Raw genomic sequence first — 144,179 nt, forward strand, 5'->3', positions numbered from 1 at the left:
CAGCCAAAAAAAACCCCACACACACAAAAACGTGTCAAACTCAGGGAAAAAACGCCACTGGGCGGCTCGGGATCGCAACTGTGACTGAAAACGTGCCTCCTGCAACAACTTAAACTGAATTAACTCAAACTTTACCGCCCAACATCCACATTGCCCCAAACAATAAGCGCCCCCCCCCCCTTTTTTTTTTTTGTCTCCTGAGCGGCGCACTAGTCCGCGGTGCCTCCTTAACTGAGTGCTGGCACTTCAGAGAGGGGAGTGCAGAGGAGAGGGTCAGAAAGATTGGTGGGTGGGGATATAACCCTTTTGGGAGAGAGAGAGAAAAAAAACTAAAAAAAAAAGAAAAAAAAAAAAGAAAAATCACGTGTTTGGAGATCAAAGTAGATCCGCTTTGTAGAGGGGGGAGGAGGAGGAGGAGGGGGTGAGAAAGAAAGAGGGAGAGAGAGGGAGGGAGGGAGAAAGAGAGAGAGAGAGAGAGAGAGAGAGAGGGAGCGTTTGCAGGCAGTGTAATTGACAAGGCTTGCAGTGGTGAAATAAACACGCTTCAGCCCAGGCTCAGCTTTTATTGCACGATTCTGACTCTTTTTTTGTTTTGACGCATCGCCCGATCGCAGACCTGATTTCAATTACCTTCACCCGATCAATTAATCCGTGTGAAATTATGTCCCGATCGGCGCAGATCCAGCCGGCAAGATGATGATTTTACCACGGAGAGGCTCAGATCGTGTACCCGACACGGTGGTCCTGGTGATCCTCGCGGTTGCCGCTTCTCTTGGTACCGTTTTCGCAAAGGATACCGCCTTTGTGGAAGTGGTTCTGTTCGAGTCCAGTCCCAATGGAGATTATACTACTTACACGACTGGCTTGCAAGGACGCTTCTCCAAAGCAGGAGCCACTATCAGCGCGGAGGGGGAGATCGTTCAAGTACGTGTAAAGTGTCTCTTTTTCCTTCCCCGTGACAAGCGGCAGCGGCGCCGAGCAGCACTACCGGGGGCGCGGGGTGTAATTTTACCAAGCTGCCCTTCTTAAAACTTTTTCCACAGGGGGCTGGAGAGGGGGTTGACATGAGTTGTATATGGTGTATGTGTGTGTGTGTGTGTGTGTGTGTGCAAGGCAGCGTGAGGATGGTACCGAGAGCTTGCGAGCATATGCGGTCACAAGATGGCTCCTATCTTGTGGAATTCATTCACAGAGAAAACATGCTCTTGCAGGTTATTTTGTTGATGTCTGGAGCTCCTCTCGCAGTGAATGTGCCCCCTCGCCACCCCTTCACCACCCTCTCCTCCTCCTCCTCCTCTCCCCCCAACACGTTTGGTCACCGTGTTCCTCCTAAAGTTGCAAAATCTCTCCGCCGGTTCCACTAAAAAAAAAAAAAGAAAAAAAAGTTTGCAAACTTTCACCGAGCAGGTTTTTTTTTTTTTTTTTTTTTTTTTAGGCATTTCACAAGAGCAGCAAGCCTGCGAGGGGACTGTCTGTGCTCTGTGCTGACCGCTTTTCTGTCTCAGCTGTGTGTTTTGTGCTCACATGTCCGCTCCTAAGCGCGAAAAGTGAGTGTAAATAGTGGAATATGTTTGTTTTTATTGGCCGGACCGACGCGTAAACTAAACCCCGCACGTCCCGCCGCTTGTAGCCTCTGTTACTCTGTTACTATGTCGCCGTCATCAACGCATGTTTTTCTTTTTTTTGTTGTTTCTTCTGGGTCTGGCCACACTTGTGACTATTTTAAGGCTTTTTTGGGGGGAAAACACAAAGAAGACTTGAGTAATCACAGAAGAAGCCTTCATGTTCACACGGCTTATTTCCCAAGTGCACTTGGCTGCAGCTGGTTATGTTTGGATCAACCATCCAACTTTGATCGAGTGGAATTCACTAAAATATGAAGCCCTCCTCCGAAAGCCAAGTGTCCATTTGAAGACTTATCATCCTCGCTTCATCTACTTGTTAGTTAAGAGTTTGAGGTCCAGTCATGCGCCAAAAGATGTAGTGTTTCTGGCTTCGTGTTTAACATCCCCTGTGTTGTTGGCGTGCGTGATGGAGGGGGCCAACAGCTCTTCCAAGCTCCTTGTGAATGATTGGAAGCCACTCGAATGTGATGCAGTTGCTTTATGGCCTGTGAAGTTTGATTCGGAGGCATCTCTGGAATCCAAACTAAGTGTAATGCACATTAGAGGTGCACTGTGTACTTTTGGACTCTTCGCTGATTCAATTTAACGCCGAATCAACAAGACGACCTTACAGGGATTTTCATACCATCTTACTTTGTTTATATGTGGCGGACCCTGTCACCTTTCTAGCTTCAAGCAGTGTTCTCTTTATCTTATTATTCACTCATGGAAAAAAATGATATATCTGAGTTTGTATTTTACTGCAAATGTTAAGTTTCTGCGTGGGAATTACTGTCCAGAACTACATAGTGTCCCTTTAAGTTAGTTTGTGGTGGTGTGGTTGGATGGGTCGAGTCCATTGTGATGGTTTGAATATTGCTTCATTCATTAAGGTTTTTTCCGATGTTAAGTTAAACAATGCCGGGAGATAAAAAAGCCACCGAACAATGCACAGCGGAGATGATGTTTGAGTTTTTGTTTTAATTTGTCGTGGTAAACGCCGGTGTCTGCTGAAGTGTGACATCAGACTGAAGGAACTGTTGAGCTCCATGAGATCATTGGTCTGTGGTGGGAGGCCAGGTTTCAATGCAGCATCAGGAGAGGGAGGCAGAGATGGTTGAGTGGCAGGGGGTGTGTTCAAATGCAGCAAATACACATTTGAGTTTAATCAAGTTCACCATGCGTTTAGTGTGTACAGATCGGCTGCATCACATGAAAACCCTCAGCCATTCATTTGCACGTTTGTCTTCCTGTTATTGTGCGCTCGCACTGCATCAACACATCAAGTAACATCCACCCTCCCTCCATCCCTTGCCACTCTGCACCAATGTCTGTATCAGCTACACAACAGCATCTTTTCAGTGCATGTATGCATTTTTGTTTTCCTCAAAATAACATTGAAAGAAAGATGATATGTGGGGATCAAAGTAGGGGATACTCAGCATAAAAATGGCCAGTTTATACACAGTGATGGCCATTTGGCGCCACTCGGTAACCACACTGCAACGTCGGACCTCAGCTTTACATTGCTAACCACATCTATTTAGGTTTGTTTTCTTTGCTAACATAGCTTCTGACCACTTAGAGGCAGCTTATATTTTGTTAGGCTATAATGAGGGGCAGTCTGTCCAGCTCGGCGCAGTCTTGAATTTCTTACAGCATATAGTCCACCAAAGATTTATGAAAGTCGAACGTGACAATGGATGACAGCCATACAACCGGAAGAGTATAATTTTAACATGGTATCAAATTCTGCACTTGCACATTCTATACTTGTGAAATAACATTGCAGCAACGTGTTGGTAAATTGCTGCGGTGTTGTAACGGATATAGCCTTACACTGGAATTGGGGTGAAGACAAAATATTTAGGTTGTGCATTCAGTTGTCCGCAGTGACCTCTGCAGCCTTCGCTCTTGTCTACTTTTTGCTTTTAATGTTTGAGCTGTCCTGTGTTCAGTGAAATAGAGCGCTTGATTTGGTCTGCCTGAGGTTGATGGGGCCTTGCCGTCCACTCCTCTGCTGTTTGAACAGAGCCCAGAGGGGTTTGCGCTACCTTGTGTGTGTGTTCACTGATGGCCAGACCACAGCAGGTATGGGTTCAAATACAGGGGAAAGGGGGGACTTGGCAACTTTCCTGAGCAAAAACCCAACCACGATCACCGCTCATGCACTCCCAACTCCCTAAAGCTAACACCCGCTCAGCTCTGCCTGAAGAGTGCGAAAAGTGGCAAACGCTGCCAGGGCCAAAAATAATAAATTAAGTTAATTTGCTTCTCGCTCTACACTGAGGGGGGAAACATGACGATGCAGATCTGGCCACTGTGCCAAACCCCAGGCTTCTCATGCCAGTTCCCTGATTGCTACACTTCAACTCTGTAATAGCAACATAATCCATGTATCCTTAAATCATTCTGTCAAGACATGAGACTATGTATGTGTCAACAGACATTTCCCTAAGATGACTTTAAGAGCGTATCTACAGCGGTGGCTCTTAACCCTGATTCTTGGCTACAACACTGCTGCGAGGTTGTCCACCCTGCCAGGTAGTTAATTGTATTCCCCTCTTGTTCCAGATTTAGATACTTCCTGATTAAACTGCTTCAATGAAAATGGCCTGGTAAGATGAAAACCTAGCAGCGCTTTGGGCCCAGAGAAATTGATTATGAGGAGAAACACTGATTGAGAGGACTTGGACCACTCAGTGCCTTGTCTTCTTAGAACAGAGCTCCAGACCAACGTTTCACATTGGGTGCACTGGTGCACCCAGTAGTACATTTTGATTTAATTTCTTAACACAAAATGTAAAGTTGCAAATGTATGTTTTTCTTAATTTCCTTGTCAAATATTGACGCACAGGGATGCTGGCCGACCCGTCCTACAATCCCAAAGCGTCAGTATTTAACAGGTTGGGAATGAGACTCAAAAAAGGAACTTCTCTGATAAATGGGACCTTTTTTAAATTGCATGCAACAAGAAATTGCAATAATGTAAATTGCCATCAATATTTGCAATTGTAATAAACTGCTAAATTTCAGCACACTGCTGCGTGGTTGGGTGCGCTTTTATGATTTATGGGTCATGTGCGACCAAAACATTTGCACCCTGCAGCCCTGTAGAAGTTCAGATCGTCTTGTGTCACCTTTCCACTTACAAGCAACAGTTTTGTCTTGAGTCCGTTAAGATGGGCACAGGTGGTGTGACCACATCATCCCCCAGTTGAGTCCCCTAGGTGACACGTAGTCTGGCAGGGGTTGATAAAGCCGGCTGATGCTGATGTAATCTTATTTCTGGAATGGCCTTGCAATGCAGGATGCTCAGTCTGACTTGCTGGCCACCATGTTTTTCACATTCACTTCATTGTTGACAGCGCACCCACAGCTTTCCCGATTAGAACGCGTTTGATGAGAAGGGAAACACCATCTGCTGCTCATCATTCACTATTGTCTCCCTGACGCCAAATCGTCTTTCCTGTTGCGAGATGTGCTGCGATGCACTGCATGAGCGCACATCTGCCTCTGATTTCCAGCCGGGCCCGTGCTGTCAGCATGTGAGTGAGGAGCCGAGGCAGGGACGTGGCAGGGGCACCGAGAGGACCAGATGGAACTCGCAGTGTCGTCGGCCAGAACCGGAGGAATTGATGTGGCTTTTGCCTACTTCCTCTCAGAAGGGACACAGAGACAGGGACATCCCCTGAATCCAGCATCAGGAAGAAGAGGCTATAGTTTCCCAACACCCATGAGCTGTTTCACCTTTGAACTTCATCTCCATGCACATGAAGTGCCAGGAACTATAGCTGGGAGACTTCATGATGTGGTTCTTTGAAAGTGGCAGTTTTTTCTGACTGGATGTGCAGGGGGAAAGTGGCGGTTTTGAGCTAAGACAACGATGAGCTTAAATACTGGAGCTCCTACCTTGGAGCTGGCAAGAGTTGTGTCGCGCTGCATTTAGACTATAATGAGAGCTTTAGTGGTTTAAGGCATCCAGCGCGCTTTCTCACCACAGGCTGGAAACCCCAAGAGGCCATAATGGGCCGGTCCCAGACGGGAGGTGCCAGGGACCGGGCCACTCCCAGCGCCAAAGCAACAGTAGCAGTACACAAACGCTGGTTTAAAAGGTTAAAAGTGCTGCTCCCTACTTTTTTCCATTTATTGGCTTGGCGGTCGCAGCTGTATTTTAAGTGCTATCGTCTCTTAACCGCCACCCTATTTCACTTTCATGTCCCAGCCAAAGTAATTTGAGGCTGCGTTTCTCCCCTTTTCGGAATAGAACAGACTAAACTGTTTTTCTCTTTCTCTTGCTTAACACCCCCCTCCCACACACACACTCTCACCCCCCACCACCAGTCTGCTCTTTTTGATGCAGCCAAATTTTGTCATGCATCCTCTATTGAATGTGAATGACTTCAATTGAGTGTTGCACCTATTTCTCAACAAGCGTGGACTTATCAATACTATTGAAGTGCCCTGGTGGACTCGGACCATGAGCCGCAACATCCCTCTCTTGTTTCTTGTAATGTTGTTGTCATCTTGCTAATTAAGGCACAAAACACCCCAGAAATTCTTTCAGTTAATGATAAAACTTAGAAATAGTCAAAAAATTGATGGTGGCTTATTTCGTACGCCCAGAATCTAAGGTGACATCTTCGAATTGCTTCATTTGTCTGAAGAGCTGATATGTGCAAATACTTGCATTTGAGAAGCAGGAACCAGCCAACATCTAGAGTCTTTTTCTTGCCTAATTACATGAAATGATCGTAAAATTAACTGACATAAATTGACCAATTAGTCGGATATCACAGTCTTGCAGTAAATATGCAGAGTCCTGAGAAGGAAAACACTTGAAAATCTATTTTTAGGATTTAAACTGCGAGCACTGACTGCCTGCAGTGATCATTCAGGTGTCTCAATCTTAAAACCTGTTGGATCGCCTGGTATGTGTCCAACCCTCTTTTAATTGGCCACACTTACTCCCAAACCAGCAACCCGTGTTTTCCTCTCCTGCGCATGTCTCTTTTCCTCTGTCTCCTCCTCTGTCTCTCTCTCTGAGCTCCTCATTCCCACTCACTGCACAACTCCACCTGGAACAAGTGCATGTTGGTACTGGTGGCCCCAGTAGCTATGTTAGTTTCCACTGGGCTGAGTGGCTGAGCCGATCTTTGATGTTCCACTCCAAGAGAGATTAGCAGTCAGCGCTGGTGCTCGCTACTGATGTCTCTCCAGCATCCAGGCCTCTCCCAGGGGAACCCTATTCCCCCGTGTCCCTCTCGTCTGATCTGCTATTGATCATGTGTCTGAGTTCATTTGTAGGAACGTCTTGTGTTTGTCCTCTGTTTTACACTCCAATGATGAGGAAATGTTAATTCAGCTTTGCCCCAAGGGTGTGATTTTATCTTTTATTTTTCTGTGAAGGGTGCTGGGAAGTGCACCACAACAGACTGCCATACTTTCTCACGTGAAAAAGTGACTTTTCATACCACCTTTCTTCAGTCGGGTTATTTTTGAAACACACTTGTAACGAGTCAAAGATGAAAAAGAGTCCGGAGTGGACTTTTGTTTTTGTTTTTTGCTTTTGACTAGCCCCTGGTGTGTCCGACTGCGTTTGATGAAACGGCGCTGAAAGGCCCAGTCCATCCCCTCAGCCCATATTTTTATCCACTGACACAGAGGGTCTGCAAAACAAAGGCTAAGGGGTCGAGGGTTATGAAATGACAATGCTCACAGTGGCTCATCCAGGCAGAGGCATGCTTTGTTGTCGGCCAGGAATGTGCTGACTAACCGTGGAAGGCCACAACGCCAGCCTCTCCTTTTGTTGTACTTTTTTTGCCAATAGACTAGGAAGGTAGCTGCGCAGGGAGTCCTTTTCATTCTGACCACTACACTCCATCTGCTTCCTTCTCCTCCTACCTCTCACTATACTTGGATCCTTGTGCCCTCTGTTCTCCTACTACTCGCAATTGTTTTCATGAAAGGAGAGGTCTTATCAAAGATATGTCCCACTCACCCAAGTTCAAGAAGACAGGGTTCAAAGTCCTTTCCTTTGTGTACATCATTACATAAGAATCAGCCTCACATGCCTAAAAAAACATAATGTTACTTTTAATGTAAGAAAGTCCTTCCCTCTGTCATTTTGATTCATACTAATGTTTTAGCCCTAGAAGCAATTTCTGTGGTTATTATTCCGGGAAGCCATTACTGGTTTTGCGCACATGATCACCCTCACGCTAATGCATCATATTAATGTTGTGAGGGGTTCTCCTGACAGGCCCTCTGTCAGAAACCCTGCCATTTTTCATTTCCCCTTCTTTTGTTTCCTTTAATGGATTCCAACACAGCCGTGGCAAAGGTCATTTATAGGGGTGCCAGATGGGGACAAATCCGTTTCAGGTGGAGGCGCCGACTCCATCATGTTCACCTCTGCTGTATCCCTCTCATCCTGCAATGCTTTCTAAAGGCTGCTTGTGTGTGATTGTGTGTAGGTAGTTGTTCCAGTAATGAGGAAGATCCAGGCTCTAACACAATGGGGCCAGAGGTATGATGGATTGTGCTTGCTTGGTCAGATGAGAACAAGCTGGGTTATCTCCACATATCTTTTTTTTTTTTGTCTGGTGGAGTGCTGCATGTCTTCAAGCGCCGCAGTGAAGATGTATCGCCACATCTTCCCACCTCCTCCTCCTCTTCCTGCTGCTAAAGATGCGCCCTAGATTTCTCAAATGAAAAATTGGCTTTCTTTTTGTGTCGTCCCTGTATCATGGGTATACTGAAGATGTTGAGGACACAGGATTTTCTATTTTTGGTTTGCTTTGTTTTTCGCCAAAAGACTTCTCTCAAAGTTAAATATATATTTTTGAAGGATAGCTTTTATTGTGCAGTGCAGGTGCGCCTAAAGCTACGAGCAGTCGGTGCTTCTATAGCTGTAAGAAAAAGACATTCGCCAGCGCATTCAGTCCCTAAGAGTCAGGTGTAACTTTTCCTTTCTACAAATACAGTACCTTCACTAACATGCCAATAAAAGCTCTATGGTACAGCCTCGGGCTTTGATAAAGCCTCCATAACTCCTCCTGTCCTTCCCCTTGACCCCCGTCGGCAGCTCAGGCCATGCTGCGTCCCTCTCCAGCCCCTGGACCCTGATCAGGGAGGGGCCTGCAGGGCTGGGTGAATAGCTGCTGGGAGTCGTGCTGCGGGTGTAAACCACATGAATGTGCCGCCTGAGCAGATAGGATCAGGCGAGGCGGGGAGGCCTGGGAGGCCGCGACGCTCGGCGCAGCTCCACGCGCTAACATCAAAGGCAGTGCTGAAGGGGGTGGTGGTGGAGGGGAGGAGGGAAGAAGAGAGAGCGCGAGGGCTGGGCCAAACTCTTCAAAGGCCTCTCTGAGTAATGCCGGCCCTGATATGCGGCGCTGCAAAACTGAATGATGATGTAATTGCAGGCCTTCGAGCTAAATCCGCTCCCATACAAATAAAGGTGGAGGTGTTCCCTTGCACAAGCACGGTGAGAAAAATACTTTGTGCTAGGTTGAAACTAGAAAGTTTGGAACACCTTGCAGGGGAAGGTGTTAGGTCACTTCCTGACGCAATGCTAATGTAAGGATCCCGCTGCAAAAAGTTGTATTTACATTTTTGATGGAGGACTTGGAACGGGAAAAGAGTTTTTATCTGATTTGAGCAGATAGGTTAATCCGCTGGGCGTTTCTAAAGTACACAACAGGTGGAACAGAGTAGACTCTGTTCTTTGTAAAGTTTATACAGCGCCTGTGTGTGTGTGTGTGTGTGTGTGTGTGTGTGTGTGTGTGTGTGTGTGTGTGTGTGTGTGTGTGTGTGTGTGTGTGTGTGTGTGTGTGTGTGTGTGTGTGTGTGTGTGTGTGTGTGTTGAAGAGTGTGCACATGCGCTTCCCTTGTAATGTGTGTTAAACCAAGCATGGCCACAGATTCTTTCAAAATGTCCCCACGATCATCTGGCTGATAACTCATTGACAGCTCCCATGACAGTTTAGAAGCACACGCCGCAGGAAAGTATCTCCCTCGTCGAGAGCGCACGGCAGTAATTCACTGTTGTTGACTGGTTTGCCAAAGGTTATTTGCATGCCTCTGAGTGAAGCTCTCATCTCCTCGCCCTTGTTTTGTGATTGTATGCGCCTTTGATGTTAAATTAGCAGTAAACAGCTGCACTTTTATTTATTTGGAGTTCATAAGGAGGTCAGCCTTTTAACTTCTGCATCCTGGGTCAGACTCGGATTGCTGCACAAAGGCTTTGTTGGTGGTTGTAAAGAAAAAATCTCTGCGCTTCGAGTCTGTGCAGTTTAGCAATTCATGACTCTCACGGGAGCACCCATCTAATTACTATACTTGAATTACTGAATACTGAATTTAATGATGAATTCCAAAGATATTTACGTTTATAACAAGCTGATTCTGTCCTCATTGTCATTTCTGCTTGATTAATTAACACTTTAGCAATTAAAGACATCAGAAGAAGTTGTGCCCCTTTTTGACAACTAATCGATTAAAGGTGCAATATGTAAGACTTGGCTGTCAAATTCATACTCAAATAGAGGGGAAGCATATCACCAGATTACCGCTAACTACTGCTAACCGAAGCTGCCCTTAGCTCGTTAGTTCAGTTAGTCGTGCAGCTAGCATTTTGGACTGGGAGCTTGGTGACCAGAGTGTTAGTGTTTTAACAGCTAGCGCAGGAAGCTAGCTGGTTAGCACGCCAACTTGAATAGATTAATTTGCAACACAGTACACATAGATATCAGAAGGACTGTTGATCTTTTTCAACTACAATTCTTACATATTGCCCCTTTTATGATCCAGTGGCATCAGCACTATGTCCATGACTGTACAAGCAACATTCTACAGATCGTTGGCGTTAATTTGAATTGTTTCAATTCATCATTAATCCAGGTAATTGATTGAAATCGGAAAGTTTAGTCAATTTGATCTGCAGTTCTGAATTTCCTTCCAACCAGATGTGCTTCGAGTACGGCAGCTGTTAAATCGCTCATTTACGCCGTTAAAACACTGGAACCTGCTCCTGCGGCAGAGCATCATCAGAGGATGATTTACAGAGCATTGTGACCAAAATAAATCTTCATATAGGCTAATCTCATCCACACTCTTGCTGTATATCAGTGAAATAAGCAGGCAGGTCCTCTGTGAGTTAACAATCGCGTTGCCTCTATTTCAGTGTCAGTTTGCAGGTGCATTGCGCCATCAAGTGCTGCCGTTATGTCAGAACTGCAATTGAACTTCATGCTGTGGGTGAAGTAAGGATGTACAGGCCTTCCAGCCATAAAACACTGTGGGATATTGCACAAAAGAGCATGTAAAACTACTGAAGGAAGGGTGATTCATAATGTAATTTGTAAATGAAGGACCATTAGAGCATCGATGTTAGATTTTCCTTTTAGATGTTAATGTGGACATGTTTACATCATGTTATACAATAGGGAAATGTGATATGGGATTAAGTTTTGCAGATACTATAAATGACTCAAAATGTATCTGTAGAAAGAGCAATGGTATTTTGATTTATCAACATCTTCGATGAATGAGATAGAAAGGTGCCAATAGTGGAGAGATGTCCAGACAATATCTTGAAGTACCATTAGGCAAATGGATGTGACATTTTCTCGTCATGCAAATTGTACGCACACTATTGCTGTCCTGGTACCCCGCCCACCCCCACCTTCCAAACTCCCCCCGGCTCAACATGAACCTGAGTGTGTATGAAAAGGTCAGGACAATTACTCCTGGCCAGCTGTGTCCATTTCAGTCTCCTTGCAACCCATCTGTTCACCCCTCATTGCCCCTGCATGTTGCTGTCAGGGAAAAAAATGTCAAGTTTTTTGGGTTTTTTTCTCTGCGTACAAAACTTACACAGGTCACTAATATGAGGGGTGAATTTGAGGAACTGATCAAATTGTTTTTTGTGTAGTGAGATGGAGCACGTCGTTATTTGTGTCACTGCACTTTCTCAATCTCACCCCCTCTCCTTGATTGATCCAGATTCATCCCGCTGTCATATGTTACTGTAAAAGCTGCACTTTTCATTTTTTCGTACCAATTTTAAAAGAGGCGCCGAGCAGATCTCGGCTATTCTCTGCTTGACATTGTGTGTGCAGTTTGTCCAAACACACTTGGCTCGCTAATGATAACTTGTCCTCAGACATGTCAAGGAATCTAGTTTCTCAGAATGCTGTTTTGAGTGATAGGACAGATCGAGTGGGAGAAGATGGGAATGACGGAAAAAGACGGGCCAATACAGCCCTTTGCTATTCCGTCTGCATCCCACAGGCATGTGACAAAGTCAAATTGTCACCCCTGGGGTGACATGCATCCCGCAGGCATTTCGAAGTAAACACATCCCAGAGATGTGGCTCTTGAGATTTGGACAGCGGCCTCACCAGTCGGTTAGAAGCATCATTCTCTGTCTTATAACAGATGCAGGAGGATCTGAAATTCGTATATTGTGGATTATATTTTATGCACTACATAGAGCTCAAATCTAAATTTACTTCAAGGAATGGATAAGAATTTTGAGAAATACTCCAATTTGCTGTGTTGCCAAATGTTCAATGAGAAGACTGATACCACTCATATCTGTCATATCTGTAAATATGAAGCTACAGCCAGACTCTTAGCTTAGCTTAGCTTAGCATAAAGACTGGAAACAAGGTGCAGTTCTGGCTCCCTAGCCACAATACCTCAAATTGTCGTATTTATATTGTGGAGTTTGTTGTGTGTGTGTGTGTGTGTGTGTGTGTGTTTGTGTGTGAAGATAAAGCGTGTTGATGAGCTTTTGAATGCTGATAGGTGTCAGTTGGTTTGGACTGGATGTCAGCAGAAGCATTCACAGTAACCATTGTAGAGCAGATAAACTAGCATGCAGAAACTCAAACTTCATCCACAGACATTGCAGGACAGGACAGTAGTGTCAGGCACATTTTTCCATTAAGGTACAGTGGTACTTTCAGCATATCAATAATTTCAATCCGATCCGACAAAACATGATGATTTTATCAAATCTCAGAGGAGCGGTGTAAAATTTAAAAAGTCTGAATCCACTCCTAATCAAAACCCATCTTCAGGAAACTGAAAAATGAGTCAGTCCATTTACTCAAATGGCTTCCAGTAAAAATCTGCAATAGATCTGCTCAGGAAGGCTTTTATGTGAATTTCACAGTAATGGCTTCACACTCCACTGAGCTCTTCTATAGCACTGCTACTAAATGCTAACAACAGGTCAGGGCCAATTTTACAGTAAGTAAGCTCGCCTCTTCAGACCACTTCTAAAATTTGGTGATTTGATTTTACACCAGACCATCCTTGTGCCCAGCTTTAAGCCATTTCCTATTGGCAACCACATGTAGCATATTTGGGTCAGCTTTTCTGCAGCATTGCCTCAAGCTAAGCTCACGGACAGAGGATTTGGTAAGCTACTGATGCATACATTCGTCATAATTATTGTTTTGCAAAAGCTGGAGTTAGAAGCGCCCGGGCAACGGGAAAGCTTCAGAATTCAAATTAGAGTGTGGGATTGCGCTTTAAAGTTGTGGCTGTTTTCTGTTTTCGGTTATTGCATCCTTGAAAACTCTGCCGTTTTGCACTCTTACCCCGTGTTGGTTGATCCTGGCTGCTCGTGTATTAAAAGCTGGAGTTGGCATGGTGCATTTTGTTCTCTGAGGAGTTGAGGTGGCATGGGAGACAGGTGAGGAAAACCCCCGGGTATACACAGTGTTCTCTTCACAAACAAGAAAACAAAGCATTGCAGCACACCTTAAAGCAATTTCCCTTATAATTGCATCATAATGAAGCACAAAGCAGTGAATGCAAGTACATTTCTTTGTCAGATCATTCCTTCCCTCCCTTTCATCAGTTCTATCTGCCCTCTTTCTCTCTCCCTGTCTTCTCTCACTCTGCTAAGCATGGGAGGGGGAGGGGGTATAAATGTGAGACCACACATGCTGTGTCAATGTTTGCTAGAATAATTAGAGACAATGTGGGCCAATAACGGGAGGAGTGCAGTAACCTGAACTCACTTTGTTCTGCCCCGGCAGCAACACAAAAGCCATTCACAGATGCACAGATCCGCGGACTCGGAGCAGGAGCAACTGCACTTTTAGCCGGCGCGGTGCGCGGCGCCGAGGATCTGCAGGAAAATGGATTGGTTTCTATGGAACATGAACAGCGCGCTCTCACTACGCCGCTTTGTGCTAGCTCAAAGTGATGCTGATGTCACGCTAAAGGCCTTTTAAGCACTGCCTGCACATCCCTGCCACCACCCCAAAAAAAAACACCCCTACCCCCTTGTCACCCTCCCCAGTCGACCAACACATGGCCCTGGCTTAGAGGGTCCTCTTTAACTAGAGGATATCCGGCCGCTCGGTATGCAAAGAGCCTGTGGATTCCTGACGCGAGTGCTAGAGCTGGATCAGAGGTGACTTTCAGTGTAGTCAGACAACTGTTGGATTAGCGGGACACTTTACGTTGACTCCGCGCCAATGGGAGGGAGCCTAGCCAGGAGCAGGGCGTACTTGGTCAAATGCAGGCTAATAGATTCTTTTGAGCTATATATATATATATATTAGTTTACATTTAAAGCATGCCAGTGCTGCTTGGATCTAGCATGACTTCCAGTAAGCACAGCGGATTTGAAATCTTTAAAAAGAGCAGTTCTTTCCAAGAGATTATGAGAAATACGGAAGACCTAAGAGAGCGCCAGATTTTTTTTTTCTACCTCTGCTTGAGACTGAACTATTGTCTTCAGGCATGGGAGGGACAGAAATGCAACTATATGCCTAAAATCCCCAAACAATGCGTGCTAAGTGTCTCCTAAGTCGCTGGTGTTTCCCTGGCTGCATCAGAGTGACCTGCTGCTGCGCTCACACCCCAGGGTGGACCAACTGGTTTGTCCCCTCCGGTGTCCATCTTGAAAGGGGACACCGCTATGGGATGCATACATCCCCTGGAGGTCGCCGGTGTCATCGTGGCACCTGTCCCCTCCACTCTCAGCCCCGTGTCAACAGCTCAGATTTATTTACATTCATTCTTGTTTTCCAGAGAACTGGAGTGTAAACAGCAGAGGATCAGTTTGTGTCTCTTATGGAACATTTTTCTGCACGAAATGTAAAATACACAAGTGCTTTCTACAGATAACAGCAATGTTATTGTACAGTTATAACCTCGCTAGAACTCTTTCTCATGCCCTATTTATGGTTAATCATCTGCGAATTTGATTCGATTTGATTGCTGATTGGGTTTCGACATATATTGTATAGAAAAACTTGCCCTTTAACTCTTTGGCTGTTCATATTTAGGATTGTTCAGTTTTTTTTGCCAGAACCTCCTCTCTCGCTCTCTTTTTTTAGCCTGGGGATACACAACAGCTTACGTTTTTCTCTTCCACCCAGCGTTCTCCTTTAATCATTTTCAGATTCTTTCTCATTCTCTTCTCTCACCGCTTCCTCTCTCGTCTCCTCCTTCTCGTTCCCTTCCACTGGGCTCATGTTCTGTTCTGTTCTCCTGGCGGCAATGTGTTCCTCATCACAGCTTGTGTTTCCTCTTATCTACAGTTCTTTTATCAGTGGCCGCCACACATGCCCGAGAGAAGGGGCGGTGGGGCAGCTGATGCTATCAGCAGGTGGAGATTTCACCACCGGGTTCAGGGGCCCAGTGTGGCCAGAGGAGGGCCAGACCGGAAGGGTCTGACATGGGAACGTGCAATGTGAACTCCGAACAATGTGTGAGCCCTGCTGTCATTTAAACACCTGCCTTTTTCTGGTTTTGTCGTGACACAAAAGTGATAGAAGTGGTTCTCTCGTCAAACATCTTTGGATATGTTTTTGATGAAGCTCAGGCTTTTTTAGCTCGTGATCTTCTCTTCACCTGATCAGCCAAGCTGGCCAGCACGGCTTACGCTATTATATACGATACTGGATTTTTTGGAGCGATTCCAACAAAAAATACTGATATATCTGTGATAGGCCAATATCAGCTGCTAAACTGGTTGGGCTCTAGTTGTGTTGCATAGTCTTGGTTCTCTGCAGCTCGCTGTGTCCTGTTTGTTATTGCTGCAAGACAGGTAAAAATCACTGCATCTGCACCCAATAGTGACCTAAACCTGGCACCTGGTGTAAAGCAGATCTTGCTCCATGCATGTGAACTGCATGTAAAATTCTTGCACCACAAAAAGGCACAGATCCTCAAAGCGAAGTGAACGAAGAGCGGGGACGGTGGGGAGAGATCGGAGAGTAAACCAAAGCACAGGGTCACAAAAGCCTAAAATGATATCGCTGGTGGATATCTGGATGCTTGGGATGCCTTGGATGGCTGCTGTACACTTTTGGCTTTGTCTTTGCGGGGATGAATAGAGGCCTCTGTGGTAGTGATGACAGGCTTCTCCGGGCTGGGCCCTGGCTGGCTGGCTGGCAGACTAGGTGCTGGAGGTCGGGAGACTTCAGCTCTCTCATAGGGGCTGGAGCCCGACAGGGGATGCTGGTCGTCCTGGTTCTCCCGACAAAAGACACTCTGTTCTCTGCCTATGACCAGGCTTTGTTATTGTGACATGCCATGTACACTTACGCACACAGGTTTAGCTGGGAGCCAAGGGCCCGCAGCGGCAACTACACCCCCCACCTGTGTTTGGGTGTTTGGACATGGCTATAGGGTTAGTGGGATAATTGGATCACAGATGTTTGATTTTCTGTGGTTTTAAATGAATGTTTGATTTGAATTTGTTGCTTTTACATGAGCGAAATGTCATATCAACGAAAAACCTGCAGCAAAAAAGTAATTACCACACCATAAAAATTGTTCAGTCATCACTGCCTTTATAGACACACATAGATGGCTTTAACTATGAGTGCATTTGACTGAGCAACTTTCTGTGGTCTTCAATTCATTGAAGAATCTTTTCTTTTATTCAGCACAGATTTTAGAAGTTGGCAGAGAGATCATAAACTGTGACAAGAACGGTTTGATTCCTGACTGTATGCCACTGGTAGCTGGTTTGGTGCTGAGACGGTGTGCTCACACTGCCTCCGAGTCACCTAGTTAAGCGCAGGAGGGCGTTTCGGAAGAGAAGGAGCTGCCACGGCTGTCACAAGAGGTTTCATCATCCCTCGTTTTGCTCTAATACAGCACCGCACAGCTGGCCAAGACAAACGTGAGGTAAACACACTGCTCACTGGACTGTGTGACTCACGCTCTAACATGCTAGCAGCACACCCGCGGGACTCTAATGGCTGAGGCTGAGCTGTGGGCTTTTCATGTTTTTTTGAATTATTAACGAAACAAGGAGAAGCTGTAAACGGTCCAAGGAGGAGATGGGGCTTCCACACGCGATGTATGAAGAGCGGGAGCTCTCCCAGACCCTTCACATGCCCTCTGAGTTTATCCCAGTCGCCCCTCTTGAAGATTCACAGAGCCTCTTTGATCTGTATGCTGTCCTCCCAGCTGGGAGGCCAGGGGATGCGAGCGGCCCTTTTAGTCTCCCATTTTAAGTCACACATTCTTTCCTTAAGGACCCCGAGGTCCTGACCCTTAGTTGCAGCGGAATTTCATATGCAAAAATAGGCCAGACTCGCCAGGCTATTTGAATATGTACTCGTCCTCTTATAGCCTTCATCATCCTCGCATCCTCAGAATTAGGTATTCATCTTCAAGGTGTCATGGTGAGGCGTTTTCTAATTCTGGCTGAAGCAGTGACAGACGGACCTTCCCTGACCCTTCGTCCTCCTCTGTCCTTTTTAATATTTTCATCACGCCGATTATGCATTTCAAAAGGCCCTGTATTGCCTGTCAGAGAGACCGAGTCTAGTCTAACAAGCGCCTCGCTGTTCAATACAAACATGGAGGTGGAGGCTCAGAGTAACTGCCCCTGCGGACTGGGTTTTAAAAATAAATCACATAATCACACTGCAGTATAAATCAGCTCAAAGCCACATTATTTTAATATGAGGCTCTCAAAGAGATGGTGAATTCAACTGCACTGCATCACTCAAATTTATTGTCATGTAGTTTGCCAAATCTGCAAATTCCTGTGCACCCAGCAGTTGGCCCTAGTTGGCATTTCTGTGACATCCTGTGACGTCTGAATTACTGTAACTTTGCATAGATATTTTCCGTCTCCTGAGGCAGTGTTTGCCATGGGCGTCCCTTTTCAGAAAAGGGCTTGCAACCTGAAATCCTCTTAGATGTGGAGCCAAATGCCCCAGAGGTTATAGCCAGCTAAGTGGTTCCTTGTTTCTAATAAAAAACAAATCAAATAACATGGATCCCTAGGGGTTTATAACACTAGAGTCATGAACTCTTGGGCAGATAAATCTCTTCCAAATATCCCCATACAAAGGCATGGATGTGGGAGGAACTTGTTGGCTTTGATTGTATAATTTATAAGCCACAACGTGCCGAAGAGAGGAGAGGAGAGGAGAGTAGGGGAGGGGGGAAAGCTCTGACCACTCAGCGATGGAACAGCCCTCTCGACTGTGAAATGACCTGATCTTTAGAAGTTGGCCATTACCTTTTCAAAGCGGCCTCGGTAACGCTGATGGCAGGAAGTGCTTGTGTGTAAAGCGGGTTTGATGTTTAACTCTTCAGGGGCGGTTATCCCCAGGGTCTGCTTATTCCCAACCCCACAACTCTCCTTCCCCTTTCTCTCTCCGGCCCCGTCAGCTCCTACCTCTGGCAGCGCGACCAGCGAGAACGGGAGGAACAATACTGCGTTTGTGCACCGCTCTGCACTCGGCCTGCTGCTAAACAAATGTTCGGATGAGGAATTCTGGTGGCTGGCCTTGCCCCTGGGCCCAGGCTGATCCCACAGTGACTTCATAAACACTCTCTGGGGTGATCAAAAGAACAAATCGGCCTTTATAGGGAGCTATATGGTAATGGATTTATTTCCACACCAATTTACGTTTACTTTTCTCTCCCGTTGCCCTCATGTAGATTATTTATTTGCTTAAGTGCTCAAGGCACAGACATGCATTTCTGGGGAGGTGCAAGGGGTTGAGTGACGAAGGCATGACAGTCTAGCTTATGACACTTTTCTCTGCCTGTAATTGCCACTGATGTTGTGGTAATATTTACAGAGTGGTTAACACGCCCACTGTCCCCAATAACTTGTTTTCATGCTGGTTGGGGTATGCTACTTTGCATGTTTTTAACTTAACTTAAGTAGGAGAATCTAAAGCGTATCCCCTCCCACGGTGGAATGTATGAAATCCACAGACCCTGTCCTCAGGCGGTGGTGTGGGTTGACAGGGTTGGAGATGAGAGGGATTGAATGGCTGGCTGACATGGATCCACACCCAGACCTTCGGTCCATGTGGCCCCGAGGTGACTGGTAAAAGGATACACACATGGAAGATGACTCAGAGCGTTATACTGCTTTATTCAGGAATAGAAAAGTTCACTTAAAATGTCCCCGTTACTTCGGATACTCCAGATAACGAGCTGTCAACTGTTTATTCAGTTTCCCTTTCAACAGAATGCTACAAAAAATAATGAAAAAAACATATTTATAGGTTGTAACGTAGACATATGTGTCTTGTAGCAAAATGGCTACCTCACTCCCTGCTAATAATTGGTTGAACAAATCTTGGTACAAACTGGACTCCTCTTATCTGAACACACATCTGTTCCCCTGACCCCGCCTCACCTGCTAACACCTGCCACTGTGAGTCCCTCTTCCCTTCGAATCATTTTTCGCCACCTCAGCCAGGCCTCAACTTGGCCCAGCACCTTTATGCCTTTTATCTCCACTGGTGGAGCCAGCCATTGAAGCAACATCGACGCCACCCCCACCCCTCCCCAACCTTTCTCTCTGTCTCTTTACCGCGCGCCTGCACAATAGCCTTGCTCGGCAGAGTTCCAAGAACAGTGTTTGTCCGATCACCACTGCAGCCCCACCCCCCTTTTATTGGTGTGTGTGTGTGTGTGTGTGTGTGTGTGTGTGTGTGTGTGTGTGTGTGTGTGTGTGTGTGTGTGTGTGTGTGTGTGTGTGTGTGTGTGTGTGTGTGTGTGTGTGTGTGTGTGTGTGTGTGTGTGTGTGTGTGGAGGGACAGTGAGTGTGTAGGTTTGAGAGTGTGCATGTTGTTTTTCAAGCAGTTGAGAAGGAGGTGTGACTGGATCATTATGGTAACTTCAATTGCAAAAAGTACTGAGCTGGATGTCCGCGTTGGCGTCATGTCGAGCGTACATGATTGTGGAAGTAAAGATCTGCAGACGGTGCTGGATGACTTGCAGTTGGAGCGCTTCGAAGCCTTTGATGGGTAGAGGCTTATGTGTTATGTGTAGTATTGATAGTGATCTGACATACCAAAGTGATGGGAAAAAAATCAAGATTTGCCAGTTCTCTCTGGTTGTAGTAGTCAAACACTGAAGGCCATAGCATGAAGCTGTTATATCCAGCTGCTGTGTTGTAGAATATCGAGGCTTCAATTAAAATCTTGGGAAAAATACTTCTGGAAAAAGCAACACCTTCCTTTCAGAAACTCGACAGATGATTCATAGAATGGAGGTTTTGGTTGTGTTAAGAGATTTGAAAGCATACTTCATCCTGTGCTTACCCTCCAATCTCCCCGAATACACCTCTTCTCAAGTCCTAAGCTTCTATACCCTGAGCCCAGCTGCTCTGCCAGGGTAGGGCCGTTTCATTCCCTTTTGTCCGCGCCACTGACCTCCGAGCGCACTGGGAGCGCACCTCTGCGGGGCCTGGCCTGTAGCCGGACGCTTGATGTGGACATTTTTGGAGCAGCGGGTCCCCCTCACCCGGGCAACCAGGCCCCTTTGAGCCCTTACCCCTCACTGTTTGCCCAGCCACTCTTTCCACCTCGGCCAACTCTTCTTCTTTTCCCCCTCACTGTGGGACTGGAAGAAAGCTTGAGAGACAGCATGTTGTTTTGTGCTCGCTGCTTGGTTGTGCTGCTGGTGGCCGGCTTCCTATGGTGCACCAAAGCTCCCATTCACTTTTTTTTTTCCTCCCTCGCTTTCTTTGACCTCCTCCAGGGAAGGAACCCCTGTTTGATCACATTAGGGGAGAAAGAGAGAGATCAGTGGTGCTTTTGACATTCCCACTAGCTTTTGACAGTCTATATGCTGCTGATCAGTTTACCCAGCACCAGCAAGTGGCCTCTTTTGAATTTCTCCCTTTCTTTTATGTTTTTTAGGCCAGCCATTGTGAAGCCTTTTGATTATAATGTGTGGGTAGAGCTTAGCAGGACTGCTGCATCATTTCTTATTTCACACTTCTCTCTTGATTCTGCTCTACCTTCTTTTGAAAAAAGGGCTTGTGTTGACCACTTTTTTTAAAATGACAACTTCCGCGATCATGTATGTAGAAAAACATGTGCTCTTAAATAAAAGAGAGCCGCAGCATGCGGATGAGCCCTGACAGCCTCTTTGTGGTGATCAAAGCTGAGGCAGTTTCATATTTTAGCCATTCAAAAAGCAGCGATGCAAGCACTTCACAGTTGGTGGGAACTGTAGAAGTTTCTTCAAAAGGCCGAATCACTGCGTGGGTGTTGAGCAATTACTCACTTTGATATTGTACGTTTCTTATCACTGTTCAGAATCATTCTGATATCATGGCCCTCTTCCTTTTGATCTGCAAGGTTTTAGCATATTTGAGCAAGTTGACGCGTTTTTGGGTATGACCACTTTACATTCATTGGAGGCTATGCTCACAAAGAAGCAGAGTTCGCTAAAGGCTTAAAGAAGAAGGCCTCTGGAATCTTGTTTTATTTATGCCAAAAATGCCTGGCCACAATTAACCAACCACAACCACACTGAATGTCAATTTAGGTCATTTTCTACCCTCACAAAAGCCCCGGACTTGGACCCCATGAAGCAGAAAAAAGCTGATGTAATGGGTTTAAGAAAATCTCCAAGGGGAGTCAAACCTCACCCACATACCCCCAACTACCCCCCCCCATCCTCCTCTCCTTCTCCGACCAAAATCCCAACCCTTACCCACCCTCCAAAGTCCTCTGAAGTGGTAACCACCTTTGGTCACAACCCAAATATGGTCTCTTTGATCCTCAAATTCAGCAGGTTTGAAACTTTTTCAGCAAGAGTTTGAGCTTTTAGATAACAGTTTGCGATGGTAACAAAAAAAAAAAAGGTTTATGATTCACTGATTTAGTGTTTGGGGGTGGGGGAAGGGGAGCAGGAGATGAAGGCAAAGGGATGAGGGAGAAAAGGAAAGAAGGAGGGAGGGAGGGGGGGTAAAGAAAAGAAATCCCAGCCTTGGCACACACACACAGACTCTCTGTGCAGCGTAAAGCACAAAAGAAACCTGTAACGCCTCCAGATTCCTTCTAGTCGAGTATCAAAGACATGCTTTGCTTTAGAACAAGAGACTAGTGGGTAAGATAGAACTGAGTGAGCCAGTGAACCCAGCACTGGCTCGGTTGGGTGCTGCGAGTTAATCTCTCAGATAGGATTTTTTCCCCCTTCTTCTTCTCCACCTCCTCCCTCTCTTTGGGGATATCGGTATTACTGTGTAGCCCTGAATAGAGAGACTTGTCTAACCTGATCACTGGTCAGAATAAATGCAGGGAGAGGCTCCGAAAACACATGTAGAGATGGTTGCTGCTTTCAAGTGCAGAGGTGGGATAGACCTGCCCACTGGTCCATCCCGATGCCTTTTGCAGAACGTGTTTCAGACCTGAAAATGAATAAATAAATGAAAAAAGGAGGCTTACACAAGCAGCGATCACATTTTGTTTGTGCTTAAGTTTTAATTGAAGGCTTGTGTTGACAGCAGCTCAAGTTTAATTCTTTTTGCAGTTGACATAAAGCCTTAAAGTTTTCTGTATGATTATCTGACAATTACTCAATGCTGTCTTTGTATTAGGGCAGCAACTAGTGGCCTTCACTGTTGATTAATGTATCTATTGTATCTCTCAATTAATTATTTGGTTGTTTCCCAAAGTTGAAGTCAATGCATTGTCCAACTAACAGTCCAAAACTCAAAATTTATTTAACAGTACAATTAAATGATTGCAATTTTCTCATGTTTGATCACCTTGAGATGTGCATTACTAGCAAAACCAATGGTACGGCACGATTGGGGTGCGCTCTCCCCTTGGCAGCGTGTCACATTTTTCAAGCAGTTTCTTTTTAGAAGTTAGAATATTCTCAAGTTTGCAGCACAAGGGGCGGCACATATTGTGTCGGTGAGAAAAACTTGCTTGTGTCTTATCTTTAAAGCTAAAACAAAGACGCAATAGGCAGTTTGGAGAGCATCCAAATAGCTTCCGGTGCTCCTGTTCTTGCAATCCAAGGTCTTCCCTTAAGGAATATAAGTAGGAAGCTGTACGATGACTCCCCCCCTCTCCATCTAACCACCCCAATCCCATAGCATTATTCCTGGAAATGGTCCTGGCTTTGTTTATTCACATTCTCTCTTCCTCTGGAATAATGTTAGCTCCTCAGAGGGCCTTGAGCTCCTGGATCGAGCTTTCCTCTTGTTTCACCCTCCAGGTTGTCATGAAAGGTGATCATGCAGCCATTCACAAAACCAAGAGGGCAAGTGAAAGAAAGAGTAGGGCAGGAAAACAGCAGACACACATGAGCCAAAATCAGACTTGGGGAAAGTCTGATTCTACGTGCGGCAGTACAAGAAAAATCTCTCAACCCCACCTCACCACTTACTCTTCCGTGTTTCTCTTTTAATCTAAATCACAGGGTTATTTCCTGGTGATGCTAAACGCACTCTTCACCTCTTTCCCCCGAGTGCAGCGTGACCTTAGCCATCCGACCCGGAAGTGATGTAGGTGAGCGCTTCCTCTGGTGTAGTTGGAGCCCCAGTAAGTGTTTCCTAAAGAAAACAAGTCAGAGGCGGCCGAAATCTGAAACCAGCGCTAATGCTGGCTGCCTCTCCACCTTGCGCCTGTCCCTCCCTCCCTAGATCCTGTGGCCAGGGGGAGAGCAGAGGTAAGGGGGGGGGGAGTCGCTCTTACTGTACCAAACCCACCGTCCGTGCACACATTCGTTTAACTGTGTGAACATGTGCATATACTTTAAGTCCTGTCCGCATTCCTCTCAACTCTCACCGGTGGGGAGCTACAATCCTCAGCAAACACACCGTGCAGCAGGCCAATGTTCTGGCTAGCCTAGCCCAGTCTAGCCACGCCCTGACAGACACCGGCATGCGTGGCCAAAATGGGTTGTTTGTGCAGTTGTTGTGTGGAAGGTCATTCACTAAGTTAAGTGTGTGTGTGAGGACAATATGAACCTGACCTTTGCAGAAAGCCCCGTCTGTCTTCCCTCTGAGGATCGGCGGGATTGTGACACTCTCCCGCTGTAGCTGTCAAACACAAACGCACACACAGACACACACATGCGCATAAAAATCTGCGTGAAAGTACACAGTCACTCTGATTTCATGATGTGGCTGTACGCTTTGATATGCTGGGCCTACTGTGCATATTTGACAAGTGACTTTGGCCATGTGAAGTGTTTGCCAGTCCCTTAATCTGATATCTCAAAGCATCAGAGTTTAGGTGGTGCGGCTCTTGATTACGGGCCAGCTGCTCGCCCGCGACATGTTTGATCTCCGCAGGCCACCGCTCCCACATACTGTAAATCCACGTACTAAAGTTTCACGTGGAGACTGGCCACATCGAAATCACTTTTTGTTCCAGGTCACTGTGCTGAAGAAAGAGATGACCAGTTATTGTGTATCATCATCCACTGAGCTTTTGCCATATTGTTATTGTGACACTGATTTCAAACCATTCCTGTTTCTTTGCGTAAAATAAGAAAATGATTCCATCTGTTGGTTGATTGATTCATCGTTTGTCTTTTTTTTCAAGTTTCAAGCTTCTCATTGGTGATACATTGCCTGCTTTTTTAAAGTAAAAAGTGTTTTCGGGGGGCTTTGGTTAGTTGGTTGGACAAAACAAGACGTTTGAAGACGTCACAGTGGACGTTTTTCACAACTTCATGACAATATACACTAAATAGTTGAATCGATCGAGCAATTGTGAAAACAATCATTAGAACTCCTTCCCATCAGCTTATGTTTTCTCCATGAGGAAGTGCAAATCCACGAATGAAACCGCTGCGGTGTCTAGATGATTGAAAACCTGCAGAGCCTGCAAGCTTCGTGGCTGACGCACACTGAAGTAGCGGTGAGAGACTAATGACAACCACACTTGGGAGTAGATCCTCCTCCTCTTCCCACCATCGTCTGGACAAGGTTGCCGCCATGTTGTCCACTCCAGAGGGCAGGGTGGGAGCGAGAAGAGGGAAAGGGGGGAGGCAGGGCAATATGGTCCGCCTATGCTCTAATCCCATTCCAGCAGGCCGAGCAGCAGCTTGCGACGCATTCCACAACTCTGGGGGCTTTTTGGGTGGGGAGGGAGGGCGAGCAGCATTCCTCCATAGCCGGAGCCATCAAAGCCGCCGCGCAACATCAAAGGCCACTCAGGCCCTAGGTGTTGATGACTGCAATCCTCCCCTCGGTCCGCTTTTAGCAACCTCTTCCCTACAGCCCTCTAACACACGCACACATGCAGAGCGGGCTGACTGCGCCAGGTATGTGCGCCCTCCAGCCTCCCTCCTTCCTCCCCAGGCTCACCAGCCACTCCGCAGCAGCATTAATCATAGCTCATTAAGTAGTGACATTGACTTTTGTTTTATGGTGAGGGGTGAAGGGGAGCGGGACGGGCCGGAGTGGGAGATGCCACCGATATTTGGGGCGGATGCTGGCAGTGGGCATAATCCAACTGCGCAAACAATAATGTGGTGTTGAACAACGGCAGCGTGATAAACTGTGTAATGACTAATTAATCATTTAGTCGATGGACAAAAAGAACAATCGTTTTGTTAAATGATCAAATTGTTTGGTGAAACAATTCGACTCTCGATTTCCGGCTCTTCTGTGTTATGTAATTAAAAATGATCTGTGGGTTTTTAACTGTGTATCGGACAAAACGAGCGTATTCAAGACATCACATTGGGCTCTGAGGGCTCGCCTTTAACATTTTTAACCTTTTTTCTCAGAAAACAATGAAATCATTAATGGTTGATCAGCTTTTTTGTCGTGTTTTCATGTTACCCAAAGACTTCCTCACGATTGTTTCCTGTTGAAAGTGAGGTTGTCTTTTTCAAAACGAAAGTCTTGTAAGAAATGTGTCGGGGAGATGAAAACACGTGTACTTGCTACTCTCTGCGGTTGTGTGCTGTATAGAATTGGTTTATTAATGAGCCCCATTTCCCTTTGCTTGTTACGTTGTTAGTCATGCTAATGAATTCACTGTGGCACCTTGATGCTGACAAATAATTTATGCGCGTGTTCACCTACTTTTGTAATTGTCCTCATAAGGATAGCAGCCTCTTGCACACGGAGACAATGCGTTTGTTTGCTGTTACTTTATCTTGGCGCATAGATGCAGTGATCTCTTCAGGGAAAGGGGGGTGCGGCAGTTGTTTCCACTCTCCTCTTCCCTTTCCAAAATGGTGGCATCCAGCCCACTGTTGACCCCTGAACTTTGTCGGCCTGTCCTTTGTTCGTGTCACTCTGGGTTTTAAAGACTGAAGCGCTGAAAGTGACACCAGAGAGACGTTTGAGTGTGCGCACACACACACACACACACGCCATTGACTGTTTCGGGATGCACTCGCGGAGAGTTAATAGAGTCACAAGCTCGGCGTCCTGCTCAGTGTTAAAGCTGTCAACCCCAGAGCCTTGTGCTACATATCAGGACATTTACATGATATTGGGTGTCCTCTGCCAGCGTCCCCAACTCATACTGAAACCATGACACTTGTTTGCTTTGCCCGTTGCTATGAAGATGGCGTGGAGGTGATTTTCGGGGAAGGTTAAGGAGGGGACAGCGAGTAGCGGGACAGATGATGACTACACTGAGGCTCGCATCACAAAGCTGGCTTGCTTATGGCATGGCCTTGACTAAAGGAAAAGTTTTCTTACACATGTTAAGTGTAAAATCGAGTCTTCTGGCTTTACTTCCTTGATACACTTAACAAGCTGACTTGCCAGAAGTGTAGGGTGAAGTTCGTTTGTTCACATTACAAAAATGTAAATTGCAAATGTCCCTTTTTTACTCCCCAACATTGTGTTTTTTCCTTATTACACCCCTCCTTCGCATCGGCTTGACTGCCAAAATAAAAGATGGACGCTGGGCCTACCTTGGCTAATTGTTCCTTTAGTCCCAATGGAGAAGACAAAGGGGAGGAAGTCTTCATTATTCGAGAGGAAAGGCAGAGGGATCCCTTTACGGCGATAATGTTACAGGAGGTGGAGTGTCGGCCCCACCTGTAGGGCCCTCCCAGCTGCTCCGCTGTAACTGGATCCCGCTCCTTCTCTCCTCAAGGCTACCAGCCCTCTTTGAAGTTATTTCTAGTGCTGGGAAAGAGGGGCAGAGAGCGACCGAGAGGGGCAAAGAGTGACTGAGAGTGATAAGGGGTGTGTGTGTGTGTGTATGTAGTGTGTCAGTGCATGCATTTAAGTTTGTGAGTCTATTTGTGCATGCTATACATAGAAGGCTGCAATTCAAAACTCTTGCTCCTTTCCCCCCCGTGCAGTCTGACATTGAACCCCTGAACGAGGATAAGACATGTTGGGATTATGAAGTAAACTCCAAAACAAGCCCTGAAGACATGTTTTTTATTGCCCAGAAAACAAACCACACCACACTTACCGACTGTTTTTCAGTGCAGGAAATTGACAAAACAACCTAGAAAACAACTTCTAATGTTTATCTTCTGTAAACTAGATGGATTAGTATAGATATCTTAAAAGAAGCAAGCTTATATCGTTATCATTATAATATGGAGCAACTAATCTCCCATCAGGATGCACAATCTCAGGTTTTGCCCGAAGCCGCTGTAAAACCTACTTGGTCTTAGTCGGGGTGGTTTAAGGATTTCAGATTGTGATCGATCTTGAAGGCATCCACGCTCCACATTCCAGGCTAATCGTAGAGCTCTGTTTTCAAACTTCAAGTATACAAGCTAATAGAGTAATGCAGCCAACAATGACGATGATTGAAAGAATTATTTCACATGGCTCTTCCTTGGCTTTCCTCGCGGCATGCTGGATGATGAGCTTGTGCCACAAAACAACTTTCTTTCATGCAATATTTTGTTTTAATGGATAAATTCTGAGGCCATATCAAGTCTGGCTATAGTCTACAAAATTGAATAAAAAGATTGCAATTCAGAGCATGGATCCTGGTTGTGATTAAATAGCCTCTGATATTGTTCTTGGCCTGATTTCCTCCTTGGTCTAATCATTGTCAAGAAGCAGACATAAGAAAAGCCTGACCTGACTCATCACGCCTAAAGACCTGCGGTAACCCTAACCTGTCTGCAGCCAAGGACATTCGCTGTAAATCCTCCTAGTGAGGTCTGACTGTCTCTTAAACAGGCACATCCCTTTCTGCACCAGAAGCTTAACCTCACAGAGCCTGAACTAAAATGACTCGCTCGAGAGAGACTCTCCATCCTTGCTTGCTTCAGCGAGGGTTCTTTCGGGTCATCTTTTGGATTAAGGCTCCGTATCAGGCCTTGATTTCCTTCATCCCTGCTTCTAACATGATGTTCGAGCATTTCAGGGTTCAGACAGAATGTCTGTGGCTCGGTGGGGGAGGTGCGATAATGAAATGGAGGATATGTGGAGGCATCAAAGCTAGAAGAGGCATTTCACGTGAACAGATGGCAACAAGACTTTGGGGAAATTTGACCTTTGACTTACAGCTGTCTTGTCAAGTTTTGTCAACTTATGTGTGCAGCCGTGTTAGTATTGGGATCAAGGTGAGATAAAATGTGGCATCTTGTAGACTGGAAACCTAATTATGCTTGCACACGTGCTTGTGTCTCTGTGAAAGTACTTTTCTCACCTACTTTAACTTAGGATGCCAATTTCGCCCACAAAAACTGCAGCTCATAGTAAGTGCCCAGCAAACACCCTCACCTCATCTGTTTCACCTTCTGGAGGTCTGAAGTGTGTTCGCTGGTAGAGAGAGGTCATTTGTGTCCTTATTATTACCAGTGCAGAAGAGGGTTGAGGGTTAAGCGCCAGCAAGGTTACCTTGTCAGAGCAAAGGGGGACGCCTGCGATACAGTTGGCTGTAAGGGAGTGTGTAGCAGGTAGAGGAGCTGGTGGTAACATGATGATGATATTTTGGTAGTTGGTGTGTTTTGGCCAACAGTTTCATGCTTGTTTGCTTGATGTTACATAATAAAGCACCCACGCTGTATGTGCTGGTTTGCATAAGATGCTTTGCAGTTGTTATTGGTAGTGATTAAGGCTTATTAGTCTGGTGTTTTAATGTTTTTTTTACAGAAGAGATTTTTGGACATCACTTCTAGGCCGACTTCCAGCCACCCCAAAACATGTAGTTCTGTTTAATCAATCAACAGAAACTAAATCAACAACTATTTAACGTGTCAATCATTTCAGTAACCAAAGAAAGGGATCAGAAAGATGCTGCCTGTGAGGTCTGAGTTTATGTCATTGGCACTTTTTTACTGGTGCTAATTTCAAAGACTAATTGATTGATGGATTAATCATGAATTAAAATAATCACAAGTGCAAGAATGAACTAAAGTCCTTCATAGACAAAGACGGCGCAATTCCGCAGCACAAAGACCCGTCTTTGCGCCGCCTTTGTCTTGTTTTTACACTGAACAAAACAACAGCAGTATAACACCACCCCGGTCTGTGATTTTGGATTGCATGGCAGCGTTTTTCCAACCAAAAGAGGCATGATGTGTAAAACAACAGCGTCACGCCTAGTCTGACTGTTTACATAAGCGTTGGGCAGTGCTTTCTAAACAATGGCATACCATGGCCATAACAATCATATATTCTCTGTCTCTGTTGTATGGCAGTTGATTTTGGAGGGAAAGGAGGAGCTCACCGCAGGTATTTTTGGTTGCTGTTCTTCTTATTTTGAGTTAGCTGCTTTTTCATTCTCCTGCTTGTTGTTCGCATGTGTAACGCATCTTTGAATGTCTGTCCCATCCTGCCGGCTCACTGGCACTCACGCGATGTACAATATATATCGGGCCAGTAAATTATACATAGCCAAATTGCTTTCATGGACTTGACAATCAAAGCATCTACACAGTTGGTTTCCAATGTTTCCCTTTCTTATCCTCAGGCGTGCGTCATGAAATTCAACAACAACAAGAAACATGAAAAACAACAAGAAAGTTTAATTATCAGTCATTTTATTAGTACAGCCATGAGAAGCAGGTAATTATTGGTCATCGGTATCGTCCCTACTCTTTTCACACAGACGTTTTCACACAGTTGGTGCTGTTACTTCCTCTTCTGATGGCTCTGAGGTGGAACAGCAATGACACGCCGCTCTTTCTTTGCGTCGTTTTATACAGAATGGCAAAGCGAAATAATGGCACAACAGTCCTGTCAGTTTTTTAACCGCAGGTTTAATCAATGACAGAGAGCTTTTCCTTTACCCGTGTGATTATTCCATTTCATTGACTGTACTTGTGACACTTCACACGTCATGTTGTTAGCCCTAATATATCTCAGAGTGATTAAGTTAAGTTGGACTACATATATTTCGGGTATTATTTGTTCATGCTGCCAGATGGTGTGGATGTCTGACTCTGCATATGTACTCCAAGGCTCAAGTTCGTGTAAGTCTGTGGAGCTGGAGCTGTCTTGTGTGTGTGTGTGTGTGTGTGTGTGTGTGAGTGCTTGTTGATGTCCTGAACATCCGGTTGCATTACCACTCCTGTGTCCTGTCCTGGCCTGAAGAAGCAGTGCCTTTCTTTTCTCTCAAAACAACTCTTGAGTGTTGTAACTATGTCATGAGGCTCTAAAAGACACCACAGGTCCCTGGGGAGACTTGGTCTGTGGCCTGTGATCAGACATACCCACCCAGCCATCAACACAACGCAACCGCCTGCCACCTCTGTTGGCAAGTCTGGTGTGTTATTCCAGGAAGTTGACAATACTCCCCCCCCCCCCCCCCCCCCCGCCCCCCCAAAGTAGAGAGGGGAGGTTGAAGCACAGTGCTGGGGAGGGGAAAGTGTTGGTGGAGGGGCGTTGGAGGAGGAGGTCGGAGGGGTCGGCTGAATTAAAGGCCCAGGGAGGTGGGCGGGATGCTTCTTCACTGGGGTGAATGAGTTCAGGGCGAGCGGATGGTCAGCGAGAGATGCCGCTGAGTTACCCCTGGTCACCCATGATGCGTTTCAGGCTACACACTAACCAACACACACACGCCTTTGCTCAAACAGCGAGATACGTAAACACAAGCACAGTGCGGGGGGAAGCAGGTGGGTGCGAGGACTGGCGCCATGCCCAGGTTTTTCTTCGTCAAGATTGTGTGTGCATGTGAAATAGGTGCCAGCTCCTCTTCCAAAATTTATAAAGGAAACCTACAAACAACAGATCTGTCCAGTTAATCATTTAGCCAGCCTCACAAAGAACATCTTGTAAAAATTGTCTGTGGCTGGCACAGGCTTCAGACAACAAGGAAGCTTTGATTGTTAGGACAGAAACTCATCCTCGGTGTGACCTACATGCCATTGCAAGAAGTGTTGACACTCATTATGGGTAAAATATTGGTGCTTAAGGTTTGTATAAAGGTTTTTTTTTAGAGCTGGTGTTTCAAGGGCTTGCATGCAAGGGTCTATATCTGCATCCCGTATAGATCTGTTTAGCTCAGGGATCATTCTCCTCTAGAATCCGCCTACTTGCCTTTTGATGTTTTGAGCTCCCGGTGTGCTGTAGCAAGGACGCCTTGTTGTAATGCAGCGTGTTTCAGCAAGATTTAGTACCCTACGAGCATCATTTCACAAGCCTTTCCAGTCCAGAAGCATAATCTTTTTGAAATATCTGCTTTGTCACAAAGAAAGCTTTTTTTTTCTTTTAGCCTCGGGGATATTTCATGTGCAAATACAGATGTTTGGAGAAGTTTCTGAAGATTTCAAAGGCGTTCTGAAGATTTTTTTTAAAAAGTTAAGTGAAACTTGCTGATTTTTACTTTTCATGTCAGCCATATCTGCATTTCATGTTGAAGTGGAAGTGCAAGTGAGGACAGAATTCGTAAAACGCACACACACATACACAGCTGGGCAGAAAAACAAAACAAGCTCTTTCATGCATATAGCATGGCGAGGGCAGGGGAGGGTGACTGTTTTGGAGTCGGGGAGGGATGAGGGGCTAATGGGGGTTTGTAACCAGGGCCACCAATAATTTAGAGGGAGAGAGGAAAAGGGGGTGCAGCATGGGGAAAAGGGATGGGGAAGGGGGGGGCAGAAGAAGTGGTCGTCGTATGATCAAAGGCTCAGCGAATTGTGTCACAGACAGACAGAGAAGAATGCCGTTGGATGGTGTGACTTGCATTTTGATTTCCTTTGAGAGCTGGGGGGCTCGCGGGGGGTCGGGGGTGGTGGGAGTTTTTAGAAGTAGGTCCCTGTTTTGATCCCATTACCAACTGTTATCAGGTCAGTTGTTGGTGGACGAGAAAGCCTTTAAGGACCGGGTGTTCCAAGTTTTTTGCAATTTATGATTTTAATTCAAACTTGATTTCCGTTTTTTTTATTTGTCAGGTTTTAATGAAGTCAGAATGCACCTTACAGTCGCATTTTGTATTTAGAATAGAATATTATAAACTCGACTTGAAATGACACTGAAACAGAAGAAGTCGCTACTTAAAGGTGCACTATGTAGTTTTGTGGAAGAAATTTTAATAAGAAGAGAAAGATCTGATTAACAAACTAAATAAACAAACTCATAAAAAAAGATCCTTTTCATGACTGAATAAACAACAAACTGACCTTAAAGGACAACACAGTTTCATACTGCTTTACTTTAATTGCTTCAAACGGTGTTCTGGGACCTTATTTTCCTCTGAGAACAGCTTGTTTATTCAGTTATGAAAAAAATACATATTTCTGGGCTTCTATAATTACCTCATGGGTACCTCATTTGGATTTCTTCTCCAAAAGTACCCCTTTATTAATAAAGGAAACCCATCGAATGAATCCATCTTTATATTATACTCAATATATCACAGATGCTATCACATTAAAAAGCATCCCATGTGAGCAAGCACTTTCTCTACAGGTGGCTTTGCAGAAAAAGGAGTGGGGGTTGTCAGGGGGGTGTGGCCAGCTTGAGTGACAGGTGGAGTTCAAATCCCTGCCAGGATTTCATTGAGAGTGTGGCCTCTGTAACGGGATATTCATGTGAAAGGCTGCCTCCCCCAGGGGCAGGACAGACGGGGCAGAACAAGAGCCGCCCCCTTGTGGCACTTCGGGGGCCGCCGGTTGCCCTTCACCCAAAACCCTTGGTACAGAGGAGCAGAGCAAAGTGGAGCAACGGGGTGTTTCCAGTGGGCCGAGCTTGTCTGATTTGGGGCCTAGCCGGGAAAGCTAGCAGTTGGAACACAAGAGGGGACAGTCTCTGTCATTTCGTGTGTGTGTGTGTGTGTGTGTGTATGTGTGTGAAGGCACGTTTGCATATGTGCTTGTTACTCCTTTTGTGTGCATGGCCAGTAGCTGTGACCCACTTCACTAGATCACCATCCCTCATCCAAACCAAGCTCCTTTTCCTTCTGCTCCCCATCCCCACATCCATCAATGCCTACGTCAACATCTGACAAAAAAGAAAAATCTCTGCGGTGGAGATAATGGTGCAATGGCCAGCCTCTAAAATAACAACATGGTCCACAACAACAACACTGCCCCATTTGGAGTGCAAGAGCCCCCGCACAATGGCCCAGTGTTCAGGACCCAGGGGCGCAGGCGGGGCTCCCCGCTGCCATCCAAGCTGTTAGACAAGCAGGAGAGAGAGGTCATAATCACACAGCAAGCAGCGCTCCACTTCCTGGTCCTCCTCTAGATTGACTGACACAAAGATTGAGCCTCTCGTTGTGCGCCGACTCTCTCTCTGTGCATCCTCTGGTGGGATATCGTACACGAAATCCAAAATGTTACCTCAGTTGACTGGGATGTGCGGTTATGCCTCGGAGAATTGTCACGGTTTTAAAATGATGATATGTGGGAGGGGCAGGTCGGGAAACGCAGGTTGAATGGAAACCTGACTAGGTTACGCTCTTTTATCTTTGTCTGTCCCTTCAATTTTGGCGTCCTCCAAAGGCCGAGAGGTAAAGCGCGCTCTGAAATTATCATACCAAATGTGTGCGTAATGTATGGCTGTGCTGCTGCCTCCCTGCTCCTGCCAGCCCTAGGCTAATATCTGTCATCCAAAGCATGGCAGCTCTCTGCTCATCTATGTTTACAAGAGAAAAAAGCAGCTTTGAAAAAAATGTATGCGGACAAGGTGAGCGCATCCTATGCATTTTGAGTCAGCGTAGCCTGGATTCATTATGACCTCATCTTTACTCTGCTGAGAGAATGATCCATTTTGTTTCCAAGGGCAAAGGTTGTGGTTGAAAACTGGAGCTCAATCTGTCATGTTTTGTCATCTGTGTGTGGGAGGCTTGAGGAGGAGGATTCAAGGATGAGCGTTCTTTTTCTCTAAAGGTACAATTCAGAATCTATGAGTGTGTATTTAAAAAGTGTCTGTACGCATGTGCTGTTGGTATTAAATGTTCTTCCAACTTGGATACCCTAAAAGCCTGTGATTTCTCCAATGCAGCATCTGCTGTTCGTGCCGGTCTCTCCACTAAAAACTGATGCCAGTCCCTTCATCAGATTTCATCCCAAAGGGAGGATGACAAGTTGCTACACTGTGGAGCTCTGTGACAGCACACATTGTCCACATTCCTTCCCTATGATTTTCAATAGTTGCACCTGATTTGCATTTGACCCCCTTACCCTAAGCTAAGTCCTCCCCAAAAATCCTTTAGGTCAGGGGCTTGACCCCTCTGCCTTGTGGCGCTGAAGTGACGAGGCACCTTCTGAATATCTCTTCAATTGGCCTGCTGCACGACTAACCTGCTCCCAATGTGATGAAGTGGGGTTCAAAGGTCAGGGTTCAGCAGAGGGAGAAGGGTATCTCGGGTCATCAACAGTGGCCCAGGGGCCAGAGTGGTCCAGGACTCGGCGCCACAGTGCTGGCTGATTGGGGTGCCGTGGTCATTGGGTTAATAGGATAAGTGGCCTTCAGGTCAGTTTGGCCCAGTTTAATGCTAATACAGGAGCTTGTCTTTGCACTGTTGCCAGGGTGGGGAATGGATCCAGGATTTTGGGACTCCACTTGGTTACAGTTGTAATCCAACCTTGTGTGACCAGATCGTCATTTCTTCCTAGTGAATGGCTGTAAGCCGCAGTTTTCCTCGTTTTTTTTTGCTTTTCGTTTGGTTTTTAGTTTGTGTTTGTATGTTTCACGTCTTTTTGTTGCACTGTTGAGCTCAAGTGATGGCCTGTTGTGCTTATCAGTGTTATCTGTTAACTTCCCTCATGATACAGACGCCTCTTGGGTGTGCATACTAGCACATAGACAAGATTGATGATTAGACAGCAGTCTCAGTGACTCTCTAGCCTTCTTCCCCATACAGTCAAGACCACTCGACTAAAGTAATGGAAATGCATTATGATAGATGCTTCTGTTTCTTTGCAACAAAGAAGGCTAGCACCTCTTTCTTCTGGTCCAGTGAGTGAGTCAGTGTTTGTGATGTGTGCCTCCTTTGGCTTTAATCGTCTCTACAGACATCCTTTAGATGCTTGCTCTGCAGAGTTCTTGGCGCAGAGAACTGGGCCAATTTAGTGGCCTTAATTGTAACGAGAGGACAGCTCAAGACAGTCTGGAAGACACTGATCAGACTGTGTGTGCGTGCGTGTGTGTGTTGGTGTGAAACGTCAGCATCCACTTTCTAATTTAATAAGAGAAGATAAATCAATGTGCATGTATGCACAAACACAAAAGAAATGGCAGCAGCATGAATCATGTGCAGCACTAAGAATGGAAGTGGACTTAGCGCACGGTTCCTTAAGAAGAAACTCTGAAAATCTGCCTCATCAGCGGATCCATGAAAGCACATAAATCCCAGTTTTGCTTATCTGCTGCTATTCTTTTAATGCTGTACTGTGTGTTTAGATCCTGCATGGATTTTGCCACACACAGCGAATTCTTTAGAGACGTCTAATGCTCTTAAGCTCTTATGTTTCATTATGGAAAATGGGTGACAAGTGGATTATAAATTGTCCTACTCCCTCAGACGGGGCTGGGGGTGGGGGCCAATCTATAAGCCAGTGATGCCAGGACTCTAAATGGATGCAACATGTGGGGCAGCGTTTCATGTTTTCTTAAAACACTGCACATGCTACTTTTTTCCTGTCGCATTAAGATCCCGAGACACAAAATGCTATGTTTAAATGTGACTTGCGTGACACGTCTTATCAAAGCTTTTAACCAGTTTTTGTTGCGTCAGTGGTGTCGAAGTTAAAATCCTGACACCTTGAGATTAATGAAAATGTAATACCTTTTTGATATAAAGTCTTATCTATTCTTTCTGTCTTCTTTCCAGATGCATCCTTTGGGACTATGTAATAATAATGATGAGGAGGACCTATATGAGTATGGCTGGGTCGGAGTAGTGAAGCTGGAGCAACCAGAGCTGGACCCCAGTTGTCTCACCGTGCTGGGAAAGGTAAAGAACTGGTTGTTTACTCTTTCAAGGTTCTGTGCTGTGCCAGTTGCCCACGTAACTTGCACAGGTTTGCCCCTTATGAACTTGTCCGACTCACCGGATGTAGACTGTAGGTATAAACCTGCCATTGGTCAGCTATTTCCGTCTGCATTCTCCTCCCCTTCCTCCGTCTAGTCAGCAACAACAGCCTCCGAGCTAGCAACCTACATGCTGAAAATGACAAGTTACCCTAACCCTAACTCGGTCTTTAATAGTACAGTACAGCTGTTAATGTGTCCTATTACATGGATGTAGCCATTATAATGCCGCATGCAAAACATGTTCCCCTGACGATACTTTGCAGGGGCACCATCGCTGCAGTGTTTTTTTTTTTCCCCCTATAGCACAATAATAATAGGAGCTTACACAGCACTGTGGATATAGGTCTGGCTATGCGAGACTAGTGATGTATAGAAGTTAGTCTTCTGGATGCTACACAGTAAAGATAGCATAACAGCTTGAACTATATACAAGAGGTCAGTGAAAAACATGCACCACACTCTACCGCACTTATCACTTTGCATTCACTCGGAGAGGTATTCTAGGCGCATTCAGAGTGACATGCATAAGGGTGCCACTGTAGGTGAGGTGAGTCATGCGATGAAATGAATAACAGTCTTAGCGTTGTTGAAAACAGTTAGGACTTGAGTCATTTTGACAACTTAATGTGATGAATTGCGCAAGCTGAGTGTTCAGGCTGTGATTTTGGATGTAGAGTACAGCTTTCTTCATTGCATATTTGAAGATTAAAAAGGTTTTGAGTTTTCAAGACTCAGAAGCACCACAGTTTTAGTTTTTTTTACAGCTGCTATCTACTGCTTATTTTCACATTCTCGAACATGAGTACACTGAAAGTATTCTGAATGAATTACTACTTGCCCGTAAACAATCGTGCAGGTGTATTGTATGTTTGGGCATGAGCAGAAACGTTCAGACTGATGGTTCCTGTTGCTACACTCACATTACGGACAGTTATTTCCCTTTATACTTAATGAACCCCTCTTGAAGAATTTGTCTTTGATCTTTTGTAGTCAAAGAGACAATTCACGGAAGGATGATTTTGTTTTATTTTGTTTCTTACTTCCCATTGCTGGGAGAATGAGGGTGAACTGAATCCCTCCTTTGTCTCTCGCCGCCCTCTCTCCCCCCCTCCTCCAGTGCTCCCAGACCCCTCTGGAGTCTCCGAGTGGTATTTTATCATGCTTTAATTAAGTGTTCCTCTTAATGGAATGTACCAACATTCCCTGAAGGATGAGGGGGGGCCTGGCTATAGTCTCATTTATCCTTTGCATGCCCAGTGACAGAAAGAGAGCAGCCATTCATAATTTAAGGAGCCCTTGTGTCGTATAGACATGCTAATGGTGCACTTTCCTCGATGATGGTTGCTGCTACCTAGCTGATGCGTTCTTACGCTCGGCCCTGAAAACTGACCTAATGTTCAGCACTCAAACTGCGGCTAAACTGCAACTGTAGCTAAGAATATTGTCACGGGTGGCTTCACTTCCTAGTAAATGGTCTTCATTGAGGTGATGCGTCAGTATTTCAGGAGCAGCTAACAGCTCCAGAGGGGAACCAAGGACAGTACTTCTGGTTTAACTTGTTGCCACTTACCTCTACTATAATTACCACAGAAACTGTGTGCCTATAGGACGGTAAGACAGACATTGTTCAGTCTGTCAGCCAAGTACATGATTTTTAACTGGAGGGAGTGAATGTTTAACAGAAAAACACATCAAAGCTCGTTCGCAGGACTCGGGGAGTGTTACTGCATATGTGAGAAGCCTTTTGTTGCTCCGGTGGGAGTTAAGCGCAGTCTGAGAAATCGTCGCAGTTGATGTCACTTCAGTTGTTGCTGACTTGGACTGAAAACTAAACATTTTAAAATGAAAAAAATCCGTGGGTCTCTCTCTTTCTCTTACTCTGAGTTCTCTTCCACAGGTGTGCTCTCAGGTACCAAAATTTGGCATAGATTGAATTTAATGTCCATTGGTACTTTATATTACGGGCGTAATTTGGTCAGTACCCAACCATAGAGCTTACCAGACTTCTCATTTCTGCTTGAGGGTAGAGGCTCAAGGCTGCATTAGCCACTGCTAACATAACACACCCAACTCTCTTACCCGAGCATTAATATTGACAAAGAAGAATGCAAGAGTGTGACAGTGTTACAGGAAAGCATAGCTAAATCAGTTGAGTAGTAATCCCTGAACCTGATCTCTTGCCTTTAGCTGAGAGCATTTAACATCAGCATAAGCCTTATTGATAGGATGCTCAAGTCAGGAAAGCTGAGGCCGAGAACCAGGTTGTCAGTTTTGTTCAGTTGTTGTTCGGAGATTATCGTTTTATGGGGGAATCACAGAGAGAGACAAAGATTACAGAGACCGAGCGGATGGGTGCTATGATCAGGCGATTATCGGGCGACTCAGATCCAGAATGTTGTGGCTACATGTCATGGGCCTTAGCCAACTGAGCCACGAGGACACCCGTGTACCATAAACCCAAACCTTCCGCTCACTGAAACCAGTCAAAGCAAAGCGCTAATGAGCTGGGCATTTTTTATATATTCTCTAGTTCGATGTTTTGCTAAGGGACTCTGTAGCGAGGATGGCAAGAACCTTCGCTGCTGACCTTTTGGCCTCCAGCCAGCCTCCCTAACCTCTAGATCACTCTGTTTCCTCTGTTTTGATTGAGCCAGGACTATAATTAGAGAAGGGAAAGCCCATTGTTACATCTTGACAGACCCTCGCCCGGGGCCTGAACACAGCTGGGGGCTTTGCGTTGGCACTGCCGCGTTTGCCAGGCCAGACAGTTTAGTGTTTACCCCCTGCCAGTCTGCTTACTCTGCCCAGCCAGCCAGCCAGGCCACCATGCCCAGCCCCAGTCCCAGTCCGGATACTATGCCCACTCTTACACACTCACCCCGCCTGGTCTGGCCTCATGCTCGGCAGCCCCCGCCCCCCTCCCGCCCTACCCTACTGGCCCCTGACTGAACCCAAGAGCCCACTCCACTTTGCTGCCACTTTGCCACCAACAGTGTTGGGGTCTTGTCTGGTCAATTTAGATTCCATTCAGTTACAGAATCCCAGTGAACGCACCGAACGGAAATGTAGCAGAAAACGTACTGTTTGCGCCAAACCGTGTCTAAATATAAAGTGTCTGGGAACACAAGGCCCCTAGCTGTGCTGAGGAACAAGCAACGGGCATTACAGTACATCCTCCGTTTGGACTTGGCTGAATGCTTGTGTTTAATTTCCAGTCCTAATTGGCTGGTGCATATGGTCATTCAGATAGTTGGGGTTTTTTTTAGGTAAAAAGAACATTTTGATGAAACGGGATGAACTCTCACTATCTCCAAGAACTGGACTTCCTTCAGTTGGACGATATCGAAGAAGTGTACACAGGCTGTCCAAGTTCCTGCAGCTTTCCGCAAATTCAGAACTGCTGCTATGTAGACTAGATGGAGCTATCTGAGCACCCGGCTTTTAATGCAGGTTAATGTTGGCTGCTGTCTAGTTTTGTTTTGGTTTAGCTTTAGATTTAGATTTTTCAGTTTTTTGATACTACTTTATTTTCAACTTTTTGTTTTAAGCTTACAATAAATTCTATAGGACTTTCCTTTGAACGGCTTTGTCTAAAACTGATCAAGTCGATCGAAATAGAAAAAATGAGTATTTGGGTTTTGGACATTTGTGATGAGCATATTTTTTTCATTGTCCAGTACCAATAGTTTGGATCAGTATTCAGGCCAAAATTCTGCCCCAAAGTGTCGATGTTTGGAGACTCAACAATCAACTACCTTCTATTCTCCAGAATTGCCATCCCTACCATCAGTTGTGAAAATAATCAATCATGGCATGGCAGTATTATATCAATGTGGTATTAGATTAGTCCTCTTAGAGTTCAGGCTGCTCTAACTGTCACGAAGAGAAACACTGAAATCAGCAAATATTAGCGGCAGAGGAAGTGGAGGAAAAGAGGTCGGGCACTCCAGCCTCTGAAGTCCACGTGCAAACCTCACCAAAGTGCTGGTGTGTCACATATATGTACACAGTTTTTTCCTGCACTTCCTGTCTGGTTCCTGTGAGAGCTGAAGGACTGTGAAACCCCTGACTTCTGTGTGCCACAGCAGAAGCCCCTCCCCCAGCAGCAGAAAAAACCATGTGCAAAGTGGTTCCTACTGTTGCGAGCTGTACTGGTATTGACACTCGACAAGTGGTTTAGTTGTCTGAGATATGGTGTCACTGCAAGGTGCCCTGGTGCCTCCTACTAGTTACAGCTTATCAAGTCCAGTCTTTTTTTGAGGTGTTTGTAAATGTCGTAAATCATGCCTACCTCTCTGTACACATGTATCCGTTCTCAAGTTGAACTATTTATTGCAGTCAATAACATATTTTTGGTTGTCATTTCCTGCTGCCTGACTTTCTCAGAACTGCCCCCCCTCCCTGCATCTCCACGCTGTCTTTCACACACATGCATTGCGATTTTTGGCAGCTCCTCTGGAACATGAAATCATGCCACTGGCTTTCATTGGTGGCCCGGGCTGGTAGGGGTCTTTGTCGCAGTGCCAGTGAGATATCTCTTCTTTCAAGTACCGCGGTGTCAGTCCAATGGCCTCACGGGGCCTTAGCATGCCGGCTTTTCCCCTTTCATCCTCCTCAGGCTCTCATGACATCAGCCCCGCACCCGGGAGACTGGGGGAGGGAAGGCAGAGAAGTGGCGTGGTGACAGATAGAGAGAGGAGTGGGAGTTGGAGTACAGAAGGAAGGGAAAGAGGTTGGGGGTTTGGCTTCTCAAGGAGATGACGAAGGCGAATGTGTCTGGTTTGGTAAGTGGGTGGCTGGGATTTGTGTCTCGCTTGGTACAACTTTTTTTTTTTTTTTGTACGCACATAAGCAGAAAAATGCGACCCATCCTCCCACACAGCCCTGCAGCTTGTGTAAAGCAAGTCTCTTGGCTGGCATAGCATGTAAAACTCCCTGGTATGTGCTTGTTGTGTGTGGCCTGGCACTGCCCTTGACCAGCTCGTCTCTGAACCACGATCAGTTCCACCTTAAACACCAGCCAAAGACAACATTTCATCGCAGCGGAGCGCAACTGGCCCAGGACCAGCCGCTACAAAGCACTTAAAAATAACTAGAGCAACAAGAAAAGTATCAAGATCTTTATTGACATATCCTCCCAGAAATAAAGCTAGCTACTTTAAAGTTTTTGCCAGAGGCACACAACCATAAAAAGTGTATCCTGTGTGGGAAGCTCTGTCTTTGACACACATATAAACACAATCCTAAGACCGCAGTTGCCATGGAACAATGTGAGGGGGCAGATGAGTGTGTCTTTTTCTACCATGGCCCTCAAGTTGGCACTACGGGACAGCAGGCCAGAGAAAACAGCTGCTGTGTCTTAGTGCTAAGTGGCTTTTGGACTCTAACCGTGTCTGGCATCTCAGCCAGAGTTGCAGAGAGGGTGTAGTGTGTAAGAGTGCGAGTGTGAGAGAGAGAGCGAGGAATGACAGGGATGTAGAAAGTGCACCAGGGCTGTAAGGATGGTGTGCGTGTCTGAAGAAGAGAGACCTGCATTAAAAGAAAGAAATGGCAACAGACAGACGAGTGTGATATTGCGGGCGACTGGCTCCGAGCCTGCGGCCAGGTTAGCCGTCCTACACACTCAGGTGTGTGCTGGAGGTCGTCTCGAGGCCACGGCAATGCCAGTAGGGTGTCAAGCCACAGGGCTTGTTGTAAAGACGCTGCGATGCTGGATTGAACTGGCTGCATTTTGGCCTTGTTCTCAGACCACTTCTAGTACAGCACGTTGGCCTTCATGCAGAGGAATACTGTCTGATCAGTGGGTGTATCTGTTCATGTGCATGTGTATGTGGGCGGCATTAGCTCATCCACTGTTTATCAGACTGGATAGGAAGAACTAGAAGGCTGGCAGATCAGCTTGTGTTTTGATGCACACGGCTGTATGACTCACCCTATCTCCCTCATCACTCTCTTCTCACTCTTTTTTATATTTTTCATGCTTTTTTTTCTTCTCTCACTACAAAGACCTTAGTGAAGAAGAGAGGCTTGATAGCAGAAAGAAAATTGCTGTAGTTTTACACTCCGCAGTCTCCAGAATGTTTTGTAAAATTGCAGTGAAGCCACAGCAGTGATCGATTTACAATGGCGGCTTTTGTTCGATGCAGATGAAGCTTGAGTTTTCAAAAGAAATCTTTTCATAACAGAGCCAAGAAGATGCAAGATATTGATAAGACACTTTTCCCCCGTGCTCGTGCTAGAAATGATGGGGCTTACTTTCAGTTGAGTGCGGCAAAATGAAAGTCAATGTTGGGTTGTTTAAAGGAAGGCAGCTACCATCGACAGCTTTAAACGTTTAGTATAATGGAGACTAATGTTGTAGCAACTTCATGAACTTCTCAGAAAAAGCAAGTAGAGTTTTCACTGATTAATCGATTAATTGGTTTAAGTGAGTCAAAATTCTCTGATTTTAGTTTTTTAAATGTGAATATTTTTAGTTCCTTCTCTCTTCTATGACAATAAACTTTGGGTTGTGGACAATTTGGGGCCGTCACCATGGGCTTTGGGATACACAATTTTCACAGTATTTTGACATTTTAGACCAAACAACTAATTGATTAAAGGTAGGGAAGAAAACTCTGGATAAAGATAGTCACTTTGGGTTGGAACTTCGGGCCAGATTCTGACCCAAAGCGTTGGTATTTGTGGACCAGAGAATGAGACTCAACAATCCACTATTTTTGCCAGAATCGCCTTCCCTGCCTTTAATCGAGACAACAATCGAAGGATTAATCATCAGTGAAAATAATCAATAGTTGCAGCCCGACCACAAAAACACTGAAAAGTTTTAGGCACTCTGGGCTCTCACAGGGTTTCACATTTAAATGTCATCCACACAATCAATAAAGCGCTCTAAGTACCAAATATTAATTGCATTCACGTCTCCATTAGCCCTTGGAATCAAATCAAGAAAAAAGAAGTTACAGCGCCGACACAAACTTAAGCAGCCCTTGCTGTGTAAAGGGGTAAAATGAACAAGCTAAGTCTTTAGCTTCCTCTCCACCTGCCCCTTGCCCCAAACACCCTGAACAAACACTTTGAAACACCGCAGCATGGAGGAAGGGATAGAAAGAGAAACTGCAAAAGAGAGGAGGAGGAGCAGCGGGGAGAGAAGAAAAAAGGGAGAAAAAAGCTTGTGAAGCACTGAGCACTCAGGGGCCTGCCTCTTGGGCTCTCCTTTCATGTTTGTGTACGCCTCAACTTGCTGATATTATCTTGGCCGCTCTTCCTGGCGGGGTGTCGGGAGAGGTTTCCACTGTGACCAGGCAGGGGCCTCTCTCTCTCTGTCTGTCTGTCTCTCTCTCCCTCTCTCAACCCCCTCACCGTCAGGCTGTGTTGGAACCCTCACCCACCTTCCTCCGTCTATCCCTCCCTCCCCTCCCGAAAAAACAGTCCCTCTCTTAAATCACCGCTTCACCACGTTTCACGGCGCTTGGAGGCGCCCGGGATCCCACTGCGCTCGTTTCCATGGTCACTGGGAAGCTCCTTGTGTCATGTGGCTCAAAGTGAGCCGTCCCTGGGCCGAATTACCCAGCTTTCAATGGGAGGCCAAATGACCATTATTAGACTTCACAGCTCAGGCCCCTATTTAAAGAGAGAAGAAAGGAGCCCCGGGGACTTAAGATGAGAGAGAGATGGAGGGAGAGTGAAAGGGTGAGGGAAGAAAATGAGGACAGAGGGCGAAGAAGAGAGGAGTGGAAAGAGAAGAAAGCGCACTTAGCACCACTGAGTTGGAGTTGTTTCTTTTTATTTTTCCACCAGCCCTCGCATTGATTTTTGCTCTTAATCACAACTGGTATTTGAAAGTCAGACGCCAGCCACAAGCAAAGCTCCCCTGTCTGTCAAACGGCACCCAGAGAAGACGGGGCGGCGCTGGATCAAACGATGTGCCGTGGAAAAAGTAAATCTTAGAAAAGATAGGACCAGACATCCACCCACGTCAACCAAAGCCCTGCCTTTTCTCTCTTCATCTCCGTCTAAGCCTGTTGCTTTGTAGGGGAATGCGCCCGTGTGCGTGAGAATCCTCGTGCCCCGCGCCCCGCTGTGTATGTCAGAGCCTTGTTGTCTTTAAGGCTCGGGACCACAGCCTGGCACGGAAGCTGGAAACTGAAGCCCCCTGGTCCCCACACAGCTAATCTGATGCCTCTTCCCACTACAGATGATTCCTCTGCTGGAGGGTTAGCGGGGGTGAAAATGTCATCCTGCTCATGTGGTTTAAACTTTCTTTCATGCTTCGCCAGGGAGGCAAGGTTGGGCCCAGCACGAGGAGATGGAGGAAAAGTGGTGTGTGTGTCCGTGCGTGCGTGCGTGTGTGTGTAAGGGCGACACTGGAGCTGCCCATGCTCTGAGACAGTGAGGTAATGGAAGAAGGGAAAGGGAAACCTGGAGAAGGAGAGAAGATGAAGAATGGCAGTGCACCTGGCAGAAACTGGAAGTGACATTAGCATTGTTTATTGGAGGCCAATGTAACAATAAAATTTAGATCAGACATCTGGATTGCAGTCGTCTTTGGGTAAATTTTAGTTGAAGCGAAGTTTGTTCAAATTCTTGACATTCATTGAATATTTAATGCTTAAAAGTGCACTATGTAATTTGGGGGAAGGCATTTTAATCAGAAAAGAATGATCTCTTTATTACAAACTAAATAAACAATTGTGTTTGTTTTCATGACTGAAAAAAACAAATAAACAATAACATTTTTACTTTGTTTATATTTGGCAGACCCTGCCACCTGTCTAGTTTCAAACAGTCCTCTGAGAACAGCTTGTTTATTCAGTTATGGAAATAAATAGTCTCCAAAACTACATAGTGCCCTTTAATGTAGGGGCATATAAAGTAGAATATCTCCCTCTGAAATGCAGTAAAGTAGAGGTACAGTACCTCAAAAGTGTACTTAAGGATACTACTTTGTTACCTGGAGTTGTTGACGAATCAGACAGCCACAGATACTATAATTGACGGATGACTTGCTGAGATAAGACAACAATGAGCTGTTATATTGGAGTCGAAGCTGAATGAGATAAACACACCTGGATATTGCACCATCTCGCTGCCATGCGTTGCTCAAATCCTTTTTACAGCCATGGACATTTCCTGCTTCCACGTTATCTTTATTGGGACACAACAAAAATAAAAAGGTGCTCGCTGCGTTTGGTGAAGAGATGGACTCTTGATGGCTATTTTTGCTTTTTTGTGAGCAGTTCAACCTAGAAAAAACATGATTATTCTTCATAGACTGTTTTATTTTAAAGCTCTTAAGAGGCCTTCAGAGGCAGAGACAGGTCGTGGAAAGTCTACATATGTAAAAAGGTTGTATAAAGTCAGTGGATGCAGTATGTACCTTTTCTCACAACACAACTCCTTCTTCATTCTGTCATCAAAGCGTTTGCTCTCTATATTTCAACGTTGACAGTGATGGATACCATCAGAGTGACAGCCTGACGAAAGCTCCACCTCTTTGCAACGAAATTACAGACCCAGTCAGCTTCTCCTTCAGCACTTTCTTTTACATGTTCATGTGCTGAAATGACAAACAACCAGAGGTTAAGTCAGTCTCCTCTGCCGGCCCACTGCGCAGAGGGAGACGAGAGGTACAGCGAGAAAAGAGGCAAAATGGGGGTTATGGGGCCGAGTCCCGACCTGCTCTGCCTTGTTTGCCCAGGGAAAGAAGACAGCAGGCAGCAGCAACACCCCTCCACCAGCAGCAGGAGAGAGTATTACAAGAAAGAGAAGCAACTGCAACTTCTCTTTCATGCAAGCAGGGACTTGGTCTCCTAAAGCAGCTTCAAGGCAGAGAGAGATTAGAGAGAAACCGTATGACTGCAGACGAATTAAGGGGAAGGAGAGAAGTGAGCTCGACTGAAATCACTACATTTGGATTAAAGTCTGTTCAGACTATAGCATCCTGGGTAAAGTGAAGCACAGATATGTTGCTGTTCTGTTTCGTAGTAATTCATTGCAGATTCAGAAAAGCCAACTGACCCTTAACTAAGTTTAACTGTGAAAGTTTCTGTAGGTGCAGTAATGTTCATCAGCATGCATGTGCATGAGATTGTAAGTCTCCTTAAGCAAGCGCTTACCGCTTTCTTCACAGGAGACGTTCAGCTGTACTTTCTAGTTACCTTTCTACGGTCAACATATTTGTGTAACGGCTTCATTTAATTGAGGCGATACACCTGAAGCATATTATTACATGTACCTTTAAGTATACTTCCTCCATTTTACACAATCAACCTAAGTGATTGTTGCGCTCTTAGCGCTGCAAAAGTGCCTGTGACCTACACTTAATATTGTGCCTGAATGCATCCTGTGGAGACGCAGCTCAGCTAACGCACTGCTTTCACGACACAGCCTGTGTAGAAAAGATGTAGTGTTAGCTGTTGGCAAGCTTCACTTTATCATTTTGGTGTTGAACAAGGCTGTATCACCACCCAAAAGAATTAAATTACTGTGGTGAAGACTACAGAAGTCCTGCTGCGAAAAAATGAAACGGATCTTTTGAAAGAAACGCAACCTGATGTCACGCTGCGGTGGCCTATCACATAATCCTGCATGCAGACCAGCTGGTAGACACTACTGTTGATCAATCCTTTGACACTTAACATATAAAATGACACTATAAAGTATAATACTCATGACAGATGTTCATGTTCTCCTATAAAGGCTGATTGACATGACCTGAAGGTGTCAGGGTGAAACAGGCTGTCATATTGGCAAAAAAAAGACACATGCACAAACAGAGATCCACCAAAGTGCTCTGAGCTTCTTTAATGCTTTGTGCCACAAACAACATCATGCTGCCAAGAGGCTGCACACCATCCCGGGAGGAGAAATAGTCAACCGCTGCAGAACCCCGTGTTAATCGATGCAGTGCGTTATTTGGCCTGAATGCAGCCTACAGGAGTATTCTTCGAAAACACCATTGATTGAATGACTCTGCTTGAAATGACAAATGTCAAAGTGGTTCTTTGCTGATACGAAAATGAAAAAATACTGATAGATTCAAGGTGCGATATGTAATTGGCCACCTGTAAACAAATAGGAGGCAGCACATCACCAGAGTAACTGCTAACTGTACATGCCTTTAGCTAGTTGGCTCAGTTAGCCATGCAGCTAGTGGTCCAGACCGGGAGCTCAGAGTGGTATTATGAAACAGGATGGGCCAGGGCTACGTGGTTAGCATGCTAACTTGAATACACTTCTCTGCAACACAGTAGACATTGACACGACATCAGGATTGTTGTTTCTCCACAATATGTTGATCATTTTAGATGTTTTAAACTAAGATTCTTACATATTGCACCTTTTAAGGTTATGCATGATATAAAAGCCACAGTACAAAAGGAAACTCACAGTAAAATATAAAAAAAATAAATTATATTGTAGGATTCAGAATAAGACGGCCTCTGTTTAATGCACTCTCAAACTGCCCCATCACTTAAACCCATCTGACCCACTGTTCAAATCCAAGTGCTGGGAAAAGTCGTCTGTATCCTCGAAAGTAGAAGAAAAACACTTAACATTTGACATATTATGTGCCAGGAGACTTGCAGCAGGCAAGCATAAAAATCCAGCATTTCACTTGTCTTTACTTGCTTCCAACTTCGTCTTCCCTCCCTTCGTCTGACAGCTCTCATCTCATGAAAAATATGGTAATTCAGAATTTTCAATACCAGGAAAAGTTTCCTCCGCCCTCAGGTGCTCCTGTGAGAGCTGAGAAGCAAAAAACCTAATGTCAAAACTTCAGATATAATTCTTCTTATCGCGAGTTATCTCCTACCTCGTTGATCAAAAAATGAGACATGCTTGCGTTTGCGTTTCATAACTTAAAACTTAAATATTCACTGAGAAAACATCAAGGACTTTTTGACTGACAGTGCGCCTAATCACTACAGATAATCTAATTGATTTAATGTTTTCCTCCGTCAAACTTTTCCACAGATCGCTAATCATTTCTAACCAACACTTCCCGTCACTTTCGTCCAAACAACTCCTGTTTAGACACTCGGAGGAGAAGAAGCACTTAAAAAGTAGTATTCTTGTCCCTCGTCAGGAAGCTTGTTTATTTTCCTGTGAATCACAAAGGACCAGAGCCCAAAACCGGTAAGAAAACAACAAGGGAGGGACAGAGAGGAAAAGTGGAGGAAATTTAATTAGCGGTTGTCCATTCCTCCAACCCCAGCGTTTGGTCTCAGCAGGGTAGAGCAATGGGCAGCAGGAGGACAGAAGACTAAAAGGATTCTTGATAAGCAGCGGTCTGAGTCCGTGCGCTTGCCTCCATGCTCATGTTTGTGTGAGCGTGTGCGCGCCTGACGCCACAAGACATCTGACCGGGGAGAGACACAGGAAAGGCTGCCTGTGGTGCACAACAAGCAAGACAAACATGTATATTTAGAAAGAAAGCCGGTTTAAAATGCTCAGTATTTCGCAAGAACTGTGAGCCTCTATCCATCATTTAATCTTCACAGCATACAAAATTGTCGTGTTTATTGCGTATTGTCCTGCGGTTTATTTTATCACCAAAATATATGTGTGCTGGGATGATAAAGAAGGTTGAAAGGACGGACAGATTCAATTCAGGGCTTGTTTAACGTTATAAAACAGTCTGTTAGTTCATAAAAACCACAGCGTTTCCTCTGAAATCCTTCTTCGTGGCCACATGATGACAAGCATTTAGATGTTTGAGAACAATTTTCTCTTTGTTATGTAACCCGATGAAGAAAACATTCTGTTTATTTCGTACCAAAAAAAGTGTAGAGTTAAGTTGTGTTCACGGTTCTGCAAGAGCAGGTGATTTTCTCTTTCGTTCCTGTGAGTAATTAGCTCAAGTAACACATGATTTATCTTAGAGAAAGGATATTTGTATTTCAAACACAAACTATTGGTTAAACAAAGTTTAGGTAGTCTGATTTATAGACACAAACAGCATTTGGCTGTTTCAATCTCTACTTTTTCCTCCATATCTCCCTTTAAAAAGATACTGTTTGAAATGTGAAACAGTAACAGAGTGGGGCTTTAGTATTGCTACCGGCTTCAAGAAATATTAAACATGTTTTGCTACCAAACAAAAATAGTCCCAATATTGTATCAGGCTCATTGACAAGAAGGCAAAATCTGTATCAAGAAAACCTGCACACCAGAATCAATGGATTTATTGTATTTATCATATTGCTGTATTTAGATTGACGAGTTTCTAAGGATTTAAGTATTTGATTGCATCCCATCATTTGGTATGTGACTGACATCGCAAAGTTTTGTGTTGGAAACATCGTTAACGATTTGATGTGTTCATGTAAACTCAGGGCTCAACACCTGGGTTGGATCAGGTGGAGTCTGTGGAGTTGTTTGAGGCGCTGCTGGTTGATTAATTTCAATTTTTTTCTTTCAGCAATATTGCTGATGTTGCCCAACATAGAAACACAGAACATGTACCTTTTTTAGTTTTGATCAATGAAACATATATATTTTAACACAGTTGTTAATAATTCAGACTGATGATTTAACAGGAGAAGCTCCAGCTTTGTCAGGTAACTTTTTCTCTGGATAAAAAAATCAATAGAACGTTTCCTTCCGAACCAGGCGCCGCCTCTATAGATGGACCATTATCATCACAAAACCTGTCAAAACATGGCAGCTGTACTTAATCTACACTATATATCGTTTTCAGTGTGCCGTGCTTTTTTCTCAATACTACTTAAAGGTGCAATACGTAGGAATTGACCACCTGCCAAATTCATACTCCCAACAAATAGGGGCAGCGTATCAACAGAGTAACTGCTAACTGCTGCTAACTGTATTTTGTTTTTACATCCATTACTGTAGCTGTTGTTAGTGCTGGTGTTTACACTGCTAGCACAGGAGCTTTGGAACGCTTGGAGCTTCACGTATTGCACCTTTAACACAACAAGCCAAAGTGCTCACAAGTTGATATCTTGTGAGGAATGTGAATTGAGTAAGAAACAATCTCATCAAAGAATATGTAAAGAAGAGTTTGCATCTGACCAGATATTCAGCGGCAGCTTGAGGTACTTGACAGATTACAATACTCGCTCTAAGGACACATTGTGGTTGGTACTAAAAACAAGATGTGAGGCTTGATAACCAGCCTAATAAGTGAACATTGATCAGTAATGGACTATACGCACCATGAGTTTGCAGTTTAAGATCTTTCTGCATGTTTGCAGAGGTTTGCAGTAAATATTGAGGTCAGGATTACCGGAAGAAGATTAAAGTGAGAATGAATGAGAAAACCTATATATGGGTCTTATGATTAAAGGGGGGGGAGTGCTCCCCAGTACACCTCACTCACTCACTCACTCACTCACTCACTCTCACTCTCTCGACTCTTTAATGGGGTCGGCTCTTTGCCAAGTTTCACTGGCAGGCCCCCTCAGAGGTGCCCCCTCACGCACACACACACACACACACACACACACACACACACACACACACACACACTTTGATAGCACAATTCACTTGTATAATTCTGGTTATGCAATGGGTGGGTGAATGGCCACCCCACATTGTGCGCTGAGGCAAAGACAGAAAGGGCGGTGGGGGATTACTGGTTGGGAAAGACGAGGTGAAGAAGAGGAAAAGAACAATCCTAGAAGGAGGGTGGTTTTCAGAGTTTTATCTTTAAGAGACGTTGACTCGGAGAACTTAGCTGGATGATGGCAGAGGCATCACTGTGAGACAACCGCAGGCTCCTTCTGTGATGTGTTGTTTTTGTCCCCCAGAGAACGCTCTCTTTTCTCCAAAGCTGACATTACCACCTTTTTTAAAAAAGCTTTTCACACCGACCCTGAAGATGGCCTCTTGCTGAAACACATCTCCCTCCAAAGGAAATAGACCTAGTTATGAGTATCTGGTCTTTTTCTTGTGTTTATTCCACAACTGTCTCACATTTGGGGATTTAAACCAGTGGAAAGATAAGACTTCACCCATGGGAGCTGATTTTCCCTCAGGGATGGTGACAGGGTAGATATTCATTACATAGTGTGTGTGTGTGTCTGTGTGTGTGTGTGTCTGTGTGTGTGTGTGTGTGTGTGTGTGTGTGTGTGTCTGTGTGTGTGTGTGTCATGGTCATGTACATGATGTACAGTACAGAGGCAGGGTCGGGGATCAGTGTACCTGGGGCGGGCCTTGTCTTTGTCTCATCATGAGGTCATTACATCCGCCCCAAATCTCTCTTTCTGTCTCTGTCTTCCTGGACTGAGATACAGTTTACCCACAAACCCCTCTGTTTCATCATACTGAGCCAACCCCCTAACCTATAGTCCTACCTGTGAACACACCACAGACAGCAGAACTACACTTATTATCAATGCCTGAGAAAAACAAAGACGTCTTTCTGCTAAAGTAAGTCAAACGTGTCAAATGTTAAACATTTTGGTTCTGACCAGATTTTTTTTTTTTTTTTTATCTAAACATGGTATTGATATTCTGTACCCCGTCCTTTTGGTAGTATGTAACAGAGACCGTAACCATGTGTGTTTGTAGGCTTATGTCCATATGTGCTTCCGACCTCACAGCTGGTTTAACATTCACACCTGTGGCTTACACTCCGTGCACCATTTTTATTTAACACATGTTACGAGGACAGCTGTCAATGCTGTCCTCCTTGCTACTTCAGGACAAGTACTTGTATATTCATTCAGAGCTGCTCCGTGCATTTGCAGTTGGTTGAAAAACACAACAAAGTAAATGATGACATGATTGCCACAGGCGGCGCAGCGGCACATTGAATCGGAGAACAGAACCGTATTTCTGTCATTATGCCGCCTGCTTCCTACATGCAGCTGTTATCAGAGGCAGATCTTGTCAGTTTGAGCTGTGCTCACTTTTTAGCTATATTTGGCTCATTGTTTTCAGCTTAGGGCCCACACGTTTCCATCATTTAATTCTCAGCTGCTCTTACTGTAACCACCTCTGAAATGGCTGGCTCCAGTCTTCGTTATTTGTGGGAGTAACACTACTTACTACTCCAAATGATGGCTAATAGACAACCTCACAGTCCTTTTGATAGTGATGTGTGATGACTGTGTGTCTGTTGGTATGTTTTGATGTTTCTCTGCCCACTAGTGGTCAAAAATCAACTGCTACAAAATAACTTAAGACTATCACCTCATTGAACAATTCTATCTCTTAAACCGATCTTGGATCAGCACCCTTACTTGAAGACATTTGATAAACACGTCTGCCTTCACTTCCTGACCTAACCTCTCATCTGCAGTCTGATATTAATGGCAGTCACTGAGCATGCTGAGAGCTTCAAGTGATTCTTTCCCCCGCGTGTTTATGTTAGGTAAACTGTCCGTTTATGCGAAGTCGGCCCATTGGAGAGGAGCTCGAGGAGGCTCGCCGGCCCCCTGTCCTCTGCCGGTGTGACACACAAGTGGATTTTTATGTGCTCCGTAAACATTTTTTATACAGCTCGAGAAATGGTGCGTCAGATGTCCTCTGGACACATGTAACGTGCTCTAGCCGGGAGCTTAACCGCATACAAATTAATATTAAACAGGAATATGGGAGAGTTCAAAAGCACACAGTCACCAGGGAATGTTTGCATTTATTTTTACCACTTTTTAATCTGCAGTTTTGGAGTGAGACTCATTCAGAACCTTGAAACGAGTGAAAGGGGATTAATGGATACAAGTTATTGGCAGGATGAAGCTCAACAAGGTTTAACAGAGTTCGTATTGTGCCCTTGCAAGTGGTCTCAGGATAGTGTTTATGTCTTTGTGGTAGGGCTGCAACTAACGACGATTTTCTCGATTCTCGGTTCTCAACCAATTTTTGATCTAGAAAATGTCAGAAAATAATGAAAAATGTCGAGCACCGTTTCCATACTGTTTTACTTTGTTTATATTTGGCGGACCCTGCCACCTTTCTAGCTTCAAACAGTGTTCTGGGGACCTTATTTCTTCTGAGAAGAGCTTAGGGACAACACATAGGTTACACTACATAGTGCCCTTTAAAATAGTCATTGTTTAATGTAATAGTTGACAATTAATGGATAATTGCTGAAGTTCTAGTCTGTGGAAACAGGAAAGTCCTCATGTGGCGTTGTTGTGACACAGCATCTCAAGCAGGGCGAGGGTGTCAAACTGATTACTGATTACATGTCACGCAGCCAAATCGATTACGTATCTGCAAAGAGAATAAGATGCTATGACAGATTAGCGGACGGCCGGCGAGGTGTTAACATCAAACAGTAGGCGATCAGGAAGATGGTGAGTAATGTGCCTCGTGAACAGGGGAAATGACTAAATCCTGTTGTAATGAAAATGTCAAGATAATACAAATGACTTCATGTGCAGAAAGTACAGCGTGTATAGGAGAATAAATGAGGAAGAGGTGCCTCAGACATAGTTTTCATTTCTCTCTCCGGGCTGCACGAAGCGTCCAATCAGATGATGCATAGCCACGTTGAAAAAACTTGGATTTTATTTTGGTTGAATGTAAATAATGTCTTGGCTCACATGCCTGCTCTGAGAGGGAGCGAGGAAGGAGAGGAAAAAAAAAGGGGGGGCGACCACATATAAGAAAATCCATGGGAGAAAAGTATGCCTTTATCTTTTAATAAACCGTAAAGCCAGGAGGCAACATGAAATTACAGCATAATAGCAGTGGAGAGTCTTCTGAAGACTTAATTGCCTTAATTATAGCAGTGCGGAGAGAGACAGAGGGAAAGGAAAGCATGGAGAGGAGGAAAGGGAACGGAGGGAAGCGGAGGAGAAGAAAGTAGGAGAGAAAGAGGGAGTGATGTGATGGAGGAACCAGTGCGTTAGCCAGATGTTGCAGGTGTAATCCAGGTGTGTGGCTGCACATTATAACCTTCTGTCTCACATGCATATTTCTACATGTGCGCTTGTATTTACACATGCATCACTTGGTTAGCTGCACGTGCTTTTGGGTTAAGTATGACAATCATCGGTCCATGTGAATGATGAAGTGAGCGCTACGCTGAGAAAAATATCTCTTTCCACACGAGTGCAAATTTCTCTCCCTCAGATCTTACAAGCTGGCAGGCTTACTTAGGGATGCTAAACATAGCTTTCATTTTCCTCTGTGTCTAGACTGGGTTCTCAGTACTTTCTGCTGCGGTTGTTGCTCACTCAGGGAAGATTGTACCCTAATTCTCATGCCTCCGAGCCAGCGGGAAGTTTGTTTAACCGGCAGTGTTGTGAAGTACCTGTGAAACTTCCACCCCCAGGCGCGCAGCTCAGGTTGAGAGTTTAGCTGATTTTCGAGCACGGATGACTGATCAAGCACTCGTGTGGGAGCAGAGATCATGTTTCAGCTTTGAGAAAAATATTAGAGGGGCACTCTTTGGCAGCTTTCAAGGGGAGACAGTTGTTGATTACTTCTTCCTGTTTGTGTCTTACTTTTATTTTTTCTTACTTTTGATTGTATCTTGAGTTATTGTTAAGAGGATCTCATCGGAACAGGTGATCGCATTTCAGGTGTGAGGATTAAAAAATGTTTTTTGAATTTCAAGTTCTTGATCACTTGTCTTCTTCCCATTCATTTCCAGTTGTGGACGAAGTACACATTTAAGAAAAAAAAAGTACCAGAACAAGAAGGTAAACATAATACGAATAAAAGTCTTGCATTTAAAATCCCTCTTCAGTAAAAGTACAGAAGTATTATCAGCTAAATGTGCACAGTGTGCACGGGGGCGGCTGTAGCTCAGGAGGTAGAGCGGGTCGTCTAGTAATCGGAAGTAATTGTCGCTGGTTCAAATCCCCGGCTCCTCCAGCTGTGTGTCCAAGTGTTCTTGAGCAAGATACTGAACACCACCTGATGAGCAGTTGGCACCTTGCATGGCAGCATCTGCCATCAGTGTATGAATTTGTGTGTGAGAATGTTTTTCCTTAAAGGTGCAATATATAAGAATATTATTCGAAAAACATTAAAAAATTAACTAAAATTATCAATAGAAAGTGAAGGATTAAACGTTTTGATGTTATGGTCCAGTAGGTGCTAGTGGTGTAAACAGCAACACTCCCCTGGTGCTCCGATCTCACAGTCTGGACCACTAGATGCACAGCTAATAAAGCTAAGTAGCTTACAACAGCTACAGTTAGCGGTCACTCGCGTTACGTGCTGCTGCTTGTTTGTTTTGAATGTGAATTGACAGCTGGACAATTCTTACATATTGCACCTTTTAATCTGTAAAAACTACAGCTGTCAGGGCAATGTAGTGCAGTAAAGAGAACAAAGTGGCAGAAAATGTAAATACTCAAATGTAAAACCTCAGAAATGTGCAGAAAAATGTACAATGCTTGAGTAAATGTACTTTTTCTTAACCATTGAACATTTATAGTTGAGCTTAAATCTTATCATCTGCTACTGGTCAAGCTCTGGCAGAAAAAGAACGATTGAATTTCTCTGAGCTGACACATTATCGTTGCTTTCGCCCTTGAAATATTGGATTCCTAAAAACGATGGCATCTGTGTGTCTCAGTCCTCTTCAGTCGTGAATGAGAAGATCAAAATGTCACCTTGTAGCGACTTCACCCCGACGAGCTTAATGAACAGACGCTCTTGAAATTCCTGTTCAATCTCAACGAAACTGCCTTCGTTCCCAGCGTGTGGTTGTTCATCTTTTTTGAAAAGTTTGCAGCAGAGGACTGAACTCAAATAGCTTGCACCATATCTCCTTACACAGGAGCTCTGCCACTTGAAATCCTATAGCCAGTTTAAGTCAGTGAAGTAAACGGTGTTTCCTCACTGAGGAGTTTAGTTTTTAGCAACATGACAAAGTCCTGAGAAGGAGGAAAAGTTATAGTACAACAGCCACAAAGCAAGAAGTATTTATCCCTCCTTTGGTGTCCGAGGTTGTATTTTTTTCTTTTTACAATGTTGGGAAGGAGATGTGTCACGTTTTTTCAAGAGAGCCGGTTTGCCTGTGGGTGCATTTTTGTTGTCGTCAGGCAAGTCCCTGCACTGCAGCGCAGGCCTGCCCGAGTGGAGATTCTTTAGGAGGGAGATCTCTTTCTTCTCAAAGCGTCTTACCAAGAGCTATTAATTATTAACTGGGAGAGCTAACATCAAAGGAGCAGACTTGTGCTGAATTAAATGGGGGCTGGAGCCTGGCAGTGTGGAGCTGAGAGAAAACTGGGTGAGAGGGAAAAGCCGAGTGAGATTTTTGCCCCGCTCGCTTTTGAACTTTTCCGATTACAAAAAAAAAGTGAAAAGAAGGGAGAAAAGGGCGCTGTTAGTTTATGTAAAGAAGGCGAGGACGAAAGAGAGAGTTGAAAGATGCGAGCGCTCGCGTTTAAAAGCGCCGCCGTTGTTTTAATGTTTGTGTTTGACGAGGCTTTTCGAACACTGCTGGGAAAGATCAAATCGGTTTGCAGTGTTAATTAGTCTTTAATGAGCTATGAAAGCCAGATTCATAAACATCTTATCTGATGATTAGGGGAAATCTAATTGAGATGTAGCTCAAACACTTCAGAGTCACCGCGTGTTTACATTTTCCTGTTGCTGTTTCACGCTCGTAGTTGAATTTACAGAGCGCGGTGCGAACGCCACCTCTCATATTAAAGGCCTTTTGTGACTTTGGTTCTGTTTGCCTCCTGATGAGACTCGTCCATGCAGCAGTAGTCCTACCTGCAGTGAAGAAGACCCAGGCTGGCCCACGCTCGTTCTAAAAATCCAATCTGTTCTATATTTAGTGTCATTATTGACTCTGTTATCAAAGGTTATTGATTCTGGAGAATACAAATACCTCTGGTTTCTCTAGAGAGGTAGACTGCTTTAAACAAGAGAAGACTGCCATGTATATTGAGTAGAGTGGTTGGTAAAGTTGCTAACCCTGCCTACTTTAGCTAACCCTGCCACTAAATGTAATCTTGGACCTCTTTCTAAAGACTCCAGTACGCAGGGAGTAGGAAAAATAAGGAAAAAGGCAATCTGAAATAATGTCACGGTTACAAAAGTGGATCATATTGCAAGGGATGCTGATCGCACTTTGATTCGAGCTTTAGTGCAGCAGGAAACGACTAACAGAGCCGCAAAAACGGCTGAATCATCTGTGCCAGACCTGCAGGGGAAAGAGTTAAACAAAGCTTCAAAATAAAACTCATGATCCATATTTATTTGATAAATCAAATCTCAGAACAGTCGAACAGACTGCTCTGACATAGAGGAAACAGTGGTTACATGTTGTGCTGAAATGTGTAGTTGTTTAAAGATAAGTACTTGATAACAGTGAATAAATGTCTTTTTAAAGTACACACATCACAGACATTTCCTGTTTGATTTCATTATAACTAGGACTGGTGAGTGCTTGTCGTCATTTTTGACATTGTACAGACTCAAACATTAATGTGGAGAAATAAGCGGAAGATTAATAAATAATTAAAATAATCCAGCTCCCGGCCATCACCACAAATTACAACCAGTGACGAGGTTATGACAGATGACAAATAACAGGAACAGTCAGAGAAATATGATAATGATATCTCACCATCTTGCCAGGCTTCAACCTATATGCACTTGTGGTCTAACCACAGTTGTTAGGACCAATCAGCATCCAATGAGCAGCTGCGGTGTGGTTTAGGTGTGACGACCAGCTCCTGAAGAGGTTAGCATAGATGCTGCTGTACTATCTGCAGAGAATATTTCATTATAAAGAGAGCAGAGAACGGCACTGAAGGCTTTTCTAGATGGAAATTGAGTCAGTAAGAGTTTGATTTACTAACTGGCTCCACTGGCAGCGCTCACCTACTATGTCATACGTTTCATTAGCCCATGATAGACAGCAGGTGATTGGACAAACCATCTAAGCATTTTTTGACAGGGCCTGACTTCTTCCAAGCTGTTTTTAAGGGCAAATTCCCAGATGGTTCTGTGCAACAAACCTTTGGACACGTCAGGTTATCCTCAGTCATCAGACCCAAATGAACACTTATGGGAGTAACATTTGGATGAATGTTGCTCATCCTTGTTGTAAAGTTTCTCCGACTTTCTCTGAATCTATGCCAAGGAGCCATGAAGCTGCTCTGGCTGCTGCAGGTGGACCAACACCTGACTGGGACTTTCTGGGTAGTTCTTCTGTATATTCTCATCATAGTCTAACAAGTGGGTGCAGCGGTGATGTGGTCAAATAAAAAATAAAAAAACGCTTCTTCTGTAAGCAAAAGATGATGCACAAACTTGTTGAGTGTTATCATCTCACAAATCAACATGATGTGTTGTGAGAAGAGCAATCGCGCCTCCCCCGCACATACCACTCTCCCCTCTCTCTCTCCGAGGCCTCTGCAAGTGGTGCCCGCTGGCTGGAGCGGTGACACTCTCCAGCCACTCCGCAGCAGAGTCACAGCACTGTACATTGTCACTTTGATCTTAACCCCCCCTCTCTCCCTTCCCTCCAGTTATGAAGAGTGCTGGCAAGAGCCCAAGGGCACTTGATAATACCAGGATATGATCCCAGCCGCGCTATTTTAGATCATGTAGTGCCGAGATCAAAACGTTGTCTAAGTAGGGCACCGTGAATCAAGCGGGGTGAGAACGGGTTGTAGGGGAAAGTAGGAGTTAAGATAAAGGAGCGTTTTCTTTTTTGTTCCGACGATGGGAAGCCAATTTGGATTCTGCGAGGAGATACTTGGGGTTCTGCAGATCCAAGCATTTCCTTTATCTTTTGCCTTTAGCAGAAGTCTTCAAAAGCCCTCTGTGCTGTGACTTTCCCTGCTCTCAGATGAAAGAAGCTCACATTTTTAGCAGTCGGAAATCCGTGATAACTTTATTCAACTCTTCCCGAGCGCTGCACGGCGGAATTCGAATTCAGCTCCGTGTCGTGCAGAGTTGCATCACATGGCGCCGTGCATGCGTTCATTCTCAACAGAGGGGTGAAACTTGTTTTGGGTTACTGTCGTTCTATTAGCCTAATGTGGTGCAGAATCGCTCGGTGTGACGTCATGAAGACTTCAGAGGAACGGAGACATGAGCCACATGTGCATCCTTGCAAATGTTATCAAAGGCTTGTTTACTTCTCGCCTGTTGGTTTTCTGTCTCTCTCCTTCTCATTTGCTCGTTCCAGATGATGTGCGCAGGCCACACTCAGGCAGAGAACACCCTCTAGTGGCCTGAATATGAATGTGACAGCTTCACCTGAAGTCAGTGTGACCGTACACTTCTCTGCACCGTTGTTGAACACAGCTAATGAAAACTCTATTCTGTGTTGGCAGGCGAAGAGAGCAGTGCAGCGGGGTGCCACGGCCGTCATCTTTGATGTGTCAGAGAATCCGGATGCCATCGACCAGGTTTGTGCACACCTAAAAATCACCCAGGCATTCAACACACACACACACACACACACACACACACACACACACACACACACACATACACACACACACAATCTACTGTTTCAACGACACTGAAACTGTCTTCGAGAGACGCTCTGCTTTTGAAGAAAGCTCAGCAGCACACCCTGCCCTTCAGACAGTGTGTGTGTGTGTGTGTGTGTGTGTGTGTGTGTGTGTGTGTGTGTGTGTGTGTGTGTGTGTGTGCACGCTGTTTGTACAAACAATGATCTTTCTATCTTTAGTACTGTTCAAAAGCATGTGGATCAGCCCTGCTCATTCAACCATTTTGGGCCTTTGAGCTCTCCGACTCGTGTTCGGAGGAGTGCACTGCCTCTCCGAGAGGACTGAAAATGGATATCCAGGTTCGGCTTTCGCTAGACCATGACCAAACTCTGTTGAGCTCATAATTGAACAGGTAGCGCACATTACCTCATCCCCTGAGACTACGGATCTGTCTTTGAGTGCACGTTGAGGGAGGGGGGTGGCACACACAGGCTACAGTAAGAACAAAGTGCATTTCTGGTCTCACACGCCCAGACACTCACATTCTTCTTTCTCGCTCCCGTGTCTTTGCTGTTAAGAGGTTTAATACACGAGTTGCTCGTCTGAGCTTCTTTGTCGCAAGAATTCTCCTGTGGTATTCATCCTCGCCACGCCAGGCCTGGACTTGCAGGTTTTTCTTTTTTTTTCCTCAAACCCCCCCCTCCCTCCCTCCTTGCCTCCTCTTCTCTGCCGCTGGGTCGTAAAGCGCGTAGCTGAAAGATAAAAGGGATTGCGCGGAGACCACATGAAAGGCATCGCTGGGCGGCTGTGTTAAATTCCCCCGAGAGGCTTTTCCAGTCAGAGCGGCCCGATCAGCACAGACAGGACCCACAAGGCCGAGGGGCAGGGAGGAGGAGCTTTGAGAGAATTAAAGTCCCGGGGCTGAAATTAGGAGAAAGGCTTTATGAAAGTTAATGTACTTGACCTTCTTTTTATCTTCGTTTATACTGTATGCGAGGCCAAGTGCTGCTTGTGACTGAAACACTTTGGTTGTTTTGTTTGGGAAAAAGTTAAGTGGTGATTTTAACTTTCTTTAAACAGTAGTACAAGTTTTATTAAAGGACTTATAGGTCTTCTTCTTGATGGTGTATTGTTTGTCAAAGGCAAAGCTAGAGTCTTGGAGGGAGTCATTTCTCAAAGTGGGAGCGCTGCACCAGAATCGAGGGAGAGATCAAAAGTCTCAAAGTCTATACTTTGAAACTAGAACGTACAGTTTTTCTCTGGGGAACATGACGACAGCAGAAGAAATAGAAATGCGAATATCCTCGGTATTTCCCTTGGGCTTTTCAAATTACAGATTCCGACCAGCGGATGAGGAGGAGTAAAGGAGTATGTCAACTGACTCGAAAGCCAGAGCATATTATTCATTGACTATTTCCCCCCACTGCTCCCTCTGGCAAACTGCAGCCGCAGTTTCCATGTCTTGGGTCATTTTCTCTTTCATTCATGCCTTTTACGTTCAGACAGTTCACGTGCATTAGTGTTAAAGTTCCCAAACTTTTCGCCTAACGTTCCCTAACTTTGTCTACCTGTGACAACTCATCATACGTTGTGTTTGTCAATCAAGTGCGTGCCGGTTAACCATAGGGTGATGCACTCTGTCCCGTGTTTATTAAGTCTTCACATTGCATGTTGACAGCACCATTGCTTATTGGATAGAAGTGTTCAGCCATTGATACGCTGATGACTTGGCAGTTGACTGATATAACCAGCTGATATTGGCCTTTCACAGATATATCGGTGTCAGTGTAAATGTTCTCTGATATGAAACTATGTTTTAGCTGTACTCGGATCAGAACCTGCCTCATATACTCATACTAGTATTTGGGGGGTGTGTCATCCTGCCCTATGATGGCGGCAAGCTGAAAAAAACACTGATTCCTACATTTCCCATAATGCCACAGAAGACCTGATACAACTGTTTTCATAGGCTGACTCCTCATGATGAGGGAACAGAATGTGTAAATTCAGTAGAGAGACCCTTTGACAAAAGGTGATTCTTGATTAGATGAATAAGTGTTATTTGGTTTATGTGTTAGTTCATTTTTCTTTTTCTCTCTCCTCTCCTCAGCTCAACCAGGTCGCAGAGGATCCTCTGAAGCGGCCGGTGGTTTACGTGAAGGGAAATGACGCCGTTAAGTTGATGAACATCGTCAACAAGCAGAAAGTGGCTCGCGCTCGGATACAACACAGACCACCGAGGGTAAGCGGTCATGCTATAACCCCAAACCGCTCAGTATAGATGACATTCGTGTGTGTGTGTGTGTGTGTGTGTGTGTGTGTGTGTGTGTGTGTGTGTGAGACTAATCTAAGGCACATGTGAGGAAAATGAGGAAGAGGTGAACATGTTTTCGAGGCCCAAGCACCAAACAGCGCAGAGACATTTTTGGTTTTTTTTTTTAGATGTGAAGACAAACGAAAATTCCATCTGTGAAATCTGACCCTTTCCCTTTCTTCTCTGATCTCCGCTGCCCCGAGGCCGAGGACTTTTTCGCAGCACTCTGGGAGATTAATATCAGCCATTCAAAGAGCTGTTTGTTTGCTTGGAATATTTGATAAGAGACCAGCACACTTTGAGGTCAAATGACTTGACATAATGAAAGCCCGAGAGAAAGGACTGTCCTATTAGAGGCATTTTTCTGATGAAGAATAAAACAATCTGTTCATTCTCACTGAGTTTAAGCAGCTGTTTGTGGACTGAACGTATCAACAAAGCCTGTCACGTTCTACTTGTCGGTAAAAAAGCAACAATGTCAAATCTGGTCTTTATCTTGTCTTGAGCTCTGCAGTGGGGCTGCAACTTATGATTATTCTCATTATCAGCAAATCTGCCGAATACCTCAGTGATTAGTGTGTGAAACGTCAAAAAGCTAAACTAACATCCGAGTGTTGTTGCCTGGCTAAGAAAAAATCTTAACTCAAGCTCTCCCTTCATACTTTTTATGGTAATAATAGAAAAAACACACAGAAGAGATGGATTTATTCAGCCTACATTTTGACATTAGAACACTAAAAGTCCTCTTACCTCAGTGTCTTATGCTGCGTTCAAGACAACTCGTAACTCAGAAAAATTACCGACCTCCTACCAGTAACGGTATGATGGAGCACCACCCGTAGTTGGAATTTGTTACCTTGAGGAAAAGCCATTTACCCCGACTTAATTAGGGAGCAGTTGTCTGACGTCATACAACAATGGCAGCACCCATGTGAGGGCAAATATTTAGATATGTTTCCGGGTATAAGTGCAGTGAAAAAAAAAAGTATAACGGCATCCGTCACCTCATGTGTCGTTTCATTTTCTCGCCATCAGCCAAGTTTTTTGTCGTCTTTTGGCGCCACGCTTGGAGGTCAGAAATTGGAAATTCCCTCCTCCGACTTTGACTAGAACGCAGCATTACTCCTGACATGAGTCTGCAGATGACCTCTGACCCCATGTCTGTAAATGTCAGTATCAACATTTTTTAACAGCGCCTTCTAGGGAGCGAGATCTAATGAATGTGACAACCAACCCCGTTTACCCCCGACTTGTTTCGTCTGAACAACAGCCCAAAACCCAACCCAAAGCATCCGTATCTGATGACCTGAGAATGAGACTTTTAATCAGGCCATCGTTTCAGAATGGTCTAATGTGTGCAAGAGATGTACCGTAGCGCTTAGCTCACCTGAGTAAATAACTGACGGAGATGAATTGATTTGTATTATGGTGGAAAAAAACACTGAATTATGTGCAAAGGTCCCATTTTCCTCGCCGAATGAGTCACATCGTTAAGTGCTCTGCTTTGCTGAGCGGCTAACGAAGCTCTAATCAAATATCCTCAAGTGTGGGCGACTGGAAATGACTGTTTTCAGGCCACGTAACTCTTTTAGTAACCCCTGTACAGTAAGCTGCTGCATGTGACGATTATTTGACAAATTTGTTGTTTCTGTTGCTCTCCTTTTCCATAGCAGCCCACGGAGTATTTCGACATGGGCATCTTCCTGGCTTTCTTCGTGGTCGTGTCGCTGGTTTGCCTAATTCTGCTCATCAAGATCAAACTCAAGCAGAGGAGAAGCCAGGTCAGTGTCCTGAAAACACACTCCTCCCCACTAGAACAGAAGTGTGACTGACCCCAACAACTTGTACATAGAAACTTGTGTATTCGCAGTTTGAGTCGCACAAAACACACCCAAACACACAGTGTGTTGCAGGACTCAGGCGGCAGTAGCTCTGCTTTTGATTGATTCCTCTCGTGTGTTGACAAACGGCTCTCGGAGGAGGCTGACGTCAGGCGCATGAATCAGGATAAGCATTTAATTAACACCGACGAGAGGGTGGCTGCACGGAAATGTCACAACAGTGCAGAAAACCTGTAGCGGCACCCGTTAAGACAGGTGTAATCCTGCCAACACGCGTGTGTGTGGGTGTGTGATGGGTGTGTATGTGTGTGTCACAGCAGCGGTTGATTTGGTCGTGACTTCCTTTGGTGGTTAATTAACAGCTCGCACCGGGGGCAGCTTTGTCACATGTAGCAACTTTTCCTTCCCGAAATGTGAAAAATTAATGAGCTTCTTGTGGAGTAAATATTGTTTATACAGTGTTGACGTTTTCTATCCAATTTAACTGTAAAGAGTAGAAATAATTTGAGAATACTTCTGGGTGCAGTGAAGGGTTTGCCCTCACAAGACTAATTACAAACTAAAAGTGCAGATTTTTAAGTCCTCATGTTTCATGTTTGTCAGCCCTGTGATGAGATTGACTTCCAAGCCAAAGTTGCCCTTTTTCTGACCAGGACGTCCTTAAAAAGTCTACAATTATCTAGTTGTGAGGAAACCTAAGGGAAGAAACACCCTTCGGGGACCCTAGTTTAACTAATCCTGAACATTAATAACGTGTAGTAATCAAAACGTCTGCTACACGTGTGAAGCATTAAGTTTAATTTGAAGAAGCGGTTCTGGATGTGATGACTCATCAGTCACCATATTTTAATGAGTAACATTTTTAAGGCAACACGAAGAAAATTAGAGATGAAAAGAGAGCAGAGCGTCGGAGCCAGAGAGAGTTGCTAATGCTTCAGTCAAACATTGCAAAATCATGTACTGTGTCAAGGGGGAAATCTCACGTCATGACAACAATCAACCCTGTCACATCGTACGTCAGTGTTGGCGAGTGTTAACTTTGAACCGTGCTCCTCTCTGCTGATGTTAGACATTTAACCGGATGTTTGCTGGAAAACATGATCACTGAGTTGTTTTCTCATTTGACGATCTGAATTTGGATCCCATTCTGAAGTGGTGCCTTAAACATGCAGCTCTTGCTGACCTGTTCCCACCTCCCTCCCCAACACAGAGCTCCATGAACAGGATGGCCATTCAAGCCTTGGAAAAGATGGAGACGAGAAAGTTCAAGGCCAAAGGAAAGGGCCAGCGCGAGAGCAGCTGTGGAGCCTCTGATTCACTGAGCAGCAGCTCCACCTCCGACTGCGCCATCTGTCTGGAGAAGTACATCGATGGGGAGGTGAGAAAAGAACGTTTGATTTAAAGTCATCTGCTTTGCATTATTGATTTGCTCTCGACATTTCTTGTTTGGTCTTTTTTCTGTTCATATGTACTGCATCAATATTTACTTTTATTTTGAAACCAGCTCTTTTCCCGTCACTTTTATAACATTACATCAACTTGGTATTGTGATGTGTGAACGGTGTCCTCTTGCTGCAGGAAGCACAAATTTTGATGTGTGGGGACGTAAAATCCAATCACTATTAGTTTCAAATCTCTACATTTTATGAACATTTATCAAAAACGATCATTATAAAAACATAATAAATCAAAAAGTCATGACAAAAATGCACAACCAGGGGAGCACTTTCAGACAGAAAACCGACAATTTAGCACAGAATGCTTTTAATCCAAAGTGCTTTATAGTGCCGTGCGTGCAAAATTAGACCATGTGGGAGCTGAACCTCTTAGCTCTGGCAGTGTTTGTGTGGTCATCTACCCACTGTGCTTGTTTTCTTTTCATTACATATGCTGTAGACATGAAACATAATGCAGTCATGTGGACAATAGAATGGAAGTTCCCCTGATGTGCTCGGGGACCGCAGTCCTGCGATCTTTCGGTGACGTTCTTTCCGGCGCCTTTTAGATGTTTAGTTCGGTCTTTCAGAGCACCTGGAGAGATAACGGTACCCAGAGTGCACTGGATTGTGATTATGCTTCCTGTTTTCCCAGTGTGGCCTTCTTTAATCCTTAAAGGAGTCATTGTCATAATATGTATCCTAATCTTGGCACTTTGAGGGTTTACTGTAACAGCATTGCTCATCCTCAGCACGGACGCTGGAGGAACAAACCCCAATGCCCACAGGGACATAGCTGGTGTATGTGTGTGTGTTTTTTGTGGTTATGTGTCTCTTCTGTAAGGAGGAGAAGAAAACACAACAAAGCATGGCGCCAGGATTGCACAGAGGAAGTGGCGATATAAAAGGCTGAATGGCATCAAAGCAGTTTTTGAGCAGTGAACCGAGCAACAAAAGCTTGGGTGGAAAAGAGCCCAAAGATGAGTCACATTAAGCCATCGAGTTAAAAGTATTTACGGCAGTGAAAGACCTCTCGCTGCAAGAATAATATAATAATTCATATTCACAGTCCCTCCTGCTTTTGTGTCTTGGAATTCCTTCATGCCAGTCCTCCGTCTGAATACAAAGTGCTGCATTCTTTTCATATCAATCCTCGAGTGTGAGCCTCTTGTTTGTTTTGTTCCAGAAAGTGGTGACATTGAGCATCAGAGTTGTATTTGTGCTGTGGCGTCTCGTTAAGAGTTTTGTTTGTTGCATGACTTGGAGTTGGCTCCTCGGTATTAAAAACTTGATGAGACTCAACCACCTCAACCAAATGACATTTCTGTCCATCTCTGCTGCCACCCTCTGGACATTCAGATTCTCCTCAACAAACATCCCCCCCCTGTTTCAGTTTGTCATGTAGCTAATTTAATCTGGAAATTTGTAGCTTTGGGAGATTTCTTTTATTGCCTTGAAAACGTACTTGTATAAATGACATTGGACCTTTTTAAGTTTACCCATTCCACTGATTTGCAAATCAGTGTACCCACTGTACCACTGTAATTGTGATTTACAGTAGTTAGTGCCTGAATTGATGGTGCAAGCCCTAAAAAAATAACCGAACCATTTAACAAAAATACTTCGGGATTACTGTACTGGGTTTGGTGTTTCAAAGAAATGAACAGACTCTACTTATTAGCTTCATGTTAAATGTATAGATGTGCTTGCATTTGTGAATTTAAGGATATCTGATTCTGCCAGGAAGCATCTCAAAGCACAAGTTGTTCAAGAAGCATCTCTGTTGAAAACAATTATTTGCAATGTTAATTTAATAAGAGAAAATTATATGTTTTTGTCCATCTGCTGTATGGAGATGTTGTGGACCTTTTCTAATTAAAGTTTTTTAGCACACAAATTATCAATATTAATATTTAAAAATACTTCAGTATTTGACATTTAAACATTCTAATGATGATCAATGTATATAGAAAACAAAGCACAATAGTTTGATAGTTGTATCTTTTCTGTTTCAGGTTTGCACTCTGTAGCTCACAGCACGGGTAAAATCTGACTTGTTATGAATCTTGTTGTATTTTTCTCTCTACAGGAGCTGCGGGTTATCCCCTGTGCTCACAGATTTCATAAGAAATGTGTCGACCCCTGGCTGCTCCAGCATCACACCTGTCCCCACTGTAGACACAACATCATCGGTGAGTTGGTGCACAATCTCTGACTGTTTTGCTTTGATGTTTAGATAAATGAAATACAAACTCCTGAAAGAAAGAAGTTAGATTATAAAACACTCAAAGTTACTTTTCATCTGTGAGACCCTAAACGTTTTTTTTTTTCATAGAGCAAAAAAAGGGAAATCCAGGACCCTCGTGCATGGATCCTGGCAACCCAGTCCACGGCCGGCAGCGGGTTGTGTTGCCAGTTCATTATCCCGGCAGGGTGCACCGGGCTGGCCAGGTGACAGCCTACCCAACCAGAACCAGCATGGACCCCCACGGAAACCCCATCACAGTGCTCACTGTGGACCAGCACCCAGATCCTCAAGGTCTTTACCCACCCCAGTCAACGTCTGCCTTTCTCCGGAGCTACCACCCCACCCTCCACTTGGACCATTCCCTCAACCCTCACCACTGTGGACTAGATCACCGCGGACCCCCCGCCTACCCAGCACAGCCGCATCATGCTGCTTTTAAACGACCCAAGTTTCATGGTCGCAACTTTTCCCGAGCAGCCTGCTTTTCGCAGTACGAGACTATGTACCAGCACTACTATTTTCAGGGGTTGACTTTCCCTCAACAGCCTGAGGGTGGCCAAGGGCCTGCAATGGCAGGGCAGCTTGGTGGAGGAGGGGCCCACAAGGGCCACCACAGCAGGGCCTTTCAGCAGGGGCTTCTATACCCCACAGTGGTACACATGGCACCTGCATCATCTTCAAGGATAGGTGATACTGGCAGCACTTCTGGCCTGAGCTGTTACCACGGCCACCGCTCAGTGTGTAGTGGTTACCTTGCTGACTGCCCTGGCAGTGACAGTAGCAGCAGTAGCTCAGGCCAGTGCCACTGTTCCTCCAGCGACTCCATGTTGGACTGTACTGAGGTCAGCAACCAGGGTGTGTACGGTAGCTGCTCCACCTTCCGCAGCTCTCTGAGCAGTGACTATGATCCTTACGTCTACCGGAGTAAGAGTCCGTGTAGGGGATCCACAGGGGAAGCAGGGGCTGCGTCTTGCACCACAGTTCCTGCTGAGGATTCATCATCCTCTGCTCCCTTGGGACATGACTGCCTCCAGCTCCCTCCTGGAGCTTCGGGATATAATTCGGGGGACCACCTCTCCAACTGCAGTTTGGAGCCCAACTACAGCAGTCGCTCATCACTGGAACCCAGGGAGAACAGCAACACTAGCACTACCTCAGCCGGGGCTCCAGAAGCTCCCGGAGCAGACAGGGGGAAAGGGGCACAGGAAGAGTCGGGGGAGCTTGGAGCAGCAGCCTGTAGCTGCTGCTTTGAGGTGCTTCCTCCCAATGTGGAGTGCAAAGGGCAGGACTTGGACCAATCTGGGCCTTTGGCCGCAGGACGCTACCACAGGGGGATGGACTTTCAGTCCTCCAAGAACTACTTTGCCCCTGAGCACATGTGCCCTTCTTCAGAACAGGTGAGCTACGAAGGGCTGCCCTGCTGCTTCTACAAAGAGATGAAGGTCCATAGGGCCACAGCAGGGCGTTACACCGAGGACTACGCTGTTAATGTGCAGTACGCGCATGCAGACTCAGAGGCCTGCTCTGGACAGGGCTGCTGCGAACTCAATCAGAGAATACCCATAATTCCTGAGGACACAGATTGTGAATTGGGCACAGGGGCAGAGACCCAGAGCAGTTTATTGCCCATTAGTGTGACAGTGGAGGCAGAGGTGCGGACAGGGGAGCGACATGAGCCCAGAGAGGGGTACTTCACCTCAGGACAGTTTAGAGGTCAGCCATACCCTCAGGAGGAAGAGACCAGGGCTTTGTTCCACCCTCAGCTCTCTGCAAGCCCCACTGCACTGGGAAGCAGTACTTCAACAAATGAGGGAGGTCTGGGTTTACGAACTTGAGCCCAGAAAGAAGGGATTCAGTTAAAAGTATGTATTTGGTACCGTATCAGTCAGTCAGTGAAACCCTCAGCTGCCTTGTTCTAACCTTGCTCTCTGAGCGCTGAATGTTATCATCTTAGATTGTGTGGATTTCTACTGAAATGGCCCGTCATCTCTAGATATACAGAGTATCAAGTTCATTCCTGTGGCCACAAACATCTCGGCTCCATAGCGCTGAGACAAAAAGTGATACTACAAATATGGATGGAGGTTATAAACTGAAGCTAGAGGTGGGTTGGTGTTGGCATCCGACTGTCTGGGTTAGGCCCCTTCAGCGCCAAGTAATCTGGGCCAATTTCTTGTGAGATCTTTTCAGATTTTGTGAAGAACAAAGTGGCTAGACTCCATCTTTTGTGCAAGATCTAGGAAATCTGAGATTTTTCTTCACAAACAAAGTACACTCTTAATTCATAAACATCTGCATCTACATGTATGTGCGCACATGAACACTGACTGCCTATAAAGCTTCAACCACCAACTCAAATAGGTTGTATGGACATAGCTATACCAAAACAGAAAGACATGATTGTTTGTTTGTTTTTTGTTTTTGTTTTTTTTTTACTTTTTTCAAGAGCAGGGAAATGGGTCTTTTTAAAGTGTCTGTGACCCACACATTTCTCTGAGGAGAAGAAGCTATCTATATATTACAGAAAAAAATGCATAGAAATGTGAATGCAAGGCTGACACTGGTCTCTATTCAATTTAATACAGAATTTGTTTTATGCATTGCATTTCTGTCCATTAGTGGCCTACCTGTATGAGATGTGCCAGAGCAACATGAAAGCCTTATGCTGGTAAGCTATTTGTAGCAATATCTAAAAGACACTGCACCACTTTTAGTCGAACTCCAGGCTAAAGTGACGGCGTCTTGGGGTCAGTAGATTTCTTCAAAAGTAGGGTGTAGCACTCTACCTCTTGTTTGGAAGCCCTTAAAAGTGTGTTTTGCTGTCACCCAATTTCCTCAATGAGGCATGCTCTAATAAATAGCTATAAAAAGGTTCTAGCGTGTATTAAAAGGCCAAAGGAAAGTAGCTGGAAAAAGACTCATATTTCATAAGGGTTCCTTATTGTACTGTGACTTCTTTTTTTTTTTTAAACAATGCAGTTATACATACCACAGTGTATCCGTTTGAATCATATCGTGCCATGCATAATACATATTCGCGATATCAATGCTTGTCATTCATGCCTTTCTGTTTGTCCTGCAGACTGTTTTTATACTGTTTCTATGAAATATACACATTCTCTACACAGAGGAAAACTTTCTGAAATAACCCTATTTATAAGTTAACCCAGTGCTGTAATCAAGTGAGAATCTAATCTTGCCTTTTGCATAGAGATATGTACCTACTGCAAATATAACATTTTGGGGTACTTGAGTCACTATTTAATTTTTTTGTTATTGTTTCTAGCACTTAAGAAGATTAAAGTGTACAAAAATTAATATTTTTTAATTTTTTAAGAATATAATTATTTTCTGTCATTACCATTACAAATGTTTAAAAAAGGCTAGAAATCAATCTGTGTATATTTCTGTACCTGTATAGCAAACACATTTCATAAATGGAAATATGTTCTCTGAATATTTATTTACTAATATATTTATCTTTAAGCCATGTCTTATGTTCAGAGTGTATGAACGTTTGAGTTATTTGGTTGCTTTTTATTTTGAGAAAAATCACTAACATGAGACTTTGTATATACATGGTAATTGCACACAAGACGATTAAATCTTCTCTGACCAAAAAACTGATTTTAAAACTTTAGTACCATACAGTTTTGTAATTAAAGTGTACAAAGATCTGTAAAATATACAGTTTTATTCAAGTAACTCATGTTGTGGTGTCCTCCTTTCCATTATTTGCATTTCACTTGGAGATTTTTACTTTTTGCTTCCTGAAGGTGAGTAGCTGTAGTTATTGCATGATCATTAGCAGTAACAGTTCCCTTCTCCTGTAGCTTGGGAGTAATCCAATCAAATACAGAGATCAACTTTTGCAAGTTTTATTATTCATTGCCAAAACATAGGTGTTACAAAAAATAATCAAAACAGACTGTATTCAAATGTTTTAACTCACTTGCCAGTTTTCTTAACATTGATAACACAGACACAGCGACATTTGTTTTCAATGTGGCATTCTTTACACTAAAATTGGTATAAAGTACAGTTTTCAGTACAGTTTAATGAACAGGGAAAAAACTGTCAATAAATATATCATCCGACTTGATTTTCTGCCGCTGTGCATAAACATCTGCAGAGAGCAGCTCTGGGGCTTCATGTTCTGAAATTAATGTCCGAGAACTCTGCAGACAGTTTGTCATACGGGCAGAAAAAGCCTGAAACGCACAGACAGTCTGTTGTTTTACATGAGGTGTTAGGAGTGCATCTCACAGCTTGAAACCAGAGTGAAGAGCCACAACTCCGCCAGTGAGGTTGTAGTACCGCACACAGTAGAAACCTGCGTCCTCAATCATTCCTTTAAACTCTTCCTGCAGAAGAGAAAGAGCAAATTGACATTACTGCACATAGTCAGGTTGGTGTTTGGCATCAAAAAATTAAAACCGATGAAACAAGCGTGAAGAAATGTGAACTTAGTTAAGGAATACAAAGTGGAAAATATACAAAACGTTAATTATTGATTAATCGAACATCATTTATCACATACAGATAAGGCCCACGTCCTGTTTTCTGTTCCTACAGACTGTTTCAAAAAACAATTAACAAATTGATCATTAATTTAAAAATTTTAATAAATGTAATATTTGCTGTTCAGTCATGACTTGTTTCTTGATTTTAGGTTGCCAACTTTACACCTGGCCAGAGACTTCAGATGACAACTAGCCTCTTGGCTAATTGTGGCATATTTACAGTAATGTTCATTAATATGCACTGTCCCTAAGAAAAAAAAGATAAAGAAAGAAGGAAAAAAAATGACACTTGAAGACCCCTTTGACTCCGAGGACGAGGTGGACTTTTCTGGCATGTAAAGACTAAACGTTAAAGCATTTATATGAAAAAACAGTCAACAGAATAATTGAATCGGTTGTTAAATGAAGTCCAACTAGCAATTCCACATGCCTCATGAAAACATCTCAACACAGGAACAATATGACAAGCAAGAAACATCAAACTAAATGATGGAAGCAACATGGTGGAAAATTGTAGAATAAGATCTGAACAATCAAAAGACGAAAGTTTTAAATCAGGCCTGACTTGAAGTGAATCATGTCTGAATTGAGAGTAACAATGATAAAAATGGGGAGACAGAAATAAAACAATCAAATTTCTCACCTGATCTGGGAACTTGCGGATGCTTTCTACCAGATACTGGTACGACTTCCAGTCTCCAGCTATGACCTCTCCTAAAACTGGGATCATCTGGAAACTGTATGTGTCATAAAGCCTGGAAAATAGAACAGGATACAGGTTAGCAGGGGAGACTGACTTTGCTTTCTTACAGCAGGAAACTGCTGCCAATCACTAATTTATCCAACATCTTTCATATATAGATTTAAACAGTAGTGTGGAATTTGTTCTTACAGAAGAAAGATTTGTTAACATAAAAACAAAAGGTTATTTTTAATCAAACTAAACTCTTCAATTGAGTATGTAAAAACATCTACAGCTTAAAGAGTTAGAAATGACTGACTGGCCCTTTACATATAGCATATCTGTAATTATCCATTGAATTATTATATATATTATATTGAACTTGACAAAGTGCTAATCAGAAGGTGGATTCTCCGGCTGGAGAATGGCACTCCACAACACAAGGTTGGCCCCCCCATGCTCTATAGTACTACGCAGCCAGAAGAGGGCAGTGTTTGTCCAAACTGAACAACGCAAAAGGATGTTGAGTTTCACAAATGTGCAGATTATGAAGTAATGGAGAGTACTTATTGAAATGTCTCAATTAAGCAGAATCATCTCCTTTTATGAAAATTTAAATAACTGCTTTTCAATAGGTAACATGTTAAAAAAAATGCAACATGAACCACATATCACAAAGTTACAAAAAAAATCACTGCTGAGACTTACAATGCTGAATTATATTCACACCGAGTCATCCACCAGGAGTTCTCACTCCTCCTCCTTCTCACCTTGCCAACACAGGATTTGTCACTTTGCTGAACTCTAAGCACATGAACCTGCCACCAGGTTTCAGGACCCGCTGAGCCTCCTGCAGTGCCTGAAAAAAATGTAAAAAAGGATTTGCACTATTGGTCTAACAACAGAAAACAAGTTAACAATAGAAGCACTCACTTCTTCGTACACCTTTTAATTAAGAAGCCTGAAGTAAACGTGTTGCTGTTTATCTTAATGCTTGACTGGAGGTGGAATGTGTTATCGTTATCGCTGGTATGGCCGGTATGTCTCTCTTCTTGAACTATTTCCCTTGTGTTAATCAATTGTATGTGTCGTAACATGTGAACATGTTTTGCTGCTGTTACCAGGACCAGGACTGCCTGGAAGAAGAAATTGTGTATCTCAATGGTACTTAACTGGCTAAATAAAGGCTAAATAAATGAAAATTCATAAATAAAAAAATACATAAATAAATAACAATTCTAATGATCTATGCAAAAAAAGAAATATATTTGTTGGTCAAAGCTTCTCTAAAGTGATGACTTGCAAATTTTCCATGATTAATGTCATTTTAAATTGGGTATCATTGGATTTTAGACAGATTTCACTTTGGACTTAACAAATGTGTGAGCCCCACCTCCACCAGAGGTAAATGTGTTCCTTCAATGTTGTGTCAGTTTTTACCCTTGGTATCAAACATGGGTATCGGATATTTATATCAAGTATTGTATCGAAGTTTAAAAATCCATTCCATTCAATCTTGACAACACTAGTGACTCCTCTTAATGCTATTGCAGGAGAATGAAATGTAACTTGTCGCATAAAATGTAACCTAAGATGACTTATTAAAAAAAATGTTTTAAAGCATGTGAATTAAAAAAAACTGCATATTAGATTTATTACCAATTATTTTACAGACTGTCACATTCACATTTTATTAAACAGAGTAAAAAAAAAAGGAAAAAGGAGTTGAATGAATGCTTCACTGCTACGTTCCACTAACAGGCTGAGACCACTTAGTGCAGAGCTGTCGTAGCAACAGTCTTTATCAGAACATCTGTGCAGTAGCTGTTACCTGATCTATATGGGTGACGTTTCGAATGCCAAAGGCGATGGTATAAATATCAAACTGGTCATCATCAAAGGGCAGCTCCTCTGCATCCCCCACAACCCACGACAGACCTGAAACACACATTGACACACAGAGGCTCAGAGTCAGAAACAAATCATGATGCAAGTGCAGCAAGTGATTAATTCCAGCTCTGTCTATGCATGGTTGTACACATCTAATTAGAGAAATTGGTCTCCATCTACATTTTCTGTGTGCTGTACCCAGCTGCGCAATTTGAATGTCTGGAAGTGAATGTCTGCACAAATTTATATTCATGTATAGAAATTACCCAAGACTGTTGACATCCAGTCAAGTCACAGCGGCAGAGTTTCCATGTGATGAGCCTCATTATGTCTTTGATCATATTTGATAGAAATGCTTACATTTAACATGCAGTGACCTGATATCTAGGATGATGAAATTATCTGATGAAATTAACATATTTATATCCCCTAAATCTGGATTTTTATTTGGATCCTCATCAACTCACTGATACAGGCAACTTAAATACACCTTCTTACATTAAGACCGATGCATTATTCCTTGAGAAATGTACGTAAACGTGGAAAAACTCCCTATTTCATAACCCTAAAAAAAGTGGGAAATAATTCCTAGATCTTTCCTTTTATCCAGATCCGCACCAAAAGTTAATGGGGTCTACTCTGGGATGAGACCTATCCTCTATCAAAAGAAATCTGTTCATTAGTTTTTGTGTAATCCTGCCGACACGTCAACCAACTAACGGATACGGCTGAAAACATAACCTCCTTGGCGCAGGTAAGAAGACCAAGCAATGGTTGCCAGCTATCAACCCTGGACACTTTTTGATACGTTGTGTTATTTCAGTCGGTTGTCACAAAAGGTTGAAGTTTGATTCACAACCCTGTGGACAGTGATCAGAAACCTGAATAAGATGTTTACACACTACAGTTTCCCCACTTTCTTTGAGAGCAACTCAACCAAAACATCTGGCTTTCTCAAAGCAAGGATGAAGGTTATTCTGGCTCCTGTAATCATTGGGTCTTTACATGCAAAGCAGCATGAACGGGGATATCCCCTAAAACCTCATCTGTGTACATGTAAACATGCTCACTAAAACCTCCCAGCTGAGGGGATCAGTTGTCTTTTTGGGCTCTTGAAGCACTTTTTAAGTCAAAAACATACCAGCACTGATGCCCATGCTGTCCGCTTTCTGCTTTCCCACTTTCAGCATCTCCTTGTTGATGTCACAGACCACAGCTGTGGATTCCTGAGGCCCGTCCTCGTCCTCTGTGGAGTAGTTGTTGGAAATGTCCTGCCACGATGGCGTCTGCATGGATCGCACCGCCCGCCGCTTCTGCCGCTCTTGTTGACAGCGAACGTACTCCAGGAAACGGAAGGCAATGTCACCTGCAAGAGACGGTCACCAAGAACGTAAAGTGACGTGTGACACCAGGTGGGGTCGCAGATTGTTTTGCAGGGGCGCACAAAAACTGCTGTACCTGTTCCACCCGCCACATCCAGGAGTCGCACCCCGGGCTGTGGGTGCATGACATGAAGCAACATGTCCTTCCACACTCGATGAATCCCCAGACTCATGGCATCGTTCATGACGTCATACTTCTGAGCCACATTCTCAAAGACTTTATACACTGAAAAAGCAAAGAGAAAGAGAGGGCATCTGTCTCACTGGAAGCTGTTTACAGTGTATTTTTATTTATAGTTTTATTTGGGTGTACTCAGATACTCTGTTACACTTGCGCTTTAATGCAACCAAAACACTTTATGTATTTTATGTTTTTCTCTTGATCCTTTTATGAACTGTGTAATTTTTTATTAGGTGTAAATGCTTCATTGTAACTGTATCCTTTCATATTTGAATTATTGGCAAATAAACTTGAACTTGACCTGTCCAGTAAACTGCATTCCTCTCTGTACTCTGTCAAACGTTTAGTATCCATAGTGGGAAGTTAAATTAAACATTACATTAAATGTATAATGTCACAGAAAATAACTACTTAATTTGGATATGGTTTATGGAGGTATGAGTATAGGGAATTATTTAATATTCTTACCATTAATTTATGACATGCACCATTTTAAAATCCCAGAAAATGTCAGCCTGACAATACACAAAAAATGCAGCATGCAAATTCTAGTACAGATACGTCCTATTTCCTATATCTCCAAACTTCATTTAAAAAACTGATAATTATAATTTCTTGCTTGCCTATGAAAAAAACCTCTGCCGGTTCAATTATATTTAAAACAGTATAAAAATTAATGTCTACCTATTTAAAATTCGGCATACATATACTACGCTAAACACCACTCATTCAGGCAGAATTCCCACTTACATATTCATTACAAAGCGGAAGCAATCACCTTACAAACCCTCTGTTATACAGAGCAGAAGTGACACTTTATGGATTAATTGTATGCCGAATTATTCAGCAAGTTATCACGACCCCAAAATCAATCTCAAATCCCGTCCCTGAAGGTCTGTTGATTTACAGAGAGGCAACAATGTTTTAAAAAGCATTATTTTGAATGAAGTTTGTTATCTCACACTGTTCACTCAGGTGAACAGAACGCACCCGCGGGTAGGTTTGCTGTAGCTCACCTTTCTTCGCCTTCTCTGACTCGGGCACCGTTTCGAAACCAAAATGTGTACTTTTGTCTCCGGCTGCATCGCTGAAACACCGACAGGACGACGGTGCCCAACAGCAACCCGACCGACCTGGAAGTCCAGCAGCGGTAACGTTAACATTTCTGTGAGAAAGACGGATCACCCTCCGGACCAGCAGTCTCATGGACGCGGCCATGTTGTTTGATTATACAACTATGCGACAGTCTGACGTCATTCGCAGGCGACGGTAACAGTGTTTCATTACAGGAGGCTGTAGTGCAGTTTCACAGCAGAATATCAGAAACTTTTCACACTGCTACAATAGGTCGATAAAAAACCTTAAACTGTTTTGATAAAGTGAAACTCTTTAAATTATGGGCATTTTAGTTATTTTGTGAGAACCACATAGGCCTATGTGAGCTCAGTTTTCAGCTTTGTGTATTTTCCAGCTAATATAAGATGTTTTTTTAATAGTTTGTTTAGCGGAAGAAGTACGAGAACTTCCTGAACCCATAAATGGAAGTTATCCTTCAGTTGAAGAATCCACCTGGTAATTTCTTTACTAAATCCTTGTAGAATCAATGTACTTTATTGAATTCCCATATACTTTGCTAAAGTTGGAGTCAAATATAGATTTTCCCCCTTTGTTTAGCACAGTTTACTTAGGCATAGTAACATTGACAATGTTACTGACACTAGGAATATATTCTCTGAAGTCTTACCTATCCATAGAGACCAAGACCATGCATATTGACCTTGTAGTTGTGGAGCTATTCTTGATTTATTTTGGATATGTCATCAGGCGAGCAAAAACCTGTAAAACCCTCTGAGAGTGGGTCACCAAGTGGAAATATTTTTAGCAAGTAAAGCTCAAGCATACAGGAGATTAGTCAGTGAAATACTTTGGAGAGTTTATTTAACAAAAAATATATATATATCTACAAACCAGATCATTTTACATCATTTTTTACATCAAGTATGAACAGAACACAGTGCAGAGTTTCATCATGAACATAGGCACCACCAAGTGGCAAACTATCTTAGGATAGATTCAGAACAGCATAATTCTTCGGATCTGGTAAGTTTCATCAGCTAACACACTAAACACTTCACTTTCCTTTACTTCTGCTATGATTTGCTTTTGGACCATTTCCACTAATCCCTGGAGAATCGCATTCTGAATTTGGTGGCTGGTACACTTGGCATTGTCACATGCATCTAGTCTTCTCTCAATAAAGGGGTCCTGCTTTGCAATTTGATCCAAAATGGCCAAAAATTGACTTTATTGTCATCATTTTCCTCAACTTTCTTTTTTCTACCCTCATAAGTCCAGTATTGATTTGTTACTCTCAATGCCCCTTTTGTATTCACTCCAGGCATACATGGCATTCATGTGTTGTTCTGACTTTGAGTGAGGTTTAAACCTGGCATCTTTAAACAAGGCTTTTTTTCCAGTTGGAAAACCCTGACTCGGATGTGAAGGCCAATTCCGGCGTACTAGAGAGGGAAAAATGCCTGCAGGCGAAACAGTAACAGGCATCTTGACTTACAGAGTACTCCAGCCATGGATTGTCCCTATACCAAGAACTGTTGAATGCCCTCTTCCTTGTTCCATGTTGAGTTCTTGGGAACATTTTCAGACATGGCTGAACAGGACCCTCCTCTCTGGATCTTGAGGTGTCTAGAATACATATTACGTAGTTATGGACACACATCTCAAGGGATTAAATACTGAAATGCTTAAATAGGTCAATGACGTGACGCATTTTTTTTGTGTTCTTATAGTTCAGTTGAATTTAAAAAGGTTCAAATTTGAAAATAAATGTACAAATTACTTGCATACATTATCTTTGTGAAGACCTCATCTAAAATTTCTGGATTTAATCAATTTTCAGAGAATATTCAGGGGATAATGGCAAAAATGTCAATGAGGTGTAACCATAAAACTTCGTACCAAATAGTTTAACTTGTTCAAAAAAGGTGAAATTTTCAATAAAACACCCTATCAACTAGTTTGGCATAATCTTACATTTGTGTTGTTTAATAATAAATAAAATAAATGGCACAACATTGTTCTGAATATTATAATTAATTTAAGGAATTGTGTCTGTCAAGTTAACTTCCTAAAGTGTCAAGGTGGTGTAACCAACATTCAAGGAGCCATTTTGTTAATTTGTGCAAGAAGACCATGTGACAGGAAATTATTATTAGGTGTCCATCACAATGCCTGTTAAATTGAATTTAAATTGAAATGTCAGATGGTGTAACCGGTTACACCATCTGACTTTTATTACATTCCTTTTGGTTAGAGGCCGATTTTGTCAAATATCAGTAGTTTATGATGCTGATTAAAGATGTAATATGAACTAGCTTACTATGTGGAACTATTTTCAAGTGTTAAGTGTTATATTTCTTATGAAAAAGTGGTGTATCCACAACTTTATTATCAAAGCTCTGGAAGGTTAGGATAAAATCATTATTTTGCATGACTTTGATATTTTTTAAATGTTTAGCTTTAATATATATTTGTATTCCATTCACTTACAATTTTAAGCAATATATAGTGCAATATATGTAATTTCATAATGTAGCAGGATGAAGTGGGTGAACAGTGACAATGTTGAACATGAACAGCAGCTTTAAAAAGACTTAAAACTCCAATAATATGAGAATTGTCCAACTACGTTGCCTTAAAACAGAAAAATACGACTTCTACCCTGAGACCAAGAGAGATTCACCTGCCCTCAGACAACTTCTGCCCTGAGACCAGAGGCGACAGTTGACTCCCTTTTGTCCAACTATGTTGCCCTGAGACCAGGAGAGATTCACCTGCCCTCAGATAAAGTTGTGGGAAACAATGGTCTCTGCCCTGGGACCAGATGAGACTAAACAGACATGAGGAAAATCCTACAAAACAACTTCTGCCCTGAGACCAGAGGAGACAGTTGACTCCCTTTTGTCCACCTACATTGCCTTAAAAACAGAAAAACACGACTTCTGCCCTGAGACCAGGAGGGATTCACCTGCCCTCAGACAACTTCTGCCCTGAGACCAGGAGAGACAGTTGACTCCCTTTTGTCCAACTACATTGCCCTGAGAACAGAAAAATATGACTTCTGCCCTGAGACCAGGAGGGATTCACCTTCCCTCAGACAAAATTGTGGGAAACAATGGTCTCTGCCCTGGGACCAGATGAGACTAAACAGCCAAGAGGAAAATCCTACAAAACAACTTCTGCCCTGAGACCAGAGGAGACAGTTGACTCCCTTTTTTCCAACCATGTTGCCTTAAAACACAAAAACAGGAATTCTGCCCTGAGACCAGTTTTTTCTTCATTGAAAATAATAAACAATTGACCTTGTTCACTGTCATGCTTGATTTTTAGTGTCAGTTTCTTCAACAAACAATGGCCTTTGACTGTAGAAGCAACATAGTCAGGTGGTGTAACTGGTTTGTGTCAATTGGTATGACCAGTATTTTTCATAAAAAATATTATAATATACAGGAAAATTCATGTGGAATAAGATGTAATCCTCTATTGCAATGTATTAACATATTTTTAAACAGTTTATACATAATTTGTCAAATATTATTTAGAAAACGCAAAGCGTTATCAGCATTTGTCCTGCTCTATATTACAAAAACGCATACAATTGTAATTTAAAATAATCCTAATAAAATCTATTTTCATGTGATATTTTAAAATTAAGTAGCTGTTTTTATAAGTACAGTTGCATACACTCTAGGTGGAAAGAAATATTTAATACTTCTCCTTTTGTTGTGGTTACACCACTTGACATCTTCAAGGGCAATCAGTCACACTGCTGCTGCTGCCGCTCATGATGATGTCACTGATTGTAGTTTAACAGTGAGATGTTTGTGTGTAAAGTGTTTGGTGGGAGGAAAGAAAAACTGTACTAATACAGATACTTCTGTTGATCAACCTGTGCAGCTAACAATAATATTCATGTCAATAAGTGACAGAAAGTGGAAATAAAATGTTCAGAGTTCAAAATGAGCAGGCTGTGAACAAAATGTCTTCTTTGTCTCCATCTTGTGGCGTTTACAGGAAGTAAAATGTGTCCATGCAGTCACATCCTGTATACATACTGTACATTCAATAATGTTGGTGACATCATGCACATGTAGTAGGTTGTGCACCAGGAGTGATACGAGGACGACGCTAGAGGTCTTTAAATACTCTGGAACTCAACATTTGGAAAAGTGACAAAAGTATCCATGTCAGCCTTTGAGACTGTCTCAGCAGCATTCAATTACCAGCAATTCATCTCTTTTTTTAAAACCTAACTGTCTTTCAAAAGTGAGAATTAAGGGGTTCCCCCTAAATGAAAAGTTAGGCACACCAGTGTAACCATTATGAAAACTCAGCCTGGAGCCCTTCAAGGGTCATGAGTCAGACCACCATGGTAACTATTCTTTTAGCTCACAGGATAATCTTTATTGATTAATTGATTTATTTGATTAATTGATTAAATTAGTTTAGACATTTTGTCAAAAATACATACATTTTGGGAAGAATTTGAGGTTCATTTTCTTGCTCAGAGTCACTTATGAACAGTAGGAGCCAGCATGGTAATCAAGACCACCAAGTCATGACCAAGACCGAGACCGAAGCAGGGCGAGACCGAGTGAAGACCAGATGCGAGTCCCACAGTGCATGACACACAATAACTGTGGAAACTGCAAACAAACAATTGATATGAAACATCCACATTCTCACGAAAACCCCCACATAAGACTATTGAAAATTCATAATCATTCACCTCTTTTATTGCCATTTATATTAGAGTCGACCATCTGAGCTCGACCATCTGAGCTACAGCCTATCCAACTTACAAGAGGGAGGGAATTTACATGAACGTGTTTGCATGGTAAATGACTTGACTGATAACACTGTGATCTAAATGATTATTTTCAGCACTAATCAACAGTCCTCGAGGCAGTGGTGAAAAAGTAGCGTATGTAAACAGCTTTCAGCAGCATTAAGCTACAATAATAGAAGGAAAATCTCCAGCATTAAACAGGCCAATGCATGCACTCAAAACCACTGAAGGGCATGAGAGTTCCTTAATTGCACCCGGGTCAGAGACAATATTACAGAGCAAGGCGGATCAAAACAGACAAGTTCGTGCACAGCCAGTAAACCTCTTTCACACACTGCTTTTCCAAATCTATCAAGGGAGACCAGCTCTTTTCTTTTTTTTTTACCTCTCTCCTAATCTACCTGACTTCAGTACCCTGAGTGCAGAAAGTGGCAGGTATTGTCTTCCTTTCTTCTCACTTTCTCGTTCTGACAGTAACCAGACACTGCGATGCATTGTCCCATTGTTGCCTCAATTACTGGTCAACTCGGGTTCAGAGGCATCGGCTTACATCGTTCCCTTTTCCTTGGACATGGGAAGGTTGACTGGAGGGGGGTCCGCAGGCCGAGGCTCTTTCACAGGGACCCAGAGGAGTGGTGTAAAGGCTCTGAGTCTATAAGGATTAATGTTACAGCTACACAATTGCTATTGTGGAAAAAAATAAAAATAGGGGGGTCAACGGGAGGGTGTGTAGAAGCCCAGTACGATTTCTTACTGGTTGCATGAATGACAGAACTTATAATGGGAGCCTTAAAAAACCTCTTGAATTAAATAATGAATTCAATAATAGTAACATTTCTGGCTGTTTGTGGTCAATAAAGATGATTTTATTTCCCTGGCAGGCAAAAAAAGGGAAAGCATTTGTACCAAGAATCATCATTTAGGGTCTTCAATGAGGACATGTTTCCAGACATTGTGTCACCAGTAGAGGGAGGAAGAGGATCAGCCACATTTTGCTGGTCCGTGTACTGGAAGGTGTGTGTTTCTGATAGAAGATGAAACAATTTCTAATATAAAACACTCTGTACTCTGTAAGGCAGTGGATGTGTTTTGGATATTGTCTTTAATGTCATGCAGTGGGTTACGCATCTGCTGTTTTCCTGTAGGACCTTCCTCCCTTTTCTATCATCCCTGTGTTCCTCCGATGATACCTGTCTGGTACCGCTTAGAGGGCTCTTTCGATTTGCTTTGCTGTTGGTAGTTTTAGTCCAGTTTTTGTTATTGAGCTGTGGCCGCAAAACTTTTAATCTTAGAGTAAAGGATAAGTTGACAACACAGGTTGGACTGCTGACAGTCATGCACTGTCCTCGGTACTGAAGATCATTGCGTGGATTACTGCCTTGCATGGCCTCTTGTTTCTTGGTGTAGACCAAAACTTATACTTAGTTCACCACAGTAACACCAGGCTGGGTGTGGTGATCCTGATGTGGGCATTTCCTGAATATTTTGCTGTCCAGCTTTGGCTGCTGCAGCACCTGTGATTGGAGGGACGCTGGAGTTCCCATAATGTGATATCACACTGAAAAAAACTCATTTTTGAGTATAGCTGCAGAATAACGTATGTTAATATATAATATGATGAATTAAAGATAACATTTGGTAAACTATGAAGCATTAGAGATGTAAAGAGAACAGAGCAATGGATGGTCTAATAATTACAGCGAGCAGACTTTTCTATACTGTGTTTGTGATCAGTATTACTGATTATATCATTCAGCGAGAGAGGAAGAGGGCCACAAACAAAGCCAGAAGGCCAGTGGCAGACTCAGGATGTTTCAGGGGCATGGGCGAAAAAGATTGCAGGGACACCAGCTGCATGCGGTGGGGCACCGGCATGCAGGAAATCAACGAAATTATTATATTAAACAAGTTCTGCTCAAAGGTTTTTACTGTAAAATATGGTTCAGTCAGAAGCACCAGAGGTTCACAGGTACCTTGATTCAGGATTTTAGGGAGTCTTGCAAGATGTGTTTCCTTGATTCCTTTAAAGGCGCAGTATGTAGTTTTGGGGGGAAAATCTACAGTGATTGATTTTCATGACTGAATAAAGTGAATGCAAGTGAAAGTTCCTGCTGTTTCACTTTGTTTATACTTGTAAAACCTTTCTAGTAGCCACCTTTCCAGCATCAAACTGTTCTGAGAATCGCTTGTTTATGACCTTATGAAAGTAACATTATATAGAAATTGGCATTTTTTGTGAAATGCCACACAAGACACTTGTACCATCAACATGATCTTAAGCTGTTATTTTAAGGTTAAAAAAAAAAAAAGATACATGATGTTGCTTTAATATTGTAAATATTACCTTTCTGAATTTGCTGAGTATTTCTTTTCCAAAACTACATAGTGCACCTTTAATAATGAGCTCTCACTGATGCAAATGCACTTCCATACGAGCCGGTTTGAGAGCAATTATTTTGCTTCTCTCTGGAGCTGCAGTTGTCTTGCCAGCAAATACTGAGCGCTGCTGCTGAGTTTCTCTGAAACAAAACAAGCCCTCCGACAGTTTCAGAATGAGCACTAGCTGAAAGAAACACAGAACCTTTCAGAAATTAACAAATCATCACTGCATATACCCCAACTGTTCCAGCCTGTTACATGTCCTTCCATGTTTGTGTTTTTTTTTCATGTTGTTCCAGTTGTAAAGCTGAGCTCCTGCTGTTTCCCTCTAAAATGTGCAGGTTGCATGCTTGACCTCATCCCGGAGGGGAACCAATAGGTTACACATGGCTCTCCAAATCCTCCCTACGTGTGTGTGCATCTCCAAGCAGTCTGGGAGTCATTTCACATATCTGATAAGTATTTAGCTCCACAGAAAAAAAAAGGGGGAGAGTGGGTGCAGATGTACCGCCATGCAACCACTGAAGCCTGACTCTGTTTCAAATGGAAAAGTGAATGGGATTAGCTTGATCCAGGTTTTGTGGCCCATATGCTTCTCAGCCACTGGGGTACGTGATACTGTGAGCGATTATGGAATAAATGGTGTTTTATTAAGAAGACACAACAAAACGGGATTGTAAGAAACATGCATACAGTGTTTATTTTGCAACCTGGACACATTAAATAAAACTACAAAGGTACTTCACTTATACAAAAGATAGATTATATCCCATTCACATACAAAATAACAATAATTTACTGTATAAATTAAACATTTCACTATTTTGCTATTTACAATTTCATGGAAACGATGTTTTGGCCCCTCCAGATCGTTTCCCACAGGGCTTCTGGTGTTGTTTCACACCATTGAGCACTACAGGACATTCACATCCACCACAGTTTGGGAAAAGACTGTTTCCGCCGCACAGAAGATAGCGTGGAATTTTCTGATTGAGCGGAGGACGGGGACAGAAAACGGGAGTTTGCATAATTCACCGGGCTATCCAAACAAATATGGCCTTGTTAGATTTTAACTGTCAGATTTGGTTAGCTTGTGTTTGATTTGAACGCACATTAATTTCCCATCGCTCTCTCACATCCAGGCTCTTCTTTCTCCCTCTCTCTACGCATGGTCTGCTCTGAACATCACAGACCCAGGGGCATGTGCTCTTGTCTTGCAATAATTAAGATGAGTTACAGTTGAGCAGACAGGCAAGAATATAGCACAGAGTCACATTTTTGATTTCTGATTGGGAAAGAGCGTCTTTTTATGAGTCGGATTCTTGAGAAACTACAAATCCATGACTTGAATGTCACTGTGAGGCCGCATCATGCGTAAAATATAATCAAGTGCTCAGGATGCTGCACAAAGTACATCGTTTTTTTTCTTTTGCTGAAACTGAATGCAAAAATGAATAAGTACTGTTCTGTCTTCTAAGTAGAAACCAATCTAAGTGCATCTTCTTTATTAATCCTGTCAGTGATTAAAAGATTTTCAGGGTGACCATCTGCAGAGATGAAATCTAAGTCCCATGACAGGAAAGGCCCATTACTATGCCAATAGCGGACTAATAGACTTTGACCTTTCACATGTAGTTTAAATGTCATAGCAATGCACAGAAAACCATCACAGCTGTCAGCTTGTGCATAGTACCACTTTGGTTATAATTCTGCCTCGGAGTATTGTTTGCGCTCAACATTTTGCCAGAAATCGAGGTGACAAGTAAAAGCTTCCAGGTCTGCAGAATCTTGTGAAATTCAAGCAATTTACTGCCGTCTGAAGAGAGCAGAAAAAAAAAAGCATTCCACCTTTTAGCTAAATTGACGAATAAGTACAAAAAGCACTTTGATGAGTCTCTCAAACGCTTTGCAGAGTCGCAAAATTAAAGAGCGGACATAAATATCATCGTTCCCACACTGAATTACATAATATACAACAATATTCATCCCACCCTGTAATCAAAAGACAACTTAATGCGAACAATATGTTCAGTAAATGTCCAAGACCAGACACATAAGAGCACACATAGAAATGGAAAACAAACATTTCTTTTGAAGCCTTGTCCGTTACTACATGAAGAGTTCTAATCCAAAAGGTTACGTGTTCAAAAAAAATGTCCCATCATGTAACAAAAATGTAAAAGATCCAGTCTGGAGAGGTGTTCAGTTGAGTGTATGTGTAAAAAGACTAATATGTAATGCTTTCAGTCACTGTACAAGATGTGGCATCATTTTCTAACTTTACATTTAAGTGGTGGAAACCCTTTTTGGGACTGAAACTCTTCACGTCCTCACTGATTTTCAAGAAGTGCAGTCTCTTGTGAGGGTCCGCTTCGTGAAAGAAACAGATGTGAGGAATCTGAGACAAGGGAAGAGGAGATCCTTAAGGCACTTGAACACCATCAAACCGGAAAGACTCCCACCCACAACCGAGCAGAAAAAGCCCTCAGATCTTCCCAAGCCTCCCTAAATGGCAGTTTGTCTACAAACTGCACCACCCAGCCTCCCCCCCGGTGAACGACGCTGCCACTTCTCTCCACCCAGATCCACGTGAGTGAACGAGTGGGCGAGCGCGCTCTGTTTTCTCTGTGATCTTTCCATTTTACGTCGAGTGATTCATTCCCTAAGTGCTGCGATATCTACCTTCTGCGTGACGTCTCCGCGTCCTGTTCCCCTCTCCTCAGAAAGCTAGCTGTCACGTAAAACACATCAAATAGAAACTTTGCATATGGAACCAAAAAGACAAATAAATACACAACTCTTTGGATGGGAGGATTCTGTTTTTTGGCTGCATGTGTTCATCGTCCAAATGAGGCAGTTAGAAGAGTTATACAAAACTGTTGTATCTTCATCCTTGCCTTGGTACTGATGAAGATTTGGTTGCCATTTGGAAGCACCAGGAGGAAGTAAACCTCCCTGTTTCCGAAACTGAACACAGACAGTGAAGCTAGCCGTTATTCTGCACCCGGCTAATGTTGTGTTTTCACAGGTGAGGATGCAGTCTGGAAGGGTTTTCTGGAGGTATATTGATTGTTAGGGACATCCGTGGGTGATGAAAGTGGAGCCTCGCTGAACCAGAGAAGCTGCCCGCATGTTAAAAGCGTCCTTGAATCTTTGTCCGAGCTGCAGATCTTCCTCCATCTAATCCTTTGCTCTCCTCTCCCACACTGAGGTCACTGACAGCCCTGCCTGTCCTCCTCCTCCTCCTCGGAGCTGAGCAGGAAGGGAGGGCCCAGCCACTTTGGCCCATGGGCCGTTTAGTAGCAGTCACTCACTCAGTTGTCATTAGCCACTCAGTTGTTGGCTTGTTAGCATAACGCCTCATAGAGTTTCATTGTCTGAGGTCCTGGCATCTGACGGCCCTTGTACAGAGTAGTTGTGGGTGGCGGTAGCGTTTGGTTAACAGTGGAGCGCAGCAGTGGCGCTAGTTGCCCACCAGGGGGCTGAGGTCGCCGTGGTGGTTCTTTAGCTTCTTCTTGAAGAGGGAGATGGTTGAGGGTCGGTACAGGATGATCCAAGGCTCGGAGGATGCCGTGCTCTGGCTGCAGCTGTCTGAAGCGCTGACCGTTGGGATGTTAGGAGACCTGAGAGGGAAAATGAGGAGGAGAGGAAAATACAGTGAGGACGGGAATGAGGGAAGAAAGAAGGTGATCAAGAAAGGGTGTCATACTGTGTATCCCTAATGTGGCTTTCCCTTACATGCCTGCTTGATACTTGACAGATTGTATAGCTGTAATTATCTTCCACTTGATATCACATTTATTGCACTACTTCTACCACTATTGATGGCCAGAATTGAAATATTTCTAATCTAGATATCTTTATTCACGTTAAATCTGTTACCTAAGTTGGTAACATAGGTTGTGCTAAATATTTTTTTTTAAATTATGTTGTTTGGCAAAAAATTCAACTCCCTTTAGTATTTTATCAATAATCAAGCATCAAAACTTGGCTTTGGAGCAACTTTAAGGTAGCCTAATATTGATAACTTTTTATGTCTATACTAGACTGCCTCAGCGTTTGCTAGCTAGCATTAGCAACATTAATATTAGCTAGCATTAGCAAGGTTAACATTAACGTTAGCTAGCATAAGCAACATTAATCTTAGCTAGGTAGCGTTAGCAACATTAGCTAACAGTGCACAAACTGGCAACCACTTGAGGGGGCAGATGATTCAAACAGCAGCGGTGTTGTGACGTGAATGCAATGCATTTAGTGGCTGAATGATATCAATAACACCTCTGACACTTCCTTGTATTATATTATACATTTTGAGTAAATTTGAAATAAATAAAGATGAGGAATTATAGACCTTCTCATTATCACTTAAGAAAAAAGAAATAAATGTTCCGCTTGAAGAAAACGTTGAAACAAACTTAAATTGGTCAATAGAAAAGTTTTGTCTGGGATGCTGCTCTGAATTTCCCCTGTGTACGATTTGAAAGTTTCTGGCAATTTCTTGTGGTAGCATCAGAAACAACACTGTGACAGACAGGAATGCTAATCCTGAAGTGGCTGAACGCAACTCCAATTTGTACGTTTCTAAAATGCTTAAAATCACATAAAAAAATCAGCACTTTGGGACTTTAAACAAGTGAACGTTGTCTTGTTCTTGCCTCTTTTCAAACATAAGCATAATTCTACAGAACGCTGCTCTGACATTTGATGCTTGGTTGACCATGCACGCCTTCACTATCCTCTCACTTACTTGACTGTGATGTGCAGCAGCAGCTTTGCCACCATGGCTATGACTGTCAGTATGAGGAGAGCAGCCAGAGCGTAAATGGTCCACACTACAGAGAGGGAGCAACACAGTAACAAGACATCAGACACCGAATCACGGTAATGAAAACAAACTGAAGCAGACTGAAAGGATTAGCAAGGAAAGAATTATTACTCAAGCACTGCTGGTGCACCTGTTAGCAGTGTTCAGCCAGCGATTTGTCAAGAAATATTGATGCATTATCATTGCACATCTGTTTTCCTCTGGTTGGGAAATACATCAGATAGCCCTGTGAGACAGTGCGCTCAGAGTTTGGAAAGAATAATATTTGAGTGAAGTAAAAAAAGCTGAGAGAACGTCAGTCCACCCTGCGGAGCTTTCACAAGAGGCCTGATTGTGATCAGCAGGGAGACCCAAAGTAAGTTCAGTTATGAATCACTGACAGGAAAAAACAAGCATCACGTAGCATTACTTCTGTGTGTGATCATAGGAAGCCACTCTGGGCCGAAGCTTCCAGAAGCCTCTCATCAAACTGTGTTGATTTTAATACTTTCAGAGAAACCAGGTCATGCTAAATGGGAGCTCTAGCCAAGAAACGTCCCGCAGAGGTAGATAGAGGTGCTGTAGGTGCAGTTTATAATGGGTTTGACATACTAGCGCTGTGGCCGGTGGTCTCGCCGCGTCCAGCCCACTGACCTGGCATGTTGTGCTCCGGTTTACCGGGGCTGGACGTGATCACGTAGAGGATCTGGGAGGAACGTCCGTTCGAGGTGCTGTTGGATCTCTCTGTGACGCCAGCAGCTAGCTGGGGCCCCGCTGTGCTGGAAACGTCTTCCTCGCTATCTCCTTCAGCCTCCATTGTTCTGGTGTCCTGGCTTCTCAGTGCTTAAGAAACAAGAATAAGGACTGATTTAGGCAGGTTCAAAGACAGCTGGATATTCTTCTTTACAATAGAACGATTGCTTATTTTCATTTGGTCCAATATTCACTGTCTTTTAGCTCTGTTTTTGGTCTCCTCCTACAAAAAATGTGGCTCTTTAGCAGCTAAATACTTGAATATGTTTATCAGCTAATCGTTGACTTCGTCTGTCTACCATTTGGTGGCGTGTACAGGGAGTTTAATTCACTGAAAACAACAACAGAACACAGATGAGAGTGGTGGGCCACAAAACCAAAACAATGTGCTAAAAATACCCCAAAGAGCAGAGTTGGGTTCTTGAGGTTCATTTCTATAAACGAACCCCTTTGACATACAAGTACTCATGTCATTCAATTGTTAATATAAAATGTACCTTATATATCACTATTATTTGTGGACAGTAAGTCACACAGCTTCCCATATTTGCATGTAATTACAGATGAATATTAAAGGTGCGTTATGTGATTTCAGCCACTCATTCAAAATTAAACAAAAGAAGTAAGTATTGATCATGAGAGCTGCTGTCTTCACTGTTAAACAGCCACCATTTCTGCGGAAAATCCATCTACGAGACTTGTGACTACGTGACAGAAATGTTGATGGAGGAGTTTTGGTCTTGTTATGTTAAGTCATGTTCGCCGGCTTCCCGGCTCACTCTCTGACTCTCTCCTGGAGGTGAGACCGACAGGTGCCCGAATGAAACGCACCGCTACCTTGAATAAAATTACATATTACTCCGGGTTTAAACACTGATGGAAACATTTAGGATTGTGTTAATACACAACTCAACAAAATATATGACAATGGTCTAGTTGTTTTTAGACATTTTAATGCAGAAATGTTAGATATTATTATACTATTATATTATTAAGTTATATACTTAAAGAACACAGCCAAAGGAAAAGGGTGGAAATAAGGTTAGGGAAAATGGAAGAGGCAAACCAAACGTTGTCTTCATTATTCAGGCGAATATATTATTTATTTTGTACATCTTGCAGTGTATAAATAATTTCTCAATCTTAGTTGTTAATTATTTCTGTCTTCTTATTAATCTTGGTGCTAATATTACTTTTTTTAACCCATATTGCCTTGTGCTAACTGGAATACTGTGATAGTTCTCTGTAATGTGACACATCGCCTCTTGAAAATGTGACTATAAAAGGCTTTCATGGCACCCAGGGCGAGAAGTGGCGAGTGCTGTGTCCTGTGCTGGAGACACAGAAGAGGAAAAGGTCTGCCATGTTTTTGTAATTCCTACAAGTTGAGCACACATATCATTTAACACCCCTTTAATTATTCCTGTGGGCAAACTGGGCTGTGGCAGCAAGCACGCAGTAAGAGGATACACCATGTCGATCATGTTGTTGAAAGTACATACAGCAGAGTCATGAGTGAATATGTAATACTAACAGCGCTCGTTAAGCAACGGATCGACTTTGCAAAAACACTCAAGAGTGCTGTAAACATGTGGTGTTGAGAGCTTTTTCTGTCCGCCCAGGACATGATTCAAAAAGTGTTTGCAATAAATTCTGTTTGTTTTAACCTGCTTACAGCACCAGATGGGCAGAGTTAGCTTCATAAAACAACAGTGCCAGAGAGCGTGGACTATTTCAACTCATTTATGTGTTCCCGGAGGAAAGCAATATCCTAAATAAGATCTCCTCTGCCTTTCATTTACGTCTCCTAAACATAGATGAGATTTATTTAAAATCACTGTGTGATTTGAAGCATTTTCTCCTCCTACTTCCGAGACACTGCTTCTGAAAAACAAGCTGTGGAATGTGTCATGCTGATATTTATGCGTTTCACCAGACTCATTTATTATTTTTCTTAATTTGCAGTGAGGTTTGGTGAAGAGAAACTTCTATCAGCGGTGACTCTGTGATTGTAGTCATCCACAAATCAGATTTGTCTCCAAGTGAGTAGCAAGCAGACATAATAGAGATATTGGTGATCACACTTGAATATAATTATAAGCTTGCAGCCACATTCACAAAACATCCCGAGCCGAAAATTAGCTCCCGTGTGCATGTCCGTCTTAACTTCAGGACCCCTATGTTTCTGCCATAGTTAAGCATATTAGAAGTCCTGAAATTCATTTCTGACTTTTGTTTTTTGTTTGCTGTCCCAAGATTTTGAGTTTGTGAAAAAAACACATGTGGTTTTTTTAGTTAGTTAATTTGTTGTGCCCCACGCAGGTTAAATCAAACACCCAGAACTCCCTCTAAACACTATTTGATCCAGTCCTGCTCCACTCTTCCATGAATGGTGGTTGGATGTTAAAGCAGCGTGGGATTTCTTTTTTCCTTTTCATATAATGGCTCAACCTGACTGTGATGTTCCCAAAACTTCCCACATGTTCCCCATTTGCAAACAAAATACCACCCTTCAAACCCGGGCTCAGCTGAAACGCTCTGCCATCGTCATCTGAGAGCGTTTATCCTGAAATTACCGTTTCGACCGCTCAGCCTGCCACAGAGGAGATTGTAGATGTATTTAGTGCTGATACTCATTTCGACCGTTGTCTTTCTCTTTCTGTTTTTGTACCTGAGTCGCTATGTATTTTTCCCTCTATCTTGCCGTGAAAAACTCATTACTTCAGGAGGTGACCTTTTCTCATATCATGTCTCAGACTCCATTTCTTGGCTACACGATGCCTCGTGCAAAACAAGAACCAAGATGTGAGCAGGGAGGATTGTGCCTGTCTAGAGGTTGGAGGATTTTGACCTTCGAATATTGTTTTTACTGTAACTCCGCCAGGCAAGAAAAATGACAGAGCATTACAAATGGAGGCAGAGAGGTAGGAGCGGGGACGGATTGCCCCCCAGTGTAGCGAGCAGCAAGCTTGAATGTCACCTGCAGTGAATTATATGAGGGTGTGCCTGAAGAAATTAATCTATAATATCATTTTTGGTGCATTCAGGCAATTCATGCAAAAACTGACTCAAGAGAGGGAAGATTTTCTTTTTTCCACCTTAGATAAAGAGAGTTTGCTGTGAGGTCTTCTACCCTCTGCGAGTGACATCACGCAATCAGAGGGCGCGAGTGTCACAGTAATTTGTATGTAGGCGGCATCAAAACTTGCTGTGCAATTCACAGAGGAGCACACGCTGGTGAAGCAAAGCAGCCTGCTGCAGCTTGATAAGAGAGTGAGTTCTTGGAAAAACAAAACATTATTTAAATATGCAGCATCACTCCGGGCTGTGAGACATTGACTAGCAAATGAAAAGAGAAAAGGGCCTGCCAGTGGTGTGCTGCTAACTCCATCATGGGGCCAGCGAGTTACCACCCCACACCTGATCATGCAAATGTGACTCTTGGTGGGTTAAAGTGGCACCGTAGCTCCGGATGTTTGCCAGAACTCAATGCAAACATTAGAAGTGGTAGTCTGTCGTAGGATTCGACACATTTTAAACAACCATTCTTCTCTAGATGCAAAGCTAGAAACTCTCTCATGCAAGCGAAGTCCCACCTTGGTAAAGCAGAGCAAATCCTTGGGCCTGGTTGGTGCGGTCCGAGTAGAAGTACAATATGACGAAGTCGCCCGTGACGTTCACCAGCTCGCGCGGCGGGCTGCGCCAGTCGAAGCGCGCCACCACCTGGTTGGTGTAGCCGTCCAGGAGCTCAACCATGTCCGTCTGGTCAGAGATGTCGAAGAAGGTGAAGTTGAAGAGGATGGCGGAGGATCCAGGGACCTGGACAGTCCAGTAGCAAACACGGCCAGCCCCATACTTGTCGGGGAAGTCGGGGGAGTATATCACTCCTGACGGGGAGGAATAGTTTCCACCGCAGGCCCCTACTCGTGCTGAAAGGAAGAAAACAAGAGAAAATAGTCAGTGATATTTGCAATCAGGGCTTAGAGGCTGTTTAGATTGTTCAGTTTATTAACTGATTACTGGTTTGTTTGGTCTCATGTGTGCCTCTGTAACAGACATCATGGTACTGAATGGGGATTCAGCAGTCTAATATCCTGATTTTATTAATTGGATGGGGTATGAGCCATGACGTGACTGATCCACTTTTCCACTGATCCATAAAATTCAGTGTTTACGCTATCAGTTACATTCCTCTGGGCTCAGCTGGCCGCTGACTCAGTTGTCATTGCCACACAATGTTACATAAAAATGACTAATATGATAAGTTGTTGCGACATAAACGTAGAAATTTGGGCTAAAGAGAGGTTTTGGATCGGTCCTCAGTATTTGCAAATACCCAAGGTCAGTGGGTAGGATTTAAAGGGGATTTAGGTGATGATATTCATAATTATGTTTTAATTAGTGTATGATCACTTGAAACTAAGAATCCTGATTTGTAACCTAAGAATGAGCCTACACAGGGAGCAGGTTTGTGTTCGGGAGCCCAGAACAAACAAACCAAACACTGACTCAAGATAGGGCCTTTCACGTAATATGGGTTTTTGGCGGCCACCATAGAAGAGGGTGAGGTAATGGATATTCAGTTGGTTGCAATCTGCAAAGTCATTGCCAGATGTGACTAAATCCTCCACACTGAATGAACCTTAAGTGTTTATATACAGTACGGTGGACGGCTGTAGGTCTAATCACAGTTGTGGATGAGGTAAGCAGGTCTGATGGTGATAAGGAAATGTAATACTGTGAAATGTAATAGTTTTAATACTTACAAACTGCAGAGCACAAACAGGTAACATCACAGATACAGAGGCATTTTTATGTACATTATATATAATATATGTATATTATATTACTTTTTATAAACGTTTGTTGTCGTGTGTATAATCCCAAACCACAGCACAGATGTGCAAAGATCACAGCGACAGAGCAACGCTAGTTAACACTCACTGTCAAAGATGATGACCCAGCCGTCTCCACCGCAGGGCTGGGTGTGGTCGCCGAAGCAAACGTGGTTACACTCCATGCTGGGCGACTCGCCGTGGTCACGAGAGTCCACTTCATTGCCACAGAAACAGGCATATCCTGACTCCATTCCGGCGAGCTGCAAAGCACAAAAGGGGGTTATGCAAATCAATGCATCAGCAATTCAAAACAAACTTTGGGTAACACTGCCCATAATGCTATTCATTAAAAATCCATTTGGCATGGGTGCCAGCGAGGAAAACGCTGAGGGAGACTGAGAGAACAAACATCGTGGAGGAAACCAAGATTTGGGCCATTCTTTCCACTAGAAATATTCAAAACTTATACTTTTTCCATAAAATAAACATGTTTACATAACAAGTTCTGCATAGAAATAAACCAAGTTTGCATACTCAAATAAAAGTTGTTTTACAGGTTGTGTGTCTCATATCAGCTCTGTGTGAAACGCTTTGAACTCTTGGTATCAAGTCGGCTGCACGGAGCTTCTCCTCCCTTTTGAAATGAAAGAGACTCGAGTCCAAAGTGGCCTAATTGCTCTCATGATTACAAGATGCTGTAATCTGAGTCTGGACGACCTCTCAGCTGATTAGACGCTTCCTTTCAAACACACAGCTGCACACAGTGCGCAGAGAATAAACCTTACTGAAATAGCATCCATCTATCTTTCAAATCAAAACTGTTAGTAAACTGTTCCTGACAGCGTCGGAGCAGGAATGCGAAACGTCAAAAACTTTCACACATCGTGACCTCGTCACTGCTGGCTGCTTGTTCTCAAAAGAGCTGTTGTCCTTCATTTAAAAGGACACCATTGTCCAGTTTTTTTTCAGGCCCTAAATGAATTCACTCAACTGAAGGTACTGCATCATTTCCCACTCTGCGTCTTCTCTCATGGAATAGGAATTCATCAAGCCTCCGCTCTCGCCAAGATGTATCGAGCTACGTCCTTGTTGCATTATTCTATCTGATGAACACCAACATGAATTCTTCTGGCGGAGCAAACAAGCGATGGATCGCTGTCTAACTCATCAGGCATGCTCTTTGTCAAACAGCCACACGGGATCTGTACTTCCGAGCGCTGACGTTTCACATGCGCATTAAGGACAGCGACAGTCCAAGGGTAGGCAGACGATGCCAATCTGCCGCCACATCCTGTAACATCTGCTGAAATACGCGGGGAGGGGGGGAGCTGTCAGTATCTGTCAATGCAGACGGAGCTGAACTGGATCCGCTGAGACAGAAAATGAACACCTGGCACTGTTCGTAGCAGGGACAATGGCATGCCAGACTCAGAGATGAGCGAGATGCATTGAAGAGGAGGTGCCCACTGGGCTAATAACCATTCATTTCCAGCTGTCAGCCTTGATTGCTACGAGGATTTGTCATCCGCTGGTTGGTTTGAAACAGGAAGCTTGATGGCTGAATAAAGAGGGCATAGACTGCGCCGGGCATCATGATAATAACTGTCAGGAAATTGCCCGTAAATGCAGATGATTTACATAAAAGCTTGAATATCGCGAGGGACAGCTTGTGTCCATTTCAGACATGACTCCGGTTATTGACTGGAGGCTTTTTCATCCGGTGAGGGGACACAGTTTAACTTTTTCAGCACGAGTGCCAGGATGAAGTACACACTAGAAACATTTGAGTATTTTTTTCCTTTGGTTTTGAATGTTTGAGAGTTAAAATCTTCTTACCTTATATCTCTGCTTCCTACAGAAACTAATACAGTTCTGGATGGTGAGTTTGTTGGAGGTCTCGCTGGTGCCGGACAGAGTGGGCGGGTCACCACTGTCTTTGAAGCAGCCCAAGTTTCCAGGCACTGCAAGGAGACAAGAGGAGGGTGAAAAAAAAAAATCAGCGACACATACAATCTGTATCACATGCTCACTTTCTATACAAACATGATGGGTGCTTTATTTTTTTGTCATGTAGATTTTTATATCCAGGATCCTTCCTCGGTTTGCATGTCACGAAACATACGCCGCGTGCCTTGGCATGTGTCTCATGGCTTTCTCTGAGCGTTGTTTGTGATTAACACTTATTCTCATTAACCCTAACCCCCCCAAAAAGAACAATCTATGATGATACACTCAAGAAGTATTCAGGCCTCTGTCTGCATGTTTTGGTGTGAATTGAGGAGGAGGAGGAGGAGGAGGAGGTGGAGGCAGGGGAGAGGGGTGAAAGGGACAGGGATGTTTGAGTCATAGAGAGAGAGAAAGAGAGCTGGAATCTAGAAAATGCACCCTGTCAGATGTGAGAGCAAGTTGCATCTGATTAGGGAAATAACGTTTTTTACATGTGTGACTGTGTGTGTGTGTGTGTGTGTGTGTGTGTGTGTGTGTGTGTGTGGTGAGAGAATGAATTTTCTAAGTTTGATGTGCCAAGAAATGGAAAGAATTGTTCTGCAGCGCCTCTCCAGATGGTATCTGTCAAATGGCAACATGTGGAGGGAGGCCAAGTTCAGCACCTGAGGTCTACATTGAACACAGGCTCGATTTTAAGCTGTAAGAGCACAGAAGTGATATTAGAGCACGGGCGGAGAACATTCATGCAACAAAGTTTTCAGTTTCAGTCTGCTATCTGAGAAAAACTTTGATAAATCTTTCATAAAACGATGAGCAACTCCTCCATCTCCATTTTCCTTTCACTTTTTTATACCCTCTTGGTTGTTGCGGCCCATCACATGAATAACTACTGAGCATTAAAATGTTGCTTGTTAGGTGAGACCTGGGGATGTATGACACAAGTAGGCCAACGATCACAGACGGATCACAGACCAGACAGATACATGGAAGATGGATGTCGACATCTCTCCCGATCACATTCAAGTCAGACGGATCGGCCCGCCTCCCTCAACCCACAGTGTATTCATCAAACACTGTGCAATCTTCCAAAACCCAGCGCGGTGATTAAACACCCCAAAGCCTCTACATTCAACGTAATAGCTCAGGAAGTGCCAACAAAGCCACCAGCAGTCCATATCCCACTTGTGATTTATCCCACTCACTCTTGTTTCATTTCCATGTTCGCAGGTGAAACGAATCTGACAAACAGGGGTAAATGCACAATCTGAAAGTAATTTCCACTGCAAGTATGAGAAATAATCTTTCCAGTCTAATTGGAACTGGTGTCATCTGATTGTAGCGTACACAGAAGAGCAAAGACTGTGTCTAAAATTGCAGTCGATGGTGCTCTGAGACGCAGCATGCATGTGAAAATCAAAAGCATGTGACATAACAGAGTATTCTTGTTCGTTATCAAGCATCTGCGATTTTCAGACTCATTTCCATCTCCGAGTGCGAGTTAACTGACCACAAGCATCTTTAATACAGAGCTCAAAGTGTGACGGATGTTCCTGGTACTTAAATCGAATTTCTTGCGGTCTTGTAAACTCAAAGTGAGTGAAATCAAATCACTAGATAATATCGTACTGACTACGATACTGGAAATAGTGGAGAATAATGTGGTTACGCCATTTGCAGTTATACAAGACTTTCTTTGAGTAGTAGTAGAAAGTTAATCATACTTGTCTTGAGTTATTTTGCCAAATACATGAAGTACGAATGCAAATGCACCTTAGCAGGGAACTCAGTGATGCAGTGTCTCCACGCAAACTGATAAAAAAAGAAGCAACACATTCATTTGATCATAAGTTAGATATCACACAGGAGCATTTCCTGTCTATTTGTGAACAACAACTTGTGTCACACTTTGTGGATGACATCTGACAACAACCGTGGAGCGGTCTGTCCCTCGATTCTGGAGACCAACACTGTCCTAGAACTGAACATCTCTGGAGTTTTCTCGCTCGTTGTGCTCGTCTTCTCTCCTCAAACATTTGTTGAAAGCCGCCTGCTTGTCTGATGACAGCCAGTTCCACCAGTGAACTACTGATACCCAGTTGTTGGCAGTAAGACGCAGAAAAACACATGATCCATTCTTACAAGCTTGTCATGATTCAATTTTGGAATATATTGGAATTCTACAAAGGAGGGAAAAAAGTAGGCAACTCAATTTGAATATTTATAACAACATTGTGGAGAGGCATCACTCAAAACTGCATGCATGAACCGAAGTAACCTCGGCGAGGACCACACACGTGTATTGTCATTGGGATGCCAGTTGTTGCCAATGTTAACTTACTGGCGGGGACAAAAGCTCCTCTACATGCACAACAGATGCTGCAGATTCTTTCTGTTTATGTAGAAATGAGGCACAAAGGCTTTTGGGGGGGAAAAAAGTGTGACATGTTTGAGATTCCAAGCAAATTGTTGTCCGCAAGAATGTCCGCCACAGACTGGAAAAGTGACGGAGGGGAGAGGGGGGAACGAAGGCAAACAGACTGGCAGAGAGAGGGCCGCTCCCTTGCCTCTTCACCCACGTTTGCTGACCCTAAAGTGACCGGCAAGATTTTGGCTGCAGCCGTGAGTCGCTGCTGTGCAGAACTGTGTTTGACAGATGACTCAACACTTGAAGACACAGTCCTCAGACTCCCTCAGAACTGCAACAAATCATGCGCAATATTCCTTTTGTCAGCCGCAGCCGCGGCAGAGCTTTATAAATGGATTAAAATGGTTGTTTGAATCATTTAGCGTGACTCTACGGCGCACAATTGCAGAATTAAGGGATGAGATTACATGACAGGTTCGAGGCAAACATGACGGTTATAAGAATATTCGAGCTACTTCATATTTTTTTAGGGGGAGACAGGACAGCGCTGTAGCGGCAGTCTACTTTTTCAACTACTGGATTAACCCCAGAAGTGTGCAGGAGGGGAGATGACAAGAGAGGAGAGATAAACACCTGGTTGGGAACCAGCAACCTCCCTCCGAGCAAGGCAGGCAGGCGGGTAGCACTTCAATGGAGCTTTTGAAAAGTGGAGGAGAAAATGCCACTGCAGGGCTCAACAGCCAGATTAAAGGCAGCAGTGCTCCTTTTTCATTCTGCTTTGACAGGAAGATTGCAGACTACAGTCAATTTATCTGTCTTTGTCCTCGTCTCATCCCAGGGGCTGTGAAGCTCTGGCTGAAGAGCAGCTGGTGGTGGGATCGTATCACACCAGAGCGCGTTCGTATGGGACTGGCAACAAGGAAAGCGGCAGCGGCTGCACTGTACCGTCCCCTCATTTACAGCATTTGTCCAAAAAAAAAAAGTGTAATTTTGTAAACCCCTGAGCGAAGCAGAGTTCCTTTAAACACATCTGCTTTGCAGGCCCAGCAAGTAGAAATATCTCCACGTACAATAAAAGAAAAACACACAAACACATTCAACACACTTCAAAGGTGTCGGTGGAATTTAGACTTTAACGAGCCAGAGGGGTGAAATGGAGGAAACACAAGGTGTATAAATGCTCCAGTCAGCCAAGACCAGACCTCTGAAAACCTCTGGAGATCGCAGCGGGAGGGGGGACTCCCACAAAGTAAAAAAAAAAAACAAAAAAAAAAAACGACTGAGCCCTAAACAAGGCTAGACTGCAGCCAGACTCATCACAACCTGGCAGCCTGCTGCCTTAGCTCGGAGAGGAGCAGCTAGTTAGCCTTCCCACAATGCATCACGGCGTAACGCAGACAGGAGGCAGCAGGCAAAACAACAAAGTTCATGGGTGTCTGTCTAGCAGAGAAAAGGAGACACCTCTGTCGACGCAGCAGACACAACAACAGCGCCGACCCAAAACACATCAGAGAGAGAGAGAAAAGAACAACAGAGAGGGATAAAACATCAAACATGAGCAGCAGGCTTTGGCAAGTGCACTTGGCAGGGAGCATGCAAGCAGGTTGATGAGCTGGGGGGGGCAAACATGTTATTAAGGAAACGTAATTACAGTTATAAATGTCTATGCCATCTGCAGGGTAAAGAGCAAAAGAAACATAAGAAAAAATACGTAGAGAGTGAGAGGGACCTAAAGAGGATCTTTCTTTTTAATGGCACTCCAGGTGTCTCTCTCTTTCCAAAACAGATTTACTCTTAACAGCCAGACCCTGCTTTATAATCACTGGAGTATTCAGTAGAAAAGCTTTTCTCACACTCTGTTCTAATCTCTTTAAGAGAGGCCATGATGACACTGAAAAAATGTAGATACAAGAGCCTGCCTTCAAAATACATGATAAAGCACCAAAATCTGGGCTGGGTGTCAAACCTCAAGACTCTTCTGTACTGACTGAAATGTGTCTGTGACACTGAGTGTTGCAAACTGTGGAGTAACAGCTTTGTTTCAACACTTCAGAAGTTTAGGTTTTTTTATAATAGTAGTAGTAGTACAGAGAAGACAATAAATGTAGTTTTACCTCATCAGCTTCATTGTTTTTTATAAATACACAATTATTCTGAATTTGATGCTTGATGTTTGTTTTCAGCATCACAGGTTGTCGTAGTTATCCAATGGAGTGTACTTTCTGCACAAAACTCAGTTTTTATATCAACTTCAGTATCAATAAAGCTCTAATGAATTGTATCTGACCAACAGAAAAGCTGAGATACACTAACACAACATAAAAATCACCACAGTGCACAGATCGGCTGCCTATTAGGCTGCGCTAAACTCTAAACTTTAGTAAACTTTTCTTCCTTCCGCCCTCCTCTTCTCCCTCCACCTACTCCATACATCTAAATACATTTACATTCATTACTTTGGGCTGGCAGAAATGATTCCTATCAGGTGATTTGGTTTTAGTTGGTCGCCTGTTTGTTCTCTCAATGAGAAAACAGTGAATGGGCTGTTAGGAATTCGGGATGTGGGAACATGAAAGGTCAGTTTCAAAGCGCCCACGCAGATCGTTAACGATATCGCCTCTGTGGCTTCACTGTGTAGGTGATGCCGTGGGGTTGCTATGATGAATGACTCACTCATGGTGAAATTTATGCCGCTTTTTGAGAATAACTTCTCTTTAACATTTCCCATTTGACTTTCTTGATAGCAAACTGAAGATATTTAGATTTTTGATCTGTTGGTTGAAGAAAACAAATATCGCCACCACCACCTTGTGCTGTAGAAACCGTCAAGGGGGTGATTTTTCCTCAATTTTCCAAAATCTCATACAAAAGGATTAATCAGTTAATCGAGAATACAATCAGCAGCTGACCCTGTAATGAAAGTTATCACAAGCTGCACCCCTGATTTCATATGAGCATATGTACAGTCAGGCAGCTGAGAGGCTCGACATGAGTCAGGTGTAACTTCCAGTAATAAAGAAACGCAAGAACGAACCAGCCAAACTACATACATACCATGTCTCAAACTGATGAGGCACGGCAGTGTCACTGAGGAAAACATATTTCCTCGTATATCCTTATGCAGAGAATCGTACATCACTTCCAAAGTGCTGCTACGCTTCTACTAAATTTGTCAGTGTCTAATATCACATGCTTTGTCTTGAGACTGGTGAATGCTTCAATGTTTTTCTTTTTATGCCTCATTAGCCTTGAAACATTTGTTTAGACACAGATTTCTTTCATGGATTATTTTATTTTACTGAGTTTGAAACCTCAGAGATTTGTTTTCTACACCACATCAAATTCAAGGACTTTTAAAGGACTCTCCAGGCCAAATTCCCTCAAATTGAAGGACTCAACACAGCATTGTTTGAGATACGGATCAGGGTTTATAACTGTTACAACACAGAGTTTTTTTTATGATGAACATTAGCAGGCTCTACAGAAACTCACAGACAATTAAAAAGTGAGAGGCTTGGATATGTGAATTATTCTCACTGTGCTGTGTTACAGTGACAGTAGAAAACTGTGGGTGATACACCTGTAGACAGCAGAATGTAGCCTGTTTAAGAGCGTAAACGTGCAATATGTAAGAATTGGCCACCCGTCAAATTCATACTACAAACAATTAGGAGGCAGCAAATCACCAGAGTAACCATTAGCTGCTGCCGTTAGCTAGTTAGCCCAGTTAGCCATGCAGTAAGCTGTCCTATTACCTGACTCTGCCCAGGCTGGGAGCTCAGAGCACTGGGGTGGTGTTGGTATCAATCCTACATGGCTTTAGCTCCATTAAATGAGCTACTGGGGCAGCCCAAATTCACAAACTTTTAAGGATTTCAAGGATCCAGATCTGGATGTAGAGCAGATAGAAAGCAAATGACCTATCTCTGGTAGAAGCATGGAAGAAATTTACCAGGTTTATGAGGAGACACTTAAAAAATAAAACCTAAAACATTCAGCGTGGCCAAGATCATCCCTTAAGCAGCACCAACGCTTCATTAACATCCAATTATACTGTAACCAGAGCCAAAGAAAGTCATTAGTGCCTCCACATTAGGGAAGAGATGTTAAAGCCGTGAGGTCAAAAGAGGAGATGCAGGGTTTTAAAAGCACATTCCTCAAGTGCTAAAAGGCTTGATGCGAGTAATTTAACACAGGTATGTTCAAGGCTTGGAAACACTCCCACCAACCCATTAATGCACCGCCAGCAGGTTAACAATTCAAATCTGATGCACACACACATACAAGCACACACCGCCTGGAATGCACACTGCCTTCCCAGGGAAGCTAAGTGCAACAAAGCAAGGAAACAACACTTATCACAGTCGGTGTTTATGTGATTTTTTTCCCCCCTCCATCCCTTTCTGTCTCTCTGCCTTTAGTCATTGCTCTGTCTCCCTTTCATTGTGCCTCAGCCCCCATTTATTACCCCCTTTTGTAGTACAGTAGATTCAATACATAAACAAATACAGCTGCTGCATTTCATCTAGCCTGTGATTAGTCTTGTCGACTGCACCACAGCCTTGAGAGAGCACAAGAGAAACAGAGAAATATGCCACAAAGTCCCCCAGGATGACCATTTCTGGAAACTCTGAATTGTTTGTAAGGAGGTGGGAATTGCTATTATGTGTTTCTGTTGACTTTATGCTTTGTTTTTCTATTGAGATCATAAATTCTCAGGCCTGTAAATGGGAATTACTCACAGTTAGAAAATAAGGAACTTATTATTGGGCAGAATGAGGAAAGTGTTTGTATCTAACAGACTGACTGTAAGTGGGATAGCCAACAGAGACAGAGACAGAGACAGAGTGCCTCCACTGTTGTGTCAGTATATCACGAGCGTTTTGCGTGATAACTTTATCTGTGTTTCCTCTTTCATCCCATTTAAACATTTCTTCTGTGTGTGCGTGTGTGTGTGTGGTGGAGAGGCTGTGTTACAACAAGATTGAGATGGAGGAGATCAATGCCCCAGCCCGGGGCCCTGGGAGAGTGACTAACCATCTAATTAGAGGGAAGAGGGAAGAGCCAGAGCTTTAAATGAATAATTAGTGCCTTCTTAGAGACCAGGCCGAACAATGCCGGAAAGAGATGAAAAATGGCCGCCACGCAGCATCACTCTGCCTCCCCTGACAGACTAAATAGCTTGTGTCCCGAGGAATCCCGGGGGACTTGATACCGGGGCGACTGGGAGATGAAGAGATGAGCAGGCACTTTGAGGCCACCTCAGGCGTTAGATAAGCAGCACAGCAGCACACTTCCATTTATCATCATTCACTTTCGAAGAGATGGACTTTGTGTTTGTCTGCTGTGGCAGGTTTACCTGGACGTCAATAACAAACCCCAGGAATGTGCAGAAAATGGTTTGCCTTGTATACAAAATCACCTGTTCCAAGACAGTGACTGCAGATCAAGACCATGTTTCTACATTTGAAAGCGTGACACCATTCGATATATCATATCAAATATATAATGTAACTATTTGTTGCGACCTCAAGACATCTCCGGGGTTAGGGTTAGTGGATTTTGTACCGATGCCTCACCGGTCCATAAGCACAACATAGTCACATCATAAAATAGAAAACTGAACCTAAACAAAAAAAGTTTAATTGCAACATTAAGAAATGTAAAGTTTCAACATATTCGTGATTTGCAGAAACGTACACAGCCAACATTTATTCTGGCGACTGGGTTGTCATCAGAGGGCTTTAAAGGTACAGTTAAATCTAATGGCAATCTTGACTGGAGTTGCGGATATATCTAACCCTCGACCACACTGTAGGACACACTGACCACTATTATTTTTAGCCATGCTAACTTTGTGGCTCTAGGGATCTTAACAACTGTTGAATGGATTGTCATGAAATTCACACATTCATGCCCCCCTCAGGAGGAATTGCAAAAACCTTTATGCCCTATTACTTAAGTACTTACTATAAGTGCTTCATAATGACTAATAAATAGCCAATACACTTCTAATATGCATGCTAATGAGCAATTAGTCAATGGTTAATATGAGTTCCCTGATATAAAGTGTTGTTGTCACTGTCTTATCTTCCACAATTAAAACTCATATTCACTATGCTCATACATTTTTATCACGCTTGAATGAAGACAGGCAAAACACACACACAAAGCACTGTGATCTTGAATTACACAGGCTGAACAATATCCAATAATAACATAACATCGATTGCAGCTGCGCAGAATCACACTGCTCAACATTTGGCTGCACGCCCTCATCCTCCAGAGCTAAATTGGTTGACCCGCTATTCATCTGCTCCTCTTACCACTAAACAATGGCCAGCTACTTGTTCTCATTAGCAAACATTCTACACAACCCGCTCACCTCGTAATCAATACCTTTAATTTCCTAATGGCCCTGACTGATTTAACCCCAGCCATGTTGAGAGAGGGAAGGAGCCAGAGAGAGAGGCTGAGAGATTAAATCGTCCTGATGTCCTCCCGCTTGTTTTTGTGAGTCTCTACTCTCTAGTTCGTGTCTGAGAGTTTCTTCACAGCGCCACAGGCAGGTATTTCCCCCAAGGGCAGGTGTGGGTGGAGCTATGAGTAGGTCAGAGGTCAGAGTAAGATAACAATGAGCGTGCTCAAAGCTCCCCAAACCTCTCTGCCAGGTAAGGAAAGGCCTAATGCAGGTGAAAGGGGACATGTCAAACTGATGGATGTCTGCGCCACACAGCCTCAAAATTAGCACCCGTCTCAAAAAAAATGTCTCAGCTCACTCATGTATGGTTTAAATCTAAACAACTTCTCCAGTGTGTGGACGAAAGTTAACACCATCCCCATGTGGACGCCAGCGGCAAGAAAAAAATGAAGACAGAAACTTCCATTGTACGCATTTTAAATTAAACCTCTAAATCTACTCACACGGCAGCAGTGGTCATTCCATACATAAAATAGGTCTAAGAAGGAGGAGGTTGGCATATTTCTATGAAAAATGTATAATAATTAATTTGGTTCGTATAAAATAATCTTGGCAGGTAATTTTTTAATTTAAGAGCCTGGTGGCAGTGAGACAAAAAGCTAATTCTGGACATGTGGGTGCAGACACACGCTCACACTCATTAGCTCGTTATTATGAATGGAGTTCTTTTAAGGGGAGCCACATGCTAGCTTGTTTTTGTTCTACTGGATCATCTGCTATAAATCTGTCTTCCTGTTTAAACAGTTTTTTTTTTTTTACTTTGTTTCCTACTTTTGATACGTGTGAGAGAAACAAGTCAGATCTCCGAGCCAAGACTTAACCGTCAGCACCTTACCCCAACATCAACATCCACAACAGCCTCTTAAAGAGTTGGGTTTTTTTTATATGGTTGTTCGTGATATTTGCTCAGTGGGGCTAAACCCAAAGTACAGTCGAGCTCGATGAAAACTCAGGGGATAAACAAAACAAGTTTTTGCAATTCATCCTGAGGGAGGCATGAAGGAATGGCCGAAAATGAGCTCACTTCACACTTTACTCTGTCAAAAGTACAGGAACAAACACACACACTACACGGTAACGCACACACACACCCTTCTCCGCTCAGTGATGCCTGAACCTGCCTCAGTATGCTAGTTTAGAGGGTTGGTTGTGGTGAAAGCTGGTACAAGACCATCTGAGGGAAGTATTCTGCCTCTGAAAACAACTGACAGAGAGCGAGGTGAAAACTGCACAAACAGAACCTGAAAGCATCCCTGGTTCAGGCAGCCACGACGGCCACGAGGCAGGGCTGTGGCGCTTTAGTCAGAGCTCGGTTTCCAGACCGCATGTCTGACAAGTTCGACCTGTCTCGGCCTCTTGCTTATTTTGACTCGCACTTGTCTGCCTATCATAAAACCTTCAAGAATGCATTTTCTTCTCATCCTGAGCCACAGCCTCCAATTTTCTTCACAGCAACGCCTGTGTTGATTTTACAATTAGTTGGTGTATTGATCGGTTGGATGCACCTCACTGATGCAGAGACAGGTACATCACTTCATATTTGTGAGGCTCGTAAATCAATCATGTTACTCAAAACAGCGTGCTAATTGCCCACTATGAACTTAAAAATAGGCAGATTCTGCTTTGGTAATGTCTGGTCTTGACTTTCCTCCTCTCAGACCTGCTTTGGTCTCTAGCTCCGCGTTGCCTGGTCATGGAGCTGTTAGGACTCAGGGCACCATGAATGCCTGCTTAAAAGGTCCTGCCAATCCCTCCAGTAGATGTTGAGATATTTCACTGGATAAGTGACAGCAAGAGCTGGTGGTATTTTTTACAATCCACACAAATGTCAATTTAACAGTTTGTAGTTGAGTGGAGAAGATTGACATTTACAGCAGTGGAGGCAGAGTAAGTTAAAAGAAAACCCCTGAATCATGACCGGCTCAGTTTCATCCCAAAAGTTTGAACAAGAACAACTCATGCGCAGATATCTGGTCACATTCAGTCAAGACGAGCCGGCGGTTGACTCATTTGTTCCACAACTTCAAAGTGCCGTTTAGCCGCTTCATAAATCACTCTTAATGAAGGCAGTATCTCATCACTGCATATTTTCGTCAACATTCAGTTATAAAACCTTGGGCCAAACACAGAACTACATTGTTTTAATGTCTTCAAGGGGTGGCTGGTTAGCTTGCCAGATGGATGTGGTGCCGCTCTCTCAGACTATTGTTCCATGGTGACAGACAAGGTTAATCAGACATTCCCTCAACTGTTCAAATAGATATAACCTACTGCAATGTAAGTCGAGTCGTACATCAAGTCAGCTAAATGTTAAGTGTAAACACACTGACAGCTTTGTAACAAAGGAACATCTGAAGACATCACAACTTAGCTCACGGGGATCCAGGAGTACAGATAATGAGTCTCTTTACCCGACTCAGCAGGTATTATCAGCTGCAATGACAGCGCGTGAAATAACAAAGACTGTAAACAAACAGTATCTCACTCTGGTAATAAAAATACACGCAGTAGCTTCAGGAAAACGTTATTTTTTCCATCTTGACATGTATTGTATAATTATCAATTGATGTGATGTATGGTGAATATATAGTGAATGAAAGGGGTAGTTTTGTACGTCAGAATTATAATATTTACAATATTAAAGAGGTAATAATACAAACTCAGAAATATTATTTACATAACTAAATAAACAAGCTGTGTTCAAGGGAAAATAAGGTCCACGAAAACTGTTTGAAGCTAGGAGGCTGGCAGGATCCGCCAAATACAAACAAATTAAAACAGTATGAAATTGTGTTGTCCTTTGTTCTTTCTGTTTATTCAGCCATGAAAATGAAGTGAATGTGTTTGTTTGTTTGGGCATACAAAAAAAAAAATCAGTCAATGAAGATCTTTCTCTTCTGATTAAAATCTTTTTTTAAAAAACACATAGTGCACCTTCATTAGCACAAATACTGAAGGGGGTTTGGTAATAAAGGACTTTATCAAGCCCATGAAAGAGATCTGACTAGGTGCACCTTTAAAGCCATACATAATTGATGTTAAAGAGTCCTGCAATGTAAAAGGTGGAAGATGTTGGTTTATTATTCCTGGGTTTACCTAACAGTCATCACCCTCCACATGCACTATGCTCCAAATTAGCATTTTTCGAAAAGGCATTGTTGCATTAGGGGAACAACAGCTGCTGTATGTCTCTTTTAATGCAGAGTAAAAAAAAAAAAACAGTGGCACAACAAGTTTTTCCTGGTTATATCGCTGCTGAGTGATGAGCGCAGATCAAAGCGTCTTTGTCTTGGCAAACGCTTGAGGACTTCACCCTGACAGTTTCGCTCTGTCAGTCAAATTCAGCCGGGGCACATCATCAAGCGAATGCATGTCAGCTTAAAGGAGCCTTACAAAAACAAAATGTCCTTTCATTGAGGAACGCTCTGAAAAAGGAAACATTCAACAGGAACTATCACATTGTCTCAGGTCAAGTCAACAAGTGTTATGACATCCGAGACGTGCAAGAAATGTGTAACTGCAGGTTTTATTAGTGCTCAACTGGAGCATTTTTAACCATCAACGTAAATGCATGTTTTATCACCAGGACTCACCCGACTTCTAAACTTGTGTAAAGCTTAAGTCCCTTCATAATGGACTGAGCTGTCGACTCTCATTTTTATCCGGTGAACCTACCCGTGAATTCCTAACAGCTCATTAGAATCAGCATCGCTCAGTCGGACAAAATGAAGCCTTCTCTGCTCCACGAACTCAAGTTTGATGTAAATAAATCAGCACTGAAGTGACCTAAAGCTCAGAGAAAACTGTGTCTGGTTTTTCCTTCACTTTTACTTTCAGTGTAGCTCAAATTAATCAATTGAATGAAGTGAAACTACATGTCTGGTCTACTACACAGGAGCTGGACTTTAATAAATAACAACACTTGTGACCGGGTTATACTTAGTGGAGAATCTAGCGTCCTGGAAATGAACAGAGCCTCAAAACCAGCATCCACACAGACACGCTATGGTAATGTCAATTTGTACGGCAGTCGATGTGTTTTGACAGCACCGCCTTTTTGAAATGTTTAGATAATTCCACCACATGATAACTACTGCCATGAGGGATTACTAGGATCAACAAATGCTGTGACCTACACTATAATCCATCCTGTCAGACTATGTGTTTCTGGCGTCATCAGACCAGCCAGGCAGCATGTGCTCCAGCAGGGTGTGTCACCCTCACCAGGGTGGCATGACCCTAGATGACAGGGAGCCCAGCTGGATAACAGACCAACCGTTGGCAGGCTCCAGGTGCCTCAGCGAGCGGCCACCAACTACCAACCACGCAACATCAAACGTAAGCAAAAAGACAAAATGAAGGCACAGACAAAACAAAAACCCAGACAAAATGAAAACAAAGACCACTGCTGCCCATCTCCCTGGCACACCGCGGTGTTTTTCAGCCTTTCGTTGCCAGCCGCAGACCGAGAGCACTGACACTGGGAGAGCATCAGCATTCTCTCACTTGGCAGCTGAAGCTTTCAAACGCAGCAGATTGAGAACATGCACTGCCAGAAGGTGAGGCACCACGTGGCGATTGTGGTTTCACAATAGATGAGACGGAGCGTTCGTGTCTGAAAGCTCCCTGGTATCCCTGCGGGGAGAAACCGTCTCCACTGAACAGGCATGTTTTCATGACACTGGATGCCTAGCTCACAGCCAACCTAATCGCCTTTTCTTACATTACAGAGCTCTGTGATACTTTTAAATGGCTAGGCAGAAAGAGAAACGTTCATGTAGAACAGCATTTGATACGGGCGAAGCTCTCAGCCGTTAGAAATTGGCCACATGTCACAAGGATGGGTTACACGCCACACTGTACTGGATCCTTGACACAAACAAGGCTGAAGCAGCACATGGCAAACCCATCTGGAACAAAAGCTGGCCTAATTTTGCCAAAGATAAGGGGCGAGCTCTGAACAGAGATGGTATGGTCTGCTCTCCTCTCTCCTCTCAAACCACAAAGGTTTGGGATGTCAGCCCAGAAAAACTGAGCTAAATGGACAGTTGTCTGAAATAGGTCAGTCGAAAGTCTAATGGGATACACACAGCTCCTATACACAGAAACACGCAAAAACGCCACGGACAAATACATGGATACACACGGGCCATGCAGCCAACAGGCATTATTAGATGGCTTAATGGGTCCCAGGTCATTCAAACGGCAGGCTTTAGTCAAGCATGCTACTCGGACAGGATAATGGTGGGATAGCTCGAGGGATGGGGATGGCGGTAAAAGTCACAACATCTCTAGGTCTCAGGCAGATTACTACTGTCCACCTCACTGTTCACACACACGCTGCATTTAGTCTTTTAGGATTTTAGGCGAGGCCGGCTGTGGCAAGGATTTCAAAGGTTACTGAATTCTTAGAATATTAAGGAATGTAAGGTCCAGACAGAGAGATAACAGATGTAAAAGAGGTAGGATGTAAATGTTTGGAAAAGAGATAAAGAGGGAGGAGGAATGTTTTACTTTGAGAAAAATAGCCAAAAAGTAGAGGCTGATTACAAGAATAAGAATGGGGAATGTAATTCTTGATAAAAGAGGTAAATTAAATATTTATTTAAGTTAAACAGAATATTTGAGGTCCGCTCTGCTAAATTTCAGCAGCCGCTTTCTTCTTCCACATTGTGTTCAGTCAGGTATGCAAGAACACGTCTGACCTTAAACGCCTCGCGAAAGAGAACAATGCGGGAAAAATGTTTAGATAACATTAAGAGAGTAGTAAGAAATATCTGATTACCTTATAAATATAAGCATGTGTGGCGGTTACTGAGAAAAACTCAAACATGCTTGCAGCTAATCGCCATATCTGAACCTCCTCTGCAGGAATTCATGATCGCTGGCATCAAAAACGGTGTCGCTTGATCCCCTAAGTCTGTTTTCAACAGCAGCGATTAAAAAGGTGGAGAGAATGAAAGTAATGGGATTAAAGACAGGCAGCTCTTTAAAAAATGTGTGCCAAAGCGGGAGAGAAGACACACAGGAGCACAAAACCTCGAGCAGTCCGTCACACACATTCATTGAGGAATCACCGGACAGAGACTCAAACCCACATGTGAACTGATCATGAAAAAACAAACTGGTAACAGGTAGATGCACATAATCACTCACATCGAAAAAACGTGTCAAAACAAGCTACAAAGCCAAAGGGGAAACTGATGAACACACACACACACAGACACGCTGTATACATACACAGAGGAAGTGATTGACAGCTCACATTAAAGTCAGGGCAGGCCCGGGCATGGCAGGAGGAGGGGTGACGGGAGGCAATTAGAGGCATTTTTTTTAGATGATAATAGCTGTGTACAAGCCGTACAGCCTATAAAAGCTATTCAAAGCAGGCGAGCAGATGAGCAACGCAATAAAATGGCTGGTCTTTGCACCCATGATGTGGCCCTGAGGGCATAGAAGGGCAGAGCCGACAGAGAGATAGAAAGAGAGATGGAGGAGTGGCAATAATGTCTTACTCTGGCATGTGGGGATGTCGCAGTATCTCCAGTAGATCCCGTCCTCATGATCTGCAATGTAGCACCACGGCTGGACGTCCCCATCAGGGTTCCTGCAGACAGAGAGGGGCGACAGTTAGGCCACGTTTACACTACGCTGATTTAACATGACAATGTGTCTTTTCAAAAACAACGTGAACGTTATGGATAGAAACACCTGCATGGACTGCAGGGCAGGTGATGCAGATGCTCGGCCACAGTCATTTTTCTATGGTCTGTTACCCACTCTGTGATTACTCATGTTGAGTTATTAGCCACCTGCCAAATTCACACTCAAAACAGATAGGGGGCAGCACATCACTGAAGTAACAGCCTATCGCTGCTAACTGTAGCTGCTGTTAGCTGGTTAGCTCAGTTAGCCGTGCAACTTGCGGTCCGGACAGGAGCTTGGACTGGTTCAGCGGATATCTCCGCAACACAGTACATAGATATCAAAATGTCAAAAATGCTATTTCTTCACATTCTGTTGATAATTTAGGTTAATTTTTAAATGTTTTCAACTAAAGTTTCCCCTTTAGTTTAACCAAACACAACACAGATGTTAACCTGTATTTATGTTGATTTTTTACAAAACTTGTGATTAGAGTTGCAAAAGTTAGTCAATTAATTTATTGGTCTATTGGCAGAAAACTAATCTGCAGCTTTCTACATGATGAAATAGTCATTTTTTAAGAACAACTGCAAAACATTTGCTGATTCCAGCTTCACAAAAATGATGATTTGATGCTTTTCTTTGTCATATTTGATGGTAAACTGAATCTCTCTGATTGGACTTGTGACAAGGCGTCACCTTGGATTTAGGAAATTATTGTATACAGTTTATAGTAAAAGTGATTAATTGAGAAGGACAGATTAATTCATAGTGAAAATCATTATAAGTCACAGCACTATCGGTACAAAAATGGCATGAAAAACTGATGCGGATGCACATTTCTCCACAAATAAAATGCATTTTCACATTTGTCTGTCTTGTCTTTGTGTGGAGGCGGAGATGTGTTGGGGGGAGTGAGAGGGTAGAAAAAGATAAAGGGAAAAGGGACAAGGATGGTAAAAGGGGATGATGGCAGAGATATGAGGGCAAAACAACAACAACAGCGCTGCAGAGGGCTGAATACTCAATAATGTTTCAGAGGGAGATTGTCTTTGGCTGTGTCAATCATTCCCCAGCAGTGCCCCTTGGCGCTTGCTAGTTTAGACTCTTCCTCTAGGCCCTGAAGGCTTGACCATGCATGTCAGTCAAGGGCCAGACCGATGGGTCTTTGCTGGGTGGAGGTGGTTGGAGGTCAGGGGGGGAAAAGCTCTTTGTTCGGGGCCAGACACAGACCTGAAAAAAAGGGATGGGTGATGGGGTGAAGCTTTTGTTTGAGGCTGCGGCCTCCTTTGAACCTCATCAGGGCACTTTTAACCTATCATAATAAGGCTGACAGGCCCCTCGGTGCTTTGCTTTTCAGTTTCACTTACAAAAGCGATGAGAAGTGGGATTGAGGATAGAAATACCTAAAAGCTTTGTGCAGGCTCCATATCTCCAGGGTGATCATGCCACTTTGTAAATCATGACCCTTACTGCAACTTCTAAATTGCTGATAAATGAAATCAAGCAGCTCGTAGGCAGTCAGGGTTCATCTTTATGCTGTTTCAGCTCTATAAGCTCTATTTCAGGATTACTGTGAACTGTAAAAATACACATCCTGTCAACTGAAAGAGCCTTCTAAGATGACATTGCGATTTTTTTTTTTTTTTCAGGCCTGACTGTAATTGCCGGAGACCTTTTCTCTTCTCTTTTGACACACCTCATTGTAGCATCTTGAAAAAGCCCTGCGGCGCTGCACTATCCCGTTTCGCCTTTTGTGAGCAGCGTTGTGAAGGGCGTTTCCATGTCTTTTCTTCTCCTATCAAAAACACTATCCAGAGTTTCCTCCTCTCTTTTCACACTCAAAATGAGGTATTGACAAAGATGTCGTTGTTAAGACTTTTTTCTGGGTTGAACTCAAGTTTAAGTGCCTTTAAGCTTGTTTTCACTCTCAATATCTGGCAAACAATCATCGCTCTCATTCCTGTAGGCTGTCAGCGAAGGGACTGTGTGCAGGAAGAGTTCATCTAGACACTTTTTTATCTATTTACTCTTGTACCATTCTGCTATCATAAACAACCCAGAACTTCTCTCACCCTGAAATGTTCCCATGTTCACAATAAACACAGCCTTGTTTTCCAGTAAATCTTGACACCATATCATGAGCCCAGATCTGTTTGTTGCTCCACCCAGATTGGATGCAGGCACCTGTTTGTTTAGCCTGAGGCTACTGCTGAAATGAAGAGAGCAAAAACTCAGTCCACCCATCAAAACTTTGAATTGTATACCCTCTCTCTATTTCTGTCTCCCTCCTCCTCTTCAGGCCTGTCAACGGGTAATAGCCCTATTTGAAACAGGACTCCCAAGAGCTCATCTATAGCCACTTAAGTAATTTACTGCACTTTCTTAATCACCCCCTCCGGAGGCAGGCATGAATTACAACCATCAGCATTAAAAAAAAGATCCTCAGCGGACCACCCATCCCATATCTGACCCACCGGCATCTTTGATCAGTAACGATGTGGTGCGCCCATCCGAGCTCTACCCGGTCCCCAAACAGTGTTTCATCCCTCTCTTTCACACACACACACCTGCACACACCCTTTAAGCAAAAGCATGGGAACATTATCCACAGGGCTGAGGTGAACAGGCCGGCCCACATGACAGAGAAACATTATCAATCCTGCCCTGAGGTGCCAGTGTGTGCGTGCATGAGTGTGTGAGAGGAGGGTGGAAGAAAAGTTGGAAAGCAGACAGTCTCAGATTATCCGAGGTGCCACAGCGCTGATAAGCGGAGACCTCGATGGAAGGAAATCCATCCATTTAACCCGGCAGCACAGAGACCTGTAGAGACACTGTGGTAAAAGCTGCTGCCAGTATGGGTGTATACGTACGTGTATTTGCATTCACATCTATGTGCGTCAGAGAGGGCTCGCTTGGCTCTGAGTGGAAGAGCTTGTTGAAACACTCCCATACCCAGAGGTAGATCACAAGAAGATGTTTGGACACTTAATTGGCACAATTACGCTTATTGACTCATTCTGCTCGGAGTGAGCCGCACACTTCGGTACAGAGCCAATTATAGCCACACTGCGTTTTGCCTCACAGGCTCTCCGCTCCTGCATTTGAAGGCAAGACTGTCTTCCATGTGAACACTGAGAAAAAAAGCAGCTGTTCTCGGCTGGCCGCTGTTCAAAAGGTTTCTTTTAATAACCGTTTTCCACGTACCTTAATCACAAAATTTATGGCCACCTTTAAAATGCCTGGCACTGTGAAATGTATATATAAAAATTTTGAAATCATTTACATCAGACCATGTGAGCGAATGCTGGGAATAACAAGCCCCTGCGTGTTCTTTCACAAGTTAAACTTCAAGTGAGAGTCGACACTTTTGTTTAGTTGAACTAGTAGATAGTATACAAAAAAATGAAAGCTGCACTTTCCTCGTTTTGCTGAATTGGAGAGAGTGGAAATGCTGATTGGAAAGTGGTGGTGAGAGGCTTGTCTGGATTGGGATTTGAGGTCAACAGCAGATCAGAGTCTGGCAATTTACTGCCTGAGAGAAGACTCTTTAATTGGCTTGTATGATTTAGCATGCAAACTGCTGCCTGCTGCTGCGCTGAATGAATGAACGTATTGAAGAAGAGGCTTGTTGGTTGTGGCCCGATATGTATAGTCTATTGTCTACTCTCTCATGGTCCACTCGTGCTAAATACGATGTTGTGATGTTACTGTGTCTGGTAAACACGCCACTATGTCCTTGTCTACTTGTCTTTAAAGGATCCATTCACCTAAATTATAAAGAAAACTTTTCTCACCTCCCTCTGGTGTCTAGCCATGTTTTGGTTTGATTTGTTCGGGATTTAAGATATTTCTTTTTTCTTTCAACATTTACTTCATAATGATAAGCAGAAAACTTGTAAATTGTCAAAAAAAATTGTAAATACCTTTGTAAAAAGTTTGCAATTTGAATGAATCGACCCTTCAAAGACAAATGTTTAAGTGGTATATCTTATTCTATGAAATGACTACAATGTTGATGACTGATGCTTTAGCGCAACGCAGTCCATCTTCTCACGGGACATTTTTATTAACTTCTTCAATTCAACAGAGCAGCGCACTGGGATCATAATATAGTCACACAAGCGGCGGACACCTTGGCTGCAGTTTCCCTGACCTCAGATTTGCACCTGACATCATAGAGATTCAATTACAATCAACTTGGGGAACACTATTCACTCTGGCATTTCCATTATCTCATCTATGTAAGGGAAAAGCATTAGAAGGCATAGTGGACACTCATAAATTGCACAGTACACACACACACCTGCATATAAATAGCCAGGAAATGGCTGGCAAAGCTATTCAACCACCCACTGAACCGTCATGCACTTCAAACCCTCATACTAATGCACCGGGGGGGAGAGCCGGTAGGAAGGGCAGATTGGAAGGAACAATAAATGAAGTATAAATCAGGACTTTGATTTGTGTGATGTTCTTATGGATGTCACGAAGCATTCAGAAAAGGTCAAAGAAGTACTTCAGAAGTGAAGAAAGCGTCTTGTTTAAGTGTTAAATTGAGGAATGACTGTTAAGCAACATCCAAGCTCAACGCGGGACATAAAAGTAGATCATTTACTTCTACTTTATGACACCAAATGAATTCTGAATCGAACCATGACGATTAACAGTAATGCGATATTCACTGCTGAAGTGAGTCTCGCTAAGTCTCAGCTTAGACACGAGAGCTGTTGTCCTTTTCTTGAGGCTTTGTGCTCCATTTTTTTTTGTAGGGGAACAATGTGACATTTCCCCTATGCCCAGTTTCTCCCTGTTTTCACTGGCGTATTTAATAGCAGGCTATAAAGATGAAATGTGGGGGCTGTTAAGGCTCCTTCTTCAGCACCACTGTGGTGCTCTCTTGACTAAATCACCACCGGGAGAGCGCCAGCGATGGGACGAGAAGTGAGTTTGTAATCCCGTACTTCTCCGCTTCTCAACATCCGATACGTGCTCGGAGCCGCGTATTAAAGCTAAGACGTGCAGTGATTCCCTGCTTCGCATTATCCACCTGTGCTCTAGCCTCGGCTCTCATCTCGTAAAACCACAATTGCCCTCAGGGTCAGACATGCCACAAATGCCCCGGCTCTCCCTTTTTACTCCTCCTCCCTGCTTTCTATTGTGCTACCTCCCCCTTTTGTTGAGCTGTAGACAGAAACATCCGCAAAAAATTAAAGCCTCGGATGAAAGACGAACAGAGCCAGGGTAAGGCGATGAGACAGGGTTTGAAGGTTAGTGGGGGTTATAGAAATATGGGAAACAGAATTTGAATTGCAAGCCGCGCATCATGTAAATAAGGAGATTTGCAAACCAAATTGAGCAACAACATCCAACACATCTCACAAGGCAGCTTTCTGTGATCAAACAAATCAAACTTTACAAGTCCTTCTTTGCGGTGGGATAACCCGCTCCATCGCTGGCACGTTCATGTTAATAGCATGTGCACACAGGCACGCACGTGGGTGGGTGGACACATGCACAAATATTTGACCCTGTGCAGACATGCCATAAATACCATCCCTCATCTTTTCACAATGAAGTGGCCACTTTCGTCCCCAGAAGTCTGCTGATGGGTCACTCTTTACAAGGAGGGTGTCTGAGAGAGACTGAGAGTAGCTGTTGCTGCAGCCCTGAGAGAAAGAAATCTCTCTGTCAGGAAGAAACAAAGCTGTGAGCTGTCAGTGAGTTGGAAAAGCATTGGTGGCCAAGAAAACAGCGAAATCCAAACAATGAAGATGTCCAGTTTGATTCGCTTGTTGGACATAATGCACTCCTAATGGGCAGGGGAAAGCCTTACTCGATCCTCCGCATGTATCCTCCTCATAAATCTTCCGAATTCCCATCCAGTTTAAGTAAAAACAAATCTGTCCGGTGCCACTTCAAAGCATTGCTGCATTATGAGTTTACAACCATGACTTAGAGAAATGTTTCAGAGGCTTTGGGCCGAGGAGGAGGGGGTGTTCTGCTTCTTATGGCTTGGCGATCCGGGCCAAGCCACTGTTCTAGATGTCTCGGTGAATTTGAACTCACTCACGAAAGTGTGCGGCTCACTGCGAGTACTCAAGTTTGACAATCCTGCATACAACGCTGACAGTCGTACTCGGGGTGTGACTGACGGATTGAAAGGGTTTTCTAGACACCCAAAGCCACCGTGTCCCTTCACATTCCAGGGATGAGGGATGGAGATTTGCTTACACAAACTCTTCAAGCGTGTTTGCATCCTTGTGATGACAGGGCTAAACGTTCTGTTCGGGTACCGTCAATAAAATATTCAGGGACGAATGTCTGAGCAGGTCCCCTGAGTTCAGACCTCTGCAAATCAACCTGGTTCTGAATTATTAACAATGCTTTGTCTGTGAAACTCAGAGCTCTGTCAAACATCAGTCTGCCTTAGAAAGTTTCAGTCGCCACTCAAAGCGTGTTGACATCAATAGCATAATTATAACTATCAGAAACAAACAAGATAACTGCTAAAAAGATTGGTCGCCTACACTGTGAGCAGCTGTTTGGAGTTTTTGTGGCAAATCTGCAGCACAAAAGGAGACTGCTTTACAATAAAAAACAGAAGGGGGCAGTTGTTGTTCTTTCATTCCTGAGAGAACTAAAGCTTACTTGAAATGCTCAGTGGTGAAATGAGTGAAAATCCTCAAAAAATATAGCTTAAAAATAATGTGTTTCTAAACTTTTATACTTTCCCTTCACCCTCTGTCTGAGACCCTGTAAAACAAATGGATCAGGAGCGATGGCAGGTTTGGTCTGCAAACAGTCAGAACAATCTTTGCGGGACAGGGGCTCTTTTGCTAACAGGAATCGTACTCTGGCACTCGAACCAATTAATGATAAACAAATCCCATTTTTAAAATTCTACATGTAACTTTGAGATGGGTATGACCTCCGAGGAAGACTAATCTGATGCTGCATTTAAATATGATCACTGACATTTCCAAAAGGTTACATACGGAGTTTTTTTCCCGTTTGAATCCATCACTCCCTCAACTGGTGACCTCCATATGCTTGACTGTGCTGATGTGTAAACCATCGGATCAAAGAGCGTTGAAACCGATCCAATAGCCAGAATAAATGTTAGCTAAGACTGTTTCTGCAAAACTACAGATAAGTTAAACTGAATGTTTCTTTATGTTGCAACTATGTTTGTGTAAGTTGAATTTTCTATTTCTTTCTTGTCTCAACACTGTGCTTATGTTCTAATTAGGTTGAACACAAAAAAACTCTTGGTTAGGGTTATGTGGAAAGTGCAGGATATTCACATATGATTCATATTTTCTCCTGAAATACTGAATAGTTTAATCTCTTGGGACTTGAAAAACGTTAGCACCACTTTAGATAAAGTTGTCACAAGGTCAACGTTTGGGAACTTCTGTTTAAAGTTTAATTCTTTGCATTCTATTTGATGCTATATGTGCTGATGAGGCAGAAACATATCAAAACTTATTTAGTTGCTTTAAACTATCAACTATAGAGAATGTATTCACACCCTCCTCCAATCCCAACCCTTTGGTCGCAACCTATTATTTGAAAGCTTGTTGGTTCATTAACTTATTTCTTGTATCATTATTTTTATTAAGAAAACTCTTTCTGTAAACGTCGAGATCAAGACAAGGACTCACCTGCAGTAGTTGTGTCTGCCCAAACCACCCTCTCCGTTTGGGTATTTGAGGGTGTTGTAAGGGTGCTGGAAGGTCTCATTCCAGTAGAGGCAGGGTTTACCACCATGCAGGCTGGTCTGGTTCTGGAGGCCCCTGTAGTCCTCCCCGTTGGCAGTGTAACACTCTGAAAACAGAGAAGTGAGACGGAGAAAGTGAGAGAATTTACTGGTGTCTGCAATAAGGGATCAGACGTCCATTAAGATGGAAATCAAAAGCTTGGCGAGCGCTTTTAAACAGGCCTGTAAAAGGCCGCCACACATGTGACGTGCTTTATGAAGAGTCTGGATTTAGTGAAATACTTTTCGTGCTGTTAAAATGTTTGTTTGGAATGATCACAGACGGTACGTTTGGAATAATTGTATTCTTCGCTCAGCCTCAATTCATTTCAGCTCCGGCCAAATTTGTTAAGACAAGATCAATCACGGTATTGTTTCGATTAAAGTCAACGCAGGAGCGTAGGGGAAGAAAAAAAAAAAAAGGCCCTGCTGATACATAACAAAAGCAAACATGGCTTGAATTTCCAGGAAGTATATGACAACCATATGGCCAAGTCAGAGAGAGGGAGTGAGAAAGAGAGCGAGCTGCGTTCCCAAGGCAAAACAATGGCTGGTGGAAGGCTTTTCTTCCCTGAAAGAGGGAATTCAAATAAACAATGGCTGATGGGACCATGATGAGCCATCACCGCTCATCGTTCTCAGCCTCGGGGGGCTCCCGTCAGGAGAGGTTTAACAGCTACAACTGAATTCCTCTTTTGATTGCATTACCGTGGAAAATATTAATTTATTATGTGAGTGTTATGATTACTCGTTCTGCAGGTGCTCATTATTTCCAGAACTGTTGACAGAGCAGGATACCCCTTCAGTGCAAGGTAAAAACAGGCTCTTCGATGTCTAAGCATGACATTAAATCATGCAAATGATGCCACAAGAGCAACAGTTTGAAGTTCTGATGTGCAATATATGCACTCTCCATTATTAAGACACACAAAGACACTTGCGAGTGTAAGAACGCCAAGCAAGAGCACAAGGAAGTATCACGACAATTTCACGTCACGCCTGTCAATCAAACATTAATAAGATAAAAACAATACTTGTGTGTTTGGCTCGTCTCCATGGGGTCTTGTTGCTATGTACGCGGTTAGCCAATGACCGGCCCCTTTCATCAAGTCAAGCTGTCTGGGTCTGAGCATGAGCTAATGCATTGCAATATGACAGTCATTATACCCCTCGGTGAGCCAGCTGTGCTCCAAGGCTCTTTCTCCTTCTCTTTCGACTTCCAAGGTTTCCAAACTTTCCTCTCTCTCTCTCTTCTTCTATTCATCTGTTCTCCTCTCTCACCATCTTTTCACCTCTGCTGCTTTTGCCTTTTATGTTATCCCCTTTCAACTGATGTACGGACAAGCATTCCTCTGGGGATCGTTTAGTCCCACAGCCTTGCAATGTAACTTTTGCAGACTGCTGCCACATCCATCCTTAGATAGCCCCTAGATGGCGGTTCACAGGTGTAGAGGAGCCAGGTAGCATCATTGATGACAGTTTTCTTCTTTGTATTTGTGAGCGATCCATAAATTAACATTAGCAGATGCTTAAAAAGTGAATACATTTAAAATTGTGGGGCCTAAGCAAGCAGTAAATGTTGTGAAACTTTCATTTGTTTAGTAATTAGCTTCTCATACAGTCTACCATGCTTTGCAATATTTACAGCAGTGAGCTTGCACGCAAACACGCATTCCAGCCTCTCGCATGTACCGCAAATGTACTGCTAACACTCAATTTTAGAGTAAATCAGAGGCCCCGGCTGTTCTCAGTGTGTCAGCCAAAGTTGCTTTTAATTAAAGTTGTTTCGGTTGTGTTGTTCAGTCAGGCTTATCAGTCATCCATCGTCTGGCTTGACGGGAGTTCAACGGCAGCAAGGAGCTGCAGGGCCTCAGGTTACTGCAATTATGATGCCACTCCATTGTCTGTAAATCGCTCCCCTCTCTCTTAGCAAATGAATACTGCCTCGGCATGCAAGGATATCAACCACCAGATCGTAAATCCACTTGAGTTTGGCTGAGGCGGAACACGACTCCATAAAATTAGAAAAACAGCCTAATGGTGTCACAACAGGGGTCATCCTCTTGCTGCCCTTACATGAGTGATGAGAGGGGGGGATGAAACGAGTTATCGTTGGGCTGACACCCAGAGGACAGGCGAGGCGTGTTAAATAATGCACGTTCGGACGGTCTCAGTTGTTGCATGTGCAAAGGACGCAGCAGCGACAAGATAAAGAGGGTGTGCTGACACCAACATCAGTGTCAACTGCCCTGGTAGGTTATAGTTTGCATAATATGATGTATACTTTGGGAAGACAGGAAACAGATGATGAATTTTCATTGCATTTACATTTTTCTGGGTGCCAGCAGCCCCGGCAACAGAAAGAAAGGGAAGGAAACGCTGCTATTGAGAGAGTTTGGCAGCGGCACAAGCACAATCATGAGTCACTGCTCCCCAAAAGCAATCACGACTGTTACTGCCCCAGTCAGAGAGGATAACATCAGGCAGGGACAGGGCAGCCGACTGCATCCCAAATGAGCTCACGTCCTTCAAATATCTTCTCCTCGAAAAGAGTGGGTATTAAAATGACTGAACTTGGCTGCGTGCAGCGCTGCTCAACACACTGTATCAAAAAGAAAGAGCCAAATGACTTTGAAAATGTCTCCTCTCCTCCTGCAGGAAACTTTACTCTGGAGTTTCAGGATGAAGGAGAGCTTGTCTGCACATGGTCCGCTTGGAACGCGCCGATGCTGGCAATCATTCCGCCCTGCTGCGGCCAAGTTAGCTTTCCAGGAGGAGATGGTAAATATGGCAGCGTTTTGCCACCGGGGAGGGAGATGGGGGGGGTGTTCCGCGTGGTTTCAAAGCACCATTTGCTTGTGGTGAGAATGGGAAGTAGCAGATCTGCAAGGACTCAGAGATAAGTGAGGCCATCGTAAAGATGAATGGTCCATTTAAGAGCCTTGCGGATGGCCACACATCTATCAAGCTAAAGAGAAAGGGCCAATTTAACGTTGGAGCGGTGTGAATATGAGCATTTTATCCTTGTCCTGGAGGAAATGAAGAGCTCATCTGCTGATTGGACCGTCACCACTTTGGGCTCACTCCCCTCCGAACGCGCCCGGCCCCCATCTCACACCCCTTTTCCTTGTCACCAAGCAACTGTTGCGCTCTCGTCACATGGGCCTGAGCTTTCTTGTGGTTTCATCATAAGCCGTGATGGGAAACAGAGCCACCACCGCATGAAAGACGAAGAGAAGGGGGGGGAGAAACAGCCTCCTATAAAATACATGCAGATCTACAAATAGAAAAAGTCCGGGAACGGGAAGAGGAAGACTCGCCCTTGACCAAGCCCTGCGCTCACAGAATACTGCACCACCCCGGCAATAAGAGGGGGGAAAAAAAGGAAAAACAGCAAAGTTAAGAGAGAACTAATCGCCCTGTTATTATATTTGTTGGGATTTGCGGCTAATGACTTCCACATTGCAACTTCAAATGCACTTGATGCTCTGAGAAAAGAGGGGGGCGAGAGAGAAAAAGAGTACGGGGCTTTCATCACGTGACCTCAAGAACACAAACAAACAAGCTTACAAACAAATGGGTTGTCTAAAACGCGTTGCCAGGTCACACAAGAGCACTTATTTGTTGTGTTTGCTACGAGGGATGAAAAGCAGCGATAATTACAGACGACTGCTTCCTCACAGAGGGCCGACATAAAGAGCTTCCTTCCATCTTTATTATATGCTTCGAGCTCTGGGGATGGCAAAACAGGCTTAGTGCATGAGCAATATTTCCACTATAACCAAATTCTGCAGAGCAAGTCTATGACAGAAACCGGCATGGACAGTATTACGCATGAAAAAATCAAATTTGTACAGGCGCCACCAAAAACTGGACGCTGCACACTGACTACAAACAAAGGTTTCAAAGACCTTCAAGTCTACAAACAAAGATGTCAGAAATGGCAGATTATTAATACACAATCTGCGACAATGTGTTCCCCCTCCAGTGTGTCCTGGTAGCCATTACTGTTGTGGGGCTCATTAATGTCAGTGTAGTAAGAACAGAGGCCAGGGACAGGCCAAACCAGGCCAGATGTAGCCGGTTACAGATTTCTTTTCTTGGGGGGACACAGCTGGCTGCAACTCAAGTCTGGTTCCCCTTTTCCCCAACAGCATCTATTTCCACATCAAAACCACATCAGACTTCAGAGGATCGCAGGAAGCCAGTCTGCTTCACATTTATTATCCAGGTTTCACAGATAGCCACAGATTCAGCGAGGCTCTTATAATGAAGTCAGATGTTGCTGAGGAGAAGTCAGTGATTTCTCAGGGGAAGGGGGGGGCTCGGAAGTTAATGGACCACACCTCTCCTCTCTGCCTTCTCTGATCTCCTCTCCTGTAAGAGTTTTTTAAGAAGTGCCCTCATGCGAGGGGGTCAGTGAAAGTGCAGAAATAAAGCCTCCCAAGTGATGAGAACAGAGGCCTCTAACTAGTTAAATCTGCAGACAATGACCGCTCAATGAGATTTTACAGTCCTCCGTTTCTTTTCATGCTTTTGTCATAGGTTGTAGCTCCAGATGACCAGGCCATAAACTAAGACCTCATTCAGTCCCAAAATAGCTTCCATTACCACAATTCTTCCTGCAAAAACCCTCCACTGCACCACCTCCCGAGTTCACTACCACAGTAGCCACAGACCGACAGGACTCCCTGCCAAAGATGCTGGGTAGCACCTATAAAACACGGCCCCATCTCGTTCTAGCACGGCCCCTATTATTTAGCTCCGTAATGGAAAGAGTCTAATCTGCTGGAGCCAGCGGTGGGCTAAGCGTGCTGCCAAAAAACCCCGTTTGAAGTAGCTTGTCGCAAAAATGAAACGCACAAGAGGGTTTTTTTTGCCACAGGCTGCTCTCTGGCCATTAATTTACTCGTTATTTCTCGAGAGATTTTGAAAAAAATCAATCAGCGAAACATATCGAAGCACAAGAGACATCCACCTTTTGCAGGATATCCCGGATTGTATCTGACACAACACAGCACGGATGGACCTGGCGTGGTTCTGGCTGTGTGAGTTGACAACGATGGAACAAGGTGGGACGATTTTGAGTTTTGCTTGGCAGAAGTTCAGGGAGTGACTGATGGGCTGCAGACTCTGACAATGACGTAAAGGACATTCAGGGACTTGCTGAAACCCTGGGGAAAAAATCCGCTGGCAAAATGTCGACATCAGGGGCCCGCCAGCCGAACTGACATGAGGGCGGATGAGGTGTCGCGTTCAATTACCTCCCTCTGGCACCTCCTTTCCTCAAGTCATAATCAACATCTGCCAAAAATGAGAGGCCATGTTTCCAAACATGATTAAAAGCTTCTTCACCTCTGACGCTGTCCCCGTTTTCTGTATTTTCTCTCTCACACACACACACATTCACACTTGTCTGTACAATAAGAGGACAGGGGGTTACAGGGTTAAACAAATAGAGGGGGAAATCTCCTGCATGTTCAACACATGCCACTGAACCTGCTCTAAACCAACTCTGGCACCAGAGTAAACATTATTTGTGCAGCCAGGAGAAAGCACGGTCTATAAGTGAGGGTAGCAGAGATAGAGAAGCCAAGATGAGGGTGATCGGTTGAGACCTTTCAAAGGTGCACAATTAGTGCGTCTGGGATTGATCCATCCTAAATTAAACCACACTGCAAATTAGAGTAGAGCATTGAGGCTGAAGAAAGGTTTGTGAAAGACAGAGCGGTGGCATGGGAGGCAAAATTAGGCAGAAAAGAGAGAAGAGAGCAAAACAGAGAGGCAAACAGAGTGAGTCAGGGTGGGACAAAGACTGTTTTTATGATCCCGCAGATTGTTAACCCAGGCTCTAATTTTCTCCTTCTTGTGCTGGGTTTATTTCACATTTCCCCATGTTATAGACAGGGCCGACAAAGGCCAGGCTTGTAAAATTAACAGAGAGCGAAGAGTTAGCATCGCCAACGCCATGGGGACTGAGTTTGAAGGTAGAAAAAAAAAAGAAATCTCATTCCAGAGGAGCTCTGCGGCACAGCTGCATGCTGGGGCCCTTTACCAGCAAACAAACAACCGACGAAGGCCGTAAGGGAGAGAAAACAGGTCTTGCTAATGCGTGTCGTCTGTGAAGAAAATAACAGATCCCCATATGGGTTCCTCGTCGCATGCAGCCTTTGATAACCAGAGGACGGATCAGAGTCATGAGTGATGCAAGTCATGGTGGCTCACAGTTGCTAATGGCCTTGCGCGCCTCGCATGGAGGCGTTTAAAGCTTCCTCTCGGCTTTTTTTAGTTTTGCCTGTATAAATGGATGGTAAAGTAAAATGATCTCTCAGTCAACTTGCCCTGATAAACATATGCTGTGACAAAACATGCATTAATCTGCACTCCCGCCCACATCACTTTTTTTCTTTCTTTCTTTCTTCTCCCCCCTCACACCCATACTCCCCCACCAGATGCACTTACAGTTAGAACGAAAGGGAGCAATTTTCATCAGTGGAGCAGCCGCTGCATTTTAAGATGGATCCGATGAGGAAGGAAAAGGGAGGACACACACTCGCACACACACACTGCCGTGCACACAGGCTCTTTTGTTCCCTCGGTGGTAGGCCCAGTGTCATTGTGGCGATGCCATTCTCACCCACTCATCACTGTACTGTAGATATCACCCACTTAGTGTGTGTGTGTGTTTGAGCGCACATGTCTGTCAATTCCCTAACTCCTTTCCTCACAATGGGCCAGTAATCAATTTGTGGTGACATTGTGTAAGCTGTGTGGCCAGTATGGCTTCGGCTTGCCTCCCGTCTGCTCTCTTGCAGGATGATTTCCAAGTTTCATGTTGCTCCAAAGACAATATTTCGATTTGTACACAGCGATGGACCTCAGATCCACATGTAGGCCCTTTTCCTCTGTACGCTAAGCTACTTTAAGCTGCGACAAGAACGCCAGATAGCACCTCAAAGAAAGGTGAAGCATGAAAGAAAAAAGGTCGCCCCCTAAACACACCTGTTTTCGATCGTCCTGTTTGTGCTCAGGTTAGCTGGTATCTGAGGAATGTAAATTATATGTGGTTTGGTTTGGGCTGAAGCTCTGTCAGTGCTGTTGCAGGGGGATTGTGTGCAACCATTGCAGACCCCCCTGCCGCCCTCTTTTCTTTCTCTCAGAGGTCCTGTGTGATTACAGGGTCGAGGGAAGACGAGGGCTGACTTGGATAAATAAAGGTCTCTGGTCGAGGGGAGGGAGCGATGTGACCTGCCCTGCTGATGCAAAAAACACAGATGCACTAGATCAAAAGCTCAGCTCCTTTTCCTGTTTACTTTTAACAGACATCATTATTGAAACAGAATGATGCCTCGTCTTATTTTAAAATGAATCACAACAAGTCTCCGGGCAAGAGAAGCCGATGCTTTTGTGTAAAGCAGCAGAAAGGATTTAAAGGACTTTAAAGGAGTTTTTGTGTTCAGTCTGGTGGGGATGAACGTTGTTGTGCTGACTGCACACTCCTCATGTTCATGTGCAGCTCTTCATTCTTCACTTTGGTCGCTGACGAGGGTGCGGATTTTAAACTTTCGCCCAATATCAGACTTTCTCCTTACGAAGCTTTCCCATGCTTCTGTTTGGAAGAGGTGTATACAGTAAATTTCACGCTCAAGCTTTGATTAGTCATATCCTGTTGTGGAGATGATGCCAAAATGTCATTTGCAGGAAAAAAATCAGTGGCAATTCATCTAGGACGGATGAGAAATCCTCTCCTTTTTAGCCGCAGTTGATAGTTCAAAGTGATCTTTGTTTCAGTATAGCATTTCTATACACTACAAACTACTTTATGTTAGAGATCTATATAATTTAACAGAAGACTATAAAGTTAGTAGGAAATATGTCCTTCTTGTTCTTCTTGTCATCGCAACTTGTTTGACTTTGTCTCTTTTAGTCCTCTGAGCTTAGAGAGTTTATAATCCCCTTTAAATTGTGCAATTTTGTCATTTAATCCTTGTGGTAACTGGGGTTTAGGGCTGCCCTAATGCTTATTTTCATTATCTATTTTTTTTTATTATCAAAATAGCTGCTGGTAGAGCTGCAACAATTACTTGATTTTACTTGAAAAAATGAATTGCCAGCTACTGTATTTTTGAAGATCAATTATCAAAGGTCATTTTTCAAGCAAAAATGTCCGACATGCACATTCTATCTTCTTATATTTTAGGAATTGTTGCTTTTATTTGTCTTTTATGATAGTAAAGGATTAATCCTTGGGTTTTGGGCTGTTGTTGGACAAAAGAGGTTCGATTTTTTTGACATTTTCTAGCCCAAAACATTAATATTCGTGAAAATATATGGCAAATTAACTGATAATGGAAATAATGGTAAGCTGATTAATTTTCTGTTGATCAAATCAAATCAAATCAAAGACATGTTTTAGGCCATGGACCCCTTTAGCTGACAGAGACGGAGCAGGGACCCCCTATATGTATTGTATAAATCTGTTGCATATTAACCTGAGCCTACAACAGCAACCTATAGTGAAACACTGCTGTTGTGAATACATACAAACAACACTGATTATGTCATAACAAGGTTATGTGTTGAAAACTCGTAAAACTTGTACGTAAACATGTATGTAGTACTGTGATCCTCCCCTCACTGAAGACACTGTACCATCAAAATGATTTTGAAGCTGTTATTTTAAGGTGAAAAAGTTACATAATGTGTGTTTTCATCAACATTGAATGTGTTTCATGACTGTGCGAAATGACCAAACTAGCAAAAACTCTGAATAAGACCTCACTCAGTCTCTCAATAATATTCTCTCAAATCCCCAAGTCCGAGTGTCATGTCAGCCTGGGAATCCCGAGCTTTTCGGGTCGCTTTAAAGGCCCTTTTCAGAAATGGAACAACATGGTTACTGGAAATTGGGCTTAAGTTGATCAAATGTCTGAAAGAGGCTTAGAGCCATGTGTTGTGATTAAATGTAACTAAAGCTGACCAATGGCAGATTTCATTCACTCTCCTGACATCAGGCGTTGACATTATATGAACAGTAACAGATATATACTGAATAATGAGGTTTAATCAACTTTTACTTCTCGCTCGCTGCGGTGGATGAACAGACCTGATGTGTGGAGTTCAAATACGTTCCCATCTGCATCCAATGAATCTCCAGCGTGCTCATTTGTAGAGCGTGTCAAACACATCAAACACATTTGTTTTGTCTGTCTTTGTAAAACGCAGATGGAGGCATTGGCCTGTTCCTTCAGCATTCCTTGGCATGTTTATAATTTCTTACACTTTTAATCCATACATTGTGGAGAAAATCTCCTTTGCGTCAACACATGTTGCCTCAATCTGTCTCTACGCAGAGCCACCTATGCCTGTTGTTGTCTTCAGAACAATCTGTGATCATTTTCACCAAAGCGACATTCATTTTAACTTGTGTTATATAGCCTAACATGTTTAAATCCTTTTTTTCAAATGATCTTGCCTGACGGACCTGGTCAGAGCATGAACAGAGCACACATTTCCACTGTATCGGATCACAAAAGGTTGTCAGATACACCGCAACAGAGTGCACTTCCAAGGACACAATAACAACAGCACAATAGGCTGCTGCAGAGAGGACCACAGCGCTCAACATTCAGACCCCTTTTAACCAGCCACGTCTCTAGTTCCTGATCTTGATTATGAAAGCGATCCTTTTTCACTGTGGTTTGTGAGGCTGTGGGAAGAGCAGCAGTACTGGGAACCAGATGGCTCTGGTAAAAGACAGGGGGCATCCCACCGGCCTCCCTGGGAAGGGGATCCATTTCGAGGCATCTATTGAGGGCCAGCAGATTCTGTTTCACGGCATCGGCCGAGTGTGACCACCCCTCGGTTGGCGTTGGTCGTGGGCTGGTGCCACGTAGGCTGCTGCAGACCCAACCCTTTTTGTGTTCACCTCGGGGAGCTGTATTCACCTTCGATGCAGGACAGACAACTAAACCAGGGCCTCTTGGCGACTTGGGTTTCACCCCTTTTCAGTTAAAGCCTCTTTCAAAGGGCCTTGCATTGCGATGGGATATCACTGGCTCCGCAGGGACAATGGTTATTTGTGAAAACGGATGACTGAGATGTTCCTATGCATTTGTGAAGTAGGGTCCATGAACTGGTAAAGCTCAGTTAACTATCGCTGTGCTATCGCAGCTCAAGCTAATGGATGTTTATTTCCATATTCCTTCAGAAATGACCACACTGAAACATGTCGTGCAACCCCTGTTCTGCACTCTCTGATCCACTGTCACGGCTTCTTAGCTCTGCCCGCTATTGGCTTTGTTCCTTTGTTTGCTGTCCACTTAGCTACGTCTGCTCCCTTCACTTGTCCAAATGTTTGCTCTGTCCACTTAGCCATGTCCACTTGCTTGGCCTTGTCAAATCAGTGCTGTAGGTGGGCGTTTCCAGCTAAGAGGAAAGGCGACAATTTGCCTCTTTGGCCACAAACTGCTGCAGCTGGACACTAACCAGACCCCGGGGCTCAGCAGCTAAATTACTCTCCATTTATTTAAAGTGGTTGCCATTACTCTACCGCAGCAGAGCAGAGACCTCAGTGGCCCTGGCCCAACCATAACTGCTGTATAAAAAGAACTAGGTTCGCCGGACAGGTCATGTCTCACACAGTAGCAATTCAATATCCTCCCGTTATGTTCTTGGTTACGCTTCTCAAAACTCAGAATTGCATGTGACACCACAAAAATACATGGTTGCTTTGAAACTCTGCCTGTGGAGATTTTTTGTAAAAACACCCGACCAATCACTGGCGAGATGTTTGGAACATGTTACATGTTTGAATCAAAGAAAGAATAACAGCTAATTTACCTTAATCATACTATGTCAAAAGCTTTATTAATAGTATGTTCAAAAAGAGAAACACGGAGACAGGAAGCCAGAATGGTTTTGGGCTCGTACCAAAACAAATCAAACCACAGTCTAATCGTTTTTTCCTGTTCTCGTTGAAACGCAGAAACAAAAGACCAGCCAATGAGCGCTATTAGGGAACGGCAAAGCTGCACTCCCTTTTATCAGCAGGCCCAGAGCTGATAACACTCTACTTTGATTTCACGTCAGTGTATTAATCCAGCTTTGAGGCAGAAAGTTAGATTTTGTGTAATGTCTTCACGCACCAGCCACTTCCTCCCCGGGGCCTTAAAAACCTCCTTTTCCATTCTCTTTGAATTAAATTGGGTTTTGATAATGAAAACAATTGTTTGTTTGAAAGTTAATAGAATTCATAGAGGAACATAAGGCTCTATGGTATTTCATTACTGTTCTCTGACTATTTGATTTACCCCCTCGCCCTGGAGTGTGTTCCAGCCGACGGGCTCTGGCTGCTGCAGAGAGCACCAGCAAAGCTGAGAGAGAATGTCACTCGGCATTGACTGGAGTGGGTCTCCTCATGCATACGCAAATGTCAAGGTACACGAAGAGGCCAGGGTACACATCTCATGCATAATAGTACTAAAATGTGCAAAAGAGGGAAAGGGAAGAGGGGGAGGATTAGTTACAAGAGAAGGAGGAAGAAAACTTTTAGAAAGTTTGAGATGAAGAGTTGAGAGAGAAAAAGTAAAGATGTTTCTTAACAGAGCTGCATCCAAACACAACATGTCACAGCTCATTCAGAAAAAATACTCTGGTCTTGACTGACCTTTGAGCAACAAAACCTCACAAACCACTACTCTAGCCACTCTGTGTGCACTCTCCCACCTAAACATTGTTTATCTCTTTCAAGCCTGACAGTTGTGTACAGCCAGCAGCAGCTTGACAGCTTAATTTCATGTTGTCTCACAGGACCGCCTCCGTGGATCAGGGACCAAAGTGACACAGTCAACCTCACTCCACTTTGTTTGAGGACGCCGCTGTCTCTCGCCGCTCTGTGCTTTACATGACTATCGCACACGTCATGCCTTGTCACCTCTGAGGGAGGCTATCCATGTGCCACGATCGCCATCACAGATCCTAAAGCTGGCACTGGTCTGGCTGCTTTGCATGCCGGGTCGCCCGACTAACCGCCTGGCAGGTGGTGATTTGCACAGGGTGAGAGAAAAATGAATAAGTCAACAGACATTCAAAAAGAGAAACGGGGAGAGCGGGGACTGACATGGAGAGAGGTACTTGAACAAATAAGCCTTTGAACACGACAGGACGAGAATCACAGTGGCACGATAATAAGCATGATTGTGTTTATAATAACTAGGTCTGTTTCTCCGTCTTAGTGGTTGGTGGTTTCATGGGCAGTCCAATCCCTTGGCATGGAAGAACAAGGGCGTTGCCCGCAACTTGACCTTCGGAGGGCACCACCCAGAGGTCAGCAGGAAGTAAATGGGCAGCTGCTTGACACAGAAGCACACATTTCTGACCCAGAGGTCTTTTTTATTCCCCTTCTTCTGTTACCAACTGTGAGCCAGATTCAACGTACTTTCGGCCAAGCGAATGAGGGAATTCTTCAAAACTTTGGCCTGTCTTCACAAGTCAAGGCATGCTGAGTACCATGAGAGTCGGGATACGCAAAAAGGAAAATGCTCTATTTTCTTTCATTTCAAACTTTCTACTCTCTTTGTCTGGCTCTACAATGAGTGCAGCTCTCCCTGTCTCCTCTTCTTACACTGCTAGGTAGCGTCTGTGAGCTTGTGCTACTGTCTCTGGAGCACTAGATGAGGAGGTTTCTTTAATGAGCTGTGGCTTAGTTTTAAAGCTACCTTGTTGTCAATGAGGTAACATACAAATGTACAACTGTATTGTGTGATTAGAAAGAAGAGCCTCTTCCTAGCCTGTTTATACTCCTGCATGAGAACCTGGAACCATATTTTTCTTCTGGTGGGAGATGTTATATGTTATTTATAGGGCAGCTAAAACTTTTTTTTCAATCTGTTGATTATAGTGCTGCAACTAATGATTATTTTCATTATCAATTAATCTGCTGGTTAATCTCATGATTAATCGATTTATCATAGTCTATAAATTCAGATATTCCAGTGCAATTTTTTCTTCACAACACCAATTCTGAGTACCGATCTGATACCAAACAAATGTGTTAAGTTGCACACAAGCGTAGTTGACGCTGCTGGAAAGTATCAGGATTTAGTTTCTACTAAATACATTACATGGTATCAGATAGATCAAAGCATTTTAGGATGCTTGTAAATTTGTGAGGTGATCTAGTGTGTTACTTCCTCAACAAGGAGAGCCAAGAGCAAAGTAGCATGTTAGTATCTCTGCACCATAACTCAACAGCCCGTTCTGCTGTCGATCACCTCACAGTAACAGCGTCAGTTGAAGTCGATATGCATAGTTGGTCTTTGTTGCTGTGTTTTGTTGTCTTGGTAAACGTAACCTCCTGGGGCATTCCACTGAAGATCCATGAGGGCTCCATATGGGCTGGTGTGGAGCTGATTACGCATGGACGCAACACAAAGAGGAGCCAGACTGACTTGGTTTACTGTGAAAACAACCAGCACATACTGACTGAACCTGCACATAAAGTTTTGTAGAGTGTACGAAAGTTTTAGGGAGACTTGCCCCATTTGTCAACTTGCTCATGATTCAAATGAGTGATGAGAAAATAGGCCATAAAAGCAACCATGTGTCCCCGGTAGATTGTTCTGTCCTGTGATTGATGCCAACACTTTTGCATGCCCTTGAGTGAAAGGCAAGCGACTCACATTATCTTTAAAGTTAGAAAAGAGAACAACAGACCAATGATTCCCCTACCCTGAGTGTAATAACCTCACCCAAACAGTTTAAGTGTGATGTTTGACAGTTTACATTAAAACAGTGAGCATTTTCAGTAGTATTTAAATAAAGATGCTATGGCCTCCTTGCTGGCAGACAGTTTACTATCTAAACATCAGGTTGAAACAGGAGAACATAAGCATTCATTTGGAGTGCCACTTTAAAAATATATGCTAAACTTGTCATTTTGCTCTGGATTGGTCTCCACCAACTCGTGAGGATAATATTTAGCTCTTTAGCATCTAAATGCTTCCTTCAGCAGCTGGTCGCTAACTTGGTCTGCTTTTTGGCGCCAAGCAGGTAGCACGCAGTTGTTTTTTCAGACTAAACAGCTGCTGCAGACCAGACAACGCTGACAGGTGTAAACCAAACTAGCTGAGGGGTATAAAAACCAAAACAATGGGCTGAAAGATGCTAAAATGGTGCGTACTGTAGAGCTGAGGCGTCTGATAATTCTAGGTGACTTTACTACTAGCACTGACGCATTCAATATGAGAATTATTTAATTGCACTAAAGATTAATGTTTATTCTAGCACGTTTTTTTTTCTAAGAAGAAATGTTTTAATAAAATTAAGATTTTTTTATAAGGCTTTCTATGTTTGTATGTATACATATGTTTGTGTTTACAATGCTTTCCTTGTTATGTTTACTCAAAAAAGTGGATGGGTCATTCATCGATTAATGTGCACAGTCCTGGTCATACTAAGAACCAAAGTTAACCTACGTTATAAAAATGCCTTCTGTCCTAAATGAGACCTATTATGCTTTTTTGGTTTTTCCCTTTGCTTCAGTGTTTTGCATTATATAGGTTCTTGTGCATGAAAAAGATCTTGAAAGATAAAAAGTCAGACAGAAGCTCCTTTCTTCAACAGAAAACACTGCTCCTGAACACCTCGTCAGTAGTCCCGCCTTTAATTCTGAGACTTCTCATCACACATTTGCATGATTTGGGCCTTACGGCTAGTTTTGGCAGTAAGAATTGATTTAGCACGGCTGCTCTGTTGTTGTTAGCGAGGCTGGCTCAGGTGTGTGAGCTGACCAATCAGAGGAGACTGGATATTTGGGAGGGGGGCTTAAAGAGACAGGCGCTAAAACAGAGCGTTTCAGACAGAGGGGGATACAGTGCTGCAGCACTGGACAGTTTGAGAAAACTATTGTGTTTTCTGAGCATTGAAGCATGTAAACCTATTAAAGTAGTAACCGAAAATAAAATGATGAACCTGAAAATGAGTATAATAAGTTTCCACAAAGTCTGAAACTCCCACTGGTGTCTACACACAGTCACATCTTTAATCATGAACGGCTACTTAGACACACACACAGTACTGTACGCTACTCCAATCTACCACAGTGGTTTGTGTGAACTTGTGTCTGCAGCACAGAAGCTCTCCATCTATGAACCGGAAAAGCAGGGGGGAGGACACCGCACAGCCCACATCTGAGACCCAGACCCATGCACCCTCTTCCCATAATGCCCTCTGACACTCCCCACACTGAGCTCAGAGGGTTTACCCACACACCGAAAGCCCTTATGCTAAACTCTTTAAGAGCCCGCTGTCCCTCCTCAAACCAGCGCTCCATTGCGATCCCTTCTGCCAACACCAGCTCGTGTTTCTTCAGATCCTGGCTGAAGATGGCCTGTTATTATCTTCCGAGGCAGACGATTCAGAGTATCTCTCTCTCTCTCTATCTCTCTCACACACACACACACACACACACACACACACACACACACACACACACACAGACACACAAAGATCTCTCTGTCTCAGGGGTTACAAAGGTTGATGGAGGCCAGTCATAAACTGCACTGTATGGACTGCGTTTGAAAGTGGATTAATTCAAGACACATATGGTGATTGGCTGGATGAGAGAGAGTTGTGGATTGGGCAAAGACAGACAGTGGTTTTTGTGTGTGTATGTGTCTGTGGTTATGTGTGTTAGTGTGTATGGAGGGGGGGTTACATGAAAGGAGGGGCATCAGATAGAAGATGTGAGACCTTTTGGTTTGACACTTGACATGGCCCCTTTAAAATCAGGAACAGGAACGTTGGAGGTTTATAGAGGCTCCGGAAAGCCACAGCTGCTTCACATTTAAACTGGACTCAAACACACGCATATAGTGTTGAAATTACTAGCTGTTTAACTGAATAGTTGAGTGGCAGAAAATTAATGATCAGTCTTAAAAGGGAGGCTGTCGAAATGTGTCGTTTCCAGCTTGCTAAATGTGAGAATCTGATTCTTTCTTTGTTTTTACATTGAAACATCTTTGAGTTTTCTACTGTTGGTCAGTGATCACAAGTGATTTGAGGATGTTACCCTGGGCTCTGGCCTGCATAGATGGTCATTTTTCACTAATTAGGACATTGTTTGAAACTCTTGTTTGAGACATGAAGTCCATAAAGTGTTATTAACATCCTGCTGATGAAGCTGGTCATGTAATATGACAGATGAACACATGCACGCACACACACGCACAGTCAATGCAAACATCTGAAAACACACTGCAGACTCCTATCAATCCCACTTCAACCTAGTGAACACAGAAGCTGCACGACTGCTGCCAGCCTTAGAAACTACAATCCAGACTTTTGTGTGAGCTGCTGTTTAGGAGTCCGTGCAGTGTTTCAAACCGCGCTCCGGCCACCTCGCCTCTCCCACTGCGCCACACAGAGACGCCCAGTTCCGTCTGCGGCCGAGTGCATCATGCCCTGCTGGACAGCGATCAGACGGGGGGCAGGAAACAGAGCAGGCTGCCAGATGAAACAGAGGGTTGCCAGTTTATGCAGCAGCTTATATGCGTGTTAGGCTACAAAGAGGAATCACAACACATGCTGTCATTCATCCCTCAATTGCTCTGTTTGGTGCCTACAGTGCTTTAAGGAAGAAGGAAGAGTGACTGTGTTGAATGAGAGTAAAAAGCCTAAAAATCTCCAATTTGGTCTGGAAATATTCGAGGTGATTCACCTGCAGCAAGTTACTAGATTATAGACCTCTCTGAGCAGAAATCAGCCTTTGCAAATCTTCCCAGTGTGGCCTTAGAAGTTATTTCATGCATGTCTAGTTTAGTAGAGACTTGGCATAGACTGCAGAGGGAAAGAAAGCCCTCTCGCCTGCACTGATCAGCCAAAGATTCAGTTGGTCGAGCGTATTAACCTGATGTTTTCTTCAGGTTGCATTTCTGACAGCTCTGTCTTGTGTGATCACGTAATGAGAGTGTATGTGACAAAATGTCACAGCATGTCCTTTTCAAGCCTCAGCTCAACACAAAACAAACCTTTAAAAGTCAAAGAAAGTCCAGTGATAGACAGGTCGTGATTCCACTTGTTTCACGTCGCTCTCGTTGAAGCTCTCGCTGTTAATCGCGGCTGCGAAAAGTGTGATCAGACAGATCAGTTGTTGCTGTGCGAACCTCTAAATCAAAGCATTCCCCTCTTACGATCTCCTGTGACAGGTTGCATTCGACAATGAACAGTGAGCGGTTCAACAAAAGAGTTATTTTTCCCTTTTTCGGCCTGAATGTGTAAATCCATTCAGAATTTTACAAGACAATTGCAAAGACAAGAGAAAGATTTAAGATTCACTCCTGCACTATGGAACAATAATCTAGAAAATGCACTTATTTGCTTTTTGGTGGAGAGAAGATCGATATCACTCTCAAGTTCGTCCACTGAATATGAAGCTTAGCTTAGCACAAAGACTGGAAACAAAATGAAAACAGCTAAACTGACTCAAACCGAAAGCAATGAAATCCACTTAGCAACACCCCCAAAGCTCACTACATTATGTCTAATCTGTCTAAACCGTACAAAAGACATGTCACAGTTTAACAGGGTTCATGTATCAGACTATTTCGGCCTATTGGACAGAGCTAGGCTAGCTGTTTTCCAGTCTTTGTGATGAGCTCACCAGCTGTTGGTTGGTGCTTCATATTTAGCTGACATGTGTGAGTGGTAACAATCTTCTCATCTAACTCTCAGCAAGAATAGCAAATAAGCACATTTCCCAAAATGACAAACTATTCCTTTAACCATCCCCTGACCCAGGCAGGGAACCACTAGGATAGATTATAGGTTATCCTTGCGTGTACTAACAGGAAAACAGCTTGCTCACCCTGCCACCGAACTTACAAAGGATCACTTTGAAGGTGAGTCACATTAACACTGTAACAGGAACATGAAAAAGCTTCCTCAACCTCCATTTCAATAAGATGAAACCTAATTTACATAAACAAAAAATACACATGTGAGTCTGCAATGCACTGTGGGACCCTCACAACCGCTCTCACCTCTGATCCCCCATCATCGAGCGGCCAGTTAGACCGGTCATGGACACCAGAAACATCAAGAGCAAAATAATTCCACGCTGATTAACCAGCTCGAGCTTGTTCACGACATCAACACCATCAGCTGCATCATTACCGGCTTACAGAGTAGCTCAATTACGCCTCATCTTGACAGCTCTGACAGGATTCGGCTTCCACTTGTGTGTACATTTGCGTGAAGGGCCTGAGCAGCTGCCAAGTGAGCAACGACAAAACATGATGTGGGAGTCTGGATGGGTTTCTTTATAAAGCCTCTGAGCTCAGGTGGAGGAAACATCATGTACATTAATGTTAAGGGCCTGTGGTGAACTAACACTGCACACGTTGAGTATAAAGTGGGCTGAATGGGCCCATTCTCACATTATAGGTTGTATAAAGGCACTTAGCTGCTCCTGCAACACATGTCATCCCTCACATTTTGCCGCGTCTCTGTTTGTGTGCACGCATATCACTGAGCGCGCGATTGTCCCTCAGCACAAGATTAAAAACACTTACGGCGTTAATACACCTCTGCTCGATGCGCTGCTGCAGCCGAGCAGGACAGTGAAAGCACTCCAGTATAATTGTTTTAGACACGCTGTCGCAGAGGCAACAGCTGCTGGCACTCTGCAAAGTATTAAAGGAGCTCTATGCAACATTTTGTAGCAATGTGCATGTATAAAGGTGCACTATGTAGTTTTGGGGAAGGAATTTTAAGTAGAAGAGAAAGAGCTTCAATGACAAACTAAATAAACAGACTCTCTTTGTTTTCATGACTGAATGAACTGAATAAACAAACAGACCTTCAAGGACAAACACAGTTTCATACTGTTTTACTTTGTTTATATGTGGCGGACCCTGCCACCTTTCTAGCTTCAAACAGTTTTCTGGGGACCTTATTTTCCTCTGAGAACAGCTTGTTTATTCACTTACGGAAAAGACACATATTTCTGAGTTTGTATTATTACCATGTTAATGTTGTAAATATTGAATTTCTTCTCCAAAACTACACAGCGCGCCTTTAATACGCTGCTGTATCACCTGGCCTGAGCAGTTTCATTTAAATTCTGCTGTTTTTCAGGCTCCTTTTGTGCACATGCCCAGATTTTGATCTGGGATGTAAGTAGCTCTCTTATAACATCCACATCCAGCATTTCAGAGCAGTGTGGCAGATATTTTGGTGTGTCAACTTGTCCTCGACCTGCCTCGCACATTCCCCCCCGAGGTTCTTGCATGTTGCATCACTCATAAACTTAATCTCCTCTGATTGGATTTCTCTGGAAAGAAGTATTTACTCTTTGATTCTGAGGGCATGACACCGACATTTAACACACAGGACCAGTTTTCTGGTATCGACTGCAAAAGACATCTAGCAAATAATCTGTGGTTGAACTAACAGCTGTGCCTTAACTGTAATTTAGGGTGGATTAAATCTTTAGGTGTCCAAACATTAAGGGAACATCAAACAGTCCCTCTCTGCGTGTGCACGGAGAGACTGAGGACGCATGAAATGATTGTTTTCCTGTGCAGTGACTATGGCACAGCTGACTTCAACTAAACATAAACTTGGCCTTTCTTCTCCCCAGTGTTATGAGGGGGAATACCATTGCTTTAAATACTTTGTTAATACATAGGTACACATGGGAGTACTTACGCACTAGCCCAGATGGTGGACCCTCTAATTTGAAATCCAAGGGTATAATTAAGAGACAAAAAAATTAAAAAGGAAAGCATGAGGATTTGCTGCTTCGACATGAAACGCGGCGCAAATTACAGCAAGGAGAAGCTCGGTTAGTGCGGTCATCATTATTAGACGTACACATTAGGAGAAAATACTCTCCGGGAAGGCAGCTCTGAATGGGAATCCGGCTCTAACTTTGAAGTCCTGCAGACAGACGCGAGCGTGTCCCCGCGTATTAGTCTGAACTTGATGGCGAATTAAGCGGATGGTATCAGATGACCGCGCGGAGGGTTTCCACTTCATTTTGGGAGGAAGAAACGATCATTAAACGGCTCAATTAAAGACATAATAGCCAGTAATGAAGCGCGGACTAAGGAGAAGAAAGAAAAAAAAAAGAAAAAAGATTATGATGGAGATTAAAACCATTACGAACATGTGAGAATGCACCACGACAGTGTGGTCGATCAGATTACAGCATCGGATGCAGAACAGGTAAACATGTCAGGCTTTAGAGGCGCAGGATGTGCCGGAGAGTCGAGTGCGTAAAAGCTGCTGGCTTCGGTTACGAACTCGTCGTTTTCCTGATTAAATCAAAAACGCAGCTTCCAGGATGACAAAATGAGGATTCCTGAGTGTCTCTATGTCTTTACTAAATGTATACAGAACCTTATGTGTAAAGAGTTTGACTCTACAGGTCGGAGGACACCTTTGGATACGGTTTGGACCACAAGTGTTTACTCCAACACTGAAACTGCAGTCTAATCAGATTATTCAGTATATTAAAGAAAGAAAAAGAAGAAGAAGAAGACAGAAATCAGATAACAACACAAACATTTCCCTTTTTGTTTGTACGCCGTCTGTAAACATCCCAGTTCCCGGCTGGGAAACAGCGCCGTAGTGGGACTCGGACCAAGGCGATGAACTATGAATGAAGTTACTGCGACTGCAATGTTCGACACAAAATAGTAAAACAACGCTATAACATTTGAATCAGCGTACTTTATGTTGTGTGTATGTGTGTGTGTGTGTGTGTGTGTGTGTGTGTGTGTTATGATAGGAAAAAACAGCTTGTCCCGTGCGCAAAAGAGCCACTTTGGAGACGCCTCCGACGACGCAGATAATCATCGAGAAGACGTCCCCAGAAAAGAAGGCGAGCAGAAAAGTTTTGACTTACCGGTGTCGAAATGACTTAGAGCCGCAGAAGACATAACCCCAGCGAGGAGAAGTGCGGAGGTGACTGTCCAGGAATCCATGGTGCGATTAAAGAGTCTGGAGTGGCTCTCAGGTGAAGTGAAGGGCAGCCTGGCGGACAGATGCGCATGCAGACCGGCGGGCTGCTGGACTGGCTGACTGTCCGGGTCTGCGCACGAGTCGCCGTTAAAAAGTCCCTGAACTTCAAGGCAGGTCCAACAGCTACTACTACACTGACACCACAACGACGGGAACAGATAGTAGAAAGCAGGGATCCTATTTCCAACCCATGTGACAGGAAATAGGGGCAATAGATTCAACCTGCAGCGCTGGGGAAGCAGCAGCGGAGAGAAAAGAGGAGGAGGAAGGGAGGAGGGGGAGGAGGAGGAGGAGGAGGAGGAGGGTGGGTGGCGGTGCTGGGGTGGGAAGGGTGGTGCAAAGAGCAGGTTTGTAAGTATAAACTGATTTTCCCATTCTGAAAACTGGATTTAAAGCACTTTCCCACAATAAATTCAGTATAGTTTTATATTACAGCAAAACTGGGGGAAAAAAGCAAGAATATCATCAGTAAACTATTCCAGAGGGTAAAAAGTACCAAGAGATCATTACGCATTGACTCTCAGGTCCCTGTAGTAATATTATAGACATGAGGTGACATCAGAACCATCATAAAGCAGGATAGTTCACTGTAAACATACTGGATGGTGCAAGAGACGCACAAGTCCCATCTGGAACATTATAGTGTTGTCTTGGTTTTTATGTTGGGGTCTAAATCTAATTGGGAGTCCATTACGTTTGGGGACCTCTGGGCTATACTCAGTACAAAAGTCAAAGGATCTCAGCTATACATCATTTTTATGGCTACAATAAAAAAAACTAAAAAAAAAAACTGGAGGGAGCGAATGAGAAGGATTTGCTCCTGATTATGGCAGAGCAGTGGTTAAATGCAGGTTTCAAACAAAGGAGATGAATTAAGATGTGGCTAGGGAAATGATTATACTCACTAAGTATTTATTGGAGAAGAAATACAAGTATTGTTCCAGATGTTGCAGTTGGGATCAAAGAAACTTGTGATAGCAAAAAAAAACCAAACAAGTTCTTGGATTTGTCTGCCTATTTGCCAACATTTAAAGGTGCACTACGTCGTTTTGGGAAACGCATTAATCAGAAGAGAAAGATCTTCAATGGCTGTTTGTTTATGCTTTAACAAACTAAATAAACAAACTGTTTGGTTTATATTTGGCGGACCCTGCCAAACCTGACCTTCTTTTCCTCTGAGAACAGCTTGTTTATTCAGCTTTGGAAATGTTTATGAGTTTATATTATTACCTCATCAGTATTGTAAATAATGTTTGTATTTCTTCTCTGAAAAATACATAGTGTCCCTTTAATAAATGGATGGCTGGAAGTCCCTGGGTGAAATTTGGGGAATCTATCTAGAAAGACTCTCCTCTTGGGGTGAAATGTATTTGTTTATGTCCACAGTGCTTTATGTGACTCTTCTTTAATCCAAAAAAAGGGGGAAAAAATGCTGCAATGTTTTCTTTTTCTAAACTGAGGGGCATATGAGCAGATTGAGTCCATCACTTTAAAGCTGGTACTACGTTTGTATAAATGTTCACCCTGAAGGAAATTCAACACATTAGACAAAAAAATCCGGACATGAAAACATATTAATTTCACTCGTTGTTTGACTTTCCCTTCACATGTCTCCTCTGAAGCTTTTCTTATCTCACTCCCCAGTTCGTAACAGGTGCACTGTCACCGTAAGTGCCATGCACCTCTTTGCCATCAGACTGACAGCCTCACCTTCAGTGTGAAACAGCTCCCTCGTGTGTTTCACTGCGAGCATCGAGCAGCAATGTGAGGAGGTGTCCGAAGCCAAAAGCAGTCAGTCAGCCTAAAAATAGAAAATCCAGTATGATCTCAGCCCTCTTGAAGAAAAAAGGCCCAACATTTATTTTGCCAAAACCGATGAGGTTGAGATGGGGTGCGCAGGGAAAGTAATCTAGCATGACGTGTGCCCTTTTGAGAAATGTAACTGTGCAGCCTTCAGATACTGGCTGGTAAAAACTGCACTTATATTACAGTGAAAGGCTGAAACTGTTGGAGGGAAAGAGATTTATTATGATTCAGGCAAACTGACAGTTTATTATGAGCGGACCTTTTCTGAAACTGAAGCTGGTTTTCAGTCTAAATGCATGTATTAGTGGTGGAAAATAACTAACTAAATTTACTCCAAAGCTGTACTTTAGTACCATTTTGAGGTATTTTTACTCTTTATTACTTTACTTTCATTTTCTGCTACTTTATAGGTATTCTCTATTACCTTTCACAGGTAAATATTGTACTTTAAACTCTATTACATGTATTTTGCAGCTGTAGTTACTTTGCAACTTAATATTTCACATACAAAACATGATTCATTTTTATAGATCAACAACTTATCAATATATAAAGTAATTTAAATGAGCTCAAGTTTGATTAGCTGCAGCCTTAGAATGTTTCTCACACATCTATGCAGCCGTATATTGTAGTACTTTTGATAATCTAATACATGGTAATATACTGCAACACTCACAGGAGCCATACTTTACTGTAGATACTTAAAGTACATTTGGCTGATAGTACATGTGAGGGGATGCGACAAACAATTGTTTTCAATATAAATGAATAAATCTAACAATCATACTCTCGTTTAAGTTCCGAGAGGTGATTCTGATGTTTCCTTTTGTCTTGTTTTGTCTGAGCAAGAGTCTAAAAACCCAGACAGATTCAGTTTACTGTCATTGAAGAATAAAGAAACCGGAAAATATTCACTTTTGAGACACCAGAACAAGTGAGGTTTTGCTTAAAAGCTGCAAACATCGAACATCACGTTTTTTCAACCGTTGCAGCTCAGTCGTGAACGTTCACTTTCAATGTGCAATATGTGACTCTGGCCACTAGAGGGCTCTCTATCAAGACAAAACAAAAATATGTCCGCAGAGTCAGTTCGGATTCTGCTCTGATCTGAAAGACCCTCAGAGACTACTTTTAATTTTTGGGATTAAAAGATTGATTTATCTTCACTCCTGTTTATCAACCTGACTGCAGCAGCGATCCTCAGAGGTGACCAACGTCAGAGTCGCTTTACTGTTGCTGTATACACCATTAAACAACCACCACTGCTGATGAAAATCTATCTGATGTGACTCAGGCACAAAAGATCACAGATGAGATAATGTTTTAAGTTATATTCACCCCGAATTTAGTCTCGTTCGACAACTTCCCTATCCTGGAAGTAGCAGTGTAATGAAACGCTA

General features: G+C 43.6%; 3 protein-coding genes across 5 annotated transcripts; 1 reads left to right on the top strand and 2 right to left on the bottom strand.

Annotated features, from left to right (window-relative positions):
• The first annotated feature begins 518 nt into the window (after positions 1–518).
• Positions 519–71,153, top strand: znrf3 (zinc and ring finger 3). Of its 2 annotated transcripts, none has more exons than XM_084358788.1 (8): positions 519–924; positions 36,047–36,169; positions 59,487–59,561; positions 61,720–61,851; positions 63,594–63,704; positions 64,975–65,142; positions 67,290–67,392; positions 67,536–71,153. In XM_084358788.1, exons 1-8 carry the CDS (start codon positions 694–696, stop codon positions 69,281–69,283), a joined length of 2,691 nt encoding a protein of 896 aa, XP_084214914.1. In that variant the 5' UTR covers positions 519–693; the 3' UTR covers positions 69,284–71,153. The 2 variants fall into 2 exon arrangements, with proteins under 2 accessions (XP_084214914.1, XP_084214915.1); XM_084358789.1 differs by having other exon boundaries at positions 63,597–63,704.
• A 157-nt stretch (positions 71,154–71,310) lies between these two features.
• Positions 71,311–77,353, bottom strand: coq5 (coenzyme Q5, methyltransferase). The gene is made up of 7 exons (XM_084358798.1): positions 77,123–77,353; positions 76,002–76,151; positions 75,685–75,909; positions 74,485–74,591; positions 73,424–73,512; positions 72,615–72,726; positions 71,311–71,812 (listed from the first exon to the last, which is right to left on the bottom strand). Exons 1-7 carry the CDS (start codon positions 77,322–77,324, stop codon positions 71,711–71,713), a joined length of 987 nt encoding a protein of 328 aa, XP_084214924.1. The 5' UTR covers positions 77,325–77,353; the 3' UTR covers positions 71,311–71,710.
• Positions 77,354–85,035: 7,682 nt separating this feature from the next.
• On the bottom strand, positions 85,036–141,155 carry kremen1 (kringle containing transmembrane protein 1). Of its 2 annotated transcripts, none has more exons than XM_084358797.1 (9): positions 140,858–141,155; positions 119,852–120,014; positions 112,055–112,146; positions 96,583–96,707; positions 94,853–95,006; positions 93,505–93,837; positions 89,810–89,998; positions 89,099–89,183; positions 85,036–87,974 (listed from the first exon to the last, which is right to left on the bottom strand). In XM_084358797.1, exons 1-9 carry the CDS (start codon positions 140,934–140,936, stop codon positions 87,815–87,817), a joined length of 1,380 nt encoding a protein of 459 aa, XP_084214923.1. In that variant the 5' UTR covers positions 140,937–141,155; the 3' UTR covers positions 85,036–87,814. The 2 variants fall into 2 exon arrangements, with proteins under 2 accessions (XP_084214923.1, XP_084214922.1); XM_084358796.1 differs by having other exon boundaries at positions 89,768–89,998.
• Between the last annotated feature and the right edge of the window lie 3,024 nt (positions 141,156–144,179).

This window comes from Pagrus pagrus (assembly GCF_965226575.1).
Source record: "Pagrus pagrus genome assembly, chromosome: 8".
Lineage (NCBI taxonomy): Eukaryota > Metazoa > Chordata > Actinopteri > Spariformes > Sparidae > Pagrus > Pagrus pagrus.

What these genes read in the sequence shown, in the direction of transcription:
- znrf3 (XM_084358788.1), top strand. Translation starts at nt 694, where the DNA reads ATGATGATTTTACCACGGAGAGGCTCAGATCGTGTACCCGACACGGTG. An exon ending in ATCCGGATGCCATCGACCAG is followed by an intron (nt 59,562 to 61,719) that starts GTTTGTGCACAC and finishes TCCTCTCCTCAG; the next exon opens with CTCAACCAGGTCGCAGAGGA. An exon ending in CTGTAGACACAACATCATCG is followed by an intron (nt 67,393 to 67,535) that starts GTGAGTTGGTGC and finishes TTTTTTTCATAG; the next exon opens with AGCAAAAAAAGGGAAATCCA.
- coq5 (XM_084358798.1), bottom strand. Translation starts at nt 77,324, where the DNA reads ATGGCCGCGTCCATGAGACTGCTGGTCCGGAGGGTGATCCGTCTTTCT. An exon ending in GTCAGAGAAGGCGAAGAAAG is followed by an intron (nt 76,152 to 77,122) that starts GTGAGCTACAGC and finishes TTGCTTTTTCAG; the next exon opens with TGTATAAAGTCTTTGAGAAT. An exon ending in ACAAATCCTGTGTTGGCAAG is followed by an intron (nt 72,727 to 73,423) that starts GTGAGAAGGAGG and finishes TCTATTTTCCAG; the next exon opens with GCTTTATGACACATACAGTT.
- kremen1 (XM_084358796.1), bottom strand. Translation starts at nt 140,936, where the DNA reads ATGGATTCCTGGACAGTCACCTCCGCACTTCTCCTCGCTGGGGTTATG. An exon ending in TCTAAGTCATTTCGACACCG is followed by an intron (nt 120,015 to 140,857) that starts GTAAGTCAAAAC and finishes CTCTGTTTTCAG; the next exon opens with AGTGTTACACTGCCAACGGG. An exon ending in CTGGGTCATCATCTTTGACA is followed by an intron (nt 93,838 to 94,852) that starts GTGAGTGTTAAC and finishes TCTTCCTTTCAG; the next exon opens with CACGAGTAGGGGCCTGCGGT.